This window comes from Gouania willdenowi, chromosome 4 (assembly GCF_900634775.1).
Source record: "Gouania willdenowi chromosome 4, fGouWil2.1, whole genome shotgun sequence".
In the NCBI taxonomy this organism is placed as follows: domain Eukaryota; kingdom Metazoa; phylum Chordata; class Actinopteri; order Blenniiformes; family Gobiesocidae; genus Gouania; species Gouania willdenowi.
Genome location: NC_041047.1, coordinates 43673355 through 43801156, shown reverse-complemented (window position 1 = coordinate 43801156; position 127802 = coordinate 43673355). Strand labels below are relative to the sequence as shown.

Below are 127802 nucleotides of genomic sequence, written 5' to 3'. Positions count from 1 at the left end.
TTTATGCTGGCAAGAACCAACACCGTGAAGACATCTCCGCTTTGACTGAAACTCGCTTCAAAACACTTGTGTGCTCAAGACAGCCAGGAACTCCAGGGATTTGATTTGAAATACTTTATTAAGCCCTGAAAGGAAATTACATTACACTGTTATTTTTATTGACATCCTTCTCACACACATAGGCCCGAATCACACACATGCACGGAGAGGACCTGTGGACATGCATTAATGGAGATGTGTCGATGTAGCTGTTCTTCAGCAGGAACTCTGTTAGTCGTCATGACAAGATGCTAAAGAAGACTCCTGCGTCAAATCAAACTTCTCGGTTGCATAAGTGACAATGATTGATGTCATGGTCTCAAGCCGCTAGTCCACCTCTCCCTTGACTGTGGTCTTCAAGAGATGTCTCATGTCTGCATCAAACTGTGCCCACACTGCCTGGCTGTTCGCTGAAGGCCACTTCATCTGCTTCTGTTGGACTGCTTTGCAGGGATTCGGAGGCTCTACTGCTTGGGCGAACTGGGCTCTGTGGGGTGGTTCCTGGCCGGGCTCTCAAATTTTGTGCATTGTAGTATGTTTTTCTGCTCCCTGCACTTCATCCTGGCCAGATGTATTTTTAGGCCACATGGATTCTTGCAAACTTTTTCGCAGATGCATCTTGCATTCGTAGTTGAATATCTGTTTGCATTGGTCATTTTATTGGGTTTCTCCCTCGCAGAAGATACAGTACAGGTTGGGATGCTAGCCCTCGCTGTCCTAGGTGCTGTTTGTGTCAGTATGGGATGTGCAAAAAGTTGCTAACACAGCCCATGCCCATGTCCATTTCGGATCCTTTTAGTTCTATAACACTGATACAGTAACAATAAAAATGCAGAAAAACTAGTCACATGCTTATGTGCTCCATGGTTGCTGTTTTTCTCAACGTTTTTTTTTCTGGGATTTCTGACCAATTAGAGGACAGCTGATCCACACATGGCGCTTGTTTAGAACATAATACTGCTACAGGATGTTAATGGAAAATGCAACAATTGTATTCATTCAGCCTGTGAATGGGAACAAACTAAACAAAGCACAGGTGTTAATACTACAGCTTTAGTGAAATGATGAAAGATAAAATGCTAATAACTATTCAATCTACTGTAGGTAAGGAGCACAACTTTAAAAGTCGTGAAGACTCTGAATCCAGTGCACTGGGAATCCCCTATGACTACGGCTCAGTCATGCACTACAGTAAGACGTCCTTCAACATCGGCTCCAAAGCCACGATCATCACCAGGATTCCTCAGTTCAGCGATGTGATTGGTCAGAGGATGGGCTTCAGTGCAAACGATCTGGCCAAACTCAGTCTCCTTTATAACTGCAGTAAGTCCAGCTAACTAAGTAGTTCTAGTTAGGAACTAGTAACTAACTGTGTATGTAGTATCCCTGTGATCAGGATACTGTGTAGACAAACGTACAAACTCACATTACTACAAGTAGTCTGTAAATTACAAAGAAATGCAGCTGTTCATGACTTTATTTTAACATTTTCCAAAAAATGATAGTTCAACTGACAAACTAAGCATACTTCACTGTACTCCTTTTACTGTAGTACTTCAACAGACCAAAAGCTCAGATACATACTCAGGTGGAATGTACGTGGACAATTAAGTGCAAGTGCAAAGCTCAGATTTTCTGTCTAGACTCCGCTCCGCATACCTGGTGTTACACAAAACAGTGCACGGCATGTACTTTTCACATTGGACCCACATCAAATGTAACTCCGACCTGCATTTCACCAACCTGGTGAAACAGACTAGGAGAGATGGAAACGAACTTTGAGGGAGGGACTGGCAGATGAGCTAAGAAAGTACCGACACTAGGGGTGTACTGCTTTGTTTTAACAACAATTCGATTTGAGTCATGTTTAGTTGTTGCCATTTCCATTCATGGGTGATATTGAATAATTTAGAACGTTTCAATCCAAAAAGACTTGAAACCCTGACTTGAAATTGATTCAGTAACACTTTAGCCTAAATAATAATTCAACCAGTGTGACTCTGAAATAAATACCTGAGTACTGTACAGTACAGGTGAGGTTTCATAGATTTCGTTTTCTTGTAAGGGAATCATCTATAAATTTATTATGGGCGTAAACAGACAAGTAAACAACATTTAATGGCAAATATATTCACATTTTATTTGAAGTCCAACACCAGTTTAAATTAACTGGATGTTAACCTTTTCTGCTCATGTTTTCAATACTCATTTTTTTTAAAAAAAAAATGAAAATACATTTACCTGACTCTTCTGCTTGTTTTTTTCAAAATAAAAATAATACAATATTAATATCAAAAATGAAGTGCAGCCAAGTTCTGTTAAGGTTAAATGAGCAGTGGTTGAACCTGATGAACTTTGTTTTAACATGATGGGTGAGGCTTCTGCAGAGCTTTTGCTAACAAGCTAAAGCTACCACCGCTGCTTGTGCTACTCCTGCAACGAACGCTGTCAGAAGGGGCTGGTGGTCGACAATCGACACAGTGAGCGACTCCTTTAAAATATTTCCGTCTGTGCAAATGCTTAAGTGTTTCCACCCACTAGACCCCAAACATGAATTAATCAGTTTCTTGCTTGGGTTAGGGTCTCCGCAATGCTGTTTTGTTGTCTGCTGGTGCGTGACGTCGGCCATAACATCTATATTATCAAAAGATCTTTATTTGCAATATTATTCTATGTAGTATTAATTCTATATTATATTTATTGTTGTTCTTACTCTCTGCTCTTATACTGTGTTGCAAATGTGAGTTTCCCCTCTGGGGATCAATAAAGGTGTATTCTATTCCATTAAAAGTTTGCTGCGCCGGTAATTAATTGATTACCTTTTAAAACTATTTTAGATCGATTAGTGCCATCCGGAAGAACAACTTGCCGAGCACAGATCGAGGTACCGTATTTTCCAGGCTATTGAACGTACCACTATATTTGCCGCATTCCAAAAATTTAGCAATTTTCCAAGAAAAATTCACGTAGGCCGCACTCTATTGGCTGACGAGCTGCCCGTCAAATGTCACGGCCAATAAAAATGGGCAGCTAGTCGGGCTGCTATGCTCCTGTTCATGGAGATTTCTGTGGATTTCCACGTATTCTGATCAGTTTGAACCAAAGAGTTTCCATCTCCACATAAAGTCTCCTCCTCACTGCCCCACGTCTGCATATCAGTCCATTTACAGCTTTTTATGGTCATTTTTTACTGGAAGCAAACTGACACATCGCTTCGTCTGTTCGGTCCCGTGCACCATTGCCTCAGGAGCGATCACGTAGAGTCCAGACTCAGAGTCAGAATCTGTACATGATTGCATTGACCTAACGTGGCTATTTGGTAACTTTACGCTGTTTATTGTTTCCTTCTATTTCAAACTGGCTCATTTTTACTGTGTCCGAAGTGTTGCAGCGCGTGCTCTTTCTTCGTGTGTGTGTCAGTTATGTAAGCTGTCAGCCTCAGACTCCTGTGCATGATTGCTCCTCATAAACCAAATGTGGTGATTTGACAATGAAAATAAATATCCAACAGATGTATGACTTCATTCACTCGGACATCGTCTTGCATACGGAGCACGTCTCATTCGTCCTTTTATTAAGGCTGTGAGAGCTTTCACTTCCCCACATTGTCCGAAGCTTGTTTTTTAATGTTCAGTTCACAGTGATGTTCAGCGGCTGTTCCTGTTCACTCATTCCGATGTAGAGGTGACTGTCAGTAATATTCTGTTTCTCGACACCCGCTTTCACTGGACACACGTGTGCCGACTGATTGAAAAGTTTACACATAAAGCGCACATGTAGGATTTTAATGGAAACTACTACGCGGCGGTATGTCCATGTATGTAAGCTCTGAGGAGTGGGGACAGTCGGCACTCGATTCACCCGAGTATGTTTGGGCCTTTGCTTTAATTTTGAATTGAAAAAAAGAGCATAACAATATCAGAGACTTGTTCCTAACTTTTCTAGCGAGGTACCAAAGTAAAACTGGCTCTGACCCTAAATTGTTTACAGACTTTCAGACTTTCATTTTGCAGGAGATACATATGAATAAAGTTGCTTGATAGATATACTGGAGAGTAGGTTAAAATGCTCTCTGCTTTGATTCAGTTTCTATGTTTTGTTTCTAGGCTCTAGTAAACAATGACAGGTTAACCTGGTTTTTACTGCATTATCAATCACTTATCAGCAGATCTTTGTCACTTATTTAGGGCAGCTGATAGGAGTCGATCAAAGGTGTTGTGATTTTCTCCTCTTATATAACAGTTATTAATTAATAATGCAACAGTCATTTGTCCAGTTTTACACTCAGGATCCTTAAGGAGGGAAGACATCATGAGACTTAGATTGAATGTGTAGAGTGCTATCAGCACTCTACACATTCAATCTACACAGGTCCTTATGAAGCTGCTATCTCTCCAAAGCCAAGTCTTCCACCTTCGTGGAGAGCTGTAACTTCGAACAGGAAAACATCTGTGGGATGATCGGCGGTCCGGGTGAGGCCAAATGGGAGCAGCGGAGTTCTGTGAGCGGAGGTCCTCCCAATGATTTCACCAACATGGGACAATGCAAAGGTCAGTGTCAGGTGCACTGAACAGGACAGCGCATGTTCTGACCTCAAGTCGCTGCCCGATTTAGCAACTCACAGCTGTAATGGTGGCCAAGTCCTCTAGCCTCATGATACAGTAAATTAGTTAATGTAAGTAAAGTCAACACGCAAACAATTAATGTCTTTTCTAAATGTTAAATGTATGAGAAATGTAAAGTTTGGACTCTTTATGCTGAGCAGGAAGAGCTGATGCTCTTCACTGCAGTTGTCTGTTGTTACTGCTTCTAGAAGACTGCTTTTTTAAAATATAATTTCAAAGAAAGAAAAGAAGAGAAGCTTTGAATCATAGAGCTTCTTTAATTTTGATTATTCTTGCTCTCTGTTGGGGGGAAATGTATTGCAAGTCAATCATTTCAGTTTGCAAGATCCCAACTCCAAAAAATGGACTTTCATTTAGTCATCTCTAACTATCACCATTTCCTGTTGCTAATAATGCAATAAATTAAAAAAAAAGTGCGTACCTTTCACATTTGAACCAGTACCTGTGAATCGGTCGGTACTCAACTGTACCAATTTTCCGTACTTTTGTGTGGTAATAAATGGTAAATAATACAATTTTTAAATGTTTCAATTGACCATATTTATGTAGCAACATTTGTTACATAAATTTCTTCATCATGAAAACCCTTAACAACAACTACGCTGTGTGTTTTATTTCACAGAAAATGCACAAATTAAAAAGCAGCTTTACGGGACAAGGCTCTATATTGCCAGTATTTCACTTGCATTTGTTCACATAGGTGAAAACCTATCTGCGAACATCAAAAATGAAGTTATTTATAGCTCGACCGAAGCAGAGCGGCTGTGCCAGGCCTGCTCCCTCAGTCTACCGGTTCTTAAAGCGGAGTCAGTGTCTCTTGATTACCCCTTTTCGGCCAAAAGATCCAAGTTATTGCTATTGCTGGTACCAGAGCTTAGTTGGTTTTAATTCTGTTTATCCTAAGAACCGTGTATGCCAAGGAGCTTGTTAAGTTTATTCGGGCCGTGCAGCCACAAGGTGAAGGGAGAGCCTGATTAAAGAGCAGAGTGAGGTGCTTGCTTATACTTTCTCTTTAATACCGGACATTTCTGTCCATTTCAGAAAGTTGTTGGACACAGGAGCGTGTTCGTGACATTGAACTGGGAAATATCTCTGCCTTCAGCTAATGGAGGCTTCAGACGTAGATCTGAAGCCCTTAGCAGCTTGATCTCCAACTCTCCTGTAGTCGGTATGCTGTTCTGGAGTAAAACTTACATTTTTACCTGTCATGTTTCTGCGTGGTACAGGGGTTCAGCAGGTGCTCAGTCTGCAGCACATTTTAAAAAGCGGAGCCATACGAATGCTTTCTATGAGCCATTGCTGAACCCGCAGGTTCTGACATCATCAAATATTCCTTTGTTTGCAGCGTTTTGCTTATTCCTGCACGTTTGCCCCTGTCGGTCATCGTATAAAGGTTCTCATAGGTGACGTCTGCCCTGTGCCCATTGCGTAGAACTTCACAGCATAGATCCTGATGCTGATATATATCAGCATCAGGGTCTCTGCTGTGAAGTTGTGCACAAGCTTAAAAAATAACACATTTAAAGAAATTAACAAAACCCTTCAGCAAATTTCACCTATACTTCAGCATATTACTGATAGACTTTACAAAGCATGAATGATTCACAGCAGCGTTCCCCCGGTCCGGAGCAGGAGCAGTGATGCACTCCTGTGTGTGAGTGTTATATGATATTCCATTGAAGGAAAACCAAAAAAGTCATATCAGTAATAAAGTGGCCTTTTTGGAAATTAAATTTATTTTGTTTAATTAGTTTAAATAATCCGTTTTGATCTGTTCTGAAAGTGTGTCTGCTTATGCCTTAATGACAGCTGAGCTTTGTTTAATACTTTATTTTCAGTCTCAGTCAGATTCTGCTGTGCCGCACCACAAATCAACACACAAGGTCAGACCTCATGTGAGCTCTAATCACAGCGTACGCTCACGTCAAAATTGATAAATACCAAAGTTTGAGTGAATATGGTTGAAGGCACGTCGTACCCTCAGAACTGAGCGTACGAACGTTGATAAATGAGTGCCTCTTTGAGCATTCTTCACACTGACTTGACAGGGAATCCTCTCCATTTGACCCCAACCAGGAACAGCCAAGCTTGCCATCCTTTCCCCCTGCAGTCATGCAGATGGTCCTGTTCACACTCCTCTTCTCATGGAGGTGGAAGTTCTATGAGGATGGTTACATGGTCGTCCATGTAACCTCTTATGGGGGGTTGTTGGCTGCCTGACCATATTTCTGGACCCTGGCCTTCCTTCAGCTGTTATTAGGAGATTCATTGCCATAGGGGGCCATAGGAATTGCCACCCCCGCATGGCACTTCTCACTTGTGGCAACTCCAGAGTCGAAGAGACTCCAACCATCTTGAGAAGACTGGTTCCAGAGCCTTTGCTCTATGTGTTGAGATGAGGTTTCAATGTGGCTGCAGCTGACATTCTACATGTATTTTCCCCATCATTCTGTGAAGGTCTTTATGCATGGTATCCTTTGTGTTAGTATGGTTCTCCTGTAATATGGTCATTCTATTTATATATGTTCAAGATTAAAGTTTGATGCTTCCTACTCAGGAAAAGGCTCCTTCATGCACTTCAGCAGCTCCTCTACTCATTCCGGGGACCGAGCACTCCTGGAGAGCCGCTGGCTTTACCCCAAGCCAGGAGTACAGTGTCTGCACTTTTTTCTCCATAACACTGCAGCAGCTGATGACGTTCTGAACATCTGGGTGAGAGAGCATGACAAGGATAATCCCAGCGGGAAAATGAAGCTTTTTAAGAGCATTTTGGGTAAATCCTCAGTCTTTTTATTCATTTCAAACCCTGAAGGATGAATGCATCACTGTTGCTGCTCTGCCCTCAGGAGGAGGCATGAGCTCCTGGGAGCTTCATGCAATCAACCTGGAGGTGACACAGAAGTCCCGTGTGGTCTTTGAGGGGATCAGTGGGAACATGACATCAAAGGGAGGTTTCTCTTTGGATGACGTTAACATGGCTTCTACAAAGTGTCCTCAGCACATCTGGCACATTCACAACATGACTAAACTGCTGACCAGCACCAAGCCAGGGACCAAGTCCTACAGCCCTCGATTCCTCTCTGCAGCCGGTTACTCCTTTCAGGTAAGGCTTTCCTTGTGTTGGATGAAATGGTAAAAAAAAATCCTTTCAATACTTAGAGCAATCTACTAATTACATTTCATGGTAATTTAATTAAAATCATTATTCTAAAATCCATTTAAACCAAATGTGATTCAATTTTTGCTCTGAGCTGGATAAGACGCTCCAAATGGCTGGATCAGACAGGTCTTGAGTTTGACATGGTACGGCTGGGTGTGATGAGTCCTCGCTCGTGGATGCTGGGGGGATGGGTGGATGCTGCCGTTTGTCTTAGAGTGTGTAGGGCATTTTGGGGGGGGTGAGTCGGCCCTATGGAAGGTGGCATGGATCCCGTTGAGTGCTGCCTGCTAGGCTGTTCTCGCGGGTTCAGGGCGGCTCCATTGTTTCACAATAGCGGATCAGTAGAGGATACTGTAAGATCGCCTGTTTTTAACTCCTTATGAGATTATCAGGGTCAGCTCTCCAATTTACGGGTAAGAGCCCAGATTTTTGGGTATTACACTGAAAAACCTAAAACAAACATTTTTAAGTTGTCATTATGGGGTATTATGTGTAGAATTTTGAGGAAAAAAGTGAATGTAATCCCTTTTGGAATAAGACTGTAACATGATGAAATGTGGGAAAAGCGAAGCGCTGTGAATATTTTCCGTATGTACTGTAATTATGCACATTTACAGATATTGTACATGATGAGTGATAACACGTGTTATAAATCCTATTTTGTACAATAGATGTGCATTCAGAATTTTACTTGCCTTGGGCAAAAAAAAGTTTGGGAACCACTGCATTAGTGCACTGACACATTCTGCTTTTGCTCTGCTAGTCTATCTGGTGGCCAAGTGGAGCACTGACTTTCATCATATAACAGAATAATGTACTAAAAAAATAATAACCTGATGGTCAAAACTAAAAGTGGCAGGCAGCCCTTAGGACTAGTCTCAAATACAGCAGAATGTAAATGGTTCATGTCTGTTAAATACAATAAATGACTTTTTTAAAGCCACTTAAATAATCTTTTTGATCTCTCACAATCATGTAATTTGAATGAAAATACCTCAAGTTGAGGGCATTTCTCAGTAATTTTCAGGTGGTATTAAAGTTTAGCTTAGGGAGGGCTGGTGAAGAACAAAACATGCAAAGCTGTAATAAGAGACACATAGTGTTAATCTTTGATATAGTAATGAAAAAAAAAAAAATACCTACAGACTTGCTTCCAGCATGCTTGTATAATCTATATCCAGAGTCTACAGCTGAGCCTTATTACAGCAGTGTGTGAAACCTCTGTCAACTGAAAACTTCAGGTTGGTGTATATCTAAATGGACGAAGTGATCGTCCAGGGTACGTAGGTGTCTACGTGCACCTGACATCAGGCCCCAACGACCACAGGCTGCAGTGGCCTTGTCCATGGCAGCAGGTTACCATGATCCTGATGGATCAGCAGTCTGACATCAGGCAGCAGATGAACAACCATCGAATGGTCACCACCGACCCTGAGAAACTCTCTTCTGAAGGTGAGATTTGTAGTGTTGCATTCAGATGTTCTGCTTGGTTCTTGTTTCACGAGCAGCTAAATTCATCTCTTTCCTCAGGAGAGCTGTACTGGGATAATCCCAGTAAGGTAGGCTCCAAAGTAACTGCATCTGATGGCACTACTTATTACAGAGGCCCAGGTTTTGGAACCAGCAGCTTCCTTTCTCATCGTAGGATAAAGAGCAGGAACTTCATCAAAGGAGATGACGCTTACTTCCTCTTCAGTATGGAAGGTTAATGTTACACTAAATATCTCTTACAGTGAAGAGCAAAATACAAGCAACTGAAAGTTCCAAATCTGAAAATTCCCTTCACCATCACACGGATCAGCAGAGACGTATATCATGCCTCCACCAGATTCTGACAACCATCACAGTGATGCACTCCTACATAGAGCTTTAAATATTTGGCCGAACCCGGGGTCAGGCTTATTTCTATCTTTTTAACATGGGCTCTGGTTGGGCTCAGCTTGGGCGGTCACAATTGATGAACGGTTAGGTGATGTGTTTTGATTAGCACAAGAAAGACGCACAAATGGATGGTGAGGACGTGAATAAAGGCTGTCCTCTTTCACATGAATGAATTATGTTAAAAAAGTATGAAGGACTTTTGGAGCTGTCTGCTGTCACATATGTAGAGAGAGCATCTCTCTGAGCTGTGTGTGTTAAAGCAGTGTTACCACATGCTTTCCATGTCGGAGAAAACTGCTACATAGCGTGTAGCAGGCACAGAAGATGCTTGTCATATTTATAGTAGGATGCAGAATGAGTGGCTAATAAATAAATAAAATAGATTTGAATAGAGTCGGGCTGCAGCAGGTTTGGGCTTGAAGAAAGATCTGTCACTACCAGGCAGAGACAGGCAGTTGGATCCAAAAGAAGAACCACCAGAAGACCTCATAATGATAGATTTATTTCTAAATAATGTTGAAGTACCTAAAGTGAATCAGAGGGATTTAGATTCACCTTTCACTAACTCATCTATGCTGCAGTCTAATATATTGCCAGGACAGGATGATTTCCCCCCTGAATTTTATAATGGGAGAAGGAAAGGTTTTGTTTTGTATTCTAAAGTAGAAAACTGGAAAAATTAATTATTAAAAAATAAATAAATAATGCACTTCTCCAACAGACATATCTGAACTGTTGGCGCCTCAACCTGTGCCCAAATCTGCTGTTGGCAATCTACAGGCCACAGACCAAACCAAGATCTCTGTGATGATTATAGCAGTGGCAGGCTCTGTGGCAGGAGTCATGTTAATTGTTACTCTGATCATTGGAAGAAACACCTGGAGGATCAAGAGGAAGAGTGGAAACGTTGACATGCAGGACACACCTACCTTTGAGGTAACCATGACTCAGCACTGAGTCAGCATTAATTTCATGAACAAACATCTGCTCTTCATGACAGGATCATCTTAACAAGGATCTACCGACACTCAGCGACCTGTGATGGCTGGTTAGGGATAAACCCAGCAGTGATCGATCCAAACACGCTTTTCTGTCAGCAAGAAATAAATGACCCTATTCAATAAAATTTGACCAGTTCATTGGTTTGTTGGTTCCTTCTGTACAGGCAGGGTGGGGCCAGCTGGAGCTGATCCTCAATGATTATAAAACATATAATATATAGAACACATAACCTTCCTGCTGTGAGGCAGAGGCACTAATAACCCCTACACCACCACGCTGCGCCAACAAGCCAATCACTTACAGTTAATGCTGACAATGATGCTTGAGAATCATCTAATTAGAGATGTTTCCTTTGTGTGTGTGTGTGTGTGTGTGTGTGTGTGTGTGTGTGTGTGTGTGTGTGTGTGTGTGTGTGTGTGTGTGTGTGTGTGTGTGTGTGTGTGTGTGTGTGTGTGTGTGTGATTACAGATGTTTCCATTGTGTGTGTGAACATGAACACTTTCTCAGAATCTAGAATCTCTTTTACTTCCTTCTGCCAGAGATAAGATCTGAACAAAAACAATGAGCTGCAAACAAAGAATGTGTAGCATAGCATACATTATATGTATACACTATATACAGTGGCGGCTGGTGACAAATACTCTTGGGGTGCTGATCATGTATGAAGGATGTGATTACCTAGTCCCTGGACTAGGGACAATTCTCTCCCCGGTTACGTGAAATAATTCAAATCAACAGTCAGACGACAACTATAATTTAACAGTAATGATTTAATCTTCTCAAAATCACCAGTTTCACAGATAAGTAAATTAACTCATTGGACTTGTGAAATGAACTTATAGGGTCACACCATGAGGTTGTGTACAACCCTGAAGTGAAATGAGACTGTAATAACAGGGCATTTTTAAAAAAAAAATAATAATTCAAAGTTTTATGTAATAAGTCTCATATTTGAAACTTTGACAGGCTTTTATTTTGAAACTACACATTAAATTGTTTTGAAACTTATAGGATCACACCATGAGGTTGTGTACTAAAACCCTGAAGTGGAATGAGACTGTAATAACAGGGCGTTTTTTAAAAAAATGAATTCAAAATCATATGTAATAAGGCTCATTTTTGAAACTTTGACAGGCTTTTATTCTGAAACTACACATCAGAATGTTTTGAAACTTAAAGGGGCACACCGTGAGGTTGTGTACTACATCCCTGAAGTGGAATGAGACTGTAATAACAGGGCGTTTAAAAAAGATCAACTCAAAATCATATGTAATGGGTCTCATATTTGAAACTTTGACAGGCTTTTATTTTGAAACTACACATCAGAATGACTTGAAACTTATAGGGTCACATTATGTGGTTGTGTACTAAAACCCTGAAGTGGAATGAGACTGTAATAACAGGGCGTTTTCTTTAAAAATGAATCCAAAGTTTTATGTAATAAGTCTTATATCTGAAACTTTGACAGGCTTTGATTTTGAAACTACAGATTAGAATGTATTGAAACTTATAGGGTCACACTATGAGGTCATGTACTACAAACTTGAAGTGGAAATAGACTACAATAACAGGGCGTTTTCTTTAAAAATGAATCCAAAGTCTATAATAAGTATATTGAAACTTTGAAACTTTGGTGAGCTTTTATTTTGTAACTACACATCAGAACTTGCTAGAATTATTTTAGCCATTGTGTTCATTTTTATGTTGGACTTTTTATTCACACAGATAAAATGTCATGGCCTCCATCTTCTAAGGCTTCAATGTGATCAGAATTAGGATGGTAAAATAATCAATAATCAATTATTTTACTCTTTAGATGTTAAATTTATTAGTAACTCAGCCATGTCCAAACATTTCCACAATGGGCCGATTCAACAAAGTAGCAGCACATCAGACTTGTAAAGTGTTCATAGGACGTTGCTTTTACTGTTGTTACGGTGAAAATTTTAGGGTTACCTTGTCTTTGGCTTGTAAACACCCTCTGCGTTGGTGAGCAAAGAAGATCAGACTGGAGAGTTGGTGAATTAATAAAAAATGATTTTATTCTAAACTAAATTAAAGAAGGAGTACAAAGATGGACAAAATATTAGTGACCATCCGGCCGGAGGTCCGAAAGACAGAGTGGGGCACAGTTCCAACACATCACATATTATTCCCCCACTGTCCTCCTCCCTCCTCCCCCTGCTACAGATAACAAGAGAAAGGAGGAGGTGACAGAAGAGGGTGAAGAGACAGTTTCTCCTAGAACAGCCAGTTATCTGGTATCTCCTGATTGTCATGAGTGCAGATGTGCTGAAAGTGTGTGCGTGTATGGTGAAGTGTGTATGAATGAATGTGTATTGGGTGTGTGTGTGTGACTATGTGAGTGTGTGTAGACATGTGAGTGTGTGAACAGAGGGTGTCTCTGTGTCTGGCCTTGATGATTAGATGTGTTTTGGGAAGCTGACCTGACCTAGGAGGGAGAAGTAGAGCAGGAGGCATGACAGGCACACAATGGAAAGTTACAGCTTAAGGCTTAAAAGAATAAGGTATATGAGTAAATATATGAGTAAATATATTAATAAACATAACAAACGAATTTTTCCCAAACAATCCACCCTTTTTGGACAAAGTCCAACACAAAAAAAGAAGCAAAATTTAGTTGGTAAAATGTTTTAACCTTAGCAAAGCACAGCCTAAAACACATAAAACTTTATCAAAAAAGTTAGTGTAATTTTAGCTCAACCTCTCGTGGTCTGTAGGACAAACGACATTGACACCGTCATAACACTATGGATATATGCATTGTTTTTCAGGGGGCACAGGCATCCCCAAAGTTGGAGCAAGAAGAAAGGAGGAAAAGGCAAAGAACCCCCTAAACACATAATGAATATTACGTGAGACAAGGTCATTTGCACAATAAAATCAAGTATCCTTACCAACTAAAATCATTGGCAATCACGGCAATGAATATGGAATATATATATATATATATATATATATATATATATCACTAGTAGCAAAAACACACACGGTAAAAATATCAGTCAGCATAGCATAGCAATAAAAAAAAAAAAAAACATTTGTAGGTGTCATCAGTTAGCAGAGTCATCATCAGTCATCATCAGAGTCATCAAAAACACGCATCATAAACACTTCAGGCTGGATTTCCGTCTCTGGCATGGTTATGCGGACGTGTCGGTCCGAGAAGGCGCTCTGCACTAATCCCTCTACCATACGGCACAAGATTGGAATGCCGCAACAGAGAAGAAAAAGAACCGCCACCAGTATAACAGCGATTTTAACCAAGAGAGGGCGCCAGATCAGTTACATGCACAGGCGCACACACACCATCCCAGTGCGGGGGAAGGTGTGTATACAGTTTGTAACCGCATAGCCAAAAACCATTTGCTAAATTAAACGTGCCATTAGCCCCTGGTGTGTGAACGTGGGCACATGTGTGTGAATCATGTGCGGTGGCGCATTCAGGACCTAGGGTATAATTGCAATTGTGGCGGCGAATCTGGCCTAGTTTACGAGTTCCGTTCCTGGCAAAACAGAAGGGAAAAGTGGTGGATCGCGTGTAATCTACGTACATAGTGGAAGACGTATCATCACGTAGGGTCGCCAGTTTCTGAACTGGCTGTTTAGAACAACAGTTGGGGTCCCCGATGCCGAAGTTAGAATAAGACAAATAACAAAAGGAGTCGGAAGCAACCATTGGTATCGCGGTTAAGCGGGGATGTGTTGATGACACAGGCATGTAAGAGCAAACATAACAGTTAGATAGGCCCCTACTTTTAGCTTGATAGTGCGCGTATCTGTACCAGGTGTTCGTGAAAAACAGATGAGTAACATTGGTCGCGGCTAAAGTGTCGTGCAGGGCGATGTCGTTTATCCAACGTTTATTTCTGCTAGCATTAGAACCCCTGTAAAAGGAAACATTTACATCAGGAACAACACTTGCATTCATCGGTTCAAGTTCAGTATATTGGATGGTCCCCTTGGAGGCCAGTAGCCAGAAGAGCACTGGAACTGTGGACAGAACCACTGCACTGATCGATGGCCAGAACACGAGTGACATGAAACGATAGAGTGGTGGCATGATGGATTGTGACCTCTGCGGGAAAGGCGTGCGATCGGTGTTTCTCCCACGACATCCTCAAGGTTTCTCCTGGGTCACAAACCGAAGGGCTTGTGACCTGTTCAATCACAGCGGGAAAGGCGTGTGATTGGTGTTTCTCCCACGATGTCCTCAAGGTTGGATTTCAAATGTTCCAACGTACCATACGCCTCGTAAGAAAGGTCAGCCAGTGACCCCCCGAGGTATTTTCCCTTTCGTTTACAACTTTCAAAGCAAACAAAAGCTCATCAAAGCACTGCTCCCAATCCGGAGGAAAGGAAACGCTCCCTGGCTCTGCTCCCAAGAAGAAGAAGCAGCTTCTGAAAACGCACCTCTTTACTGCGGTTCCTCGATCGGTGTTGATGTTGGTTGTTCCTCCGTTGGACCAGTCGCCTCAAGATCAGGGTCAGCTGTTGTTGGCACCTTCCTGCAGTGTGATGCGTGAATCCACGTGGCTCGCTCTGCGACCTTCACAGCCGTGTGTGTTGTCAGTTGAACCTGAAAAGGGCCGATCCACCTTCGGTCGGTCCACTTTTTCCGTCTTGCGTTGTGCACGATCACAAAGTCACCTGGAAGGATGTCATGGAGGCTCTCGGTACTAGTCAGTGGGAGGGCCGCTCGTACTCTGGACCTGTTGAGAGTAAGAATCGTGAAGAGTTGTGCACAGTATTTTATCAAGCTGTCGTCCTGGAGAGCTGTCTCAGACCAGGACAAAACAGAGGGGGATAGACCCACATTGGGTGGCCGCCCAAAAAGAATTTCAAAGGGTGAAAGTTTAGACTTCGGATGAACCTGTTGTCTCATCTGGAGAAGGATAAGCGGTAAGGCTTTGATCCAGTTCAGCCCTGTCTGATCCATGCACTTGTTAAACCTGTTCTTCAGAGTACCGTTAGCTCTTTCTACAGCCCCAGCGGACTCAGGGTGATAGCTGCAGTGTTTTCTAAGATCCATGTCTAATCTTAGCTCTAACTCTATATTTTCACCTGGCTGACAAAATGTGTGCCGTTATCAGATGAGATCTTGTATGGAATGCCCAACCTAGGAATGATGTCAGTAAACAGTGCTTTGGCTACTGCTGTGGCTGTCTGGTGTTTGGTTGGGAAGGCCTCAATCCATTTGGAGAACATGTCTATGATGACCAAACAGTGCTTCTTTCCCTCACATGGTGTTAGCTCAACAAAATCCATCTGCAGGTGGTGAAAAGGCATGGATGGCTGCGGGTGTGCTGTCTGGCTAGTCAATGGTTTCTTTCTGCTTGGATTGTTTTTAGCACAGATCATGCATTTCTGACAAAACTCGGCTGAGGGGCGGTGTTTAAGAGAAAGGGGCGGTGTTTAGCTCAGTGGGTAGAGCGCCCGCCCCATGTACAGAGGCTATAGTTCCTCACCTGCAGCGGGTCCAGGTTCGATTCCCGGCCTGGGACCCTTTCCTGCGTGTCATTCCCTGCTCTCTCTGACCCCCTTCCTGTCAAGCAACTGTCATATAAAGGCCACTAGAGCCAAAAAAATCCTTTAAAAAAAAAAAAAAAAAAAAAAAAAAAAAAAACTCGGCTGCAAAGGAAGAGAATCCCTTGGTGTACCACACTGTCTGAACTGCAGATACCATTCCACCCTTTGACACATGGGCCTGACCGTGTGTCAATTTAGCATAAGCAGGAAAAAGAGCAGTCGGTAGGCAAGGTTTTGAATCGGGGCCTTACCAAACCCCACTCACCTGGTGACAGTCTGAGGCCTGCCATTTGCGGCGTTCGGCGGAAGTGACGAAGGCGGAGAGTTCGGACAGAGAGGCGACCAGTTGAGGGGTGGAGAGGAAAGAGGAAGAGGGAGGGACGCATGTGCGGGCCGCAGATTTGGCTGCCGCATCAGCGCGTGCATTACCACGAGAGATGTCATCAGTAGCAGAGGAGTGAGCTGCGCATTTGCAAACAGCAACAGAGGAAGGTAGCTGAATAGCATCAAGAAGAGCAGACACAAGGGTGGAGTTAAGGATAGGAGAGCCATCAGATTTGAGAAACCCACACTGCTTCCAGAGCGCCCCAAACTCATGCACAACCCCGAAGGCGTAACGAGAGTCAGTGTAGATCGTAGCAGACCTACCAGAGGCCAGGCGGCACGCCTCAGTGAGGGCGCAGAGTTCGGCGGCCTGGGCGGAGTAGTGAGAAGGGAGCGAGGAGGAAGAAACAACAGCAAAGCCCACCTTGTTAGACCCGGTGTCGGGGTCGCGGGATGCAGAGCCATCCACGTAGAAAATGAAGTCAGGGTTAGTAAGAGGGACAGCGGAGAGATCAGGAAGAGGAACCAGAACAGCAATGCAAGAGTGAGGCTCCCCATCCTCAGGGAGAGGTAGGAGAGTAGCAGGATTCAGAGTAGAACAACGGCGGACATGCACATCAGGAAGACCCAAGAGGGTGGTGTTGTACTTGAGCCAGCGAGCTGCTGAGACATGCGAGGTCTGCATATCCCTCAGAATGGACGTGACGCAGTGAGGCACATTGAGATGCAGGGGAGCATAGCCAGTGATTTCACGAACTGAGCAGCCTCACATGCCGCGACTGAGCACAGACAAGGTGGAAAGGCTCTGGCCACTGGGTCAAGTTCCTTTGAGAAGTAGCCACAAGGTTTCAGTTTGTCCCCGTGCAGCTGGCACAGGACGGAGGTCATGCAACCACCCTTTTCATCCAAACAGTGTGAAAGGGTGCTGGAGATCAGGGATGCCCAGTGTGGGGGATGTCTGGAGAACCGTTTTTAAGTCCTCAAAAGCGCGGAGGGCTTCGGGGGTCCAGACCAGGGCCTTAGGGGGTGAGTTTTTCACCACTGCCCTCAAATGACATTCGTAGCCTGAAAAATCCGGGATGAAATTTCGGCAGAATGAGCACATGCCCAAAAAGGACAACATTTTCTTTTTGATCAAAGGTTTTGGGAGAGCGACGATGGAAGCCACTCGTTTTCTGGACAAGGTTTTCCTTTCACATGAAATGGAATGACCAATGAATTGGACGACTTCCTGGACAAACTGAAGTTTGGAAAGTGAAGCCTTGTGGCCCTGCTCATGGAGGTGATGCAGCAGAGATAGTGTGTCGTATTCACATTGTTCCTTGGAGGGAGCTGCAAGGAGTATGTCATTGACATACTGAAGTAGGGAGGATCCCTGTGAGAGGACAAGGGAACTTCCTCTCAACAGCTGGTAATTCAAGAAATTTAAGAAAAATATCTGAATCAGCCAGAGACTCTCAACCTACGCTCTTAAAAATAAAGAGCTGGGAGAACTTCTACATACACACAACTGATGCAGACTTGTCAGGACTCTGGGCACCAATAATATTATTCAACTGGACCGGAACCCGCAACCTCTAATCACGCACCACAGCAGAGGTGTCAAATGAAAGGAAAGAAAAGGAAAAAGAAGCGCAAAGGCTTTGTGTAATCAAAAACCAGCTTCTCACCTTTGTTTCAGCCGAATTGTCCGAGGTTCACCGTGGTCCGTTTTTTCCCGTCCCAGCCCGTGCGGCGGTCCGATGCGAGCCAGTCTCCGTGGGTGTCCTGCACATTAAATACTGACTTAGGACTATTGACGTGTCCGTCACCCTCGTGACAGGTCTCTAGGACCGCGAACCAGGCCGGAGAGGGATCCTGTTCGTGACGCCAATAGTTACGGTGAAAATTTTACGGTTACCTCGTCTTTGGCTTGTAAACACCCTCTGCGTTGGTGAGCGAAGAAGATCAGACTGAAGAGTTGGTGAATTAATAAAAAATTATTTTATTCTAAACTAAATTAAAGAAGGAGTACAAAGATGGACAAAAAATTAGTGACCGTCCGGCCGGACGTTCGAAAAACAGAGTGGGGCACAGTTCCAACACATCACATATTATAGAAGAAAGAAAGGAGGAGGTGAAAGAAGAGGGTGAAGAGACAGTTTCTCCTAGAACAGGACAGCCAGTTATCTGGTATCTCCTGATTGTCATGAGTGCAGATGTGCTGAAGGTGTGTGCGTGTATGGTGAAGTGTGTATGAATGGATGTGTATTGGGTGTGTGTGTGTGACTATGTGAGTGTGTGTAGGCATGTGAGGGTGTGAACAGAGGGTGTCTCTGTGTCTGGCCTTGATGATTAGATGTGTTTTGGGAAGCTGACCTGATCGAGGAGGGAGAAGTAGAGCAGGAGGCATGACAGGTACACAATGGAAAGTTACAACTTAAGGCTAAATATATGAGTAAATATATTAATAAACATAACTTACAAAATTTGCCCTAACACTTTGAAGTCCGTACTGTCGTCAATAAACAGGCACCGCAAATTGGCTGGCGGCTAGAATAACCGAGGATTTCCGAGTGGAGGCTGGCTTGATCGCAGCAACCCAGAGTTGTCAAAAGTTGTCAAACATGGAAAGCAAGTGCACATAAGCACCACTGAGAGCGAGCACGGGCACCAATGCAAGATGGCACCATGGATGGTTGCCTCGGTACTGTGCTCTCTCGTAGTTGTTGCGTTTTTCTTTATTTTTGTAGTTTCTTGCTCCCCTTCTCTGGTCTCTGTCACCAGAGAAGAACTATTACACATAGGACAGTCCTCTGCTGATCTTTTTTCACTGGTTCTCATTGAAGCAGAAAGTTATGCAGAGATTCTCACCGGAGGAGCAGCAGCTCTCTATGGAATTTGCAGGAGACGCCGCAGATGCAGACGGGGTAAACGAGCAGGCGCACTCGGTAAACTGAGGCAGGGGGGATTACGCACTGCGCTTCCATCCATTCACCTGCCAAATGTCCGCTCTCTGGTGTTACGGCCCAGCCTAGGAGAACTGGACCTTAAGATGAAGGTGTGCCACCTTTGCCTGGTCTCAAGCAGACACATCGACAAAACCTAAGTTTACAATTATTTATTTACAATTTACAACAACACAATAAGAGACTCAACTAAAGGAGGGAGCTGTGGGCCACTCAAAAGTCTCTCACAACTCGTCCCACACTCCTGACCACTGTGTGCTCCGATGGGTGAGACCAGTGAAGAGTGACACGATGCGCCTCTCTCTGCCCCGCCGCGCCCTCAGATAGCATTGTCTCATCCTTTTTGACTGGTCGCCTTGTGGAGGTTTGACCAATCAGGAAGGGACCCGTCACTCTATCCCTTCCTCTGCAGGTGGAATGAATCCCGGATGATAGGCTGACAAGACACACCCACCAAAGCACACACACACACAGCATAGACAGACACACTCACATATACAACCTCAGTCGTACCACCCCCTTTCCCAAGAATTAAAAGCATGGGACAGGGTTTTAATTCAAAGAGGATCGGGACAACGTATCTGCCAGCACATTTTCTGAGCCTCTCTTGTGTCGAATCGATATGTTAAAGTCCTGTAACAGAAGGGACCAACGCATAAGATGATTGTTGGAGTTCCTCATTTGTGAGAGAAATACCAGAGGGTTATGATCAGTAAAAACTTGGATGGGCTGGGAGCTAGAACCTAAATAAACTTCAAAATGTTGTAATGCTAATAACAAGGCTAATGCTTCCTTTTCTATTGTACAGTAATGTGTTTGATGTTTATTGAATTTTTTTGAAAAGTAGCAGACAGGATGATCAATCTCTTGAGTATCAGCCTGAAGTAAGACTGCACCGGCACCCCACAAACTTGCATCGACTTCTAATTTAAAGGGGCGCTCAAAGTTAGGTGCCGCGAGAACAGGCGATCTGCACAAGAGAGCTTTGGCTGACTCAAAGGCATTCTGACAAACGGAAGTCCATACGTTTTTTTAATACCAAGGTACCAAGACAAATAAAATGGATGAACTGCTGCTCCTAAACACCAGAAACACGGACTTTTGCAGATCCACCTCCCTGTTTTACTGAAACCTGGCTCAGTGACTCCTCCATGAACCGCCACCTTAACGTGGTGGAGGGGTTTGAGTACCCAAATTATCCTGGGAGCTATGTTGTCGGGGGCTTAATGCCCCTGGTAGGGTCTCCCAAGGCAAACAGGTCCCAGGTGACGGGTCCGACTAAGAGCGGTTCAATAGCCATATATGAAAGATAAAAATCAAAGGCAGTTCACGTCGCCCGGATTGGTGCTACCGGGGCCCCACCTTGGAGCCAGGCTCCAAGGTGGGGCCCCGGCCACCAGGGCTCGAGTGCGAGCGCCTGGTGGCCGGGGCTTTGCCCACGGGCCCCGGCCGGGCAGAGCCCGAAAGGACGACGTGGGCCCGTCCACCACCCGCAGGAGGGATCATATGAGGCTGGTGCAGTGTGGATCGGGCAGTCGTCCAGGGCGGGGGCATTGGCGATCTGATCCTCGGCTACAGAAGCTAGCGTTAGGGACGTGGAATGTCACCTCTCTGTCGGAGAAGGAGCCTGAGCTTGTGTGCGAGGTGGAGAAGTTCGGACTAGATATAGTCGGTCTCACCTCGACACATAACAAGGGCTCTGGAACCAGCCTTCTCGACAGGGGTTGGACTCTCTTCTACTCTGGAGTCGCCAATGGTGAGAGGCACCAGGCCGGGGTGGCTATACTTCTTGCCCCCCGACTTAGTGCCTGTACGTTGGAGTTTACCCCGGTAGACGAGAGGGTAGCCTCCCTCCGCCTTCGGGTGGGGGGACGGATCATGACTGTTGTTTGTGCCTATGGGCCAAACAGCAGCTCGGAGTATCCACCCTTCTTGGATTCTTTAGAGGGAGTACTGGAGAGTGCTCCTTCTGGGGATTCCCTCGTTCTGCTGGGGGACTTCAACGCTCACGTTGGCAGCGACAGTGAGACCTGGAGGGGCGTGATTGGGAGGATCGGAACCCATAACAAACACCATGTTCAAGCATAAGGGTGTCCATATGTGCACTTGGCACCAGGACACCCTAGGCCGCAGTTCGATGATCGACTTCGTAGTCGTGTCATCGGACTTGCGGCCGCATGTCTTGGACACTCGGGTAAAGAGAGGAGCGGAGCTGTCAACTGATCACCACCTGGTGGTGAGTTGGCTCCGATGGCGGGGGAGGATGCCGGTTAGACCTGGCAGACCCAAACGTATAGTGAGGGTCTGCTGGGAACGCCTGGCAGAGTCTCCCGTCAGAAGGAGCTTCAACTCCCACCTCTGGGAAAACTTCAACCATGTCTCGGAGGAGGCGGGGAACATTGAGTCCGAGTGGGCCATGTTCCGTGCCTCTGTTGCTGAGGCGGCTGATCGGTGCTGTGGCCACAAGGTAGTCGGTGCCTGTCATGGCGGCAATACCCGAACTCGTTGGTGGACACCGGGGGTGAGGGATGCCGTCAAGCTGAAGAAGGAGTCCTACCGGGCCTTTTTGGCCTGTGGGACTCCGGAGGCAGCAGACAGGTACCGACGGGCCAAGCGGAGTGCAGCCACGGCGGTCGCCGAGGCAAAAGCCCGGACATGGGAGGAGTTTGGTGAGGCCATGGATAACGACTTCCGGACGGCTTCGAAGAGATTCTGGACCACTATCCGGCGTCTCAAGAGGGGGAAGCAGTGCATCGTCAACACTATGTATGGTGCGGATGGTGCGCTGCTGACCTGGACTCGAGACGTTGTGGATCGGTGGGGGGAATACTTCGAAGACCTCCTCAATCCCACCGACACGCCTTCCAATCAGGAAGCAGGGCCCAGTGACCCGAGAGTGGGCTCTCCTATCTCTGGGGCTGAGGTTGCCGAGGTGGTTAAAAAGCTCCTCGGTGGCAGGGCTCCAGGGGTGGATGAGATCCGCCCGGAGTTCCTCAAGGCCCTGGATGTTGTGGGGCTGTCATGGCTGACACAACTCTGCAACATCGCGTGGACATCGGGGGCAGTGCCTCTGGATTGGCAGACTGGGGTGGTGGTCCCCCTTTTTAAGAAGGGGGACCGGAGGGTGTGTTCCAATTATAGAGGGATCACACTCCTCAGCCTCCCCGGTAAGGTCTATTCAGGGGTACTGGAGAGGAGGGTCCGCCGGATAGTTGAACCTCGGATTCAGGAAGAGCAATGTGGTTTTCGTCCTGGCCGTGGAACTGTGGACCAGCTCTACACCCTCAGCAGGGTCCTTGAGGGGTCATGGGAATTTGCCCAACCAGTCCACATGTGTTTTTTGGACCTGGAAAAGGCATTTGACCGTGTCCCTCGGTGATTCCTGTGGGGGGTCCTCCGGGAGTATGGGGTATCGAACCTCCTGATAGGAGCTGTTCATTCCCTGTATGACCGGAGTCAGAGTCTGGTCCGCATTGCCGGCAGTAAGTCGAAATCGTTTCCGGTGAGGGTTGGACTACGCCAGGGCTGCCCTTTGTCACCGATTCTGTTCATAACTTTTATGGACAGAATTTCTAGGCGCAGTCAGGGCGTTGAGGGGGTCCGGTTCGGGGGCCTCAGTATTGCATCACTGCTTTTTGCAGATGATGTGGTCCTGTTGGCTCCAACATACCGTGACCTTCAACTCTCACTGGATCAGTTCGCAGCCGAGTGTGAAGCGGCCGGAATGAGAATCAGCACCTCCAAATCCGAGTCCATGGTTCTCGACCGGAAAAAGGTGGAGTGCCTTCTCCGGGTTGGAGATGAGGTTCTGCCCCAGGTGGAGGAGTTCAAGTACCTCGGGGTCTTGTTCACGAGTAAGGGAAGGATGGAGCGAGAGATCGACAGGCGGATTGGTGCGGCGTCTGCAGTGATGCAGAGTCTGCACCAGTCCGTCATTGTGAAAAGGGAGCTGAGCCAAAAAGCAAAGCTCTCCATTTACAGGTCGTTCTACGTTCCAACCCTCACCTATGGTCATGAACTTTGGGTCATGACCAAAAGAACAAGATCACGGGTACAAGCGGCCGAAATGAGTTTCCTCCGTAGGGTGGCTGGGCTCTCCCTTAGAGATAGGGTGAGAAGCTCAGTCATTCGGGAGGGGCTCAAAGTAGAGTCGCTGCTCCTCCGCATCGAGAAGAGCCAGATGAGGTGGCTCGGGCACCTAATTAGGATGCCCCCTGAACGCCTCCCTAGTGAGGCATTCAGGGCACGTCCCTCCGGAAGGAGGCCCCGGGGAAGACCCAGGACACGCTGGAGAGACTATGTCTCTCGGCTGGCCTGGGAACGTCTCGGGGTCCCCCCGGAAAAGCTGGAGGAAGTGGCCGGGGAGAGGGAAGTCTGGGCCTCCCTACTGAGGATGCTGCCCCCGCGACCCGGAAACGGCTAAGCGGGAGAAGATGGATGGATGGATGGATGGCTCAGTGAACTCATCCCGGACAGCTCTCTACATCTACCGGACTTTCAGCTCCTCAGAGCGGACCGCGTAAAAGAGCTCTGTGGGAAGACGAGGGGAGGCGGAATATGCTTTTACATTAACCAAGGTTGGTGTACAGATGTCACAGTGTTGAAGCAGACGTGTAGCCCTAATCTGGAGAGTTTTTTTTATAAACTGTAAACCGTTTTATTCTCCACGGGAGTTCTCCTCGTTTGTCATGGTCAGTAATTACATCCCACCTCAGGCTTGCATAACAGAGGCGTTACAGTACCTGGCCGACCAGATAGCAGACGTGGAGAAAAAACATCCTGACTCTTTGCTTATCATTTTAACAAAGCAAATCTAACCCACAAACTCCCTAAATACAGACAGCATATAAAGTGCCCCTCCAGGGGTACTGCTACACTGCAATAAAGGATTCATATCACTCTGTTCCCCGTGCAGCTTTGGGGCTCTCTCATCACTGTCTGATTCACCTCATCCCGACCTATAGGCAGAAGTTTAAATCTGCTAAACCTGTAGTAAGGACTGTAAAGAGGTGAACAGAGGAGTCAAAGCAGGAGTTACAGGACTGCTTTGACTGTACTGATTGGAGTGTTTTTGAAGCTGCATCAGACAACTGACTGACACTGTGACATCTTACATCAGCTTCTGTGAGAACATGTGTGTGCAGACCAAGACTTTCTGCACATACAACAACAAACCCTGGTTCACACCTCAACTTAGGATGCTGCGTCAGGCTAAGGAGCAAGCCTACACGAGTGGGGACTGGGACCTGTTTAAGCAGGCCAAGTACACACTAACCAAGGAGATCAGAGTAGCCAAGAGGTGCTACACTGAGAAGCTAAAACAATGTTTCTCAAACAAAGATCCTTCAGAAGTGTGGAAAGGCCTGCGTGAGGTTACCAACTACAAGAAACCCTCCCCCCACCCTGCAGGTAACAAAAGACTGGCTAAAGACCTGAATAATTTCTACTGCAGGTTTTCACACCCACCCCCCAGCTCATTAGCATCAGCCCATCACCTGGACTCTGCCCTTCCTGCTCCCTCCACTTCCCCCCTACCTCACCCTCTGTCCCCCCACCTGCCCTGAAGATCAATGAAAGAGATGTGTGCCAGCTATTCATGAAACAAAAGATCAAAAAGGCTCCAGGACCAGACGGAGTAGCTCCCTCCTGCCTGAAAGCCTGTGCTGAGCAGCTGGCCCCCATCTTCACAAGGATCTTCAATACATCACTGGAGCTGTGTGAAGTACCCTCCTGCTTCAAAAGCTCCAGCATCATCCCAGTCCCTAAGAAACCTGCCATCACAGGACTCAATGACTATCGACCCATTGCTCTGACGTCCGTAGTCATGAAGTCCTTTGAGAGGCTGGTACTGAGCCACCTGAAGGACATCACAGGACCCCCTGCAGTGTGCCTATCGGGCAAACAGGTCTGTCAAGGATGCTGTCAACATGGGACTGAACTACATCCTGCATCACCTCGACTCCCCAGGGACCTACGCTAGGATTCTGTTTGTGGATTTCAGCTCTGCGTTCAACACCATCATCCCGGACATCCTTCACCAGAAACTCACCCAGCTCACAGTGCCGGCCTTCACCTGTCAGTGGATCACCAACTTCCTGTCTGACAGGAAGCAGCACATCTAGCACCCGGTCACTCAGCACTGGCGCCCCTCAGGGGTGTGTTCTCTCCCCACTGCTATTCTCCCTCTACACCAATGACTGCACCTCAGGGGACCCCTCTGTGAAACTCCTGAAGTTTGCAGACGACACCACCATCATCGGTCTCATCCGGGACGGGGACGAGTCTGCCTTCAGATGGGAGGTGGAACAGCTGGCTCGTTGGTGCAGTCAGAACCCGTTCAAGACTGTGGAGATGACAGTGGACTTCAGAAGAAATCCCCCCCCTTACCATTTTGAATAGAAAAGTGGCTTCAGTGTTCAGTGGACTCCTTCAGGTTCTTGGGATCCACAATCTCACAGGACCTGAAGTGGTCCTCCCACATAGACACAACCAGGAAAAAGGCACAGCAGAGGATGTACTTCCTGCGTCAGCTGAGGAAGTTCAACCTGCCCCAAGAACTGCTGATAATGTTCTACACCTCCATCATTCAGTCTGTTCTGTGCACCTCCATCAGAAGAAGTTGTTCCCCTAGTCTGCCCATCTTTGTTGGAGACAATAAATATATCCCTATCAATAGGCTACATGCCACAGTCCTTTAAAGTACAGTGGTATGAAAAAGTTTGGGCACCCTTGTAAATGTTCATGATTTTCCTTAATAAATAATTGGTTGTTTGGATAACAAATTCCAGTTAAATTTATCATATAGGAAACAAACACAGTGATATTTGAGAAGTGAAATAAAGTTTATATGATTTACAGAAAGTGTGCTAGAATTATTTAAACAAAATTAGGTATGTGCATAAATGTAGGCACCCTTGCATCTTATTGATTTTAATACTCTTAGCACTAATTATTGGAACTCAAAATTGTTTTGGTAACCTCAGTGATCCTTGATCTCCATACACAGGTGAATCCAATCATGAGTCAGGGTATTTAAGTAGGAAAATTCTAGGTGTTTCCTCTTTGCATCTTCTCTGATTAGTGGCAACATGGGAGCCTCAAAACACCTCTCAAATGACCTGAAAACAAAGATTATTCAACATCATGGTTTAGGGGAGGGATACAAAAAGCTATCCCAGCGATTTAAGCTTTCAGTTTCAACTGTGAGGAACATTGTGAGGAATTGGAAGACCACAGGCACAGTTCTAGTTAAGGCCCGAAGTGGAAGACCAAGAAAGATCTCCGAAAGGCAGCGGCGCAGGATGGTGAGAACAGTCACAGTCAACCCGCAGACCAGCTCCAAAGACCTACAACATCAGCTTGCTGCAGATGGTGTCACTGTGCATCGTTCCACTATTCAGCGCACTTTACACAAGGAGATGCTGTATGGAAGAGTAATGCGGAAAAAGCCTTATCTCTGCACACGCCACAAACGGGGTCGCTTGAGGTATGCTAAAGCACATTTGGACAAGCCAGCTTCATTTTGGAACAAGGTGCTGTGGACTGATGAAACTAAAATAGAGTTATTTGGGCATAACCAGGGGCGTTATGCATGGCGGAAAAAGAACACAGCATTCCAAGAAAAGCACTTGCTACCTACAGTAAAGTTTGGTGGTGGTTCCATCATGCTGTGGGGCTGTGTGTCCAGTGCAGGCACTGGGAATCTTGTTAAAGTTGAGGGGCGCATGGATTCCTCTCAATATCAGCAGATTCTGGAGAACAATGTCCAGGAATCAGTGACAAAGTTGAAGTTGCGCCGGGGCTGGATCTTTCAACAAGACAATGATCCTAAACACTGCTCAAAATCTACTAAGGCATTCATGCAGAGGAACAAGTACAACATCCTGGAATGGCCGTCTCAGTCCCCAGACCTGAATATTATTGAAAATGTATGGTGTGCTTTAAAACGGGCGGTCCATGCTCGGAAACCATCAAACCTGACTGAACTAGAGATGATCTGCAGAGAAGAATGGTCCAAAATACCTCCCACCAGAATCCAGACCCTAATTGGAAGCTATAGGAAGCGTTTGGAGGCTGTTATTTCAGAAAAAGGAGGATCTACAAAATATTAAGTATTTTTTTTCTTTTGTGGTGCCTAAACTTATGCACATGCCTAATTCTGTTTAAATAATTCTAGCACACTTTCTGTAAATCATATAAACTTTATTTCACTTCTCAAATATCACTGTGTTTGTCTCCTATATGATAAATGGAATTTGTTATCCAAACAACCAATGATTTATAAAGGAAAATCATGAACATTTACAAGGGTGCCCAAACTTTTTCATACCACTGTAACTACATATTTTATAACATATAACATTACAATTAAAAAAATAAGAAACTTCCCGTAGCATCTCAGCATAGTGTGAATAAAATATTAAAAATGCCTTTGGCACACATAACCTACTCAAAGGGTAAACAAATGTAAACAAAGAGGGGGCTGGCTCACATTGCATTATGGTAACCCACAAGGACGGAACGTGAAAAAGTCCCAAAAACTGTGGTGAAAAAAATCAAAAAAAATTTTTTTACTAAAATTTGCAAAATAAAAATTTGATAAATTGATTAAATCGATTTTTTTGCCCAGCCCTAATTAATGGTTCATGTGTTCCCTAATATAAAGTGTTACTGTAATATCACATTGTTTGATCCACTATTGACAAATTTTTAAGGCATTAGGAAATAGTGGGTTCTCTTGCTTGATTTCCATCCTGAAGTACGACGTTGAAGTTTGGTCGTGCGTTTTGTGAAGTCTCAGACTGCATTGGTCCTGCTATAGTTACAGTTAGACGTTTGGTTATGCTGGTATTTTATAATGAACAATAACAGTATTATATTATAATAATGAACTTGTTTGATGTTGATCCAAATGTACAATTATGCAATGTTTCAGCTTGTTTCAGCTTGCTTCACCTTGCATATTGCAATGCAGCACATTAATCAGAACGCCCCTTCTGCACCGACCACAGATGTCGGTGCAGAAGGGCATCTTTGAAAGGCAAGTCTATTGGACATAGTGTATTCCTCATGTGTCATTTGTAGGTTATTTTTTATTTCTTTCTTAATGATTTTAACTTTTCTTCTAAAGACCTTGCCATCCAGAAGATGATTTTATTGCTCGCTCAAGTACTTGTGGTGGTGAAGGATCTGTCCAGAGATGTGCAGTATCAATAAAGTGTAAAATCAAGTTGGTTGCTCTGTGTTCATAAAATAAATAAGAAACTGTATTGGATATACACTCTATCTTCCTCACTCTTATTTTTGTGTCCATCAGTTGCTGTTCGGCAGTTTGACCCAAAGCTGACTGACAAGGACTACAGCAAAACTAGGGATGTAAAGATTAATCATGAGGCAGTTAAAAATCGATTCAAAGGTGTCACGGTTCACATCGACACTCTGAAATTGAATCGCAGTACTTTAAGTAAAATTTTTTATTATTTTTATTTTGTTTATTTTACAGCAAAGGGCGCTATCTATTTAGAATTTGAAATTCAGGACACACCACCGTGTTTTAAATCAGAAGTGTGGAAGCCTTTTGCCTTCTCCAAAAAGAACATGTGAAATCCAAGGTAAGAGGGGCACAGAGAGGAAAGGAAGAAACAAGAAAGTGAGAATTAAAGCCATAGTTTGTTTATTTATATTGTTTCTTTGAAATGGGATTTGTTTTAAAGTCCAATTGTTAAGGCACAAAATACGTTTTCAGTTGAACTTTTAAAAAGAAAAGTACGGTTTCTTTATTTATTTAAATCAGGATTTATTTTTAATTAAACTGCATTGTTTTGCATAGTTTATCAAGGGATTCTTTTGACAATGAAAGATAAAAGAAAATAGTACAGAATAAGAAGAAGAAAAAAAAATATTTTTCAGTCAATGTTTGTCTACAGTCTCATTTCGTAAAATAAATGGTGAGAGAATTGTATTGTGAACCCAGTATCGTGAATCGAATCGTATCGGGAGTTGAGTGAATCATTACATTACATCCCTAAGCAAAACTATCAAGAAGTAGTTGAGTTATGGGCCAGAGCAGGAGGGTGTCATCCCAAGGAACCAAAGTGACCAAAACCCTAACTAAATTTAATATTAATGCTATGTTGTCATTTTTAAGTTTGTGTTCACACATTTTTGGAAATATGGTTTCAGAGTCATTCGCGCAGTGCTATGTATGTATTTTGTACAGTCTATGTATGTACTGGCGAACGCCCAGCCCCCACGCTCTGTCTCGCGTTTATAAAGCAGCATCAGCTCAGCTACGGAGTGGGTGGGAGAAGGGCGGGCCGTCCTCTGGCCCTACGTCACCGTGCGGGGAGGAAGAAATCAGTGTTGAGTCTATAGACACGCCCACTCATGAATATGCATAAGTAGGATGCAAATCAGACCGTTTGTGTAGAGTTGCTCAGAAAGTGACTTTTCAGAGGCTAAAACTCTGCAAAACAGTTCTTATCCATTCATCCATCCATTTTCAGACTCGCTTCTTCCTGTTTTCAGGGTCACAGGGGTCTGCCGGTGCCTATCTCCAGCTCACACTGGGGCGGGGGCCCTGGACAGGGCGCCAGTCCATTGCAAGGCAACACATACACAGATACCCACTCACATTCACATTTACTCCTCTGGGCAATTTAGAGACTCCAATCAACCTTACAGTCATGTTTTTGGATTGTGGGAGGACGCCGGAGTACCCAGAGGAAACCCACGCAGCACGGAGAGAACATGCAAACTCCAGACAGAAAGGACTCAAGTGTCCATCACAGGGCTTGAACCCAGGACCTTCTTGCTGTAAGATAGACGTGCAAACCACTACTTATGTTCTTAACTCCTAGTTAAATTACATTTATTTTTAGGCTTTTGTCCAATTTTAATTACAAATGAGTAAAATTAAAGTAAAAATGAATGCTTTCGCAATAATAGTAATGTCCACGTTCTTCATTTGGAGTTTTTTTTTCTTGTTGCACCTTCAAGTGTAGTGAAATGTGGAAGATATACGAGACAAGTTTTAAAAAACTGCACACAGACACAGTCAAACAGCCTTTGATATGATCTTCAAACAGGAATCCATCATCCCAAAGGATTTACAGAATTTTGGATTGAAAGTCAATGTATCCATTGTGAACAATTCAGCCTTGACATTTCCCTTTGAACGGCAGTGCACAAGCTTTTATTAAGGAAAGACAATGTAGGCTGAAACTAACCTTCAACATCATCTTTACATTACACTTTGAAAAAGTTAGGAAAACATAATCCTATTAGTGTAATGATCTGTATTATTTTATTTAATCAATTATTATTATGAATATTAAATCAATGCATGCTCACATGGCATATTCACAATGCATGCTCACATTTTTAAATGTGTGTCATCCAAATGTTGTTCTAAATCCTCTGAGAGGGATTTACTCACAGATGACCAAGGTAGAAATTACTGCACCAGTTTGTTTTCTACTCAATCAGAAACAGGATGTTGTCAAACGGTCAGGTGGCTTGAGCTCCATAAAAGTTTTGCTCATTGTATTGTGGGATTTAGAGTCCAGTAGAAGAATGCAAAGATGGCGCCGAAGCGAAAAAGTTTCTTTAAGAAGTGTTTTTACTTCATTATTTCTGTGATTTCTTGTGTTTCCTAAACAGACAAGGAGGACAGTGCTTCATTCACATCATTTTTATTCTGCTTTATGAACTTGATTTTTAAAGTGCTTTATAACCACAGGGATAGTCCCAAAGCACTTCACACAATCATCCCATTCACTCATTCACACGCACACATCAATGAGACAGAGCTGCCATGCAAGGCGCTAGCTGACCATTGAGAATTCAGTGTTTAATCCAAAGACATTTCAACACATAGACAGGTATAGATCTGGGTATGAACCCCAACTTCTGGATAAGAAGATGACCCCTCTCTTACCTGAGCTAATTTCGCCCATGTCCGGTGAGGACATCACTTTGATTTCAGCCGTATTCTATGTTTTCGTGGAAGCCACAATATCAACATTCACTTTTGTTTTGTCAGCACCTTCAATGTATGAAAACATCAGAAAAGTGACTTTGGAAGAGTTTTTGGTTCAGACTGGTTACAGGAGTGGATGAGAATAAACTTTTAAATGAATGAAAAACAGGTACAGTTTAAAAAATGTGAGTATGTGGCTAAGCAGCTTTAAAGGGTTCCTATTGTGGAAATGTAATGAATATAAATAAACACACACATTTGAAATCCTTTAATTGACGGATTTTCTACATTAAATCTAATCCATGTGGAGCAAACATGTTGGGCTGCTGACACATGAAGTTGTTGATTCTTACTGGGGGTTTCCACTGGATATGTCTCCGCTGCGCCACGGCACCCATCCGGTTTTGCCCCGCTGTCCGCCGTCCGGTAATCCCCACGGGTTGCGTTTTGAGTGGCCACGGTGCACTCCGGTTGGACAACTGTACCGTCACGAGACAGAGGAGTTCTCACGATATTTATATAATTGCTTGAGAACGCAGTGTTATAAACGCAACAATAAAAAGATAAACAGGTCAGTGTTCATAACGAAGGAGTATAAGAAGCTTGGACTTTCTGGTTTTGTCATTGCCACATTTTTTAGCAACAGCCAAAAGAGAAGAGATAAAACTGCTCCAGTAAAACATGAACTAAATCAAAATTGCTCTACTTTACAGTGCAGTTACAGTATGAGAGGAAACGATATAGTGAATGTGATTTTGTTTTTACACGTTATGACATTTTGGTGATGTAGTTACTTGAAATATAATCTGAAGTGTTTTATTCTGAAAAGTAACCAGATATTTTATTGCGTTTAATTTCCTGTTTAGCTTCATTTGCTCTGTGCTAATTGATGCGTCATGCTCCGGTGTCCACCAGAAATAGAAGCCCTGCATATATCAGGCAGAGGGTACCGGACTGCCACAGCTGGGAAGAGGCAGACACGCACCGTAGCGGACTCGGTCGAAATTGACACATAGACGAAAGTGGAAACCTATCAGCTCCGGTGGCGCAGCAGAGACATAACACAGCGGAGCCGTATCCAGTAGAAATTGGGGGTTTGTCACTGTTTACATTTGCTCCACCTGATTTGTCGATTAAACTCTTAATTTAGGTACTTGTATCTTTTATTTCTTTCCTGAGGACAACAGGATGTTTTGGAGCTCATTCTGATGTTGATGAAGCCGTTATTGGAGCATTTTACATACGAGACACATGAAAACGCTCTCCACCACAGAGAGGGGGACAGACCGTGGACTTACCGGGGTACAAGTCTGAAGACATTTAGAGGAGAGAGTCTGAAGTAAACCAAATATTGTTCACAGTATCTCACTGACAAGCAGGTTCTCCTCCTCTAAAATAACAGAGTAAAGCTCTTGTAATATAGATGATCTTTGATAGAACTTAACTTACCAAGCTAATGGTTTTCTCCCGTGCAAAGGTGCTACCAAAGAACATTAGTAATAATATAGGACTTCCGGTGTAATACAGCAGGCCTTTTTTCTCTTTCCCTTCCCTCTGTATATCATTTTATTTGGTAGTACTTTATAATACAGCCCGTGTCTCTACTCTCGGTGTCTTACCAGAGACCTCCCAGGAACTCCTGCTGTCTTACCAGAGACCTCCCAGGAACTCCTGCTGTCTTACCAGGGAACTTCAGGTGTTTTACCGGGGAACTCCCCATGTATTACACATTAAACTTATGTTATGAAGTTGTTTTTATTACTATTACTATTATAAAATGAGTTTTGATAAAGGATAATGTTGTTATTTTTTCCCAATAAGGTTGTCTATTTTGTTTCCCTCTTATCTATTTATTTATTTGAATGGGACAGTGCATGTTATTGAACAATGTATGCATGTAAACACGCCGGATTGTAGCCATAGGCTAATTTCTATCCGTAGTCCCAGGGACTAGGGTCACACAAGGGTCACAAAACATTGCAGAATAAAATGTACATCTACAGTAAGTACATCGTTATCTATAGATTATCTAAAGCCCTATATACAATAATGAAATTAGACTTACAAATTAATTCAGCTTCACAACCACTCATCCATGTTCACTTACAGTATCTTACATAATGTACAGTACATATTACAGAATAAAGAACTATATAATAAAATACACCATATCCATTAATGTGTGCAACTTTGGTTTGCCCATAGCCATTTTTTAAACTGGGCTTTAAACAAACTACATGCAGGGCATTCTCTCAGTGTCAGAGGAAGACAGGTTTCCAACTCGGACAGACAGGACCGTCTGACCGAAGGTGGTGCACCTGTGGGGTATTATCAAGTCTCCTCTGGTGGAGGCTCACGTGGTTCTTTAGATTTGATGAAATCATTTAGTGGTGGAGGAGCAAGGGAGTGTAGAACCTTGTACTGTATATCAGACAGGCAATTTTCAAATATATCATATTTTGAAAATCCAATAGTTTGTTTTTTTAGAACATGAAAGTAGTGGTAGGATAGCATTTTAAGTGTTTTTAATGCCTTTTAGAGACTTTCTATGGTTTTAAGTGCTGTGGGGCAAGCAAGAGACCAGGTACTCAAGCAATAGTCAAAATGAGAAATAATTATTGAATAAAAGTATGTTTTAGCAGCATTCGTGGTTGAATAATTTCAAATATGCGGTAAATAATGAAGATTATATTTGACTACCTGTGTCACTTTTTTGACATGACTTTTGAAGCAAAGTGTTGGATCAAGGACTACCCCATGGTATTTAAATTCTGAGACCAGGTCAAGGACCACTCCATTCATTTGATCCGGTTACTTCAACATGGCGTTTTGAGAAGTACAATAAATATTATCTGTGTTTTTCAGGTTTGTGTTTTGTTTTTTTCTAGAAGTTATTGAAAGAAATATCGTGAAATTAAGATAAATCAACTTGTAAAAAATCAGCAAATTTTTTTTTTTCAAAATGTCTTTCCTGTAGTATATAAAAGACCACCCAATGAAGATTATCTGTGTTTTTCAGGTTTCTCTTGTGTTTTTTTGTAGAAGTTATTGAGAGAAATATAGCAAAATTGAGGAAAATCGACTTGTAAAATATCATAAAAGTTTTTTTTTTTCGAAATATCTTTCCTGTAGTATAAAAAATAACACCCAATGAAGATTGTGTTTTTCAGGTTTCTCCTCTGTTGTAGAAGATTTTTGAAAAAAATTACAGTAACCTATATGTTTTTTATTGCATAATTACATTAATAGCTTTTGTAGTATTATCAGGATAACTTGTCAAACATTTCACATGTTTTGCAAAGGGGAAGAAAAACAAGTGGTGGGACAGTGAGGTAATATATTTTATTGTTCAAATTATTTTCGGCATTGCACTTTGTAGATCATCCCTCCTCAAACTGCTCTCGATCCGCTGTTCTTTGACAGCTTTGCCTCATTTTCAGATCAGCAGACAGACTCTATTAATGAAAACAGTTCTGTAGTGGTAGTGTAGTAGAGTAGATGGAGGTGTAAATTGTGCTTGTACCAGGATAGAGGAAAGGGTGGAGACAGAGTTGTTGAGACTCTGTAACTCCACACTGAGGATCCCACGGACCTGCAAGACAAAAGCCAGAAGGAGTACAGGAGCAAACACACAAGGGAAGAAGCAGACATAGAGGGAGTGTTAGAGAGAGGAATGGGACCCTCTCCGGTCCCTCTCTAACCTAAATGACCTCTCTCTTAACGCCCTCTCCAACCTCTCTCCAACCGAGCATGCCAGACCCCCCCACCGGCAGTCTATGCCTATTGTATCTTAACTATGAGCTATGAGCTGGTTCCTAACTAAAAGCTTTACCAAAGAGGAATGTTTTGAGCCTAACCTTAAAGGTAGAGAGGGTGTCTGCCCCCCGAACCGTGGTTGGTAGATGGTTCCAGAGAAGTGGGGCCTGATAACTGAAAGCTCTTCCTCCTATACTACTTCTAGAGACAAATGGAACAACGAGTAGGCCAGCATTTTGAGAGTGTAGTGTTCTGGGGGGATTGTATGGCACTACAAGCTCCTTGAGATAGACTGGTGCCTGTCCATTTAGGGCTTTATAAGTGAGAAGAAGAATCTTGAATTCTATTCTATATTTTATGGGAAGCCAATGCAGAGAGGCTAATACAGGAGTAATGTGATCTCTTCTCCTAGTTTTAGTCAGTACACGTGCTGCAGCATTTTGAACCAGCTGAAGTGTCTTAAGCGACTTAAATTCATGTTGGGTGTGGGATACATATGTATGTGTATATACGTATATATGCATGTGTGTGTATCCATAAAATGAAGAGTCCGTCCTTAAGACTGCTCTACTGTAAAGTGTCTTGAGATACCATTGGTTATGATTTGGCGCTATACAAATAAAAGATTGATTGATTGATACCACTGTTTTATCTTGAGTTATTGAACTGATGAATCCGAAAGTGCCAATGTTTTTCTAACTTTACTGAACTTACATACAGGTGCATATACAAAATGTGTTCTCTGCATTTGACCCATCCCTGAGGAGCAGTGGGCAGCCACGGTCTGATGCCCGGGGAGCAGTTGGGGGTTGAGGGACCTGCTCAGGATCCCACAGTGTTGGCCCTGGTGAGACTTGAACCGGCAGACCTCCGATTACAAGTGCAGCGAACCACTAGGTATGGGGCCATTATTGTAAAAAACTATTTGTGTGCGCGTAATACAATCTGTGTGTCTGTACATTGATCTGTGTGTGTATAATTAGGATTTGTAAACGAAGTTGTCTGTGCGTGTTAGTGCCAATAGAATGTCCCGGTTTGATGACCCACGCACACTGATGTTAATACAGACACACAGACAACTTTGTTTACAAATCCGAATTCTACACACACGGATTGAAACACGCGCAGACAGATCAAAGACAGATTGAAACACTGTAGGAGGAGGCGTTATTAATAATGGGTTATATAAATGAGAATATTAATTATGATTATTAATATTACTTAAACTTTTGCGGGAGTGCCACTCCTGTTAACAGGAGAATTATGTCTAAGTTTTTAGACTAAACCCATTAATTTGAAACCAGGGAAAAGTGAATTCGAACAGCGACATCTACACCATCATCAGAGCTTTAATGAATGAGAAGAATCAAAGATTACATTTAACCTTTTATTCAAAATTCAACAATTAACACAGTCAAAATATCAATTGAAATGGTTAATAAAAGTGAGGATTATATGTAATGAGGTGAAATCCCTATTCTAGGAGAATGCTAGTCTACTAAATATTGAATAAAAATGCAGGATACATATTCAAATAATAAGATCATAAAATGAAAGAATAAAATCATAAAGAGAGCTCATAAAACAAAGAGGGGAAGACAGACCAGGGAAACGAACAACAGATATGACATGTATCAGTGGGTGAAGCATATTATAAGTGTGTGTAGTTATGGGGGTTTGTGTTGTATGTGTCAGGTCTGCGGGCCTCAGCTTTCGTACCTCGTAGGTAGTTCTGGTGGGATCTGGAGGCGTGAAGGCTGCAAAGTTCCATGCCCTCAGATGCAGGAACTAAGTTAATTTGAGAGAGAACGTTGCAAGTTCTGCTCTCTTTGAAGAAGGTTGAGCTGAGCAAGTCGTGAACAACACCGGGTCCAAAGAGTAGCCTTTTTCAGCCGGCTGGACGTTTCCAGCTGCTGAATTGGAGAAGTGGCACTTTGGCGCACCGCGTCTGGCTCTAGATCGTGGGCAGGGCTATCGTACCGGCTGTCACGTGCACGCGACCGGCTGTGACTCCGGTTTGCAGGCTGGGTTCATCTGAACCGAACGAGCTGGTGGTTCCAAAAATTTAACTTGTAAGCTAAAAATGAAATTAAACGAAAGTAATGGATGATACATGAAACGGGGTGAGTCTGAAGATGACCAGCACCCCAGGAACTGAAGAATTCCTAAAAAAATGTTCTTTAAAAGTAACTTTGGAGCACACCTCCTAAAGAATGGGTTTTTGTTAGATATTCAAAAATCATGATTGTGACTGGTCAGTGATCTCCAGCATCTCCTCTTACAGCCGAGTAGGTGTGGTAAGAGGAGATAGTGAGACAGACAACAAAAGGGAAGATTCTAAACATTTAAAACCATACTAATCAATTCAGTATAATTCAAATCTTCTCTTCGATAACAAAAGGGAATATATCGTCATTTATGAATCATTTTAATACCACACTTGGTTTATAAAAACACAGTATCACTTCCAGAAATTAGCCGTGGGTATTACCAGTGAATTATTGTTCAAAAATCATGTTCTTCTTCCTATTAAATGAGATTAAACAGAGGGTTATCTTTTGAAACAACATTTGTGATGTTTTGGACCTTTTAAACCCTTTTACAGTAAACAGTTATAATATTCTCTGAGTATTGAGATTTTTACCTGAGAAAAGCTTTTCAGACAGTCATAACACATGTATATTCTAGGGCTTTCACAAATTTGTCATATGGATCTTTTGTGACTTTTAAACATATGATAATAGGTTTTCTTTTGTTCTTAGTTTGAAATAAAAAGTGAACTATGAGCTGTGTTTTTCCACAGTTCTGCAGGTGGTTAATGCCAGTTTGATAGTTCTCTCCTGGAAAGGTCAGAGGTCCCCAGCTTTGGGCCTGAGTTTGAAGGCGCAAAACAGTTCATCTTACCCTTCTTTATGGGACATCCTGCCTCCCCCTTTTTTGTAAGGGGTACGAGCTGGTACCGTGAAAGTTAATGAGTAGATAAGGAGAGGTTGGAATCCCAGATATGCGACACAGTCTGTCTTGTATCTCCTTTAGGAGGGAACGTTTCCTTTCGATAAATCTTCAAAGGAGGCTGTTTCTTAACTCATTCAGTGCCAGCCATGATTTTAAAGACCCACAGAATATCTGAAATCTGACACCAGATTCTGAAAGATTGAAGACTCCTTTCATCAAAAAAAAATAAATGTTTCTGGCTTGTTTCGTTCTTTTGTAATCAGCCATTGAGTAGAGCAAGTTTTACACAAATCTTCAATTTCAGAGCAAAAAGCTGAGAAAAAAAACCTTTTACTAAAAAAAACCTGTCAGTCACTTTAAAGCTATTTTTTTGCTTTAGTGACAACTCTAACATCTGAACATTGTTTCCTTATATAAAACAAAAACAAAAAAACTGCTGGGAACGTCAACTCTCGTATGTAGCTCCATTTTCTGTCTCGCCTTTCCTCCTCTCCCTCTGGGCTCTGCTGAGCTCGGATGATCTCTCATCCAAAGGTGCGCTGCTACCTCCTACATGTCACCTATTATTTTGCTATCTGGCTCACAGGCTGAGGGTATTTTGTACAAAATGACGAATTATCTCGACAATGGCAGTGAGTTAATATTAAGGTTGGTTTCCTACAACACGCACACACAGATCAAGGTACTGTAACACAAGCCTGGTGCTAATTTATAAAGCAGTATTACTGCAATACTATTGGCTAAAATCGATAACTAGGCTCGGCTTCTGGAGCTAGTGTAAGTAATTAAAAGACAGAGGCACAAATGGTGATGGAACCTTATATTATAGTGATTAACAAAATTATTTACAAAACCAAAAGAAGAAAACGTTCATAATGATAACCCAAACAATATTTACAAAGACTGAAGTATTCAGTTGATCAATTAATTGAGTCAATAAGGAACCCCAGCAGTTAGAGTTCAAAATAATGACATCCAGGAATCCACAGTGAAAGTTCATTAAAATGATCCGTAGTACATTTTAATGTACATGTCCATGGTTACAAGACCCCTGTGGAAAAAAGTGCAGGCAGCAGATTGGGGGACAGGCTATGGCAGCCTGCTACCAGACCCGCAGTGTGTTGGTTGAATTTTTCAGTACTTTCCAGTAGTTCGGCCACCATCAGTCTCGTTAACAGGAACCTGGCCAAATCCTCTATTGATGCTGGATCTGATGGTAGCAACAACTGCTCAGGGCTGTGGAAGCTTCCTCTCCACACAGGTGTGACTAGGAAGACCAACAAAGGATCAAAAAGCGAGGCTGAGAAAATCCATACAGATGTGTTCTAGTGGTCTTGAAGTTTGGATCTTGACTAGAGGAGCTGATCTCTCAGGAAGAGTTTTGCTACGAACACAATGTCCACAAGTTTTGATCTTATACTCCACATCAGCTGCCATCTTGGGCCAGTAAAATTGGCCACGGGCCAGGTCTAAGGTGTGTTCTATCCCCATGTGACCTATGTCATCATGTAGATTCTGCAACACAATAGGGCAAAGTTCTTCAGGCAGGACAAGCTGGTATAACATTTCCCCATTTTCATGTTGGTTCCTGTAAAGAATGCCCTGAATCAGTTCAAGTTTGTTAAGCTCCCTGAGCAGGAACTGTTAACTCCTTTCTTGCAGTGGGAGGGATCTTGTCACCTGTCTCTATCTGGTGGATGACTTCCCGGAGGTTTGGGTCAGCTCTCTGCTTTTCTCGGATGTCAGAAGGAAATAAAGCAGGAACAACAGGCAATCCATTATCTTCGTTATAGCCTTCACGAACAGCATCAGGATGGATAAATAGAGACTCAATCAGTGCACTTGTTGCTTCAGTGCAGGCCAAGCAACTCTGACAGAAGGCATCAACCACATCTGGCATTACAGTGACTTCACCAGGACACTGGTGAACTGCTGAACTGGTTAAGAAGGTCTTGATCAAGTTGAACATGGAAAGAATTACCATGTGGACGATGGGAAAGCGCATCTGCATCCATGTTGTGTCTGCCAGCTCTGTACTGCAGTTTAAATGAGAAGGTGGAAAGTGCGGCCAAAGACCGATGAGATGCTGCATTTAGCTTGGCCGATGTCAAAATGTAGGTAAGTGGGTTACTATCGTCACCACTGTGAAACTGGCACCATACAAGTAATCTTAAAACTTTTCTATTACACTCCATTTTAGCGCCAAAAATTCAAGCTTGTGAGCAGGATAACGGCTTTCGCTGGTTGATAGTTCTCGACTTGCATAGGCAATTACTCTGAGATCACCATCTTGCTTTTGATTGAGGGCAGCACCCAGCCCTGTGATGCTAGCATCGGTGTGAAGGATGTAAGGTTGTTTCAGGTCAGCAAACCCCAGGACTGGGGTACTGCTCAATTTCTCAATCAAAGATACAAGATATAAAAGCATTTTCACATTCAGAACTCCACCTAGAACCTAGCTTGGTATCAAACGTTTGAGGTTTGCTACTTTGAGTCTTGGTTTTCTTCTGAGTGGATTGATATCTTCGGGTTAAATCATTGAGAGGTTTTGGATGACTGAGTACCCCTTGATAAAGCCGCGATAATAGCCTGCAAATCCCCAAAAAAGAGCGCAAGGTCTTGATATTTGTTGGAATTGGCCAGAATTTTAGTGCAGCTACCTTTTCTGGGTCAGTCTCAACACCTTTGTCTGAAACAATGTGTCCCAGATATTTAACGGATGTCTGGAAAAATGTATACTTTTCGGGTGAAAGTTTTAACCCGTAGTTTTGTAGACAGCTTAATACCTTCAGTAGATGACTTTAGTGCTCCTCTATCATTTTAGAGAAAATGATCAGGTCATCCAAAAACACAAGAACTTCTTTCAAGTGAAGGTCACCCATACACTTCTCCATTAATCTTTGGAAAGCTGCTGGTGCATTAGTAACTCCCTGGGGCATTCTGTTAAATTCTCAAAACCCAAGAGGTGTAATGAAAGCTCTTTTTGGTTTATCTTCTTCATGCATTTGAATTTGGTAATAGCCTGATTTAAGGTCAAGGACTGAAAACCATTTGAATCCAGTGAGGGCTGTAAAGGATTCTTTCAAGTTAGGTAACTTGTAGGCATTTTTAACTGTTTGCAAATTGAGTTTGTCGTAATCAACGCAAAGTCGAATGTCCCCATTTTTCTTTTTAACAACAACTATTGGGGATGAGAAAGATGATTCTGACTCCTGTATTACACCAGTATGAAGAAGCTCTTTGAGATGCTTTCTAACAGCTTCTATATCTTGAGGGTGAAAGGGTCTGTCACGGTGCTTGAATGAAGTGTTGTCATGGAGATTGATGTGGTGCTTTACATGACTAGTGCAACCAAAATCCAGGTCATGATGAGAGAATACATTGGACATGGCATTTAATGTGGCGATTACTCTTTCTTTCAACTCTGGCGGTAGTGGTGACTCATCAAAATTGAATTTCAGCAGGTGAGCTTGGCTAACTCATGTTGATGGACTGGTCACAAAGTGTTCTGAGTGGATGCATTTCATATGGCGTCAGTTCTGCTATGACACTTAGTGAAAGTATGGAGGTATTTTGTTCAGACTCATTTCTCATGATGATTGGAACCAGATGAGGGGAACAAGTAGGCAGGGTGATCAGACAGCTGTCAACACACAAACCACCCGGCACTACTGAATCCGGGTGTTGGGCTACTAAAACTTTAGCGAAACCTTCGAGTACCACTGTGATGCCAGCAGGGATGAGAACAGGAGTTTTGGAATGCAGGGTTACAACACCGATGTGATTGTTAAAATTTTGTTGGTAAGTTACTTGGAGAGTTTGCAATGCTGCTCGGAGACTAGAGGAATGTGGCTGGAAAAAAAAACGTTTTCACTTTGCTGGAACTCATCATAGAGAGCTTCGAGTGTGTTCATACCAATCAGGATTGATGTTGGAAATCCTGGTCTTACATCGGGAACAATAAGTACCAATGTTGGAACAGTAAAGGCCTTTCCAACAAAGGATTCTGGAAATGTTATGGAGGTTTGAATGTATCCAAGATATGGAACATTTTAGCCAGTGGCACCTTCAACTTGGAGCAAATCTTGTAATGATTACACAGGCTGATTGAACAGATGTTTATTATAAAATGAAACAGGTGTTGTAGTTACTTGAGAACTAGTACCAAGAAGATAGGAACTCTTGTGACCATTGACTGTGATATCAGCTGTGCATCTCGACCCAATAAGTCTTTTTGGTAATCCAGTCTTGGATCTTGAACTTGATAGTTCCTCGGAACATTGAAGAAATTGTTGGCTCTTTGCGGGACAAGGTTGATCCTGCGCAGTTTCTGGGTGTTCCCTATTAGAAACTGGAGTTGAGCAGCGGAATGTTGTTTTTGCCGATTCTGCTGTCTGTCTTGAAATTTCTTGCATTTTGCACTGACCAATGCTGGGTTCAGATTTGCATTGCATTGAGGTCGAATGTGTCCATCTTCCCGACAGCGGTAACAAAACCCAGATTTTGAATTGGAAGAATCTGCTCCTGACTTTTTTTTCAGACTTCCTCTTCTCAAATCTTTGGGCTGGAAGTTAAAACAGTCAGCTGTTGTTGGATAGAAGTCATCTGTTTAGAGAGTTGTTTGTGTACTGCTTTAACAAATTTAACCAGAGTCATCTCTTCTCCCTCTTAAACTAGTTGAGCGTGAGTACCAACTTTTTGTCTTGCTCCAAGATGCTGTTTCATCCTTAAATTCTTTGCCGCTTCTCTGTCCTCTTCGGTTTGTAGAATGGGTTTAATTTCCTTTGCTTTAGTTGCAGTTCTAAAATTAATCCATTATCCCAACATCCTCTACAAAATTGAACCAACAAGCGGTTGTCAATTTCCCTCTCAGCTACACACCCTCTTCTCACAACATGCTGCAGTGCCACTTAGAGTCTCTGCAAATATTCTGAAGGCTTCTGACCTTGATTCTGATGTGTCGATGAACTTAGCATAAAGTTCTTCACCATCCTAAACAGTACCATAAGCGGATTCCAGCTGCTGCAAGTAGACGTCTGGCAGTGTCGCTGCGTAGATGTTTCACAAGATCACAGGCGGGAGGCAGCAAACTGTCACGAATTAGTCTGGTGTGCTGAAGATCAGAGATGGATGGATCACGCAGTACTAATCCAACACCAGACTGCCAGGTATCATAGTCCATTTCATGGTTTGACCTGGGCACTTTACCAGAAAATGGCCGCAGGCGGTGAGAAGCGTGTAGAAATGCATCACTGCTAGGGTTGCCACCCATCCCTTAAAATACAAAATTGTTCCTTATTTGGCCCTTAAATGGTGCGTCCCGTACTGAGCCAAAATGGAACGCTGTTTGTTCCGTATTTGCATAAATGACCAGAACACTAGACATGTCCGTCAGACCGTCACACACAAAAACGCAGGAAATGCCTAGGCCAGCAACATCGTGTTGGTGGGATCTACATAGGACCCTCGCTCTGTGTGGTGTCTTGGTGTGTCGTGTACCTGGCTGCGTGTGTGGTGCTTTTACCAACTGTTGGAGAGAGAGAGAGAGAGAGAGAAATGACACACACCAGTGCTAAACATGTCCAACTTTAGAGAGTTTTCAGTGTCACAGGGTGGACTGTCTGACCTCAAACAGCCTCAGGAGAACAACACTGTAGATATGAACAATCTGAGAAGTTCTTCGTAAACCCATCATCTCCTGAGGAAATACAGTAAGGCACTTCATGGTTGGATTGTAAGCTTGTAAACTTGGATTGATACTGGGATTTGATTTAATGTTTAGGATGTGGAGGTTTTAAAGTCGAATGAAAGATCATGTATTTATTATTGCAGTGGTATTAGGCAATATAAATAGGCATATTATGTATGGCCTTTTAACAAAAATCATACTGAGGTTAACATTAAATAAATAAATACAGGAATGTTTTATTTTATATTATATATATTCCCTAGGTTAAAAATGTTTGTAGAGATTTCTGTATATTTTAGTTTTCCCAAACTGGGGTACATATACCCCTAGGACAGGGGTCGGCAACCTGTGGCTCTGGACCCTCATGTGGCTCTTTGACTTTTTTCAATGGCTCTCTTTGCTATAAGAAAATATTAAAACAATGAATTGTTATTTCTTACAGAGGTTATTAATGATAAATGACTGACACTGTGGTGGGTTTCCCTTTATCTAAATGTTGATGTGATGTGAAGAATTTTCTGTGGACACCTTGATATAAACAAAGCATTTTATTAATACAAAGTGAAGATCAGTGTTTGAATTAGACCCTCCATGGTAAGGTCTGAGAGCAGCAAAGCCAAATGCTACTCTAAGGGAAAACAGGAAAGCAAACATATGTTAAGTCTTGAGCTTTGGCACAAAGAGAGGAAGCAACAAATGATTTCTGTGAACCTAAAGGTGGCAAAAATCCCATTTGTCAAAGAATTGGAGCCGAAATCAGACACTTATGACATACAGCTGCAGCTGCAGAAAGAGACTAATCTGGGACCAAGGAACTTTCCGGGTTCCAGGCTCAATATAACACTAGCAACTGTGCTTCTGTGCTGGGTGGGTTTAATTGTGAAAACATGTTAAAGCATGCAAAAGACAAACACTCAAATCTAGGTAAAAAAAAAAAAAAGGTACAGTATATTGCATCAAATGAATATCATATGAAGCAGTCAATACACCTCAACACCAAATAAAATCATGATAAAACAATTTGTAAACCTAAAAACAAATCGCATTGTTCAATAACTCATCAACCATAAACTTTCCTTACACCTGTGGTTAACCTTACTTTTTAAATCCCTGGTAAGGCTATTCTGGAAGAAAATAGAAATTTTGTTTGTGTGGGGAAATATTTAATTAACTGCCAACATGCCAGATTATTATGCATGCTTAATATGTAGCAAGAAATTAGCAATTAGTTTCTTGTTGACCGACATGATAATGCGTTATCAAATTCAAGTTATTTTTTGTAGCACTACAAATACATCAACTAAAAAAAAATTAATAATTAATATTTGATATAATTGTAACTACGTATAGAATTGTATACATTATATTGTCTTCATTGAGAAGGTATTTTTTCAACTCCGGAAGGATTTTAATCCAGGTGAGGTATTTTAACGCACTCCTCCTTGGGCATTTTACTGACGGGCTTAAAATCACTGGAGATCATCTAGAGAAGTGGGACATCAAAAGTTATCTATAGATTTTTGATAACTTGAATTTTGGCCAAAACCTTTTAAAAAAAAAAAAAAAACATTTTTTGAAAATGCTCCCATTTGCACATACAAACTTTGATTTGCGTCAAATGTAAATCAGTTGTTACACTCTCGGCCCTGAACCAGCTTAATATGGATTGGTTGGGAGTTTGATCCCAGTCTATACGTCAACTTAGGGTTGCTCAGAGGTCGACCAGCACCTTGCATGGCAACTCAGTCTCATTGGTGTGTGAGTGTGAATGGGTGAAAGAACTGATATTGTAAAGTGCTTTGAAATTACTCAGTGGAGGGATAAAGCACTAAATAAATCAAGTCCATTTACCAAGTCCATCACACTGGCTCTATTTACACACATGTCAGGAGTCTGGATAGGAGAATGTGTAACTGAACACAAACAGGAGAATAGGGCCGTCAGTGAGAGCACAAAAAGAACCTTCAGATCCCAAGAATGTAAATCACATGATTGTTCAGTGAAACATTTTATAATTCAGTGTTAATAAGAAACCAAACTCTGAACAGATGAAATATTGTTCACATTGTTTGTTCTCAAAGTATTGATCAGCCCTGAGGAGCATCATACAAAAGTGAAAGGTCTTTAATCTTTGACCCTGAAGCAGCAGATGGATGAAGAGCAGCACACAGACCACATGCACATGCTGCTTGTTGCAGTATGTGGCCTGTGTCTCTTTATCGGACTGTCCTGTGGGAGGACAACAGACCTTCACTGCACAGTCTGGTACAGGTAACCTCTTTTGTAGGCGCTCAATGGGTAAAAAGTGGCAACAACAAACTTCCCGTCAAAGGTGCGCCCAGTCAGCAGCCTCTGGGCATCTTTGGAGTCACTGGAATTGACGTACTCCACAAACACCTGGTGAATACAGGGAGGGAAAAAAAGCTGACTCAACCAAAGGAAAGGCTTCACTTACTTTATTCTCACTATATTTCTAGTACTTGGAGGTATTTCTTAAACTGAGTTAATTTACATCAAGAAAGATTCAACTCTATCAGCTTCCTAAAATCTGTTTTGAGGCAAACAATTACAAACATGTAGCAGGTTTCAATGGTCTGAAGCACATTAACAGTAAAACAAACAAAACTAGAACTGCAAGCAGTTATGAAAGGGGGCCAAGCCTTCCCGCGCAACTCTGCCCCCAGGTTTCGCGGAGCCCGTGGAAGTACGTCACGAAGGATGACGGGCTCGTGGCGAGCGTCAGGACACAGTGCCCCCTAGAGGCCGAAATTATTCAAATTTGGCTCATACCCCCCCAGTCACATGACAACCAACGATCTCAGAATTGGTGGTGTTAGCAATTATTTTGACCAATGTGTGCAACAGTTTGCATGTTATTAGCTTGCTAGAAAATTTTACTCGTTAATATTTTGCGCATATTTTGTCCGAACAAAATTTTTTTGCTGAACTTTAGATCAGGTCCAAATAAGGACTCTACGTGCCAAGTTTCACGCTGACTGGACAAAACCCCAAAGAGAAATTTGAAAAAGTAGGTTTTTGATATTACAAAGAGCAATGTACTGTAGGAGTGGGCGTGGCCTATGTCAGAGAGTGCGACTATGTCGGGAACATGTTGATATGAATTTTATGAAGATGTGAATTAAATTGTGAAAGTTAAAGTCCAAAAAGTTTTTGCAATTATAGCGCCACCGAGTGGTGCAATTTTTGGTATGGGTGGTCTGTGTGGTCTTCTATATCTACACGGTAAATTTCACTGCCCTCAACATAATAATTCAGCAGAAATAAATGTTTGTTTATTTACGTGTTATGATGTCATTAGTCACGCCCACTTTGACCAATTGTGAAAAACCCAAGATCATACCCTCCAAAATTGGTAAAAATTGGTTGTGCCATTTAAGAGATATAAGTATTCGTTATTTGTAGTGCCCCTAGTGGCTTATATTATTCAAATTTGACGCATACCCTCACAGTCACATGCCAACTAAGGATCTCAGATTTGGTGTTGTTAGCATTTATTTTGACCGAGATCTGCGCCAGTTCGCATTTTTATTGCTAGCTAGAAAACTTTACTCATTAATAATTTGCGCGTAATTTACCCGGACAAACTCATTTAGTTAACTGTATATCACGTCCAACTGAAGACTCTACGTGCCAAGTTTCACGCTGATTGGACAAAACCCCAAAGAGGAATTTGAAAAAGTAGGTTGTTGATATGTAGTGACTTACAAAGAGCAATGTGCTGTGGAATTGGGCGTGGCTTATGTCAGAAGATGCAAATCTATGTAGGAAACATGTGGATATGAATTTTATGAAGATGTGAATTAGATGCGCCACCTCGTGGCGCAATTTTTGGTATGGGTGGTCTGTGTGGTCTTCTATATCTACCCTGTAAATTTCACTGCCCTCAACATAATAATTCAGCAGAAATAAATATTTGTTTATTTATGTGTTATGCCAACTAAGGATCTCAGATTTGGTGTTGCTAGCATTTATTTTGACTGAGATATGCGCCAGTTCGCATTTTTATTGCGAAACCTGGGGGCCAAGCGACTCGGCCCCCAGGTTTCGCGGAGCCCGTGGAAGTACGTCACGAAGGATGACGGGCTTGTGGCGAGCGTCAGGACACAGGCCAACGTGCCATTTGCTGTGAACAGGTGGATATGAAGTTTTGGAAGATGTGATTTAGAATATAAAAGTTACAAGCCAAAATGAATTTGCACCCATTATAGTGCCACCTAGTGGTGCACTTTTTGGTATGGGTGATCTGTGTGTTTTTCAATAGTTAACCTGCCCTCAACATATTACTTAAGCTGAAATAAGGGTTTGTTTATTTTTATGTTATGACGTAATAAGCCACGCCCACTTTGACCAATCGCAAATAAATTTGAGATATGGCCTCAGGAGGCACCCAAGATCATACCCACCAAATTTGGTAAAAATCGGTATTGCCATTTAAGAGATACATATATTCCATTATTGCAGCGCCCCCTAGTGGCATAAGTTAATAAAATTCTGCTTATACCCTTACAGTCACATGCCAACCAAGGATCTCAGATTTGTTGTTGTTAGCATTTATTTTGACCGAGATATGCAACAGTTATGCATTTATATAGCTAGCTAGAAAAATTTACTCAGTAATTATTCGCACATATTTTAAGCCAACAAAATTATTTTAACATCTTTAAATCAGGTCCAAATGAACACTCTACGTGCCAAGTTTCAAGCTGATTGGACAAAACCCCAAGGAGTAATTTGAAAAAGTAGATTTTTGATATGTAGTGACTGACAAGGGGTTTCCACTGGATACGTCTCCGCTGCGCCACGGCACCGATCCGGTATTTCACCGCTGTCTGCCATCCGGTAATTCACACCTGTTGCGTTTGGAGTGCACCACGGTGCTCTCCGTTTTAACGACTGTGACGTCACGAGACAGATCAGTTCTCACGATATTTATATAATCGCACGAGAACGCAGTTAAATGTATGTGTTCAAACACAACAATAAACAGATAAACAAGTCAGTGTTCCTAACGAAGGAGTACAAGAAGGTTGGACTCTGGATTTGTCAGACATTTTTTATCAACAGCCAACAGAGAAGAGATACAATTGCACCAGTAAAACAAACTAAATCAACGTTGCTGCAGTTTACAGTGTAGTTACAGTATGAGAGGAATCAATATAGTGGATGTGAATTTGTTTTTACACATTGTGACATTTTGGTGATGTATTTACTTGAAATATAATCTGAAGTGTTTTATTTTGAAAAGTAACCCAATATTTTATTGCGGAGTACGTGCTTAATTTCCTGTTTAGCTTCATTTGCTCTGTGCTGATTGATGCGTCGTGCTCCGGTGTCCGCCAAAAATATAAGCCCTGCGTATATCTGGCGGAGGGCACCGGACTACCACATCTGGGAAGGAGCTGACGCACTGCAGCGGACCCGGCGGAAATTAACACAGACTAAAATGGAAACCTATCGGCTCCGGTGACGCGGCGGTGATGTTCCGCAGCGGAGCCGCATCCAGTGGAAATTGGGGGTAACAAAGAGCAGTGTGCTGTGGGAGTGGGCATGGCTCATGTCAGAAAATGCGAAACTATGTAGGGAACGTGGATATGAATTTTATGAAAATGTGAATTAAATTGTGAAAGTTAAAGGCCAAAATGTTTTTGCAATTATAGCGCCACCTAGTGGCGCAATTTTTGGTATGGGTGGTCTGTGTGGTCTTCAATATCTACCCTGTAAATTTCACTGTCCACAACATAATAATTCAGCAGTAATAAATGTTTGTTTATTTATGTGTTATGATGTCAATAGCCACGCCCACTTTGACCAATCGCGAATTACTTTGAGATCGCCTCAGGAGGGACCCAAGATCACGCCCTCCAAATTTGGTAAAAATTGGTCGTGCCATTTAAGAGATATAAATATTCGTTATTTGTAGCGCCCCCTAGTAGCCTACATTATTCAAATTTGGCGCATTTCCTCACAGTCACATGCCAACTAAGGATCTCAGATTTGGTGTTGTTAGCATTTATTTTGACCGAAATATGCGCCAGTTCGCATTTTTATTGCTAGCTAGAAAACTTTACTCATTAATAATTTGCGCATAATTTACCCGGACAAACTCATTTAGTTAACTGTATATCACGTCCAACTGAAGACTCTACGTGCCAAGTTTCACGCTGATTGGACAAAACCCCAAGGAGGAGTTCGAAAAAGTAGGTTTTCCAGTTTTTGCGATTTTGCTCCGAGAAAAGTTTAGGCGGAAATGGCCGTGGCCTAGCCCAGGTGATTCAATGCTATTCAGGGAATCTGTGGATATGAAGGTTTTAAATTTGCAACAAACGGTGTGGGAGTTATTGACCAAAACGCATTGACCTTTGTTATAGCGCTACCTGATGGCGGACATATATGAATTTTTGCGCCCAAGGTCCCCTGAAGGATTTGGACCCAACCACCAAAGGGCACCGCCGTACCTTGCACGGATTAGCCTGCAGCACCACTTTTACCCAAGGAAACATAAATATAATACAAATCCTTACAATTACAATAGGGTTCCTAGCACCGCTGGTCCTGGTTCCCTGGCCCCGCGGGCTTGGCCCCCTAATAATCGAAATGATTACAATAGGTCAAGGTACGCGAGGTGGTCTGGACCCAACCCCCAAAGGGCATCGCCCTACCTTGCACGGTTTAGGCTGCAGCACTGCTTTTACCGGGGAAAAAATAAAAGGTAACAATAATAATAATCGGGCTTGGCCCCCTAATAATAATCGTAACGATTACAATAGGGTTCCGAGCACCACTGGTCCTAGGATACGCGGTTCCCTGGCCCCGCGGGCTTGGCCCCCTAATAATAATAATCGGAACGATTACAATAGGGTTCCTAGCACCGCTGGTCCTAGGAACCTTGGCCCCCTAAAAAGCAGCAACATGAATTTAAAGCTCAGAAATAATCACCTCTTGTAAAATAATCACCTCATATAAAGAGTAAACTCATGTTTCTTAGATTTGCTGTAATTGTGCAACACTAAAACTGTGGCTAAAATTAAATAACGCTAGACTCCGCTCTGCTTTAATCCTAATAGAAAATACCAGGGACCTCATGTGCAAAAAGTACATACAACATACGTTGTTCACTACCTGTCAGAGCTCTCTGCACTGGGATCTACTACAGGTGATCAGATGACCTCTGAGTAACAGACACATTTACGTCTGAACACTAACTTTCAGTCCAGCCATCATTAGCAGCCCCACACACACACACACACACACACACACACACACACACACACACAACCTCCAACAGACTGATCACCACAACCGAAGGACCGGTGCGGTGCGTGTTTGTGTCGCAGGGTATCATACCGGAACCGGTGGGGTTGGCGATTGACGTATTAGGAAATAGAGGCTTTAACCCCTTCAGTGCCAGCCATTTACAGAATTTCTACCGGCCTGAATGCCAGCCATTTTTGAGCATTTTGACTGATATTTAAAGACCCACAGAATAGTTTGTACTATGACCATCTGAAATCTGACACCAGATTCTGAAAGATTGAAGCCTCTACTTACATCAGAAAAAATTTGGTTTCTGGCTTGTTTTGTTCTCCCATAGTAAGCTGTTGACTAGAGCAAGTTTTACACAAATCTAGAGTTTCAGAGCAAAAAGCTGAGAAAACAGTGACTTTAAAGCTATTTTTTGCTTTAGTGACAACTAACATCTGCTTGCTTCCATATATATATATATATATATATATAAAAAAAAAAAAAAACATAAATATAAAACACAGACAGGGCTTTTGATGGCAAAATTATTATTATTTTGCTATCCGGGTCAGAGTTGAATGATTTCTTACTGTATTTTGGCTTAAAATATAATTAAAAACATTGCGTTTCTCAAGTTGGGACGGATAAATAGTGATGATAGTTTTATGCCAAAACGTATTTCACACAGCGTGTAACATGTTAGCTTTTATCCCTTGTTAAATCTGACCATAAGTACATCTGTGGCCCTTTGTAGTTAAATGACAGTAAGCTGTGTAGTTTTTACTCCGTCTATTCCTTTAAAGGGGCAGTATGATGAAAAAATAAGTTCATAATGGGTTTGCTACAGTGATATACATCCCTTTTGCCTCATTCAGAGGGCCAAAGTTGAAAAAGTTCTGTTTCCTCTCTCCCCTGCCATTATGTAAATGCAGACTGCACTACTGGATGCCCAAACTGCACTACTATTTCTGCTGCTTGTGTCTGCAAGCAGAGAGACACTGTTCTGTGCTAATGCTACACCAGCCTATGCAGTGAGACCCGATATCCCTCGTGAACTGAGGATGTGTCGCGCAGGGATGTTTATGAATTTGTGGCTGACAGCGCTAACAACGGACTTGGTTGTGGAATTGGACGGCTTCCAACTTTTACATGGTGACAGGACAACCCTAGACTGAGGGTCTCCGGTGTTAAAGTTTAAGTGGCGACCATTTTAACTGGTGACCGACTTCCCTTAGTGTAACTAGTCACTGCAGCAATGGCAGATGTGTTAGAGGAACAGGGTGCTAAGCTGCCCTTGTCGATGTCGGGTAGCTTTTATTTACGTTGTACAACTGTTTAAAGGGTTAATATGTGATTGTATTTGCAGCTCTGTGTGTGGACGCGTCACATGCTTAACACCGGACTTGTCCCTCGGTTCAAAGTGGACTCACCGCGACTGCTGTAAACAGGAAGTGTTTTGCACTTCTGCCACCCTATGTGTTTTTATAATGTTTTTACAACATGATGTATAACATGATGAAACAATAAAACAATTAATACGTATATAATTTGTGTAATAGAAATAAACACTTGAGTCGCTTCCAGTCGGTCGGCATTTAACATGGTCACCACTTAAACTATACCACCGGCTCTGCAGACATGTACTCCTCGGACGACTGAGACCGGTAAGCGAAATGGAGGGAGGGGGTCTCGCTTTGTTTGTGAATGATATATGGTGTGATCAACGGTACATCTCTATCAAGGTATAGTTTTTTGGTAAGAATACTGATGTGCGCGTCCCTGTGTTTTACTATAGTGTGCAATGTTTTGGCAAAAAAAGCCCGGTGACCCACCAGGCCTATAAAGCACTGGGGGAAACCCTGCACCACCATTATACATAAGCTCCACTTGCCACCAGATAGGCTGAACTGATTACGCAACACAATAAGCACAATATGTACAGTTATAACATCACATCTCACTCACTATAAAGCAGTAAACTCATCCCCACCCTTTCCATTTCCTACAGACTCCCTCTTCACTTCCCCCTCAAATAGGTGTGACACTGCCCTCTCTTTTTTATCCTCCCTATAATGAAGTGTTTCTTACCCTTCCTTAGGGAGGGCTGGTGATGGTCACAATTGCTGTCTAAAAGATTGCACTTCTTGTAGTGTTGACCATTGACAACAAGTGCAGACAAAGTGAAAAAAAGAAAATAAAACTATATACTTTGCTCAAACAAGCAAAACTGGCTGAAGATACCGTAGTGAATTGCTCAGTGCTTTCAGTAACTCAGAGCTGCCCTGAAAGGAGCCGCACTGCAGAATGTATTCACACATTATGTCCCCAAAAAGGGAAAAAAGACTAAAATGGCACAGAATGTTGAATTTGTGCTGCTGGTGATCAATTAAAGGGTCTTTGTGGCATTTTCCTCCAGTGACTTTGACCTATTATTATTCTTCTTGCTGCTCTTATGATGTATATGCACCCATGTTTTATTATTCTATTATGATGTTGCACTTGTATTTTCACCACAGCTCTGTACAGCACTTTGTGATTTTATCTGCAAAAAGCACTTTATAAATAATTTACTTATACTCATATTAAAAAAAATATAAATGAGTTTATATGGTCTATGGCTATTTGAAGGAAAAACACATTTGAGTCCACGTTGCTCTGTAGAGGCAGAGCTCCGACTGAGGGAGGGGTGAGGTCACTGTACTTTAGCACATTGAATACAGATGATTTTATTTCTGCTCTCTTCTCCAATGATATAAATACAGTTGGTGTAATCTAACATTATGTTGTATCAGAGTGAGTTTAAAGCCAGTGTTGTAGGTTGTGTTTGAGGTGAGCTCACCTGTCCTTTCCCAGGGTTCTCTTTGGGGATGAGTAGTGACACCACAGAGCCATATTTCTGACACTCCTCCTTCATGTCTTCAAGAATATCTGCCAGCATGTAACCAGTTTTCAGTCAAGGCAGTGTATGAAACACACTGAACAGTCGGACAGATCATCTGCCATCATAGGGGTGCAAGTGAACCGTTTTCTGAACGATATTAGAGCCCATTTGCATAGGCCAAACTAAGCCGATAAGATCAGTGGATATTTCTTTAACATAAAGTTAACCAAACTATTCAGTGAGTGGTGGTAATGTAGTAGCTCATTGTAGGAAAAAAAACACTGGTCTACCTTCATACTCCTCTTCATTGTGCAGGTGGCTGTCATCAATGAGGTTAAGTAGGCGCAGAACAGGAGAGGGCAGCAATACAAGGTCCTCAACATGTGGCGCTGACACAAACACAAAGATACAGCTAAACACAGCAGTGTGTGAATAATCCTGCAGGAGCAACGTAGCCTGAGCACCTACCAAAGGGGACGCTGAAGAATGGGCTGAGCAGGGCGCCTTCAGCTGAACATCTTTGCTTTGGGAGCTTGAAAAGCATGCTGTGGACACACATCAATCTGATAAATGACAGGGTTTCCAACACATTCATTTTATTTGTGGTGAGCCGCCACAAATAGATTTTGGCGCTGTTCATCTTCGCTCTATGTGTATGTAGCATGTCATAACTTTTGTGCATTTGGTGGCAGTATGCATCGCCTTCGCCAATAAAACCAAAGAAGAAGACAAGCTTCTTAAGGCCCTTGGTCCACAAGAGAAGAAAAAGACGTTGCAGAAGTGTGGGACAGGGATAAAAAAATTTAAAAAACAAAGCAGCAGAAACAGGATGTGATGATGCGACCAAACAGCGCGTGTGTGCCTGGAAACTGGCCTACGTGTCCGTGTAGGCTGTACGTCAAGGGCTATTTATGTTTCTGTCGACGTCTGAGGCACGGCTCCAAAAAATCCCGACAGTGCATCAGCAGCATGAATTCGGCTTTAGTCTGTTATCGCACTTTTCTGGACTTCATTTATTTACTACTGATTTAATCAGATGTTTTTAGCAGCCCAATCAGAGATAGGTCTGTACATTATTTCATTTATGCACGAATGAGTCAAGCTAAATGTATTTAGTATTTTATTTTATATTGTGCATTGTTGGTATATCACGGCTAAATAAATGTTTTCCTTTTCCTTAAAACAATTTTTTTAAGCATTAATATGAATGCATGCAATTATGTTTTAATTTCAGTGAGGTTACAGGGCTCTACACTAACTTTTCCAGTGGTGGCACTGGTTTTTTGAGCGGGGGTGGGGATAGTGTACACACCATAGTCATGCATACTAATGAATAGTTGACTTAACTGGCCATGAATGGAAGGTTGCTGATTGGTCTATAGTTAGCCAGTATAGAGGCATCCAGTGTTCTCTTTTTTAACAGAGGTTTCACAGCAGCTACTTTCAGGGATTTTGGTACGGTGCCTGATTGGAATGAGCAGTTAATTATCTGACACAAATCAGTGACAATTGACTTTACAACAGTTTTAAAGAAGTTTGAGGGTATTGTGTCAAGGCAACACGTTGATGGATTCAGCTGCTGAACAGTCTCCTCTATTGTTTTTGGGTTCACTGTAATAAACTCTAACATTGTAGTTGACTCATCCCTCAGTGGTTGAAGCTGTTCAAGCTTTTTGTGATTTTGCTGGTTTGTTCTGATGTTTGACCTTATTGATTGTATTTTTTCATTGAAATATACAGCAAATTCATTGCATTTTCCAGCTGACAGTAATTCAGGGGCTATCTGATCTGGGGGGGTTGTGAGCTTTTCAATTACAGAAAACAACGTGCAAGAGTGGTTGACATTTTTGGCAATAATTTCAGAAAAGTATTGCTGCCTTGCTTTGAACAAGCCATCATTGAATTTTCACAGACTTATTTTGTACAGTTCTAGATGAATTTGGAGTTTTGTTGATCTCCATTTACGCTCAGCTCTTCTACAGTCAGATTTCAAATTCTGCATTATCTCAGTCATCCTCCAAGGTGTTTTCTGTGTGTTTGGTTTTCTCTTAGTTTTGATTGGAGCCACCACATCTATGACATTACAGACTTTTCTATTATACTCATCCAGAAGATCATCAACTGTCTCAGCACTCAATGTTGGTGTCATTGCTATGGCTTCCATAAACTGTGCACTTGTGTTCTCATTTATGTACCTTTTCTTTAAACACACATAACTAGGGGGAACAGATGTTACAGTCTCTAGGTCAAAAAAGACACAGAAATGATCAGATAGAGCTAAGTCTCTTACATCAACAGCAGAGATATCAACACCTTTAGAGATAACCAGATCCAAAGTGTGACCTTGAGTGTGTGTCGGACCAGTCACATGTTGTGTAAGACCAAAAGTATCCATTAAAGCATACAGTTCTTTGGCAGTATTGTCCATGTTATTGTCTACATGAATATTTAAGTCACCTGTTATTATTAAAAAGTTGTATTCAGTGCATACAACTGACAGCAGTTCAGCAAACTCATCCATGAATTCTCCAGAATATTTTGGGGGTCTATAAATGACTAAAAACAGAACTCTTGAATCACCCTTCAGTAAGAATGACATATATTCAAAGGAGATAAAATCCCCAAATATTATTTCTTTGCACTGAAATATTGATTTAAAAATGGCAGCAACTCCACCTCCTTTCCTGCAAGTACGACACTTATTTAAATAAATAAAGTCTTGTGGTGCACTTTCATTGAGAATAGTATTACTGATACCATCATTCAACCACGTTTCATTAAGAAATAAATAGTCCAAGTGATGTGTCAAAATAATATCATTAATTATTAGTGACTTGTTAACAAGAGATCGAACATTAAGAAGAGCTAATTTTAAAGACTTTACTGGAGACACTGGTGAACTTTTTGGATGACATGTTATAGGAGTCAAATTTTTATCTCTATAAAGCTTTTTGCTTTTCTTTAATTTCACAATTTTACCTGTGTTACCTGTCACCACAGGAATTAAAGAAGCTGCATTAACTCCATAGGGCCCTGACTTTTTCTGGTTGTTCCTAAAAATAGAGCTACTGCAGTCTGGACCCAGCACACATCAGACCTGTGTCGCTCTAAGATGAACACAGCTGGCCTGAGGAGAAGAGTGATCCTGGGCCCGGTATCGTCGAGGAGGGATGGGTGGTGCAGATTAGTTCTTTAGAGGAGATAAGATGGGACCATGGTGGGGTAAAGGGTGGGTTGTCAGTCTTGTGTCAGCCAGAACCAGCTCGTTCATCTGGGCAGTTAAATCCAAGAAGAATTCAGAGGGTCTAGCTCTTATAGTGGGGTCTCCGAACCCTCTTCCCCTGGTCAGGGGTCTGCAACCTTTACTCTACAAGGATCCATTTAACCTCATCTTACCTGGATTAAAGTCCTCCTGGAGCCAAAAAAATACCTTCTCAATGAAGACAGTACAGTGTATTAAATTCTATACAGTTAAAATGAAATGGAATAATATTTGATTTAATTTGATGTGATTTATATTGATCATGTAAATGGAAACTTAAAAATAGTTTAAAATAAAATAAATTGACATCAAGAATTTAAACAGTATCGTGCATCTTCAAATTTTTATGCATTTAATTTTACATTAATGTATTTGAAAGGCTACAAAAAGTAACTTGAATTTGATAACGCATGATCATGTGGTCAACACATGCTAATTACTAATTTCTTGCCACGCATAAAGCATGCATATTTAACCAGCACATTGGTAGTTAAAATAATCTGTTCCCACACAATTGAAATCTCCATTTTCTTCCACAATAGTGTTTTTGTTAGTTTAATTATCTTACCAGGGATTTAAAACTCAGTCATTGCACAACGTGATTTATTTTATGTTAACAAATTGTTATGTCTTGATTTTAATTGTCATTAATCATTAATAGCCTCTGTAAAAAAAATAACTATTTCAATAGTTTTTTTAAGCTATAGGGAGCCATTGCAAAAGAGTCAAAGGGCCACATTAGGCCCCAGAGCTGCAGGTTGCAGACCCCTGCTCTGGGAGAACCACAGCTGAACATCTGTTCTGGTATCATAGTCCATCAGTTCTGGACCCTCCATGCTGATTCTGATGCTTGTGTATGCTTCATCGCTGAGCTCGGCACATTCTTCCTTTTTACTGCTGCTCTCAATGTGAGTGTGCACTCAATGAAGGGCTCGTTATGCCTGGCTCCGTTCATAGCGGACCGCGCTCACTCCAAAGGAGTGCATTGGTGTTTATACTCTGTGCATTCACCGTTGCATTACCTGCAGCCAAGATGCGTGAGCGTGCACCGTCTCATCACCCGCAGCATTGCGGTTAAGCCAGCCTCCACTCCGAAAACCTAGTCAACCTAGCCGCCAGCCAATTTGCAGTGCCTGTTTATAGACGGTTTTACGGTAATCCCGAAGTGCGCAGAGAGAGAAAGAAGTGGACTCTGTGGGACGTGACGAAGCGCTCAGCCACTCCTATAAAATAAGGTCACCCTATACGTACTCACAAGGATGCGACCAGATAAAATTTTCACTCGCACACACTGAAAAAATACTCGCATACGCGACCATTTTGGTCGCAGTCTCGAGCCCTGGGTTAGTTACATTCAGAGCCATAAATGCAACTGCACTAATAAATGGCAGAATCATTTCTTTCACTGTTTTGGTTTTCAGTCTTGGTTTTCTAATTTTTGGTTTTGTCTAAGAATTTTCATTTTGTGCATCCCTAAGTATCATAAAGACCTTGGCTCCCAGTACAAATATGTGGGCAAACAAGTCCAGATGTGTTAACAACCCAAACTTTGCCAGTTGGGCAGTAAATCTTTGTCTATAAATGTAGTGTTAGACAACAGGCTAACCACTTTATATTGGTTTTGCTGCAGTGACATACATTCCTTTAGCCTCATTCAGAAAGCCAAAGTTGAAAAAAGTGAGCTGACATGTTTGTGACCCAATGCGACGCAGCGATAGGACTAAACAATGAACTATCACCTTAAATGGACTATTCCTGTGGTCAGAAGGGGTGAGGAGGATAAGAAAGACTGTTAATAATTTACTCCGTTGCTGCAGTGATAAACACACACGCTGAAGCAGAATTTGTCAAACTCACAATCACAGTAAAATGCCATGTGTTTTACTGTAATGTGCAGTTTTTTTGTGTGGATAGTAAAAGAAAATTACTATGTAAATCAGCTATGGTGTGGAGTCAGCATCTACAAACACGCCTACACATGCATATGCATGAAGGCCCCAAAACAGCCTGTTTTTAGGAGCAGTCTGAAACTGACTTTTCAGAGGGCTGAAACTGCGTAAAACAGGCGAGTTTGGGAAAATAATCCTCAAATACTATGATGGGGTTCTTAAAACAAGTAGAGATGGGTGAAAAATAGCTTTAACGTACCTTTAATTGTGTCAAGTTGCTGCTGCCAGTTGGGCAGTTAAGCTAGCTAATTTATTTATTCAACCTTATTATTTTTAATCTAAATATATTTCATTGTAGTTATTTTATTTATAGTTTATTTCTATATTTCGAACTCCTTGTTTTTCTCTTTTTTGCACGCCCCCAGGAAACCCACCAGCACAAATAAACTCTGGTCCTGTGGGAAACATAAAAATTAGGTTGTCACACTAAAGTCCACTGCAGATGTGAGAAGCGCCTTTTGATGAGGTCTCTGAGGTGATAGACTGGGATTGCGGGACACAGCAGGCTGTTGCTGGCAAAGATGCGGTCTATGACGGCTGCATTATTCTCCTAGAGGACAAACAAACAACTGACATCACTGACATCATTAAAGGAGGGAATGTTTCTGATCAATCCTACCTTCCACTCCTGCGAGTGAATGGTTTCTTTGAGTTTGAGTCCTGAGAACATCTCCATCAGGATGATGCCCAAGCTCCATAGATCCACAGCAGCTGTGCAGCCTGACTCTCCCTCCATCTCCACTCCAGCCTGGGCCAGCCTGTTCTGCAGCTCTGCTTCAGGAGCCCGGTAGCCATCTGTCTGGATGTACTTGACATCCTGAGAAGGGAAGCTGGTTACTCAAAGGAGTGTCTGCTGAATGTCTCACAAACAGCCTGACCTGATTTCCCTGTTTGAAGCTGAGGCCAAAGTCAATGAGCTTGAAGCACTCGTCATCAGCGCTCCATAGAATGTTGCGTGGCTTGAGGTCGGCATGGACATAGCTCTCTCTGTGGAGGAAGGCCAGTGCCTCCAAGACGTCTCTGGCACAGTGCTGGATAAGCCACATGGAGTGACCCTGCTGGGCTCTAAGAAGAAGTCTGAACCAATCAATAAGATCCCAACAGGCATTAGTCGAGTCATGTTGTTTAGCACCGGCTAACAGTTTATACGAGTGTACTCACATTGGCAAATGTGGCCATTCCTAACCAGCTCTGTGCATGTGTGAAACCACGGGGGACCATTGTCTGGCCTGCGTAGGCATTAACTGCACTGCAGGTGGGCCAAACAGAGTGCCAGACGAGCATGATAGGCCGCGCGTGGGCACAAAACTCGACTTGCTCGCAAAACGTGATGACATTGGTACCGCGCGATGCTTTACAGCACATAAACATCCATATTCCTCAATTATGGCGATGTCAGAGGTGCTCGTTGGCTGATGAAAAGGTCAGAGTTGGCATTACCTGAGGATATACGTGAATGGCACCACAGAAAACTCATGGAGGCAGAGGACAACATGAGCGTCTTGACTTATCTTTGCTCTGCCAACAGCAGGACAGACAACAGCAACACCGTGTAGTAGCTCATCATCGGGTCCGGGTATTTCTGAGTGATTTCCGAGGGTATAAATATGCATATAAACACATATTACTGGTATATTAACCCATATAAACCAAAAAATATAGAAATAGAACATTGTACTGCTGCTAATGTATAAATAATGTGTATATAGGTATATCTACATGGTGTTTCAGTTTTCTGGGACGCATACAAACTCTGTAGGAATAAAAACAGTGTCCTGGAGAGCAAAGTGTAGTGTATTGATTTATAATCCGTGTACCTTTCGTTTTTTGGTTTTTCTGTTTTAAAACCAAATCAAAAAAACAAATAAACAGTGAGGTTACTTTGTTTTACCGATTTAAAACTAAAAGAGAAATACAGAAAAAAAACAAAAAACAGACAAGCAGTGTTTTGTTTTTTTAACTTGTTCTGTTTGTGTGATATGTCGATATTTACAGGGAAATTAGAGCGAGAGCTGAAGTTCGCTGCAGCTCGTTTCCCTCCACAGGTCCTGGACCAGGGGCCACATTTATGAACGCAGCGTACATACAAAAGAAAGCGTACGCCACATATAAACCTGACAAGATAACGTGTGCACCTCCACGGCAGCTCTAACCCTGCCGTACGCACAAAATCATGAGAAACGGGAAACTCAGACGCCAACAGAAGGATGAAATTATAGACAGCTCTGTGAAATTAATAGAGTTTGTGCGAAATAATCAAATAATGGAAGGAAGTGCTCTCTGGTCTTTGGAGAGAGCAGACGTGTTTTCATTTGCTCCGATAACACGACCTTGGCTACAGCTGGCTACAGCTGAACAGCCTGAAAAATTGGGCCCAAGACTGAAGGAAAATGGTGAAAAAACCGCAGGGAGGCCCTTCAGAACCCAATTCGGGTTTGGAAGAGGTCAAGGAGATGATACGCGAGGGTCTACAAAACCTATCTGCCGAGATAAAGTCATTGGAAAAGACGCTGGAAAACTCACTGGAAAAACTACAAAGCGAAGCAAAGGTACTGAAAGAAAAGAATGAAAGAAATGCTGAAGAGATAAAATTGTTGAACGCTAGGGTTGAACAGCTGGAACAAAAGGAAAGAGAGAAAGATGTCATCATCACAGGCCTAAAGATAAAACCCAGGAGCTACACGAGTGACAAAGAAACAAAATCGATTGAACAACAGGTCATTGACTACCTGAAGTCGAAGGACATTGTCCTGAACCCTGACAACATCAACTCCTGCCATCTCCTGCCAAAGAAAAATGATAACAGAGCTGTAAAAATAACCTTCACGAATATGAAATTCAAAGGACAACTACTGGGGCAAGGAAATAAACTCAAGGGAACGAAGGTGTACATCAATGAAAACCTGACGAAACAAAATGCAAGCATTGCATGGAAGGCACACCAAATAAAAAAAAGGAGGAAAGATTGTGAAGACGTGGTCAAAAAACTGCAGGATTTATATCCTGGAAGAAGAGGACGGAAAACCAGTTCTCATCAAAACGATGGACGACTTGGGAAAATACGAAGGATCCACCTAAACAACAACACTACTGATGGTGATCATGGATATGGACCCAGATCTATATAAACACTGGAAACAAAACTCAGACTGTGATTATTTTACGGAGACTGAATTAAATGTGGAAACCAAGAGTAAAAAAGGTCTGTCATTTATTAATTTCAATTGCTAGGTGGTGGGGTGATTAAGGATTACATTAAATTTAAATTCAAAGTGTTTATTGTCATATGTGCAGTTAGAAACACGTTTTCTTGTACAATGAAATTACTACATTGCTTATGAACTAAGATATAATAATGTGTTTATACAAGTTAAATCTAACAGTGGAAAATACAACACTGCCAATAGAACTAACAACAGCAGTTAGAAACACGCTTATGAACTAAGATATATTACATTAAAATACTACCTTGCTTGTGAACTAGGATATAATAATGTGTTTATACAAGTTGGATCTGACAGAGGAGAATACAACACTGCCAATAGAGCTGACAACAGCTGGATTACCCTTGATGTAGAGACAAAACAAGCTGCAAACTTGTATGTCCAAAAGAGACATTCCCGAGTGGTGACATTATGGATGAAAAGGGAAAAACCTTCCAAACACCTTCGAAAGAGGAACTGTTCTTGAACTGGAGGAATGCTAACAACGTCTGGCAGGGAACAAGGCCAACACGAACAAAGATAGAGAGGAGGAGGACAACACTGACTACAGATGAGAATACAAAAAAAAGGACGGTTCAGAAGAACTCAAGAATGTTTGACCAGAGAGACATGTAAACCCATGTAAATTTGCAATGGTAAAACAGGGGACGGGACCCGGATAAGCAAACTGCTTCTCTCGTCTCCTTTTTCGGCATGTACAAAAAAGAAAAAAAAAAAAAAAAATGTGGAAAAAAAAAAAGTGAATGCAACCATGTCGGAAATAAACTGAATAAATAAATAAAATAAAATGTGCTGTAAAATGTTCAATGTGTTCGAAGGATGCATTTGAAAAAAACAGAGGAGGAAAAGAATGATACTGACGCCCCAGGGAGTGAGTGACGTGCGGGCACCTACAAATAGTTTTATATTATTATTATTATTATTGTTAATAATAATCAAAATCACATGATCAATGCGCAAAACTACTGATAAATTGGCTGCAACACCTGTAGCTGTTATAAAAAGGAACACACCAATGTGTAAAGACACACTGTGGCTTATCTGTCACTGCTGGAGGACGTGGCGCACGAGAGACTCTGGACCAAAGACCAGCGAGATTTGTAGGCAGGACCCCCCGTGAGGACAAGGTGCTGGGGGAGGGAGGAAGAGGTTGCAGTGGGAGGAAGACGAGCTGCTGCGGAGTTTAATCCTATGTTTTTGGAGCATGTATATAGTGCATCTGTGTGTGTACCCCACCTCCGTTGCACAGAGGGGATCCCCATTCCCCACTGATCCTCCAGCTTTTCATGAGGCTGAGCTCCGATGCTCTTTCCTCCACCTGTTGAACAGACATTCTTCCTATGGAGAGTGATCCACATTTTCTCCTCCACTTTTATGTGTGATTGTTTATTTTTTCACCTGTCACAGTCTGACGAGGCAACGCAACCCGATCTGCCTTTCTATCATTAGTAATGTTCACTGTGACACCACATTACGCTCTCCTGCGTGTGTCCACCTCAACAATTAATACCTCCACTTCACAATTTGTTTTATTTGCTCGTTCAATATCGTTATTGCGGGCCACAATATTGTGATATATCGCATCATGAGGTACCTGGCGATACCCAGCCCTAGTTATTATTGTATTTGGCAATTGAAAATTGCCAAATACATTGTTCTCGTAGGAGTTGCTATTTTATTTGGCAAATGAAAACTTACTTTTGATCGCTAATTTGACCCCCTGAGCATACCCAAAAATCTCACCAAAATTGGCACGCACCTCAGGCCTGGTAAAAATTATGATACTTTGGCGCAATGAAAAAAATAGGCAAAACAATGCACGCTCAACGCGCATTATAGATGCAGAAAATGCAATGAAACCGCGGGACCAGCAGGTTTGACTGATTTAATACAAAATTCACCACACGTATTCTTGACCCCAAGATGAGCAAAAAGGTACATTATGACCACGTCCGAAAACCAAATAGGAAGTCAGCCATCTTGGGTCAAAGGGCAAAAATGGCGTTTTGCCCTGAAAACGCATTTGCGAACTAGTCTGAGGGGCTCCATCCGATTCGCTTCGAACCCGGTCAGAACACTTAGGACCCACTGAAGATTAAAAATCAATTTTATTTTGCTTTGCAACATACAAGACAATAGACAGGAATAAAAAACAGCAATGTGATAACCCGAATGCATACACCCAGCAGTATTTACAATTTCTTACAGTACAGGTATGTGTGGGGAAACAGGAGGGAAAGGATTAAGAAAGGAAAAAAAATATATTAATAACAAAATAAGATATAACAATAACAACTAGAACTGCAAGCAGTTATGAAAGGGGGCCAAGCCTTCCCGCGCGACTCGGCTTCCAGATTTCGCAGAGCCCGTGGAAATATGTCAAGACGGATGACGGGCTTGGGGCGAGAGTCAGGGCACAAGCCAACGTGCCATTTGCTGTGAACAGGTGGATATAAAGTTTTAGAAGATGTGATTTAAAATGTCAAATTTACAGGCAAAAATGTGTTTGCACCCATTACAGCGCCACCTAGTGGCGCACATTTTGGGATGGGTGATCTGTGTGCTCTTCTATATGTACCCTGTAAATTTCACAGCCCTCAACATAATTCAGCTGAAATAAAGGTTTGTTTATTTATATGTTGTGTAGTAATAAGCCACACCCATTTTGGCCAATCGCAATTAACTTTGAGATACGGTCCCAGGAGACTCAAGGTCAAACCCACCAAATTTGTTAAAAATCTGTCATGCCATTTAAGAGATATACATTTCTCGTTATTGCAGTGCCCCCTAGAGGCCTATTTTATTCAAATGTGGCTCATACCTCCACAGTCACATGCCAACCAAGGATCTAAAATTTGGTGTTAGCAATTATTTTGACCGAGATATGCAACAGTTTGCGTTTTTATAGCTAGCTAGAAAACTTTACTCGTTAATAATTTGGGCATAATTTGCCTGAACAAAATTCTTTGCTGAACTTTCGATCAGGTCCAACTGAAGACCACGTGCCAAGTTTCACACTGATTGGACAAAACCCCAACGAGGAATTTGAAAAAGTAGGTTTTTGATGTGTAGTGACTTACAAAGCCGTGGGAGTGGCCTACGTCAGAAGATGTGAATCTATGTTGGGAACAAGTGGATATGAAGTTTATGAAGATGTGAAAGTTAGAGGCCAAAATATGTTTGCAAATATAGTGCATCCACCTGCCCCCCTCCACTCAATTTCTTATGAGACTTTTTTTCCCTCTTTCTTCCCCTTTCTCTCCCTGTCCGAGTGTCCTTCCAGGCAGTGAGCCACCGCCAGACCTAATCAGGAGAAGGCCAACCCAGAGCGGCTAAATATTTGAGTTAATTTATATTGTAAATTGGTTTGGATACATGTTCTACAAACAGAGCTGTTATTTCATGTTTGTAGAAAGTTGAGGACGGGGGACCAAACAGAGAAGGGCTCTACTCCTGTGGTAGGTGAGTGTTCCAGTGAGATGGGATCTATGAGTAGGTATTTCCAGTGTGTGATGTTTGTATTCTTCAGTTAACAAGTATGGTTTTTTTGGCGATAGTCAGGGCTGTGAGGAGTAGTTTGTTGTTGTGTTTGTTCAAGTTTGTTGATGTGTCGCGAAGTAAAGAGAATGAGGGGAACATGGGGATGTGGCAGCCCATTAGAGAGGAGTGATTTGGTGACCTCATTCCAGAACTGTTGAACCAGTGGGCAGTGCCAGAAGATGTGAATATAGATGTCTGGTGTGTTTAGGATGCAATTATTACATATTTCTGAGGTGGATCTCATTTTAAAAATCTTCTGCCTAGTAAAGTGTGTTCGGTGAAGAATCTTGTACTGTATATGTTTGCATTTTTTGACATGGAGTAGATGTTTTGGATAATGTGGTTCAAGAAGTCAGCATCAGGAGCAATCAACAAATTTGTTTCCCATTTTGTTGTTGGTGATGTTATGGTACCGTCTAATTTAGATATTATTTTGTATTTTTTTGATAGTTTTTTGTAGAGATTATATTGAATTCTGAAGTTGACGTGAGAGGCGTAGGTCTAAGTCTGCAGTGTTATATTTGGCATTAACTCATCCAGAGCCAGCCATTTTCAGATTTTCTACCCCCCCTCAGTGCCAGCCGTTTTTGAGCATTTTGACAGATTTTGAAGTCTGACACCAGATTTTGAAAGATTGAAGCCTCTACTTTCATTAAAAAAATTATTTGTTTCTGGCTTGTTTCATTCTTTTGTAATCAGCCGTTGAATAGAGCATGTTTTACACAAATATTCAGTTTCAGAGCAAAAAGCTGAGAAAAAAAGCCTTTTTCTAAAAAAAAAAACCTTGTCAGTGACTTTAAAGCAATTTTTTTTTTGCTTGAGTGACAACTCTAGCATCTGAACATTGTTTCCTTATAAAAAACAAAACAAAAAAACACAGACCAGGCTTTTGATGGCAAAATTATTATTATTTATCTTTCTGGGTCAGAGTTGAAAGGATTTCTTACTGTATTTTTGCATTCCTCCTACTTTCTCTCCCATCAGTCTGCACACACGCAACTTCCTCTTCCTCCGAACATGCAGAATGTCACTGCATTCCCCGTTTTTTTATGGTTATCTCACCATCGCCACACTCTCCATGAGTTCCACACATGCTCTGGTTGAGTGTGTGCTGCTGTGCGCTCTCAACTCTCGTACGTAGCGCCATTTTCTGTCTCATTAACGCCTTTCCTTTTCTCCCTCTGAGCTCTACTGAGCATGAATGATCTCTCATCCAAAGGTGCGCTGCTACCTCCTACGTGTCACCTATTATTTTGCTATCTGGCACACAGGCTGGGGGTATTTTGTACCCCCACTCACCCCCCTCCTCCCGACACGCAGCAATGACCCGTTTAGCCCTGTTAGCTGATGGTTTTATCTCACCATCGCAACATTATCAGGTCCACACATGTTCTGTGTTAGTATGTGGAGCTGTGAGCTGCTGGATATGTCACAATATCACTCTGTAGCGCCATAATCTCGTTCCTGCTTCTTTCCTCCTTTGCTGGGTAGCATCAGTGGCTAATCTCTCATCTAAAGGTGTACTGCTGCCATCTTCAGGGCACAATTGGTCACTACAACACCCCACAGCTTAGATATTGATGAGGGACCTCCGCCAGGGTGTTTTCTAGTAATCCCCGTGAAAAAACGCAAATGACGTCAATGGCACTGAGCGTTTGGATGTGAAATGACGAGTTATCTCTTCATTGGCACTGAGTGAGTTCATGATGATATGATTTGGAGGTATTCCAGGTAATGCTAATTGTTCAATGTCTAACCATATTATTTCTGACTGTTGAGGGTGGATCCATTTAAATGTGTACTGTAATTGATTTGCAATGAAGTTTAGTGCTGAAATTCCTCCGTGTTTTATTTTTCCAGTAATATTTATTGATATCAAAGACATAGTTTATTTTGGTAAGATTGTCATTTATATTGTTGCTATCCTGCCGATTAAAGAGAGGTAAATTCAACCAACAAAGAAGAGCATCTCTTATTGTTTTGAGTAATGGGGGTGTAGGTGAGGGGGAACAACTCTGACAGTCTGAAGGAAACATGAATACCTAAATATGTGATATAACAAGTGCATAAAGGAAGAGGTGGAGTGTGGATTGCCACATTCCAGCTGTCTTTGTAGAGTGGGAGGATAGAAGATTTGTGCCAGTATATGGAGTAGTTTGAAATTGTGTTTTGTTGGATGGCAGCAGCTAAAGGTTCTATGAAGATGGTAAATAGCGAGGGAGAGAGTGGGCATCCTTGCCTAGTCCGCCTGTGCAGTGTGAATGGATTCCCATTCTAAACAATTCTCGATTCCGATTCTTTGAGTTGTGCAGATAAACAGGTCACAGATTTCACAGGAGAATTTTTTAATTTGAAAAAGCCTTTACACAGTCTATTTTTATTCATTCACTAGTCGATACAGTGTAATTTGGTTGCTGTACTGTAACTAGGGTATTCACTTACAAAGGTCCCCAACTGTAACTGTAAAAGAGAAACTTCCTGAAATAACACTACAAACAAGTTGGCAGCAGTCTAAAAAAACAAAGAGCTGCAGTCCAGGTAGATGTGAAACAAAATAAAACAAACTCAAACAAACCCTGGAGCAGTCATATGACAAATCAATCAACAGTTCTTGTTTCGAAAGATTATTTCATATTCTGGATACAGTGGAAACAGAAACTATAAAAATAATTATATTGTGAACCCGTTGATATTGTAGCGAAGATATTATATACATAAATGTAATTGGAGTCTAAAGCCACAAAAAAAAACACCACTTTAAAAAGAAAATAGACAAATATAAGACTTCTTGAGTTTATTACTGAATATAATAATTATTACTGTAAAAGTATTGTGATTTTCATGGGTCTGATTGTGAGACTGCAGTCTGACCCACAGTCTCTACCAGCAGCTCTTCAGGGCGGTCTCATTATAATTATTGTAAGTGTTAGTACAACATTCCACTCCAGAGAATAAGTTGACAACAAACGGGCAGTTTTGGCCTGTGGAACATGTTTTTTGGGGGGCATTCTTAGCTAAATTGAGGGACAAATGGTCCTTGGCCCTTGCTAATTTCCGACATGGGAATTTATCGTTTATATCGTGGGATGACAAATTCTTACCAGTGAGAATGTTTTTGATGATAAATCATAAACGATAAAATATCGCACATTCCTAGGAAAGAGGACATCATCTTGTTTCACTCCAAACAGAGTTGGGAAGCCAGCCCGTTCTCAGATCATTCACATGCACACAAGCGTAATGGTGCCTTGTACAGGGCTTTTATGGATTTATAGAAATTGCCACCATCCCGGTTCAACACGTCACTACAGGGCAGAGATGGACCCACATGTTAATCATCCAGCAACACTTTAGCTTTACAAATGTCAGCCAAAAACTACTTATCAAATTGACACTTTTTAAATAAACTGAATAGGTCTTTTTTAAAAGTTTAGTCTTTACATTTTAGACACTTTTACTCTGCCAGGTGACAGTTCAGCCACATAGCCTGTAATGCATTATTATGATTTCTTTACTTTAAACACTATTTATTTGCTTTTTCTATTTATTATTTGGTCTATATTTATCACATTTCATTTCATTCGCTCTTATGATGTACAGTATAGAATACAATCACATAAAGAACAGGAATAGAAAAGTCTTATTTAACCCCTACCCCATTCTCGTGACAATAAACAAACATAGATGGCTTAATGTCAGTAGACATGGGTTCCAAATACAATAGTATATAAATAGATATACACACACACACATTTTCCCTCTTAACGTTACAAAAGATTTGTATAATTTTTTGTTTACATTTGTTCTTAAATTGAAAGATGTTTAAACTTAAGATCATTGTCCAAAGAGTTCCAGTGCTTTACACCATACACATTCTTTGCTTAAAATTCAACAAAGACACTCATAACAATGATTCACATTGTCCTGACTTTTTTCCCCTGATTTGTAATTCATCCACAATAACAATATAATACAAAGCAAAAATCAGACTCCAGAAAATTATCATGCTGCTTCCTTATTGGTCTGTTGTCTAAATAATAATGCATTTTCAGTGTAAAGCCTGCATCCTGTGCAGGCTTCACAGCAAGAAGGTCGCGGTTTTGAATCATGGTCCAGCCCGGGCCTTCCTGTGAGGAGTTTGAACGTTTCTCCACTGTCTGGGTGGGTTTCCCCTGGGGCTGGGTATCGATTCGATTCACGATTGTCGATTCTCGATTCAATTTACGATTCACTTTTGATTCAGTTAAGGATATCACGCAGTACTAATTTTACTTGGACATTGAAGACATTCTCATTAGGACTAATGATGAAAATAGTAGAAACTACAGCTTTATCTTGGTGTATTAGTAAAAATATGAATATTTACATTAACCATTGAATCTCACACTACATTAATCATGTACATTTTATTTAACATGACCTGAGCATAGGGGTGGGCGATATGGGAAAAAATATATCACAATTTTTTCTTTGTAAAATCAAGATCTCGAGTTTATCACGATTTTTTTAATTCAAATCATTTAGACTATTTTAAAGTTATTTACTAACAAAACAAACCAATTCACCTTAAAATCATCACCCCAAATGGAAAAGGAATAAAAGATAATTTAAAACAAGGTAATTTCACATAATTTTTAAAAATGTATGTAAGCAATTCATCAAACTGGTTCCAAATACAATTAACATCAAACACAAAGGCTGGCAAGTTATTTTAGTCACACACAGTCTTTTTACTTTGTTTAACTAAAGTAGTGTAGCATTAGCAAAACTTGCTACATAACAAGGCAGCAGATCAGTCTAGTGATTTGTTTTTGAGGTAACACACGTTAATAAAATCCTACTTTAATGGGGCCGTATCATGTTAAATCCACTTTTTTAGCCCTTAAATGCATTTTGATGTATATTTAAGTAAGTAAGTAAGTAGTTTATTTATAAAGCGCTTTTTGCAGATAAAATCAAAGTGCTGTACAGAGTTGTGGTAAAAGTACAAGTGCAAAACAATAGAATAATAAAACAAGAGTGCATAAACATAAGAACAGCAACATTAATTGATAAGTAAAAATTAAAATCCAGTTAACTAAAAGCTTTTCTGTGAAGTGTAGTCTTCAGCAGTTTTTTTAAAAGTGTCCACACAGTTGAGCTCCCTGAGAGACTGGTGCAGGTTATTCCAGAGTCTGGGAGCTACAGCCTGGAACACCAGGTCTCCTCTGGTTTTAAATTTAGTTTTTGGGTCTTTAGGAGACCCTGACCTGAAGACCGAAGGCATCGCCCTGATGAGTAGGGGCACAACAAGTCTGAGATATATTTAGGGGCCTGACCATGTAATACTCGGAACGTGAGAACTAATATTTTATATTCTATGCAAAACTTAACTGGAAGCCAGTGCAGAGTAGCAAGAATGGGGGTAATGTGGGATGTTCTAGAAGCACCAGTTAAAAGTCTGGCAGCAGCGTTCTGAACAATCTGGAGTGTGTTTAGGGTCGACTTATTAAAACAAGTAAAAACTGAATTACAATAGTCAATACGAGATGATATAAATGTGTGTATGACCAGTTCCAGATCTGATTTTGATAATAGATGCCTCACTTTAGAGATATTTCTCAGGTGGTAAAAACAGTTTTTAGTCAATTGACGACAATGTCCCTCCAAAGACATGGACTGATCAAAAACAACCCCAAGAATTCTGAGGCTGGTTTTAACAGATGAGCCCAGATCACCAAGGGAGTTTTTAATTAGAGGGATCTTTTTATCAGGAGCAATGATCAGAGTTTCTGTTTGGGCTACTCCACATGAAAGGTTGGACATATTAAACATAACATCGTTAATAGCAACATTAAAGGTTCTTCCATTAATGTAAGAGGTAAACTACTGGAGAACAGTACCAGAAAACCCCATCTCAGATTTGAGTCGATCAACCAGTATACTGTGATCTACAGTATCAAAGGCAGCTGTCAGATCAAGTAAAACTAAAACTGTAACGACCAGAGTCAGCGGCCATCATCACGTCACTAGAAACTTTCAGAAGAGCAGTTTCAGTGGAGTGGATTGATCTAAAACCAGATTGATATTTGTCAAATATCATGCTGTTCCATGTATGAGGTTAGCTGCTTAGCAACCACTTTCCTCCATGATTTTAGACACGAAGGGGAGCTTAGATATGGGCCGGTAGTTTATAGGCTCCCCCGGATCAAGATTGGGTTTTCTAAGAATGAAGTGTATTATCACATATTTAAAAAAGCTGGGGACAGAGCCAGATAAAAATGAGAGGTTTATCAATTTTACCACCCAAGGCCCAACAACATCAAAAACATTCATAAGCAGAGCAGTAGGAACAATGTCTACAGTGCTCGATGAGGGATTCATCTTTCTTACTAAAACATGAACATCCTGTAGGCTGACAGGAGTGAAGGAGGACCATGAGCTCACAGGGGCTGATGCAGTGCACAAGCTAACCAAGGGAGGAGTGATGCTAGCCCTGATGTCTTGTACTTTATTTACAAAGAAATTTCAAAAATTGTTACAGTCCTCCTGTGTGTGTACAGGCACATGGGACGGTGAGGGTGCAACAAGATTTTCAATAGTATTGAACAAAACCTTGGGGTTTCTCTTATTTTGCAAAACAAGATTAGTGAAATAAGCAGAGGGGTCACGCTTTATTAATTCATTTAGCTCCATTATCTTATCTTTTAAATGGAGTCTGTGCACCTGTAGTTTAGTGGTTTTCCACAACCGTTCCACTTTTCGGCAGCTTCTCCTAAAGCTAAAAATAGCTTCATTCATCCACGGACAAGGTTTCTTATTCGAGCCTGGTGTATTTTTAGCTGGTGCTACTGTGTCCAAAACAGACTGACAATGGCTATTGAAGTTTGTCATAAAAGTGTCAACATCACAACTAGCAAATGTAGTTGGATCAAAAGAGGCAGAAAATCCACTGATTGCTGCTTCATTAAGAATGCGTCTCCGCTTTTTCACATTAGAAGTAGTCTGTATCAGTGTGATTGACAGATTAAATACGATACAGCAATGGTCGCTTATTTGTAAGTCTTCAATACCTAGATGGTCAATCATTAAACCAAAAGAAAAGACCAAATCTAAAGTATGACCTTTAGTGTGTGTTGGACCTGACACATGTTGCACAAAGTGAAAAGAGTCCATTAGAGACATCAGCTCAGCTGCCATAGGACAGGAGGAATTATCAACATGCAGATTAAAATCACCAAGGATTAATACACTCTCCAGCTTAACAAAAGATGACATAAACTCAGAGAATTCATCTAGGAATAAACGAGCAGGACCAGGAGGTTGGTAGATTAAAACACAGTAAAAAGTGTTCATTTCCAACCTTACACATCTAGAGCTCGAAGGAGATGAACGTGTTCAGGTCCAACAGTCTGCAGCTGAAAGCGTCTCGGTATACGAGCGCTAATCCTCCTCCACGTCGAGTAAGCCGTGGAGTTCCAAATGCGGAGCAGTCCGTAGGGCACAACTCATTAAGATGAACGTAGTCATCTTCTCATTGCCATGTTTCCATAATGTACATCAGATCCAACCCGCGGGACATAAAAAGGTCCTTCAGGAGGTGAGATTTGTTGACTAGCGGTCTAGCATTCTGCAAGCCGAGGCGTAGAGTCACTTCTTTGTCGGCCTGTGTAGAGCTGCAGCGCAGCGGACGAAGCCACCCGTGATCCACACCCCGATGCCGGTGATGGCACCTGCGGAGCGGCGCTTCGAGCGGCAGGTGACGCAAGCCGGAGACCAGACGCACTGGAGCCACGGGCTGAATCCATGGTAATCCATATGTTAACTGGCATCCAGGATCAGTCCCAGGGTTTGACCTCCAGAACGCCTTTATCCTCAACAGGACTCCACCACGTTTACCCCGTTTTTTGGCACACTTCCTCCGGAGGACAGGTGAGCGCAGCAGGAAGTCAGGTACTGACGCCAAGTGAGGAGTAAGTCTGGATGTTTGATCTTTAGAGTTGAAGCCCAGACATACTGTACATCATGTGAATGATTAAGAAGAATAAGGCCCAACACTTCGAGCAATCCACCATTTTTATTTCTAGCTGCGATTTTGTAGTCCAAGCTCAAGGATGCCGAAGTTACGAGAGGAGAAATCAAAATTTTCGGTTGTTGGATGTAGTAACCCACACGCTTCATTACACCGTCTCCCAGCATCAGAACCTTTTCGAAGTGCCTGGCTGAGTTTTATTTTTTATGGAAATGTACCCACATCTGTGAGTAAGGTCATTTTTGTGTGCGCGAAGCACTTCAAGGATGACTGCTTCTGCAACCTAAAGAAGGATTTGCCAAAAGAATTTGTCTGATTGAGGGGTCAATTCCTTCTACAGTATCTTTGGAGACGACGAACGAAGCACTTCGGTAAGCTGTAAACGCTAAAAAGTGTGATAAGACGTTCCTGTAATTGTTTTGTTAGCATTAGCAGTTGCACCGTCTTCAGACTTCATATGTTAGCGCTGTGTGCTCGTTTTAGATCCTTGATGATATGGCCTACGTGATTTAATTTAAGTCTAAAGTTTTCATTAGTCATTTCATTTTGCCATTTTTGTCTACGAAAAGACTATTAAAATGCATTTTGTGATGCTAGCGTTAGCTCGGTGCTTGTGTTAGCTCACTTGTTAGGGTTCTGCAGGTTCATCATTTTCATCTCGCTCCGCCGGGTCCGACTCTGGCTCAAACATGTAAGGCTGGATTGACAAGTCTTCCGTTGTTGACATTTTGTAAATAACCTGTGAATAAAAAGTTTATGCGCCGCTACATAACCGTATCTTTTCTATCAAACTACAAAAATGGCTGAGCAGGGTGGAGTTGAACCGAGTGTCACCTCTGCAACCTGGAGAGGGGGCGGGGTATGGAGTGTCTCATTTGCATTTAAAGAGACCGCACCAAAACGAGTTGCTCTCAGAAGCACATCAGAAAAGGGGTAGAAAAGGAGCCTGTGGAGCTATAATAATGAGGAATTCAGACCCAAGCATTGCAGTTCCACTTTATATAGACCACAACTGTATGATTTATATCTAAAAAGGAAGGATTTAAAACCGTGATATGTCCCCTTTAAACAGTGTGTGAACCCCTCATTTCACAAACATCACTTACAAGATAAAACATTACTGCTTTGGTTACATTTGGCCTGGGTGATATGGACCAATATTCATATCTCTATATTTTTCCTTAAAATGGCTATAGGCGATATAAACTCCATTAATTGTTTTTTTTTTTTTTTTAATAGTTTTATAAGAAAAACAAAAATGGGTCAAAGACAGTGGAGAAAAATGCCACAAAGACCCTTTTATTAATCACTAGCAGCACAATATCAGCATTTTGTTTGAAGCGGCCAGTTTGAGAGTGAGGAGGACATTTCCGCATTCCCTTTTGGTGTCCATTTCAGCGTTCAACAGTAGATTGCATTTTCATTGTTCGATTCCGTGATTCCATCAACGAGGATTTTAGCCCTAGTGTAGTTGTTACCGCACTCAGACTCTCTGCAGCAAAAAAAAAAAAAAAAAAAAAAAAAAAAAGAGAGAGAGACTCACTGTAACGCATACAAGCGTGTGTTCTGTAACCATCTCTGATTGGCCAGTGTCACGGCAAATTTGCAGTTGACCTCATTTGGAGACATGATTTATTGCTCTGGTTGAATGATGGAGTCCAGTCGAAGGGTGATGACAGATAAGAAAGAACAGGCCTTGGAGATGGCGCCATCGATATCTGACGCGATAGCCAGGTGCGCAGATGAGCGTAGGAATGTGTGTGTGTGTGTGTGTGCGTGCGTGTGCGCACCTGGCCTTCAGATACAGCTATGTTTTGGGATTGTGAACAACTGACCTCCAAGAGCATAAGACAGCAGAAATGAAAAGTTACAACTTAAAGCATTAAGTTGAATAAGGTCTATGAGCAAATATGAGTAAACATAATTAACCAATTTTGCCATCACACCAGCAGCCCAGGAAGGCGGTTCTTGGCAATTCTGATTGGTGAACATATACTGTATATCACTTAAATAATGGAGATGGAAGAATAAACCTCTAACATCTGAGATTACGTTATCGCAGTAGTAAAAACCTTAATATCGATGCGATTAAGGTCAATCGTTCAGCCTTAAAAGGCAGCTCTGAATTGCTGAAAGTAGTTATTAAAGTAAATCACATTCAAGACACTGTCCCTTTAAGAATGTGGAAACAGCCCTGTGAGCCGCAGCAGCAGCTCTCTGCTGCAGAGCGACACAGAGGAAAGTTACAGAAGAGAAATACATGCAGTGTTTACTCAAGTGTGTCTCAGTGCTTCAACACTCAGAATTGATGGAGTTTAAAAGACAGACATCTGCACTGAGCCTCTGACAGACAGCCGCTAACACAGTCAACTCTTTGTGTGTCCGCGCAGTGTAGTTCTGCCCTGTTTGAGCGTTTAATATTTCTTTGGTGTCTGTAATGCTGACATGCTGACTAGCAAATGGTGTGATTTGGCAGATATGGCACAGACATATGACGCACACACGGCACCACAAAGGTTAAAATGTGAACTACAGACAGTTCTACGATCTCCGTGATTTGGGAGATCGTCATGTTGTAATCCTTAATGATCTAATATCGTCAGATCGCACAACCTGACCTGAGCAGAACAAAACTGCAATGACTTAAATCAATTCAGAGCACAGGGCAGGCTGTGTAAATAAAGTGGCAACAGACACATTGTAAACTCAAGACATTCTCATTCCTTTGAGTCTCACAAAGGTTTTGTGCTAATGTTCCATATACAAATCTAACTGTATAATTAGAGACAACCATAAAAATAAATAATTGAAAATAAAAGCAAATATCCAGAAATTAAAACTATTCTGAATTGTCTTAAAATGCAAAAAGTCAGGCCTTTGGTAAATGTAAGAAAATACTTTTAAATTCCTGTGAACAGTAAAATTCAAGAAAACTTCATTTTTCATTTTTTTCATTTTGCTCATTCTCATTTGCTGCTGGAGCACAGGGAACAACTATGATTTCTCATGGCCGTGAAGGCATCATGTTTACGTGCAGCTTTCTCTGCCCATGTGCGTCTTCTTTACATGTATTCTGAGTGTTGATTGGCTGGAAGGCTGGGGAATGGGCAGGCATAAGGGGTGAAAGAGTCAGTGTGTTAACACATTCCGTTCCCACAGGGAAGTGTGAGTTAATGACAGTGTTAGACGGTTCTGTGTGCGTTTGATTGTTTATCTTTAGCATCGACTATTGTCTACAGCTTACTATGACCTCCATTAAAGCTGTGATAACAGCTCGAATCATGTCCTTACAATACCTTTTGGGCAGAGCTGCAGTGCGTGCCTTCCACACCTCTTCCCCCCAAGCAGGCGCGAGGGGGGAGGGCAGCAAGACAGGCTGCAAGATGTATTAAAAGGTTCGATTCAAGGGTTTTATGAATCGATATTAGGCTATACAAAGGAGAATCGATTTTACTCGATTGATTGATTTTTTTAAACCCAGCCTTAGTTTCCCCCACCATACAATAACATGCATCTTAGGTAAAATCCTGCAGCTCTGGTTGTCCTGACCAAGCCTAGCATCAACATCCGGAGATGGGTCCTGACACTGTGGCATTGAAGGATGGGTCAATTGCAGAAGACAAATTTCCCTACGGGGACAATAAAGTACACTTTACACCTGTGGTGTTTCATACAAATCCTAGGAGTTGAAATGCGTTGGCGTAATAAAAAGGCTTAACTTTCAAACAGAGTGCCTCGGACCTTTTATCTCATTTTCAACTCGATGTTATGCCCTAAAAGGACCTTGAAGAGCACCTGTTCTAAAACATACCATCTGTGATCACTTGTGTTTTAAAACACATATGGAGTACAGAGTAACCAGGGAGACTGCTGTTATCTATCAGGTCAATCACCTGTTGCCTATTTTGTTCTACTAAAGCCAAAGGAGTGAGGACTTTAAATTCCACACATGTATTTAAGTCTACATGTGGTGTCAGGATGTAGTCAACCACAGCCTTCTCTCTGACAGATACAGAAGTAATATGTCATTTCCTGGGTTTACTCTTTCATTCACAACGCAACATTTGTAGTAGTAGTAATAGTGGTAGTAGTAGTAATAGTAGGAGTAGTAATAATAGTGTTAGTAGAAGTAGTAATAATAGCTCCAGGAGGAGTGTGTTAAAGTTTGAGCTGCTGATTTTCAAGATTTAGCCAATTTCCCATTAACACAAAACGGAGAGTATCTCTATACAAAATAACACGATAAAAAATAAAGCATGCGTCTCATTGACTTTTTTGATCGAGAGGCCAAAACAGAAGTTTGTGAAAAGTTCCAAACACCCCCCCCCCCCCCCCATGTTAATATGTCTTTACTCTGTAGAGGGTGCTAATGTGCCAATTTTCTGTATTTCCACATTAAGCTGGTTTAGCGTTTAACAACTGATTCACATTTGACGCAGTTTGTATGTGCAAATGTGAGCATTTTCAAAGGTTTTGGCAAAAATGCAAGTTATCAGAAAATCAATAAATAACTTTTTCTAGATGATTTCTAGCAATTTTAACCCGTCAGTGAAACGCCCTAGGAGAAGTGCGTTACAATAGCAATTTTCTATTTAATATTCTGGACTTCCTGTGTGGTTTTTTGCATGGTCATAATTATATTTTTTTACTTGTCTTGATGAATTAATGTTTTTTAGCAATTCCTACCTCGTAAAGCATTTTTGCCGTACTTGGGGGCGCTGGCGTGTCAAATGTTTGGCATCTTTAAAATCAGAAAAAGCCAGAAATTAGATAAGTGCATAATTGAATTTTGTTTGAAAATTTGTGACCCTTCATAATGATTCAGTGGGTGAAAAGTAGGTAAATTGGTTCTGACACCAGGAAAGGAAGAAAGAAAGAAAGAATAACATTCCAGTACGATAACAATGCTTCCCCCTTTTTAAGTAACATGAACTATTCAATTTTGGAAAGCGCAGCGGCATGCCTACGACATGACAAGAGTCCCTGGTCACTGACGGGCATGTGGCGTTTGCATAGACTCAGCTCCTTCCCTCGTAGTGTGGCCACTATGAGAGCAAAAGGCCCTTTGCCAGCTCGTGGTGCTAGGGCCTAATTACTGGTGACTCAAGTCAATCACCTTTATTATGATTTATAACAGTCTGTCCTTGAAACATATAATATAAACCTTCCTAAGGCCATTTATTTTATTTTAGTTGGTTTACAAACCGACCCCCTCCTTCTCCTCACCTCAGGGTGGAACTTTTTTCTGTTATCTGTATAAAAGCTTAAGCTGTGAAACTGTTAGTTAGTGTGGGTCTTGCCTTTTTGCTCTGCCACGAGCCTTTTGCCTTTCATTCAGGATGGAAGTTTCTTTTTTACTCCTTTTTTATTTAATTTTTTTTTTATGAAATCATCAATGCTTCGACTGGACTCCATCATTCAACCAATAAATCATGTCTCCAAATGAGGTCAACCGCAAATTTGCCATGCAGGGATTAAAGTGAAAAAAAATGATTTGACTGAAAAGAAATTGGCAAGCCCAACCCACATGGTATGCATTATATAGTGATTTAACAGTAGCCCACTACATCCAAAGTGCTTTTCCGACTCAAGCGGCTGCCACATAGGCACCTGCACACACCTATAAAACAGAATGACAATCATCAACAATCATCATAGTTGTATCGTACTAATTGAAATTGGTCTCAAAAAGGCCCTTAAGAATATGGTCAAACCATTTAGGTTTCAATAATTTCAAGAAAGGTTTTACCTAGCTTATTTAAGAAATAATTGTCCACATAGGATTCCAGTGCACATTTTATTTAAACCTCACAAAAACAGACTACAGTAAACATTTTATTTTGGACCCCAAACAGCTGCAAACATGGCAAAACTTCAGAAGTCACGTTTTCTTTTTAGCCACAAAGCCAAATGTCTCAAGCATGGCTACACCTGACCCTCGTTTTTTTTGGCTTGACTTTCTATTGGAAGTAGAGGCAGTGGAAGGCCCAGGGGCCCTGGAGGAGGCAGCAGGGGCATCAGGGGCCCTGGAGGAGGCAGCAGGGGCCCTGGAGGAGGCAGCAGGGGCCTTGGAGGCAGTAGGGGCATCAGGGGCCTTGGAGGCAGCAGGGGCAGTTTTACTAGGGGCTGGGCTAGAGTAAACGAAAGATCGTGTTCAGCTATGAAAGCACATGTGCGCACTTTTTGGTTGCACACACGATCAGCCATGGAAATGGGGGCCTCGGCTGTTACTGTAACGGCACCAGGCAGAGAGGAGGTATGTTTCAGCGCTCGAACAGCAGCCTTGTGTTTAGCATCTGCAGCATGCCGTGCCAACACTTTCTTGTCATTGCCGCCATACGGGATTTTTTTATGACAAATAATGCACATACACACACCTGACAATGTCATCTTTTTGCACCATGTGCGAAACAGCTTTCCATCATCCCCCGCTTCGTCTAACCAAGCCCATCTCCATTTGTTTTTTAGCTTCCCGTCAATTTGACCAGTGTCAGTACCCTCTTCAGCAAACAACGACTCCATGCTGTCATTAGGCTCAGTCAAGTTACCTGGGAAGGTTTTACGAACTAAGCACGCTGAATCCAAACAACAAAGAGAAACGCGCCCCGCAATAATCTACCGTAAACCATAAGGTAGAATAGCGAAATGTCTACTGCTACACTGAAGATTATACATTCAACTGGTTATACTGGCGCTAGCTTACTGCAGAACGACAAAATGCCAACATGAAAAGAAGAACATTTTTTAACTTACCTTATAAACTGATCTTTATCCATGGCCCAACCATATCCATACATACTTGCCAACCCTCCCGATTTTCCCGGGAGACTCCCGAATTTCAGTGTACCTCCCGGGGCCACCATTCTCCCGATTTGACCGTCCTTCACTGAGCGTCGTTTCCGGCCGGACAATAATAACGATTACACCGCATAAGAAGAGGAAGAAGAGTCTTCTTCCTCTTCTTATGCGGTGTAATCGTAATAATAATATTGTTGTAATAATAATAATGTAACGGACTGGGTCCTATGTTTATGTTGTTCTACTTGTTGTGTATTCAATGATTCACTAATGTTGAGATGTCCCATGGCTTTGAATGCACCATCGTTACGTACAGCTTTCCCTACCAATGAGTATCTTTGTTTACGGGAGTTCTAAGTGGTGATTGGCTGGGAGGCTGGGGAGAGTCGGGGGTGAGTTTGGAGGGAGTAAGACGGTACCTGCGCTCTGTTTGTTGGCGTCGACTACGGCCCACAGTAGTCGGGTTTCAACGTACGTCATTAAAGACTACAAAACTTGGATTACGGCTGGAGGCTCGTCATTACAATAATAATTTTCCGTCTCATAATTTTAATTTGACGGAATTCCGTCACCCTGACGGAAAACTTTAATCCCTGGCCATGACAAATTGGCGAGCACGAACAGGATCCATCTTCTACTCTGGGGGGCTTCTGCCGTGGACCGGTACCGGAGAGTGGACGCACTTAAAAACCCAAAGCCAGTTTTTTATGGCATGGGACTCCGAGTCTGCCCCGCGGTGGTCTGCCCCTCGGACAGAGACTGGACCACGAACCATCGGTTGATCCTCAAACACCAATTCGGACTATAAAGGTAAAGCTGCCTTTTTATATATATATAAATTTACAAATATATATTCACTCTGTGTTGATGGACAACCAGTCGAGCACTGTATTGATTTTAATCATTCTGGAGGTTCTCTCCTCCTTCAGCTGTTCTGTGTTTTGACGCAGTGAAAAGACTGCCATGAGAAAGGCTCAAATGGTTGAAGTTCTTTGCTTTATAATACTATAAGTTCCCTATATTTTTCTTCGGGATCGGGATATTTTTGTTCAGGCATCTAGGACGGCCGGTCATTATTTACTTTGGTTTTGTTCAGGCACCTCCACGGACAGCCTGTGAGGTCCTGACCATTGGGTAGACAGGCAACCAAAGTTTCCAAAACACCTCGGTGCCATGTACTGAGTTCACCTCTGTACCGATATCAAAATAAATTAAAACCCCAACCCTAACCTAAACTGAAGTGAAGACTACAGGGAGTAAAACACTAATAATGGGAATCAAACAGATGAAGAATCCAATAAACAAATAATATATACATACGCATATACAGTCTTGGTATGATGTGAACTCAGATCATGAAACTGGCAAGCTTTCGGTGAGTTTTACTTTTTTTTTTTTAATCTTTGTTTTTATTTTGTTTAAACGTGTGAATCAGATTTCTTTCTCGAACGAAGTGATCAGCTGACGGCTCGGTTTAGCACTAGTCATGACGGAGAGATTGGAGCGGCTGAAGAGGAAGCGGGCGACTATCCGTGCTGCTACGACGAGGCTGTTAACCCGCCTAGAGGACGAGGTGGGCAGTGAGAGACCAGATACTGACAAAATACGCGAGTTTCTGGCAGTTTTATCATCGAAGGAGGAAAGTTTAGTGGACTTGGACAAGGGCATAGAAGATGTGACGCCCACTGACGATCTGGACACGGAGATTTCAAACACAATGGATTACATGGACCGCGTTCTCACTTGGAAGGTGCGTGCCACCACCACCATCAGGTCTCAGGAAACCACCAGAGACACCACAAGAGTGCGAGTGAGCGATGTGAGTGGCGGTTCATTTACATCACAGTCCAGACAAACTGTTAAACTTCCTAAGCTAATGATAACAAAATACGATGGTGAAATAAGCCAGTGGCAGGAATTCTGGTCACAATATGAAACAGCTATTCACAGAAATGAATTACTATGCAAGACAGACAAGTTTACTTACCTTAGATCCTACCTGACTGGAGCAGCTGCTAGAACTATTGTGGGGCTTACAATGACAGATGCCAACTACGACGCTGCAATAGAGTTACTCCAGAGTCGCTTTGGGAGAAAGGACATTGTGATTAGTGCCCATATGTCCAAATTACTGAACTTGACCCCGGTTAAAAGATCTTCTGATGTTACAGCTTTGAGGCACTTACAGTTGTGTGCGAAAGTCAGGGCACCCCTTTAAAAACAGCATATTTTATATATTTAAAAAGTTATATTCATATTTACTGTCTCTCTGGTATATGTGAAAAAAAGACAATATTGTCAGGAAACATTAATGCATAGTTACATTTTATTTTATAAATTGAACAAAATTACAAAAATGAAAAACATAATTTTGGCATGTGCAAAAGTCGGGGCACCGTGAGAGTTTCAAAGTGTCAGATTCTTTTTACAAGCTCAGACCTCTACCAGCTCATTGGTCCTGAAGCATGTGTCAACAATTGTCATTAGGGAGTGCCAGTTGGTGCCAATTTGAGGGTTTCTTAAATACGGCGACTCCACAAACCTTGTACAAACACTCAACAACCATGGGTTCCTCTAAGAAGCTGTGTAAGACAGAAAAAATGAAAGTAATTGATGCCCAAAATGCCAGGGAGGGCTACAAGAAGATAGCAAAGCGTTTTCAGCTTGCAGTTTCCACAGTGCGAGGCATAATTAAGAGATGGCAGGTGAGGGGAACTGTGGAGGTCAAGAAGAGATCTGGAAGACCAAGGAAACTCTCGGAGAGAACAGCTCGTAGTCTGGTCAGAAAGGTAAACCAAAACCCACATTTGACTTCAAAAGACCTCCAGGAAGATTTAGCAGACTCAGGAGTGGTGGTGCACCCTTCCACTGTGCGCCGATACTTGCACAAACAAGACCTTCATGGAAGAGTCTGTAGAAAAAAACCTTATCTACGACCTCATCATAAAATACAACGTCAAAAATATGCAACAGAACATCTACAGAAGCCTGATGACTTTTGGAAACAAGTGCTGTGGACTGATGAAGTTAAAATAGAACTCTTTGGCCACAATAAGCAAAGTTATGTTTGGAGAAAAAAAGGAGCAGCATTTCATGAAAAGAACACCTTGCCAACTGTTAAATATGGGGGTGGATCCATCATGCTTTGGGGTTGTGTTGCAGCCAGTGGGACAGGAAACATTGCTCGGGTGGAGGGAAGAATGGATTCAATTAAATACCAGCAAATTCTGGAGGCAAATATCACAGCATCTGTAAAAAAGCTAAAGCTGAAAAGAGGATGGCTTCTACAACAGGATAATGATCCTAAACATACCTCCAAATCCACCATGGACTACTTCAAGAAACGCAAGCTGAAGGTTTTGGAATGGCCTTCACAGTCTCCCGACTTAAACATTATCAAAAATCTGTGGGTAGATCTTAAAAGAGCTGTGCATGCAAGACGTCCTAGGAATATTGCAGAACTGGAAGCCTTTTGCAAGGAAGAATGGGGAAAAATCCCAAATAATAGAATCCAGAGACTTGTTGGCTATAAGAAGCGTTTACAAGCTGTGATATCTGCCAGAGGGGGTGTTACTAAGTACTGAAGGTACTGATGCTGTAGGTGCCCCGACTTTTGCACATGCCAAAATTATGTTTTTCATTTTTGTAATTTTGTTCAATTTATAAAATAAAACGTAACTATGCATTAATGTTTCTTGACAATATTGTCTTTTTTTTCCCATATACCAGAGAGACAGTAAATATGAATATAACTTTTTAAATATATAAAATATGCTGTTTTTAAAGGGGTGCCCTGACTTTCGCACACAACTGTATATGATGAATGTGAGATCCAGATACGCAGTTTGGAGTCACTTGGAGTCAAGAGTGACACGTACGGCTGCCTGCTTTGTCCAGTGCTACTTCAGCTCATTCCGGAGGACATTGCACTCGCCTACACCCGCCAACCAAACGCGACCAACGAATGGAGGGTGCCGGAGTTGATTCAGTTTCTACAAAATGAGGTGCAAAGCAGAGAACGAGCGCTTCAGCTTACCAGACCAGGCCATACATCGAAGGACCCGAGCCCGCAGCACAAGAATGTGGGTAAGCCATCCTACGCATGCGATAAACCCAGAAAGTGGAGCGTCCCGTCAGCGACCGCCTTGCACACTGCCAGTGCCGTGCCCCGGACCTGTGTGTATTGTGACAGTAGTGACCACAAACCAGAGAACTGTTCCAGCCATACAGTAAGTGCACGCAAAGATAAACTGAGAAAACTTGGACGGTGTTATGTCTGCTTAGGCCCAAAACACATTGCAAAATACTGCAGAGTGAAGGTTTTGTGCAGCTTGTGCAACCGGAAACACCACTTGTCAGTTTGTGAGCAGTCTGAAGCCAAGCCAGATATTGACACTACCAATAATTGTGAAAATACAGAAGCTGTGTTGTCGTCCTTGACAAGCCCTGTAAAGGTGAAGACAAATACTCAGAACACAGTATTGCTTCAGGCAGTTAAGACATGGGCTATAGGACCAAAAAAGAGGAAGATAACACGCTGTCTGTTAGATGGAGGCAGCCAGCGAAGTTTCATTAACAGAAGCGTTGTCAGGGCCTTAGGACTCCCAGTTCTAAGGCAAGAGACACTAAATCTCCATGTTTTTGGTTCCACCTCTCCTGTAACAGAAAAACGCAATGTTGTGAGAGTTGAGCTCGAGAATATGTGGAACACTGAACAGAGACTTGAGATTGAAGCTATAGAGACTCCTCAGGTGTGCAGTGCTGTGATTAAAGTCCTAAGTGAGCCCATTCAAGCAGAGATAAAAAAAAAAAAAAAAGAGGGCTGCAACTTGCAGACTTTCCAATAGAGGGCGCCAACGATCAAGAGTTGCAGGTGTTAATAGGAGCAGACTACTACTGGCAAGCAGTCACTGGAAAGGTCCAAAGGGTCACAAATTCATTAGTGGCAGTTGAGAGTATTTTTGGATGGACTTTGCAGGGGCCAGTGACTACCTCCAGAGTTACAGACACCACTTGCATGCACATAAGCTTGACTGATGAGACCCAGATTTCCAAACAGTTGCATGCATTCTGGGAGGTTGAGTCCCTGGGCATTGTAAACAAACAGGCGGAGAGCCCAGAGGACTCAGACATTTTACAAAGTTTTGAACAGACTACTACATTCGAAAAGGGACGCTACCAAGTTGAGTTACCATGGCGATCTAACAAAGACCAGCTTTCAGACAACTATAAGGTAACAAAGAAACGTTTTGAGAGCCTTATGAGAAAACTAAAAACTGATGCAGCCTTGTATGCCAGGTACAACAACGTAATACAGGACTACCTGCAGCAAGGAATATGTGAGGAGGTTTTAGAGGACAAAACAGTGGTAGGGAACCAAAAGACTGTAAAATATTACATGCCACATCACGCTGTTTTAAGAGAGGACAAGGCCACAACTAAGCTGAGAGTGGTATTTGATGCATCCTCACATGATGCAGGCAGCCCATCCCTCAATGAATGTTTGCACACTGGGCCTAATCTAAACCCAAACCTGCTGGAAGTACTCATCACGTTCAGGTTGCATGAGATTGCCTTCACTGCTGATATGACAAAGGCTTTTCTTCAGATTTCCATCGCAGAAAAGGATAAAGATGCTGTTAGGTTCCTGTGGATGCATGGACCTCCGACCAAAGACTGCAAAAATGAGGTATGTGTCCTGAGAATGAACAGAGTGGTTTTCGGAGTGTCTCCCAGCCCATTCCTGCTTGCTGCCACCATCAGAAAACACCTTAAACTGTTTGACACAGAACAACCAAAGGCAGTAAGGATGCTCAATGACTCTCTGTATGTAGATGACTTTATTTCCAGCTCACCTAGTGTGCAGGAGGCTCTACATGTGACAACAGCAGCAAGGGACATTCTCTCTCAGGCCGGCATGGACCTCTGCAAATGGGTTACCAACTCACCTGATCTGAGAGCCATGTGGAAAGAGACTGGAGTAGTCGACTGAAGATACAGAGTCCTGTGGAAATGTGCTCAAAGTGCTAGGGCTCGTTTGGAGACCAGTGAGAGATGATTTTGTCTTTGATAAAAAGGGACTCATTGACATTTTACGGGACAAGGAAAACACAAAGAGAAGCGTTCTACAAACATCGGCTCGCATATTTGACCCCATTGGGTTTCTCACTCCTTTTACTGTCAGAGTGAAGTGCCTCTTCCAAGAAATGTGGGAGAGAGGTCTCAGTTGGGATGAACTGTTACCTGTTGATTTGACTGAAAAATGGGAACAGTGGTGTATGGAGCTACCACTGCTCCACCAGGTGGCTATTCCCAGGTGGTACCACATTGAGATCCAGCAAGAGTCACACACTGTAAAGTTGCATGTCTATTGTGACGCAAGTGAAAAGGCTTACAGTGCTGTGGCATATCTACAAGGAGAGACTGTTACCAGCTTTGTGGCCTCTAAGTCGCGAGTCGCGCCCCTAAAGAAAATGACATTACCTCGCTTGGAGCTTATGGGTGCACTTATTGGAGCTAGATTAGCACACAGTCTTCTCAAACCACTGAACATGAATAAGAGCCAGCTTCAAATGTGGACGGACTCGATGATCACTCTTCACTGGATCCGCAGCTCAGCACAGCGGTGGAAGCCTTTTGTGGCCAACAGAGTGACTGAAATACAAGGGCTCACAAACCCGGAGACGTGGTCCCACTGTGCTGGTAAGATGAATCCTGTGACTTACCTACACGAGGTCAGCATGCACAGAGTCTTATTGAGAGCCAGTTATGGTGGAGAGGACCAGCTTCACTGTCCACAGCTGAAAGGGAGCTGGACATTGATGATGACAATGTGGTAAATGATGTAAACATTGAGCTGAAATCTAAGTATCAGACTGTTGTACAATTCACTAGCACTGAACAAGCTGTACCTCTGTTGAACTTAGAAAAGTACAGCAGGCTTAAGACTGTGTTAAGAATCACTGCATGGGTGAAACGCTTTGTAACTAACACAAGGTCTTGTCAAAGGGTTCAGGGAGAGTTAACCTCAGAAGAGCTGACTGCAGCTGAAATGTACTGGGTAAAGGCTACACAGGAGTGTTGTTTTAGCTCTGAAATATCCCAGCTAAAGTCAAAACTAAATGTGAAAAGAGAGTCTAAAATCAAAGATTTGAAACCATTCTTAGATGAAATTGGTCTACTAAGTGTTGGGGGGAGACTACAGCACTCTGATTTCAGTTTCAGAGAACAGCACCCCTGGGTGCTACCAACAAATCACAAGTACTCTGAGCTATTGGTTCATTCATGTCACGAAAAGGTGATGCATTCTGGTGTACGAGACACATTGATTCAAGTCAGAGAACATTACTGGATTTTGAGAGGGAGGCAGCTTGTGAAACGCATTGTTTCAGGTTGTTACATTTGCAAAAAACTTAAGGTTAAAGCAGCAAAGCAGATTACCGCTCCTTTACCTCGAGATAGAGTAACTGAGTCACCTCCTTTTGAAGTTACTGGTGTAGATTTTGCGGGACCCTTGTATGTTAGATCTAAGGGGCAGCCAGTAAAGGCATACATCGCACTGTTTACATGTGCAGTAACGAGAGCAGTACATTTGGAGCTGGTTTCAGATCAGACTACAGAGAACTTCCTATTAGCCTTAAAGCGATTCATTGCAAGACGAGGGCTATGTAGGATCATTTACTCTGATAATGCTGAAACATTCAAAAGGGCAGACAAAGATTTAAAGGAGTTATGGCAAAACATTAAAGGGTCAAAGCTCACAGAGTTTTTTACTGAGAAAGGGATCACATGGAAGTTCATTGCTGAGCGGGCTGCATGGTGGGGGGGCTTCTGGGAAAGGCTTGTGAGATCTGTTAAAACATGCTTAAAGAAGGTACTGGGAAAAGCATCTTTGAGCTTTGAGGAACTCACAACTGTACTTACTGAAGTTGAGGCAGTGTTGAATTCTAGGCCTCTGTCGTATGTACATAGTGATGTATTAGAGCCTCAGCCACTTACCCCTTCACACTTCCTGGTTGGTAAACGCCTGACTTCATTGCCACCAAAGACTTTTCTTTCGCCAGCTCAGGTGCTCACAGCAAACCGTGAGGAGCTTGGTAAAAGGTGGAAATACCGGCAGAGACTTCTGATCAGCTTTTGGAACAGCTGGCGCAGAGACTATCTATTGGACTTGAAATCCGCTCACAAAGTGAACACTCCTACTCCAACAGCACTTAAAGTAGGAGATGTTGTTCTCATTGGGGAGGACAACACACCCAGACAGACATGGAAGATGGGCAGAATCGTAGAGGTCTTTCCAGGCAGAGATGGCCTCATACGTTCATGTAATGTTTGCACTTCTACAGGTAGCGTGTTAAGAAGGCCTGTTCAGTTATTATACCCATTAGAGATAGTTTAAAGGTCAATTTAATACGCAAGAACAGTGGTTCATCGGGCGGGAGGATGTTGTGACTTATTTACAGGTCTATATGTTTAACATTGATTGTTAATAACCACATAATTATAAAGGTGTTTTCACGTTATAAGGTACGGTAAAAATGTATTAAGTGACATTTGTTTTATTTTGAAGAGACGGAAGTCTTTTATTTTGAAGGGTGGAAACAGGATATGTTGTGTTACTAACGCCATCTTAACTGGGAGAAAAAAGTGTACCGTCATAGTTTGACACCAGCTGCTGTGTTTTGTTCAATAAAACCTGAACAACAAAGTTCAACGCACTATCCGAGCCTCTGTCATGATTATGGAAGCTGTATCTTCGTAATAGTTATTTCTGAACGATTCTTTTACTCTTTTGTTTTTACTCAATTTCAGGAAAATTGAGATGGAGATTGAGGACTGCAGCCTCAACCAAGTTTACATTTTGACATTTTTTGACCAATACCCTCGTAAATAATCTGTACCTTACCCTTTTGAAGCTGCTTGCGACAGGCAGCCTCGTTCAACATTTATTGCGTCGGACTGTCTTGCCGGCCCGAAGCCATTGGACAGCAGGGGGGTACCAAATTTTTCCTGAGAAAACTGTCCCATTAGTTGCTATGAGTACATAGGCAATTACTTTTCAAACAAGAAGTCCTGGTTTTAATGTGACAGGCGGAACAATTCCTGGGGAATGCTTCCCTCTCCCGGACACCATCCTTGACTCGCTGAACATGCGTCATACTGTCATGCCAGGGGATAGCGGTCCACCTGATTTGATACATGCTTGGTAACCGAATATCATTCTGAACAAATTTCTCAAATTGTTGCTTCTCACCAGGCATCAGCGTACCACTGGTAATAGACGTACCACAGTTTGAGAATCACTGCAACTCCAGCTATGCTTCTCCTTGCTCCAGGAAAGGAGAATCGAATTAATACTTCCTGCTTTTCTTTCAGCCTCATATTTTCCCACTCACGTCTGAATGGGCTACAGAAAACATTGAGCTAGGCATGGCTAAAAGCTCGCTAACCCACACCAAACCATTGTGTGATTGTGCAGCAGCACCTTTTAGGATCTGAAAAGCTCTCAGATCCTGACCTCTGACCTGTCTCTGCCTTTCTGGAAGCTATAACTGAGCGCCAAAGCCGTACTAACTATTTATTTAATTAGTTAACCCTAACACCCCTTCTCTTTAAACTTTTATTTTTTTTAATATTTTTTTTTTCTTTATTTTGTTTCTTCCTTTGCTTTGTTTATAAGCCACACCCATGGAAGGCTTATAGGTAGGTGGAGGGTGGACAACCTCACACCTAGCTGCAAGAATACAGTCACAAGCCCTTCTGCTGCGATTGAGGAAAACACTCAAGGTTCTTCACTCATGATGCCGCCAATCAAGTGCGGTGATTCTAACCATGGTTCCACTATTCTTCTAGCTACTGGTGACCCCAGTCACCACTGAACTCAGTCAATGAAGACGAGTGATGTCCTTGATGTAAATGATGATTTTTGCTTATCTAGATGGTAATAGAGGATGATTTTTGATGATTCATGCCATTGATAATAATAATGAAGTTTTTTATGGTTTATTTCCACATTTTTCCTGGTATGTCTGTGCCTCACAAAAGAAGAATATATCCAATGTATGACAATAACGATGCTAATGGTTAACCCTGACAGACAGCAAAGGTGGATCCAAGGTTATTCTACCAGAATATAATAATTTTGTTTCTTGATTTGGTAGTTGATGGCGACCAAAAGTGGGGAATGTTATGGCAATTATTATATTCATCATCATATTGTCAAAAGTGTGTTCATGTGTACAATTTGTCATGTTTTAATACATGATGACTGCATTACTCTTTGCACTTTTGAACAGCCGAGTCATGTTAGATTAAACAGTACAGACCGTATTGTACCCACAGTGCAACCCAGAGTCTCTGCTGAAGGCCAAACTCAAACGCACATGCAGATATACACGCGCACACACTATCAAGGATAGACAAGAGTGGCGCCCAACCTTCCTCATAATATACACGTCTACATCATCCTCAAACGTTTCCACTGTTGGGCATCTGACTCCCTCCTTCTCCTCACCTCAGGGTGGAACTTTTTCTGTTATCTGTATAAAAGCTTAAGCTGTGAAACTGTTAGTGTGGGTCTTGCCTTTTTGCTCTATCAGGAGACTTTTGCCTTTAATTCAGGATGGAAACTTCTTTTTTACTTTTTATTTAATTTTATAATAAATCTTTTTTTATAAAATCATCAATGCTTCGACTGGACTCCATCATTCAACCAGAGCAATAAATCATGTCTCCAAATGAGGTCAACTGCAAATTTGCCGTGACAAGATCATATGATATTATTTTCAACATATTTAATGTTTTACACATAATATAAAACAAAATTCTAGGACATGAGTGTCACGAGTATTGATTTTCCAAAAGCGGAAGTTGTTGTCTCGCTTTCCTATCTGTATCGCACGCGCAAGCCAACTAAGTAAAGGTTGGGAAAAATGGTGGAGTATCTCTGCTTCGTGATTGAGGGAAGTAGTTTGAAAAAACGTATTTTCCATAAGTTCAGTTTAACAGATACATTGGGAGATGTGATTTCAGTTCTTTTAGAAAACGAAAAAAAAGATATCGCCATTTCGACCATATCGGTGTCACCATCTAAAAATGGGGATATGATAACTTGCGATTCTTCGACACCGATCCACGTGGTCGCTGTCGCTGTATTCTCGTCTTCCTCAGGAAAGGTAAAATTTTTAATTTTATAATTTCTCAAACAAAATTGATTCATTTGATTGTCTGAAATAACAATTAATTTTATCAATTTATTAATTATAGCCTTATATTTATAGGCTGATGCTTTTAATGTTTTAAATGAGTAATATTTTGAATTAATTAATTTAATGTAATGTATTAAACTAGTTTCTTTTATGTTATTTAAATAACACTTAGTTTTTCAATATAATGTGTCTTGCCTTCAAATAGCTTGGACATTTCCCAAATCTCCATTATGTTTTGAAATTTTTTCTTCAACTTTGTGAAGCTTAGATCTAGGTCTGTATATAATGACTGAAAAGAAGCTAACATTTTCAAGCTAAAATGTTCTAAATTACAGATTCTTATCAGAAATCTTAGTATAAATCTCAATCTGTTTATGTACCATCTTGGTCAGCCATATCTCTTCTCCTTGTTTATCCATCTCATCCTCTGTTGGAGACCTCGCATCGCTTGTCATATCGTGTAGATGTGCCTTTTGGGGGTTTGAGCATCTTTTAAATTTCTTTATTAGTTCTGTTTCCATGGCAACAATTTCGACTTTGTCTTTTTTAAGGGTAGGGATTGTTTCCTGGGCAATGGTGTTTTATAGTGCGGTGCCAGAGCCAATCACAGTGGCGAGCTAGAGTCACGTGAGCGGCCAGAGCCAATTTCTCGCTGAAAACCTGGAGTAGCACCAGACCTGCGCGCAGGCAAACGAGTGAGAGGAAGATAGTTTAATGCTCTTTCACAAGTTTTACGCTCCTGTGGACTTCTCTTTTGAGTTAACATACTTTTTGACTGTTCATTATTTGGTGATTACGTTTCAAAACGTTTATTTTCATGTTTGTTTGACCGTTCGCTTTTAAGACCGGACGGACGGGACCCGGAAGTTATTGGCGGGCAATGGCCGAGGCTGTGTTGAAAGCGAAGAGCAAATTTCTCCACGGATACGGCATTATAAATGCTTATATTTTCACCATGTGCTATATCACCAAATGCACAGCTTGGCTGTACATGCTGGACACACAGAAAGCCTTTTAGAGAGAGAGTTGCGACAATGGAAGAGTTCCCGGAAGTTTCAAATAGTCCGTTTTTTTTTTTCTACACACGCATTTCAACAACCTGTGACGGAGTATGTGCATGTGCGTGGCTGATGCGCCTGCGTGTGTAAGAGATAATTATTTTATAATAAAAATATAATAATAGTAAAATATACTAAATGAGTAAAATAAAACAATATACTAAGCAATATTTATACAAAAAGTACACAAAACAAAAATGCACAACAATATACAAATGGCTCCAAAAACACAAAAAATGACTCAAAAAAAACATATTACAGAGAAATACACCAAACAACAACAAAACTATGAAAATGACTTAAAATACACAAAATTAAATATTTATACAAAACATACACAAAATGACAACAGAAATGCACAAAATTAAACTACACGAAAAAAATATACAAAATGACTCCAGAATCACACTACAATGGCAACAAAAAACAATAATTATACAAAAAAATGCACAAAAAGACAGAAAGATACAAAAATACAAAACTCCAAAAAACACACATTACAGGCTGTGAGCTTTTAACGGCCCAAGCTGGCAGTATGAGTACACCCTTAAAGCCGTTTTTGTTAAAGGGAGGACACGCAGACTGTTAGTGAAAGAAGTGCATTTTAACTTCATTCATCAAACATTACACAACAGCAACAGCAAGAACAAGCTCAAATGTATTTATAAAAGGAGAGGAGCTACAGATTGTGGACAAATTTAAATATATTGGTGTTTATCTTTGACTCAACTGTGTCCTTTAAAAATCATGATAAAATTCTCTCACAATTTATTTTACAAAATGGGACTGTAGACAGATGATGACTGAAAAACATTCCTTTATTTTTCATGGGAAAAAAAACTAGATAATACTGTACTATTTTCCTTTTATTTTTCATTGTCAAAATAATCCCTTGATAAACTATTCAAAACAATGCCATTTAACTAAAAATAAATCTTGAATGAAATAAATAAAGGAATAATACAAATGAAGAAGAAGCCTATTAATTTAAATTCTGGTTCTATAGTAAACAATGCAGTTTTTCATTGTTTACTATCAATAGTTATTTTACTTTTTAAAAGTGTAACTGAAAATGTATTTTGTGCCTTAACAATTGGACTTAAAAAAAAAAAAAAAAAAAAACAGTCATTGCACTGTATTTACATCAGGGGGACCAGCAGAGGGCGCTGATAACCCAGTGGTCGGTTGGCATGCAGATATTCGTGCAGTGAAGAAGAGATGCTATGCGCTCGCTAGAAAAACGTGACTTTTACAGATATTCAGATAATATTACAGATATTCTTTCGGTGTTAAAAGGGGTAAGGAATCATTTATTAACATGTTTAAGAATAGAAGGCGGCCAGAAAGAAAGTAGTAGCAGATTCCGCCCGCCGCCTACAAGAGAAGGCTAAATATATAGCGCCCTCTGCTGTTTAAAAAAAGTACTGCGATTCAATTTTCAAAGTATCGATGTGAACCGAGATACCTTACATCCCTAATCTTTTCACATATTGAAGATTGCACTACTAACTGGTCACTGTCTGACTACTTTAAAACCAATTGAGTCTCTATATAAAAAAGTTTTAAAAATATTTGATAAAAAAACATTTTCATTTCATCATTGCTTAATACTTGAAAAATATAATATTAGGGCTGGGCGATATGGCCTTTTATAAATACCGCGATATTTTTAGGCCATGTCACGATACACGATATATATCTCGATATTTTGCATTACCCTTGAATTAACACTTTGATGCACAAAATCACACCAGTATGATGATTCTATATGTCTACATTAAAACATTCTTGATCATACTGCATTAATATATGCCAATTTTAAACTTTCATGCAAAAAAGGGGATATCACAACTAAGTCAAAGTTGACATAACTGTATTTATTAAACAGTGAGTGGCTCAAACATAAAATTGTCAACAGAAAGTGCACGTTCTGTGCAAAATTGTCACAGAGACATTTCAAAACAAGACATTAGTGCAGGATGCAACTCACATGGCATTTCAAAACACAAAATTAAAGTGCACTTTTTGTACATAATGCCACTACAATATTTTAAAACAAATAGTGCCCTTTTGTGCATGTTGTCATTAAGATGACATTTCAAAACAACACTAAATTTAAGTGCACCTTTTGTGCATAATGCCACTAAGATATTTAAAAAAAAAAAAAAAAAAAAAAAAAAAAAAGTCCGCGAGTTTAACGGTATGGTCATTTTCAACACCGCACAGACTACAAGCTGCGATATATCGAGTATATTCGATATATTGCCCAGCTCTATATAATATTCTAAATTTTAAAAATTTTAGAAAATTTAAACTGGCTTGTTCGGTTTATAAGATTCTGCATGAACTCTCTCCACCATCCTTGAATGAATTGATTAAGTTCAAATCTAGTACAAGTGGTAGAGTGACTAGAGCCTCCATCAAGCGACTGTGTATAAACACAGCATTTAGTCAATAGGTGCTTTCTGTGAAAGGGACCAAGGTTTGGAACAGCATCCAAGTGGACATCAGAGACTGTACCACACTGATAGTATTGAAAACAAAACTTAAAGGTTGGCTGAAGAGGAACCAGACGTGACCATTGACCACTATCCTTACGTTTTTTGTCTCAAGTTTAATTGTGTGGATGATCTGTGTGATGATTTTTTGTCTTGAATGTTGTACTGTACCTAGGTCTTTTCTTGATATGCCAGCGACTACAGATGGAAAGTAGCCATTGGCTAATTCTGGCATATTTATACGTTTACTAATTTGCATTGTCCCTTTAAATAAATAAATTAAATTTAAAAAAAAACAATTAAGCCATGTAGTTGTTTAATAAAGATGGAATTATAAAGGCACAGTTGATCTGATGTGCATCAATCCAAATGAAGAACACAACATCATAGACACAACGCTCTTTACATTGCATTATTCTTTCACTCCACACAGTGGTGGTAAGCTACTACCGAAGCCACAGCTGCTCTGGGACCAACTGACAGAAGCAAAGCTGCCATACTGCTCCCTCCCACCACCACAAACCCTTAAACCACATTGAAAGTAGTGATGGTCAATCATGTGATTGCACTCACCTCCCACCCTGTGCTTCACTGTTGCCTCTCACCAACAGCTCGGACACACTGACATCCAACAGCTCCAGCAGCAGACAGTGGGTGATCCCACCACCACAGTGATTGGTGAACACTCCATACAGACTCACTGTAAGGAGGACATTGATCCTGTGTTAGTGGCTAAGCTAATGCACAGCAGTGTTGAGGTACATAGGATCCACAAGAAAACGTATTTATTTCTACTTTTTCAACTTTTGACTTTGTGATTAGCTCCAACTCTCCTGCCAGTTATGTGATTCGAACCTAATCAATAAGTTAGTCAGCATCCCCAACTTTTTGGACCAACACTACCACACATCTCTAACATTAGTTGCTTTTGATAAAATGATATGACCACAAAGACAGGTCAGGATCAATTATTATTGTAATTGCATACTTGATAAATACAATTATGGTGTAAATAAAATGAAATCTGTTGCTGTTGTAATCATAATTAAATTGTAAATGAGTTTAGATAATTTACTTTGTAATTGCCTTGAAAATTAGATTTTAAAAAATGTCAATTTGAATTTAACACAAAACTGGGGACCCATGTACAATTCTACACATATGTAATTAAGCTAACAAATAATAAAATATTGTTCATAAAGCCATATGCAGTGCTAGTAAGTTATAACAATGCTGTCATTTCCCCGTATACACTGTATATATCCTAAACACCGTATAAACTCAAGTCCATTTAAACTCCCTCACTGATCCTTTGCCCACACCAAAAATATTTTCCATGATTAGGAAGCATAACAAGATAAATTAGATGGTAGATATTTGTTTTAAGTGTATTTTACAGCTGATTTAGGACCTGTTAACATAAGAGATGCTAACAGGTAGCTAACAAGAGGAAAATAAGCTTTTATTGGGATATTTATTTCAGGTTATTTTATTGTAATTTAACTGCAATAATTGAGAACGTAATTGTAATAGACTTTCTAAGGATACAAAATAATTGTGATTTAATTGTAATTGGAAAAATGCTGGTCACTGTAATCAGAATTGATTTGTAATTGAACATGAATAATTGAAAATGTAATTGTAACTGAAAAAATTAATTGACTACAACCCTGACAGAGGCTCACTAATTTCCTCTTGCATTTGCATTATTTTAATGAGAACAACAGTTGGAATTACCGATATTTTTGTGTCCATGGATGTCTTCCAGTACAGACCTTTCCTTGTGATAGCCGTAATCTCCCCCCCTAGTGTCGGCCTTAAACTCTTTGACAGCAGCAGAGGTGGCTCGGCCCGAGATGACCCGGTACACGGAGGCCGAGGAACCCTGCCCGAGCCGCGATTGGACGGTCCACATATCCCCGAATATTTCGAAGAGCACTGGCTGTACGGCCTGGTCAGCCCTACCTTCGAGGCGTTGAGGCGGACCGCAGTTAGCCATCGGCAACGACGAACGGACTGCAGGAGTCAAACGCAGCTGTCCCTCAGGCTGTGCGCGCCTGCAGCTTCGTGCATGTTGGCTGCTCAGTTGATCTAACAAACTGTTGGTACAGTTAGCTTCTCAGCCTAAGTTCAGCCACAAAGTTTAAGCTCCGTAACAAACGACGAACTGCCCTCATATTGCACCGAAGACCGGTGTCACGGTCTGAGCTCACAGCAGTCTGAAATCAGTTATGAGCATGCGCACTACCGGAAAATGAATTTATGCTACTTCCGCTTAGCTTTTTTCTACTTCCGTCGTGCTGAGATAAAAAAAAAAAAAAAATAGTTTCAAAGCTAATGTTATTTGACGAGTGCTGAATGGCTCCGTTTCTTGTACAACAATGTACAACTGCTCAATATACGAGGCAGGAGAGGTTCCAATGTCACAAAGAAATGATAGACAAGTTAATCTTCTTCATGGTGAAGGGCACGCCATCACCAGACACTGACAAGAAGGAACTCAGGAATCGCAGGTACCAAGCCAAGCACCATGTCTGGGATACGAACAGGAAGTCTCCAAAAAACATAATTATAATATACATTGCAGTAAAAAACAGTTAACCTAATGTATTATTCTTTTTAAATCAGTATACCAGTACGGGTACATCTCAGTACGTAAGAGTCACGTACTGAGATTTTAAGAGGAACTCAGTACGACGTGAACTCAGACCGTCACACCGGTTCACAATCCTGACCAGAGGGGGGCAGTAATACGCCTATAGAGTTCTACCAACCCAAGAAAAAGAAACAGAAGCAAAAGCATCCAGCAGAAAATGCTGAAATTGTGGAGGAGAGCACAGGTGACACGTACTGAGTTTACCTCTGTACTGAGATTATAACCCTAATTATTTTAGATATTTTTATTTTTATTTTGTAATTTCTAGTTAGATTGGTCTTTTTAGATTTGGTTTACTCATGAGCCGATGGGTGGCGGTAATGCACCAAATGGATACAAACCGCCATAACAAATCCACAAAGAAGAAGCAGAAGCATCCCGCATAATGCTACGTTCACACCAAACGCGTTTTCTGCGGGACCGTTCGCGTCTGTCGCGCGAAACCTTCCGCAGGATTCGCGGGATCAAAAAATGTTTCCCTATTCGCTTCATTCGCGTCTGAAGCGAAGCTCCGCCCACCAGACTCCCAAACGGCGACAACCAGGCTCTGTTTGTTTCCACCATCAACTATGGAGGACCTCCGTTAATTCACTGCTCCTAACCTCGGAAGGAACGTCGGCTTTCCTGGCTTCACCAGGTTAACCAGCGCCACATCCAACTCGGTGAGCTTCACTGACCGCTTCAGAAGCTACAGCTGGATGATGACTGCTTCCAGCGGTACCCGTGGATGACCAGCGCCCGATTCGACGACCTGCTGGGTCGGATTGGCCCACGGATGTCCCGGCAGGATACCAACTACCGGAGCTCCATCTCTGCAGCCGAACGACTGTGTGTCTGTCTCCGGTAAGTTTCATAAGCAACCGAAGATGCCATGATTCATCAGACACATCTCTCAAATACACAATAAAGATAGATACTATATTAATCCCTGCTTTATTGTTTTTTATCATAAATATATTACAACTAAAATAAAAGTTAATCATTATAATAAATTATTTACTATTGTTATTTTTTGTCCTCTGGAGATCTATTCTGGAAGATGAGGCTTGTTTCATTAATAATATTTATTGTTTTTAACTCTTATTAATAAATCATTATTTATTTACTACTGTTAATTATTGTCATCTGGCAGATAAGGCCTGTTCTTTCTAATCTCTCCACCTTTTATGCACACGTACACACCCACATTATATATATCTGATTATCAATGATCTGAGCTTTTCTATGTTGTTCACTGTGCAGGTATCTGACCACAGGTGACTCCTTCAGGACCACAGCTAACAGCTATGGACGAGAGGTCTTCACATCGTACTTCTCTGCAGGAGCCGTTCCATGGCTAGACATATTCCACCAGAACACCCAAAACGACTATTTTAAGAGCCAACCACATACTTCTATAGAGCAAACTTCCTACTGTATTAACATGTGTATAATAAATATGGAAGAATGGGGAGAGAAACGTCTGTCAGCTTCATTTTTAACCAGAAAGAAATAATCCAAGAAACCTCACCTCTGAAATTAATTTAAGGCATTAAAAGTCTCACACAGAATCAATATGAGGAAACTATATATTCTTGTATGAACAAAATATATAACCTTGATGTGGTGTACACAAAGCTGTTAAGATGCATTGATAGAAATTAAAAAGAAAGCAAAAGTACACTTTAAAATGTGTTTTTAATCAACAATTCTGAAAGAACACCATGTACATTAACATAATACCTCAATTTTAAACAAACTGTTTACTTCAATATTATAAAACTTACATAATAAACAAACTAGTATAAAAAAACTATTCACAATGTGGTTCCTGCCATGCAAAGAGTGCCGCCCACCCCAGCCCATCCAGCCCAATCCAAAACCTAATTAAAATATTCCAAATTTAGTGTTACCGGATGATAATCAAGAAGTTTAAAACTTTGAAATTTAACGTTCCATAAATTCTGGTGGCACTTTTTGCAGGATAGGAAGCAGGTCTCTGAAAAACATCTCATCCTCAGTCAGAGCTGGTGGTGAGGAGGTGGTCTCCTGAAGGTCTGTAGGATAAGCTGCTCCACCTCTCTTGGAGAGCCTTGGCTGGACCTCTTCTGTGCTCTTTTTCCTTAAAAATAAACAAACATTATATATATATACATATAAAATAGCTTATCAAGTCACTGTTACTTAAATAAGATCATAGATATATTTTAATTAAACATTAAATGAGGTAATGATCAACATTGTCATCACTGATATACCAAGCATTTATAGATACATTTTATTTATAACAGAATGCAAAACAACTTCTGTCATGTTCATATCAGATGGTTTGGCTGCACTTGTTTCTGCAGGAGATGCTGCTGCAGCATCATTATCATCATCATCATCTTCTCCTGCTCCCTGAGCACTATCTGTTCCCCCTCCCTGTCCTTCTCCATCACTCATCTGATTGTTTACCTCTGAGTGACAGCAAACAATATATGAAACACATTACTATACATTTTAAATCATTAAACTAGATTTAGATCCCCCACTAGAAGAAGCCCTGTGATACATAAAGGCCTGAATATTAACCTGGTATATATTTCTATATGTCTGCACTGATAAACAAACCTCCAGTCTCTGATGGGTTACCATACTCTGCGGTCCTGTCTTCCACAACCATCTACCCCATGTTGCTGCTTGTCTCTCGCGGTGAAACAAAGGGGTCGATGAAGGACATGACCACAGGGTATTTCCACCGTTTGGATGTTCCTGCAGCTGACCCACCACGGTTCTACTGACTTTTTTTTCCTCTCATAACCCATAAGTGAAAATAGCTGGTGTTAGCGGCTAATGCTATCATTAGCTAATGCTATCCTCACTCACTGCCGATTTTCAAAGATGAAAACTACAGAGAGAACATTTACCTGCTGCTCCACCTCCTCGCTGATTCTCCTCCACGCCAAATCCTTCCTGGTCCCGGTTAAAATAACAGGCTCCCGGTGGTCACACACCGCTACGATTAGCTTCTCCTCAATGGTTGAACGGGTGAAAATACTGGTTTCCGTGTTGCCTGCCTGACGTCATTGCCAACAAGGACTCTGATTGGCTTTCGCGCCTGCGCGTCACGCGAAACTGCCGCTGGAGTTCAATATTTTCAACTCAAGCGAACGGCGAACAACGCGAAAATCGGGAGCGCGCTTGCCGCAGCATTCGCGTTCAACGCGCGAAACAGTTCGCGCCGCCCCACCGGCGAATAATTCGCCTCCCAGCGCGTCTAAACCATTGACTTTGCATGTAATGTGTTCGCTTGTGCCGCAGAAGCCGCGTTTGGTGTGAACGTAGCATAAGGGAGTATCCTGTTGGACTCCTGGACATTCACTACATGACTGTGGTGAATTTCTGGTGGTCTAATGGGAGGGGTGATGGGTTATTTACTTTACTTATTTTATTTTATGTCCTCTTAATTCAGGTCCACCTAGAATCCAGTAGGTGGCGGTAATGCACATTTTAGTTTCCCAACTGCCATAAAACCCAAAAAGAAGATGAAGAAGCAGAAGGCATCAGTGGAGCTCCGGATCCTCCTGTAACCCCCGAAGAAGAAGAAGAAGAAGAAGCAGCAGCAGCAGTCAGGAACCAACGCGACAACGTTTCGTACTACTTGCTGCTTACGGTCTTTCACAACATGGCAAGTTCTGAACAGGTCTTGGCTATAGGACGGGTTCTTGTGGACCCAGGACTGAACTTGACACAGCGGTTCCGAGCATTGTTTACCCTGAAGAATCTGGGAGGTAATACACACAGATGAGTTTATAACTGTGCCCAAACATCTTTTATTTATCAGCGCTTATTAGAACAGAGGGGTATTCCATAAAGCGGGTTATGTTCAAACTCTGAGTATGTTCAGGCTCAAATGAGGGAAACTCTGAGTATCCCATTCCTAAACGCGAGGTATGTTCTTCTCTGAGTATGTTACCATGGCAACATTGTCCGTGAACTAAACCTGGTCGCTGGCAGGTTTTATCAAAGAAACCCTGGGTTTCTCCCTGGCTCCGCCCACCTGAACACCGTTTCTAAACACTTTAATGAACCTTGACACTTTCCCTGAAACACATTAGTAACATCACACACCACAGACGTGCTCACGTCATTACTAATGTGTTGCTTTACTTTTTTTTTTTTTTTTTTTTGTGCAAATGGTAGTTTTCTTTATAACATTGTGGATGTAGATCATTTAGTGAAAGACACTAAGACGGGGTGTCCAATTCCGGTCCTCGAGGGCCACTATCCAGCATGTTTTAGATGTTTCCCTCTTCCAACACACCTGATTCAAATGATCAACTCCTCATCCAGCTCTGCAGAAGCCTGATAACGATCCTAATCATTTGAATCAGGTGTGTTGGAAGAGGGAAACATCTAAAACATGCTGGATAGTGGCCCTCGAGGACCGGAATTGGACACCCCTGCACTAAGAGGTTGATCTGCATTAAAACATCTACTGACGTCTGTAGTAAAGTTCTCTGGATAAAAACCTGTGGATAATATAAAGGAGGAGATGATAATTTAAATGAATCCACTTTTAAGGCTCGATTGTTGTTTTATATTGTTATACAGTTAAATCTGTCGGCTTATTTCACCCATTACGGTGAATAAATCACTATTTTCCGGGTGGTTGCCATGGCAGCTCAAGTCATCTTCGATCCATTGACGATGGCTTTTTATCGTGCGCGTGCACGTCAGTAACCCAAGGTTTACATACTTATGGTTGATTGACCCACTTCATACCAGCTGTAATGGAATCCGATTTCCAGAGTTTCCCATCGTGGGGTATGTTGACCCAGAGTTTATTGGATAGACTCAGAGTTTGTTAACCCTCCTTTATGGAATACCCCTCAGGGCGCTTCAAGTAGCCAACAGGACATTGTTTTGGCAATATTTATGAAGGTAGATAAGTTGCAAAATGTGAGAGCTTGTAGAATGTGATGTGAGTAGGGTTTCCACCTTCCAGAAAAGAAAATGAGGAATACCAATGAGACAGTGAACACAATCCTCAAAAATAGAAACATTTTGACATAAAACAGTGTTTACCAAACGATATTGTGTCTGTAGGCTCGTCTAAACTCTTTCCTGTGTCTCGTCCCTCGTCCGACATTAACCTTGAATTTAGGCCTTTTTTTTTTCATTTTGGAGAGTTGTGCAACAAATTATGATTGATCGATTAAAAAAAAAAAAAAAAAAAAAAAAAAGCGTGTGCATGTAAAAAAAAAAACAAGAAAAAAAACTATAATGTTGAAAAAAAAAACTTCAATGTTTGTGTACCTCCTGAAAGGTGTTTAAGTATACCTAGGGAAACGGTCTACAACCATTATTCTCAAAGGAGCCATTTTACTTCCTCTCACCTGGATTAAAATCCTTCTGGAGCTGAAAAAATGCCATCTCAATGAAGACAATATAGTGTATACAATTCTATTTACAATTATATCGAATAGTATTATTAATAATAATTTAAAAAAAATTGTGGTGCTACAAAAAGTCACTTAAATTAGATAACACATGATCATGTCGGTCAACATATATATGTATATGAAATACTAATTGCTAGATTCTTGCAACATATCAAGCATGCTTATTAATATGGCATGTTGGCAGTTAATTAAATATTTTCCCACACAAATAAAATCTATTTTCTTCCAGAAGAGTCTTTGTGTTGCTTTAGTTATCTTACCAGGGATTTAAAACATAAGGCGTAAGGAAAGTTTATGGTTGATGGTAGTTATTGCACAATGTGATTTATTTTTTGGTTGACTAATTGTTTTATCATGATTTTATTTGGTGTCAATGTCATTAATCATTAACATCTTCTGTAAGAAATAATTCATTATTTTAACATTTTCTTATAGCTATTGGGAGCCATTGCAAAGGAGTCAAAGAGCCACACGAGGCTCCAAAGCCACAGGTTGCAGACCCCTGTCCTAGGGGTACACATACCCCAGTTTGGGAGCCACAAGAATATACAGAAATCTCTACAAACATTTTTAACCTAATATATATAATATAAAATAATAATGTATTTATTTTTTTAATATTAGCCTATTTTTTGTTAAAAGGCCATACATAACATGCTTATTCATATTTCCTAATACTACTGTAATAATAAATAAATGATCTTTCATTCAACTTTAAAACCTCCACATCCTAAACATTAAATCAAATCACAGTAGTCTCTCAAATTAATCAATCTTACAAGCTTACACTTCAACCATGTGTCTTACTGTATCAGCCTCAGGAGATGATGGTTGTATGAAAAACTTCCCAGATAGTTCATATCTACAGTGTTGTTCTCCTGAGGCTGTTTGATGTCAGACAGTCCACCGTGTGACACTGCAAACTGTCTAAAGTTGGACATGTTTAGGGTCCTCTTTCTCTCTGTCCAACAGTCCGTGAAAGCACCACACACAGCCAGGTACACAGGACCCACCACAGAGAGCAGGGGTCCTACGTAGATCCCACCACCATGATGTTGCTGGCCTTGGCATTTCCTGCATTATTGTGTGGCAATCCAACGGACAAGTCTAGTGTTTCTGATCATTTATGCAAATACAGAACAAACAGTGTTCCGTTTTTGCACAGTACAGGACACATCATTTAATGGCCAAATAAGGAATTATTCCATAATTTAAGGGACAGGTGGCAACCCTAGATGTGAGAGCTTGCAGAATGTATTTATTTATGTTATTATTTGCATGTTTTTTGATTACTTGCGTCAAATATCGTTTACAACCACAACTCCAGTTACAACTTCTCGAATCTGCCGCTACAGAAACACAAACTACTTTTCTCGCGTCAATCTGCGCTGCTTGAGTTTTGCAACATATTTTGCGAGATGTCTGTAGCAAAACAGAATTGTGCTTGTAGAGATGGGAGGGGGGCATTTCTAGTTGTAATCAGAGAGTTGGGGTTGTAAACGTTATTTGAAGCAAATCCCATCATTTGACATTAAATTTATTTCATGTGTGGTTTTTTTTATACACAAGCTCACATCACAATCTACAAGCTTCCACATATTGCAACATATCTACCTTCATAAATATTGGACATATTTTCAAGATGTCAAGTTTGAGTGGTGTGCAGCACATTTAGTATTTTAGGAGATGAGTTAACATACAGTAGTTGCTTGGGAAGCTTTTTCTGCTACACTGAACAATTCTCTTATCCCAACTCCACATTATTGATTTTTAAATGTTACCAAGTTTTAAACATGTGTCCAATATTCATATTGAAATCGAAACGTAGATCAACAATTTTTTTCTCAAATTTAACAGTGGCAAAACTGAGATTTTTGTCATTTTTGTATTTACTGAAGCGCAGCCTTAGAGCTATGTACATTAACAGAAAAAAGTTCGATAGGTGTGATCAACTGGTAGATACAAATCGTGCGTGTGACCAACTTGAACTCTGATGAGTGGTTGTCCAGCAGGCTCAGTTTGTGGAGCTCTTCATTGATGTGTTCAGGGACATTCCTTTCTTTGAGTCTCTCTCTGAACTTCTCTTCAATGGCTTCTTTGTCTTCCTTCTATAGACCCAGCTCCTGACACACACACACACACACACACACACATAGAGTATCAGGAGCTCTCCTGTGATAACTGTTGAGTTATTATTTAGTTAAAAATCTAAATTTTGAGCCTGACCAATAAATCGAGCTGATTGTCTGGCTGTCTGTCTGGCTGTCTGTCAGGGGCTGAAGCTATAGAATGGATCAGCAAAGGCTTCAGCGATGAATCGGCTCTGCTGAAGCACGAGCTGGCTTACTGCCTGGGACAGATGCAGGACACGAGGGCCATTCCCGCTCTAACGTTGGTTCTCAAAGATACACAGCAGGAGCCAATGGTCAGGCACGAAGCAGGTAAGAACAATCATCAATGCTCAGGGTCACATCAGGTGACATGTAGAAGTGATGAGTCTCATTTAACAATGACATTCTATTCAACCCTATCAAGTCCCTAGCCTGGTAATAAGCCACACCCACTTCCTTACTTCTTGTAATAAAGTGGGTATGGTAATTCTGCTGTTTTTGCGTGTGTATGTTGCGTTTCACTTAGGGACAGAGCGGGAGAGAGGCGGGGCAGTGTTAAGATTAGGGTTGGGTACCAAAACACGGTACCAATATGGCACCGTTTTTGACGTTAACGGTAGTAACCAGACCGAATAAGAATGAACATTTCAGTGCCCCGCCACCCACCCAGTTGTTGTCCGTGCCGCTACTCAGCAGATTTAGCACACCCATTGCTTGTAACTGATAGCTAGAGGATAAAAGACCACACAAAGTTTACTTAAAAGCCGAACAATGCCAAAGACAAAATGTTGAACCCAAGCTTTAACACCAGATTGGCTAGCTCAGGAGCACATGGGGCTCTTTGACTCTTTTGCAATGGCTCTCTATAGCTTTAAAAAAAAATTAAATAAAGAGTCTTTTTCTTTTGAATGATTATTTTCAAATAAATTCATGATAACAATATTAATCTCCAGTATTATGTAGTTTAATATAATATTGCTTTATTAGATATTATTTAAATGTTTTTGTTTATTATTTCCATATGTTACTTGTATATATATATTATTTAAGGTAATGTTGTATTCAATTTGGCCCTGAAACTAAAAGGGTATTGTATTTTGACAAAGTGTATGCAGTTTCATTTTTTTTAAAAGTACCGGTTTAAGCACCGGAACCGTTGAAAAATACAAAGTAGGCACCGGTATCGAATAAAACCTAACCGATACCCAACCCTAGTTAAGATAGACAGTGATAAGAGAAAAAAGGCGTACTGGCGGCTCTACAGAAGAAACTTTTATTGTTACGTGAATTATATCAATATTACGTTATAGTCCTTATGCTACATTTCTTAAATAAATACATCAATATTTATTAAAAACTTGATATATCGCCCAGCCTTATGGTCAACCACGGTTTAGGACAAAATAGCACATGTACACCATATTTTTCATTGTGAAACAGGTGCCCTAATGTAGCAAACCTTAAGCCGTCAAATCTCACACAAAGTCTCATGTGATCTCAGCTCGTGTTTGTTTCATTGCATTTTTGCTGTGTATGAATATGAACTTAATGACATTAGTTAACTCCATTAAGCAGGTGTAGCAGGATCTGCAGAAGTTTAATAGCGTGTAATGAGTCTTGATCAGGGAAAGATGATGAGACAAAAACAAAACAGGAAATGTGTAAACTGATACTGAAATGGGTGAACTGTGAAACAGAATTGGGGAAATTTTGAAAGGTAAAATGGGAGGTTCTAAAATCTGGACCAGGAAGTCTGGTGACTAATGCCTCTTTACTGTTTGATGTTCTGCTTTCTGTTGTTTATCGGTCATAGCTCCAAAACTCTGACAGATGTGTTCATGTGCTCGAGCTAGCAGGATTGTGACTGTAACATTCATCTTGTTCTAATAAAGAAATGTTTAGTGATATAGCTATTGGATTTTTTGTCTGTCTGATATGCTGATATTTTACAACTCATTAGACTGTTAACTGACAACATTTTTTCCCCCACCTAATTGCAGAGATCATCTATTTTGTGTAGTGGAATTAACAAACAGAATTATTCTGCACACTCTTACTCATGTTGGCCTGCTGGCAAACAGACATACGATAGCCTAAAGCTGAAAATGATGTAGCATCAGTAATCATTTCATGTAAAGAAAAATACTTCAACTTACATGATGTAAAACATATGTTTATTTGTGACAATTGTTATTAAAACAAACAATGAAGATACTTGCAGCCTATCCTACTTAAACACTTACTACGTACCATGTTCGGCTTTAGAACACACTGTTGAAATGATAGCTTCATACTTGGTCACGCTTTATAGCTCACAGGTACCATATTGATGACAGATGATGATGACTGCTTTATCGCTTTATCATTTTCATGGATTTCAATAACATTTACACACGTTGGGAAAACTCCATGTTCCGTGATTTCTAGACAGCCCAAAAAAGGACATCAGTTCTCCTTCTTTGCTTCAAACCGCCTTCATTGACAGACTACGTGCTTTTGTTCAATTTGCTAGTGTTTTGGTAGTCGAGACCAAATTTTAAAGGTCTCGGTCTCGTCTCGGACTCTGAAGCATTTTGACTCGGTCTTGTCTCGGACTCGGGCTGCCCGGACTCAGGATTTTCTCTCAAGACCGTTCGAGACCAGCACTAATTCCTGCTATTTTTAAACTTTTTTATAGTGTGATAATAACACGGAGAATAACGGGATAAAATAATATTTTATTCATTCTTTAATCCACCCCGTATAATGACCGCAACCTTCCCTAATGTATGTATGTGTGTGTGTGTGTGTGTGTGTGTGTGTGTGTGTGTGTGTGTGTGTGTGTGTGTGTGTGTGTGTGTGTGTGTGTGTGTGTGTGTGTGTGTGTGTGTGTGTGTGTGTGTGTGTGTGTGTGTGTGTGTGTGTGTGTGTGTGTGTGTGTGTGTGTGTGTGTGTGTGTGTGTGTGTGTGTGTGTGAGTGAGAGACTACGGTGTCAGGGAGATATGAGCTAATCACCGGTAAACAATCACCATGAATAAATATTATCTCCCTGGTAAAGACAGTAGCTCTAATAACTGGTAAAATGATAAACTGATGATATTACAGCCTGCGAATGCAGTACGGGGGACGCACTTACTCCACCTCTGGGTCCTAGTGCCAGCTGCCTGGTGAAGCCTGTTCCGTTTACGTGCTTAATAAGTTCGTGTGTGTCAGCATGTTTATGCCTCTGTCCATCCACTCTTTTCAGTATATCCATATCTTTTAAGGCTTTTATTGCATAGTGTCGGCTGTAGTCCGGGCCGCCGCCATCTTGGATTATGTCATCACCAGCGCGTCATCATCGCAAATCGCACAAGCCCAGAATGACTCAAATAACTGTAAAGAGGTCTTATATTACCGTATTTTTTGGACTACAAGGCGCACCGGATTATAAGGCGCACTATCAATGAATGGGTCTGACTGGGTCTATTTTCATACAAATGGCGCACCGGACTATAAGGCGCACCGGTTTGTTGTTGTTATTATTATTATTAAGACCCATTAAGCTAAATAAAATAGTCAGATAAGTCAAACTTTATTCAATTCATTAACAATAATGCTCAACATTGTTCAGGTTTAACACATAAAATTCAGAACAATACACTCACTTTTTCAGTCCAGTATGTTGAAGCACAGTAGTTAATTTCATACATAAGGCGCACCTGATTATAAGGCGCACTGTCAATTTTTGATAAAAATAAAGGATTTTGAGTGCGCCTTATAGTCCGAAAAATACGGTAGTCTATTTTCTTTTTAAAGCGGTGTTTTTTTGTGGCTTTAGACTCCAATTACATTTATGTATATAATATGTTCCCCACAATATAAACAGGTTCACAATATAATTATTTTTTATAGTTTCTGTTTCCACTGTATCCAGAATAATAATAATTATCAACAAGAACTGTTGATTGATTTGTCACATGACTGTTCCAGAGTTTGAGTTTGTTTTATTTAGTTTCACATCTACCTGTAGCTCTTTATTTTTTAAACTGATGACACCTTGTTTGTAGTTTTATTTCAGAAAGTTTCACTTTTACAGTTACAGCTGGAAACCTTTGTTAATTGAATATCTCAGTTACATTACAGCAACCAAATTAAACTATATCAACTAAGTGAATTAATAAAAATGGCCTGTGTAAAGGCTTTTTCAAACTAAAAAAAGTATCTTGTGAAATCTGTGACCTGTTGACCTGCAAAACTCAAAGAATCAGAATCGAGAATCATTATTTCTTTGCAGAAATAAATGCTGTACATTCAGCTGACATAAAAATCTTGTTTTCAAATATGTAGAATAATTGTGAATTTATCAGTAGCAGTAGTAGTTTTAATATTTTAGTTATTTTTTTGCAGGCACCTTTTTTGTCCGTCAAATGTATTTCAAATAAACTAAAATTAAAGAGAGAATGTTATTTAACTGTCAAACCTTGTCATAATTTTATTTATTTATATATTTTTTTAAATTTTATGGTCTTGGTCTTGACTCGGTCTCGGCTCCCAAAAGTCTTGGTCTTGTCTGGGTCTCGGTGCATTCTGGTCTTGGATAGTGTGGTCTTGAACACAACACTACAATTTGCGCATGGTGGGCGTGTCAGGAGCCTGCACCGGAGAATACACGCAGGAGATGGGCGTGTAACTGCAGGCACGTAACAAAGCACTTAAGTCCAGACCGGAGAATTTGGCCCTATATGCATTTTAATCCAATTTTTAAAAAAACTTTTTTCTTTATTTATTAATGTTTCTGGTTTTTGCAGAGAAAGAAAAGCCCAAAAACTGTATTGTGTGCATGCGTGTGTGTGTGCGTACAGGAGAAGCTCTGGGAGCCATTGGAGACATTCAGGTTCTGGATCTTCTGAAAGAATACAGCAAAGATCCTGTCATAGAGGTAAGGACAGAGCACAACAACCTGGAGCAATAATAAAATGTTAATACATTATGAATGGTAGCTTTCTAAACTTACAAACACAAAATGTAATTGTTTCAACATTATAAAGAAGTGAAGAGTTTGTAGGACATTTTATCTCCAAAACAACTTAGTCGTGTTTGACTGAAAATTAAGACTTAGTTATAGGGGACAACCGTGACTCAGGTGGTAGAGGGGTCGTCTTCTGATTGAGAGGTTGGAGATTTGATCCCAGTCTATACCCGTCTATGTAAACCTATGTTGCTCCCAGTGGTTGACCAGTGCCTTGCATGGCAGCTCAGTCCCATTGGTGTGTGAATGGGGGAATGAGTTGATATTGTAAAGGGCTTTGCGACTGCTTCACTGTAGGCGATATAAATGAAGTCCATTTACCATAGGTTTTTAAAAGTTTTAGAAGAAATCATTTCTCCTGTTGGACACATTCTACAGTGGCTCCGTTTTAGACACAGTAAAGCACAATTGGAAGGGAAAGTGAAACTGTTTGATTTTATTCCTGTTCTTAATCCTTTTGTGTTCCAGTCTAGAGTGATAACATCTCCACATTTTTGTCTCTAAAAGCCAATTAAGGCTCTGTAGTGATGCATCGCATCCTTTCGCCACTGAGCTATCATAGTGCTCAGCACTGCTCTGCTCAAGGCAGATTGATTGGTCAGCATGGCAGTTGTGTAGCCAATCTCGTGAGGATAAATAATCATATTATGTGAACACAAAGAGGGGGAAGTGAGATAGCGGTGAGGAGGGTGTGTGTTGCGTTGTATAACTATGAATGACACCTGAAAGCAACATACTGTAGCATCTGGCTACACCAGTCAACCCAAGATCCGGCCCGTGGAAGCCCTTTGCCTGGCCCGCACCGATCCAGTGACACTTCTTCACCAACTGTCATCATTACATGGAAAAAGTGAAGCGCTGCTAAACGGAGTCAATCACAAAGTGTGTGTTTTCCGTTATTATTGCTACTACTGCCTAATTTCTGTATCTACAGTGTTTGTGTGCATTTAATTAACAGTAAACAATGATGCGAACATGCTGCGGAAGCTGCCAATGGACCACACACATGGCGTTTAAAGGGGTGGTATTATTAAAAAAATAACTTAACAATGGTTTTGCTACAGTGATATACATTCCTTTAGCCTCATTCAGAGGGCCAAAGTTGAAAAAGTTGTTTTCTCCCTCCCTTGTTATTCCACATTTTATCAAAAGTCAACTCCAAACGGGCGAGTTGGATTTTTCTCGTGTTGTAATGTCATATTGCGGAAACTCTTCCTCCTGACAATCCTCCCTCCTCCTACCCTATAAGAATGTGATCTTCTCCCTCTCAAACACAGGTAGAACAGACACTGTAGTTTAAGATAGAACATAAATTATACTGTAAAGCTACATACACAATTTGTTCTCCGCATTTAACCCATCCCTGATGAACAGTGTGCAGCCACGGTGTAGATGCCCAGGGAGAATGGGGTTGGGGACTGATCAACATCCCACAGTGATGGACCAGGTGAAAATCAAACCAGTGACCCAGCCTTCTCCCTTAACCACTAGTTCCTTTATCCACAAATAATATATTTACTTTCAGGATATAGATTATCCAGTATACAAACATTCCAAAGTGCATTATGAGCGCTCACAATTAGTTAAATTTTTAGTTGTCGTTATACCACCTTGTATTGCCTTTGACATTATCTGACATGTTAGGGACCCAATGTGATGCAGCGTTTGGACAAAACAGTGGGCTATTATCATAAATGGACTATTCCTGTGGTCAGAATAGGTGAGGATGACAAGCGACGTAGCAGCTAATGTGAGTGTTTGAAACAGCTGACTGACTCTGCTGCTGATGTGATAAACACACACCGTAGAGCAGCGTGTTTCGGACTCACAATCACAATAGCCGCTTAAATAGCCATGTGTTTTACTGTAATGTGCAGTTTTTTGACTGAAAACAATGACGAGTGTGTGGATAGCAAAAGACAATCGCTATGGTGATCACCCTCTCTAAGAGCGAGGAATGAAGTCTGCGTCGACAGGCACACCCACTCATGCATGCCCCTCTTTCCCGCCATTGTCCCGTATTAGTATTTTCTCGTAAATATCCCGTATTATAATGTAGTAATAATTAAAAGATAAATAAATAAAAACATTCCTCTGCCTCTCTAAACTGACCTCGCGAGAACTGCCACCTGCAGTGGCCTCGGTGGCAGTTCTTGCAAGATTAGTGCCAACAGCAGGAACAAACTCTGAAGAGATGAATGAATGTAAGAACATGCTCTGGTGAAAAATACAAAGAACTTGTGAAAATACCTTGGAAAATGGGACAGAGAGTTTACCTTCCAAAAGAGAAGGATGGGTCACAGTTATGCATTTTGTAATATTTGTAGCAAAAATGTTGGTGTTTCCCACGGGAGAACGAACGACGTAAGTCAGCATGGAATATCAGCCAATCACAAGTGCCACAAATATACACTCCTTCCAAAAAGTGTTAAAATCTAACGTCTGCAACAAATCTGTGTAAGCAGTCATTAGTGAATGCCAGAGAATTACATGAGTGAGCATGAGTAAAAGAAAATATGTAATTAAAACAAAATGAAAAGACAAACAACGTGAAATTAACAGTAAATATGCAGTTTGTTGACTTGTATATGAATTGTATTATTAGGCTGTATTAGACACCTTTTGGCGTGACGTCAGCACCTGACTACGCAACGCGCGCCGCCATTTTAAGAGTGGTAATCATTTGCCTGACAACCACTATTTACCGCTGATTTTTATTATATAATCCTGCGTAGTATTTGGCTGTCATAACCACGCCTGGCTGAAGGAAAAGATATTCTTTTACAGAATACCGACAGAAAAAGGCCAGAAACGGAAATTATGGATCCGAGCACTGAGGTGAACAAACGTAGATGGAACTACATGGAGCCCAAAATCAAAGTGGTCGTATGTTTGCATTAGACATTTCGTTAATGAAGGTTGTGTATTTTGGGGATCTGATTTCTTCCTGACTGATTTTATGACATTGATTATGAATTAGCCTACATTTAAATTGTAATTTATTCAGTAATGACTGAAATGTTTACGGCTAGTATGTCTAACCTGAAGACAAGCAACGTGAAATTAACAGTAAATATGCAATGTGTTGACTTGTATATGAACTGTAAGTATATTAAATTAACAGATGTGCTTCATATACCCTTTTATGTTTTAATTTAGGCTGTATTATTATATTATTAGCGGTGCTAGCCTAGCATAGCCACGTAACGAACCAATTATCATGATGACACAGGCCTATATAGACAAAAACACATACATAAGCCTACCTTAAAGAAAATATATGCATCCAAGCTTTTGTAAGTCCTCGTCTTATCCATTGTGTAGACGGCAGCGCTGTTAATGAGCTACTCGCAAATAGCAGACCATTAAAGATGTGGCCATGTCGTCGGGTCGTTTTTCCATGAACCTTGAGGTGCTTGGTATGGACATGATTCCAAACCAACCAGATGTAACTTTCATACTGGGATTTTAACAAATACTACTGTGTAAATTGGACTTCTACCTGGTTTTACTGGTTAATGCCAGGTTATTGCCACGTTAATGCTATTGCTCGGTTAATGTGATTGCTAAGCTAATGTTAATGCTAACAATAGGCAAATACTAATGCTAGGTTAATGTTAATGCTAACAATAGGCTAATACTAACGCTAGGTTAATGCTAATGTTTACACTAAGTTAATATTATGCTAAAGCTAGGTTAATGCTAACACTAGGCTATTGCTAACGTTTGGCTGTTAAAATTAGGCTAATGCTAACCCTACGCTAATGCGATTGCTTTGGTAATGCGTCAGCGTCCGGAAACCGCCTGGAGCCCCGTCACGATTTTTGCAGAAATTGTCTAGGTTTGGTTTTTAAATCACATTAGACAATAATTAAGGTGCTGTGAGGTGTTACTCAAAAGATAAATTAAATAATTCAGTAGCTGACTGACTGTAATAGAAAGACCAATAATCAAAAATTAAATGAAGTCATCACTAATTGAAAATTGGTATGCAATCGAATTAAGAATTCTAGAAACTTTCGCTTTTCTTCTTCTGTAGTTTTGGCAGTGTGCTACATAACGCCACGATGCTCCATTCCTGCCCTGCAGGTGGCAGAGACGTGTCAGCTGGCTGTTGGGCGTCTGGAGTGGCTGCAGCGTGGAGAACAGTTAGAGGATGGAAGCACAGATGGGAATCCCTACAGCTCGGTAGACCCTGCTCCACCCGCAGTAAGAAGCAAGACTTCAGAGCTTCGCTCCATCCTATTGGACGAGAGCCTTCCGCTATTTGAGCGCTACCGTGCCATGTTTGCCCTGCGTAACCTGGGCACTGAGGAGGCCGTGCTGGCCCTGGGAGATGGTAGGTTTCAACAAAACATGGCTCAGAGAAGTGATGTGAGGAGCACTAAGCCCTGCCCTGTGCTGTTCAGGCCTGCAGTGTTCCAGTGCTCTGTTCAGACATGAGATCGGATACGTGCTGGGTCAGATGCAGCACCCAGCAGCCGTCCCAGCCCTGCGTGCGGCCCTGGAGCGCTCCGGGGAGAATCCCATGGTGCGTCACGAAGCAGCTGAGGCTCTCGGCTCTATTGGCAAAGACGAGTGTCTGGCTGTGCTGCAGCGTTACCGTGGAGACCAGGAGCGAGTCGTAAAGGAGAGCTGTGAGGTTGCCCTGGACATGCTGGACTATGAAAACAGTGACCAGTTCCAGTATGCAGATGGTCTCGTCAAAGTAAAGGAGTGCTCTCAGCTGTTGTGTTAATGATCATGGACTGATCATTCACCTGTTGGAAAATAAACCCATTAAAGCCTCAGACTGCGTCACATTGAGAATGGTTGCTCACACTCACCTTCCACTCAGAAATATGAATTATGTTTAATAAAACATAATCCCATGATCCCTTTTTTTAACCACAGTGTCTGTTTTATGTTAGTTATAATCTGATAATATATCTTACATATAATAAGATATGGGTTTTAGATTATTTAAAGTTGTTCAAGGTATATTATTGCATTGGTAACTTACATGATCTCCATCCCTGGTTGGTCATCGTAAGTTTAAGCGCTCAGGTGTGCATGTCCTTTTAAATGTTGTTGCTTCAAGGTATTGTGGGTCAACATTATCTTGTCTCTTTTGGTAAAGGATGCATCAGCGTTTCCTAGGCTAAAGGAGGTCAAAAAGGAAGCATTGAGCCTCTTCCTTAGCTCAAAGAGAATTCAGATGCTCTTTATCATGGCCACCACTTACAGTGGGTACAGAAAGTATTCAGAATTCGGAAAGTTTTCACTCGTTTCATTGCAGCCAATTCCTAAAATAAAAAAAGTTCATTTTATTTCTCATTAATGTACACTCAGCACCCCATCTTGACAGTAAACACCAGAATTGTAGATTTTTTTGCAAATTTAAAATATCTCATGGTCACAAGTATTCTATGGAAGAGTATTCCGACCCTTTGCTTTGACAGTTATATTTAACTCACATGCTGTCCATTTCTTCTGATCCTCCTTGAGATGGTTCTGCTCCTTCATTGTCCAGCTGTGTTTAATTAAACTAATTGGACTTGATTAGTTTATTTCAGAAAGTGAAACTCCTATAGATTTGTGACAGAATTAAATATTTCAAGTCATTTATTTTTGTCATTTTGGATGTATGGCTTACAAATATAAAAACCTACATCTCAGTGTCTCAGAAAATTAGGATATTACATAAGCTCAATTTAAAAAAAAAAAAAGATATCTAAAGACATTTCAGGCTTGGGAAAAATCTGCCTCGTTTTGCTTGGATTACTGCATCATTGAGGCGTGGCACGGAGGTCATCTTCCTCTTGACAGTAGCCCATATATTCTCTATGGGATTTAGGCCAGTCAAGCACAGTGATCCCATTGTCAATAAAGCAGCTTTTGGTTCCTTTGGTAGTGTCGTTTGCCAAGTCTTGCTGGAAAATGAAATAATCATGTTCATAAAGCTTGTCAGCAGAAGGAAAAAGGAAGCGCTCTAAAATGCTCTGGTCGATGCTGTGTTGGCTGTGGCTTTTGAGAGCATAGCAACCCTTGTGTTTTTGGTTACCAGGGTAACCGGCGTAGTGGCGCTGCTCTGTGTTATGGGAAACTGAATCTGTCCGGTAAACTATGGAGGATCCGGCGGCCAAAGTCAAAGCCCTCCTGCTTAAAAGCAGCTCAGAAAGCCAGCTCAGCCTGTGAGTAACTTCTGTTTACAGTTAGGGGTTTTTAGTTTGTATCGATGTGTTTGTGAGCTAACTGTTAGATCACAAACACTATAGCTACACCTCCATTTGATTAGACTAGCAAAATCATGACCAAAAAACTGAATTATGAACTTTTACACTTTGTTTTTATTGTAAATAAGTGTCCATTAAAAAAAAAAAAAAATCACATTTAACTAGTATCGTTCTTTAACAAGTAGTATTTAACGTGATTTAATTCATATCCCAGTGGATTTAAGAAAGACACAAAACATGATTCAGTTTATGATTGAAACAACTTAAGATTTAGAAATGATTTGACATTTCTATGTCTGTGTGGAAATCCTGAACTGAGTTATCAATTAACAAAGATTATAGTATCATATTGTGTCATAAAGTATCAAATATAGAGCTTTTCAACTTGTATACTAAACATTCACTCAAAGTTTGTTAGATATCATATGTAGACGCTTGTTAATGCCTTCACATACATTACAGACCTGTACGGCCATAGACATACCAAAAAAGAAAGTTACAAAACAATTAAATTACTAAATAATTGGTAAACAGAGTAATGACAGTGGTGATGAAACATCTTCATTTCTTTTAAGGCCATTTAATCCATTACGGTCTGCAAAATCCAGAAATTGTGGACCAAAAGTGGTTTTCATCCTTTAATGATTCTAGTGTGACCCCAAAAACTCAGCAGTGTTATTTCTACTGTTTTCAAGGATTGAAAGTTGTCCAAAAACCATCTCCTTGACTTTCTAGCTATGACCACCTGGTCCAGGTGCTGATGAAGGTGATTGATGAGGAGACACACAATGCAGTGGACGTCTTTGAAGATCTAAGCCATCATGTGAAGCAATGCTCCTTAGAAGAAAGGCAGAGCGTCCTCAAAGATTTTCCACAGCCTACACCTGCTGAGTTGCTGGCTGAGCAACAGCGCCTTCTCTTTGTTTGCACTGATGATGCAGACCAGGAGGAGGACTTGGTATTGGCTTCACATGTGATCAGCTGTTTGTTCACCAGTCATCATTCTCTCTGTAAAAGTTTCCCCAACATAAGCAGAATGTTTCAGAAAATGTAAGGAGAGCAGACAAAAACATCTGAAACATTAATCTTTGGTTTTTCTAATGTTTACCTTCACACCAGTATAATTTCTTAGTTCTAACATCTGTAAAGTCCCCACAGACAAACGTGCTCTGCTCATCCCCTTTAGAAGAACATTGAGCTTCAGAGAATGGTACACAGCTGGGCTCCCCATGGAGGACTCTACCCTCTGTGCTCCCTTTAGCTCTTGTCCTTCATAGAAACAGTCTTGGTAGTGTGCCCCTGGGCAGAAAGGGTGAGCAGCAGTGGGTGGTTGTAGCTGTCGCATGGTGTAACGTGTGTTTTGGTTTTCATCAGGTGGAGATGGCTCTGCCTAATGTCAGTGAACTAAGATTCTTCCTGGAGCAGGCTGGAGTGGGCCTGGGCAGGGAGGAGATGCAAAGGATATGTCTTGCACTAAAGCAGCTCGTGGACTCAGAGGCTTTGCTGTGCTGCCGACTGTGGGGCAAAATACTGGGAACAAGGAGCAGCTACATTGTTGCGGAAGCTGAGTGCAGAGAAGGGCTGGAGGAGGAGGAGCAGAGTGCTGAGAGTACTTTGGAGCAGGAGGAACGACATGACGACACTAAGGAGAAGCATGTGAATGAAGTAAGCAACCGGGACGGCTTTTTCAACAGAATGCAGTCTTCACTAACAAGTTCAGAAGAGTAATACTGAGCAGAAACTAAAAGCTTCCTTTAATAAGTCTTTTCACACTGAAACCTTGCTCTCGTGCAGTTCTTGTGCATGAGGTCAAAGGTCAAGAGGTGTAAACTCGCCATGGCTGACAGTGCAGGCAGCGAGTCTGACAGAAATCTAGATTATTTTTCTTGTTGGAGCATTGATTCATTTAAAAAAAGTTTTGAGGAAACGTAGTATCGGTCTCCAAGGCAGAAAGACCGAATCTAAAATTGAAATTAAGGTTGTTCCTGACTTATCAAACAGTGACCCAAGTTAGTTAAATTTAGTAATCATGAATCAGCTGATCAGTGCTGTTTCACTTATTGGCCTGTTCATTTTGCCTTCTTCACTTCTTTCAAGTTTGTAAATTGAAATAGAATAATAGCTTAATAAAAAATATTCATGGTTTGTGAATGGTGTACCTCGTAAATGTACCTTTTCAAAGTGAGAATTCATATTGTAAACAGCCTTTTCACACTCTCAGGAATCTTGCTTGTCCCATCAATAATAATAATAATAATAATAAATTTGATTTATAAGCGTTTTTCAAAAACTCAGACACTTCACACTTCTTTACACACAAGTCAAAAAAGAAACCAACAACAAAAAGTAAATACAGAAAATGCATAACAATCACAAGTTAAATGCTTTGGAGAAGCTTTGGATGAAGCAAGCGAGGTCTCGCTTTGATATGGCTCCTCTCATCGATTTTCAAAAGTGCTCGGATCAGCGGAAAGCTAAAAGGATTATATCTGTATTTCTTAATGTGTGTCTGATAGGCAGCCCTAAATCTCTTTTGCTTTGGTTTGAACACACACACACCTGTGAACTGTTTTCATGACCCCAAGGTCATGAAGGGAGCTGAGCAGAGTTGGTCTGCTTGTGATCATGTTTGTGACAGACATCTCTTGGTACCAAAAAGGTTTCAGCCATGAAGATACACAAATAGACGTAGACAGAGATGCACAAAGAACAGAGAAACACAGACATGGAGGAACATAGACGTCTTCCTCTGGCCACCTGTGTGTGGGCTTATTCTACTAAACTTTGCTTGTGAATAATTATTGAAATTATACTACTTTAGTCATTTGTCCTCGGAACTGTTTAATTAAAATATACGGAGGAAGGTAGAGAAAACCTTTCAAATCCATTGTCCCCCTGAGTCCGAATATGTGCGTCGTTCCCAGGTAAAATCCAAATTGGGCCCGCTAGAGACTCAGGAAGTCGGTGTTTTTGCCAACCAAGGGTAACCTGTGTGAAAGCAAGGGGACTGCCCTTGTTTTGATACTGCCGCGCCCATCCAAGTGCTTGAATCGGGCCGAAAGTGGTATCAGGGGAAAACCCTGGTCCCAAGTCCGACTATGTGTAATATGAATAATAAAAACACCATTAAAACAAGATCTCTGCACTAATATGACAAATGCTGTTATTTTGGCAATATTAACAGCCCGACCGAGCTTGTTGAAGTTTTTACACCTCTCTACCCATGACCCTGCAGATCAAGCATGTGTAGTTCCAGAGTGTAAAAAGGCTTGTACACAGCCTTCTGAGGTGTTTACTGTTTTTTGTGACCAATGACAATCAAACCACATTTCCAAAGTGTGGTAGTGTGATCTATGAATTTATTGATTAAAACTTATCGTGGTTCTGTTTTTCTTGTGGTGTAAATTTTCAGAAAGATCCTCTTCCTCAGACAAACTTCAAACCTCCGCCTGTGGTGCCAAAGGAGGCCATAGGAACAGGTGCAAACAAGTTTGTTTACTATGTGTGCAATGAGCCTGGCCTTCCATGGGCCAAGCTCCCATTGGTCAGCCCAGCTCAGATCACTGCTGCTCGCCACATCCGCAAATTCTTCACTGGACGGCTGGACACGCCCATTGTGAGCTATCCTCCTTTCCCTGGGAATGAAACCAATTATCTAAGAGCACAAATAGCTCGGATATCTGCAGGCACACAGGCTAGTCCTCAGGGCTTCTATCAGATGGTGGAGGAGGAAGGTGATGAGGAGGACGAGGTCCTCCGGGACAGCTACGAAGTAAACCCTGACTTTGAGGGCATCCCGACTGCTGAAATGTCTGAGTCTTTATCCACCTGGGTTCACCATGTTCAACACATCTTGCAGCAGGTACCAAGCTCACACAAAGTACAGACAGACCATTGTCAGTTACTCATTACAGTACTTTCTGCATCCACTGAGCGATGACATCATCAAAAACCTCAGTCTTAGTAAACATGAGAAATAATTATTTTTGCAAAATCAAAATATAATAAAAATAATACATATTCATTCTGAACTTTGTATATTTATTTGAGGAAAGTAAACAATTATTTTTGCCCATGTGGTCGCTCCTCTGCCTTGCTGCATCCCCTCACCGTGCAAATCCCTAATTGACCTCATTCTTTACCTCTTTTGCTCATATTAATGTTGCATTGGAAGTGTTAAATTGCATAAAACAGGTGAACACAGTGCTCTCATTATTTGAGATTTTAATAATTTAGGGCCTTAATGTAGAAAGCTTCAGAAAAAACAAAAACATTACACTGATAATAAAAAATGTCTTGCAGCATCACTTAATTTGTAGTTGAATGAAAGTTTGCAATATTTGGGCCAAAACAGGAGAGAATATTATAATTATAAATGTTATTATTATTAGCCAATAGACTGCTTATGTTACAACAAAGAGGGTGAAAGAGGCTGACATGTAACCAAAGCATATCGAATGAATCTGGTTTTAATTCACAACCGGCACCGCCAGTTTTTCACGTCTCCAAGATGTTTGCGTCCAAGTACCGAAGTGGACGTACAGCTGCGCACATTCTCCCTTCACGTTTATTATTATGAATTAGGACTTAAGTGTGGAGTGCAAGTTAGCGCAGTGGTTAGCACGTCCGCCTCACAGTAAGACCACCGCAACCCTGAAAAAAGGAGCAAGCAAGTCAGAAAATGGATGGATAGATCATGGGACTTCAGTGTGAATGCAAATATGTGCATCTTTCAGGCCTTGTTTAGTGTGTAAGCATTAATATGAATAATGATAAATATAGCCGCAAGCTGCAATAAACGGCCCTCGCCTATGTTGCGCTGCCTTTGTTGTGCCGCCTTCGCCACGCCGCCTTTGGCGCACTGCCTTTGTCGTGCCGCCTTCAATGCGCTGCCTCAAGTTAATACAAAGACGTAATATTACAGGGAATGTTATACTATGAATACATTATTAATGATTTGTTGAGACAGAAATGAACTATTGAGATATAAACTTAGACACATCCAACAACAATGCTGGAGTTGGAGTTGGAGTAGTAGTAGTAGTAGTAATAGTAGCTCTAGGAGGAGTGTGTTAAAGTTTGAGCTGACGATTTTCAAGATTTGGCCAATTTCCTATTAACACAAAATGGAGAGAATCTCAATACAAAATAACACGATAAAAAATAAAGCATGCGTCTCATTGACAATTATGATCGAGAGGACAAAACAGAAGATCGTGAAAAATTCCAAACATTTTTGATTTTTCTTTTTCCCCATATTTAATTGTCTTCATTCTGTAGGGGGCTCTAAAGTGGCAATTTTCGTATTTCCATATTGAGCTGGTTTTGGGCCGAGAGTTTAACAACTGATTCACATTTGATGCATATCAAATTTGTATGTGCAAATGGGAGCATTTTCAAAAAATTCAAATTTTCAAAAGGTCTTGGCCAAAATGCAAGTTATCAAAAATCTATAGATAACTTTTGATGTCCCACTTCTCCAGATGATCTCCAGCGATTTTGAGCCCATCAGTGAAAGGCCCTTGGAGGAGTGCGTTAAAATTTTTGCCCCAAAATTTTTGATTTTTCTTTTGTCTCATATTAAATCCTCTTCACTCTGTAGGAGGCGCTAACGTGTGTTACGGCAAAATTTGCGGTTGACCTCATTTGGAGACATGATTTATTGCTCTGGTTGAAGGATGGAGTCCAGGCGAAGCATTGATGATTTTATAAAAAAGATTTATTATATAACTAAGTAAAAAAAAAGGCAAAGATGGAACAAAGTGAAACAAAAATTAGTGACCGTCCTGGCGGATGTCCGATGATCGAGCGAGAGACAATTCTGACACATCACGTATATCCCTGCTCAGTCCCCCCTCCCTCCTTCCCCCCGGGAGATAAGCATAGAGAGAGAAGGAGGAGGGAAGGGCAGCGGGTGAAAAGAGAGACAGTTTCTCCTTTGGGTCTAAACAACCAGTTCCGTTATCTGCTGGTTGTCATGGAGACGGAGGTGTGTGCGTGTGTGGTGTTTGTGTGTGTGAATTGATGTGTATGTGTGCTATGTGAGTGTGTGTACAGAGAATGCCTACGCATCTGGCCTTGAGATTGTTTTGGGGAACTATGTGAGTGTGTGTAAGCATATCATGTGCTTTGGACAAGGCGGTCTGACCCAAAGTTGAAGACACAATGGAAAGTTACACCCCAGGCTTAAGGATTAAAAATATGAGTAAATATATTATTAAACATAACTAATAATTTCGCCTTAGCACGTGCCAATGTTCGTTTTTGCACATTGAGCTGGTTTAGGGCCAGGAGTTTAACAACTGAGTCACATTTGATGCAAATCCGACTTCGTACAGTATGTGCAAATGGGAGCATTTAAAAGACAAAAAGAAAAAAAATTAGGCCAAGATTCATGGCTCTGCCCTGCAAACACCACAAAAGTTATCAAAAATTCATGGCAAAATTTTGGTGTCCCACTTCTCTAGATAATCTCCAGCAACTTTGAGCCCTGTCAGTGAAACGCCCTAGAAGAGGTGTGTTAAAATGGGACATTAATCTCATATTAAATTATCTTCACTCTGTAGGGGGTGCTGTAGTGTGGCCACTACAAGAACAAGAGGCCTTTCGCCAGCTTGTGGCGCTCGGGCCAATAGTGGCTTAAATTTATATAGCGCTTTTTTCTAAGGAGACTCAAAGCGTGTACAAAAACCTTTATTCATTCACACCAGTCACTCACACAGTCATACCAGTGGTGGTAAGCTACAGTGTAGCCACAGCTGCCCTGGGGCAGAAGCGTGGCTGTTGTTTCACGACCACCACCAACATTCATGCACAATTCATACCCATTCATACGAGGCAATGTGACACGACGATGACTTGGATAGAGCGGGATTCGAACCCCCAACCTTTCAGGTACTGGACGACCCACTCTAGCCACGGTCACCCAATGTTTATGATGGAAGCCCCAGTTTTATTTCTCACCCAAAGCGTAAAACATTTGCACTTCCTCCTTATGCTGCAATCACCGTTTGATCCCACACTGAGAGCCATTGACGCCATACCAGCCTGTCATTGCCCGATCTCATTAAATCTCGGAATCTAAGCAGGTCTGGGATGGGTTAGTAGTTGGATGGGGGACCACTGGAAATTCCAGGTGCCACAGTGGGGGACAGTCGCTCCAGTGGTATCTGTCATTGTGTCTTTGGGCAAGACACTTCACCCACATTGCCTAGTATGAATGTAGTGTCTGACTGAATGTTGGTGGTGGTCAGAGGGACCGATGGCACACTATGGCAGCCTCGCTTCCGTCGCTCTGCCCCAGTGCAGCTGTGGCTTCAATAGTAGCTTACCACCACTGAGTGTGGAGTGAAAGAATAATGCCTTATTTCTGTAAAGCGCTTTGAGTGTCTGTGATAAAGCGCTATATAAAATCCAATGCATTATTATTTTTATTATCTTCATTTTTAAGGACAGAGAAACATTTGTTCAAAAATGACCAATGCCAAGCTTATGTGTCAAAATGATTGCAGGGTCGCTGCACCTGGGTTAACCTGGCTACAAAGGCAGGAGATGACTCCAATGAGGAAGAAGGTGATGAGAGAGAAGAGGCGGAGAATGAGCCTGAGCCGGAGGTCGGGCCCTCCCTGCTTACTCCAGTTTCCCAGGATGCAGGTTAGTCCCATCAACTTCAAAATACTCCTCATTACACTCAAAGCTCTTCATAACCTGGCCCCTCCGTACATATCTGACCTCCTCCACATCGCCACTCCGTCCCGCACACTCCGTCCCGCACACTCCGCTCCTCCTCCAAACTCATCACCATGGGGCACAAAGCATTCAGCCACTCCCCCTGACATCCGTACCATAAACTTTCTGCCACTCTTCAAATCCAAACTCAAAGCTCACCTGTTCAGACAGTCCTACACCACCTAGTCACACACTCACCATCTCAATGCCGTACTCTGTTTTATTCTGTTGCTCTTGTTTTTACGACTCCATTGTCCTTGGGTATTTCGAAAGGCGCTTTTAAATAAAATGTATTCATATTATCTTCACGGAAACCAAAGAGCTTTGCAATGAGATCTTATAGACTCCACACCATGTAGTTTTTTTTTTTTTTTTAAACTTATTTTGCTATTGTTTCTATTTACAAGTTTTGCTTTCTCTGCAGTCCTTCATTTACAGAAGTGTTCAGCAAAGGCTTTCTCGCTTTTTTTAGTTTCTAGTTTGAGGTTGACTTTGGAACTTACCAAATATCCTGACTCATTTCAGTAAAAACTACACTGAAAAAGACCAGTCACAAACCAAAACAATGACAATCTTCCAATTTTTGGAAAAAAGTGCATTGTAAACCTCAAAAATTCAAAGTTTAAGATAATTTTGTTCGAAACATCTCTATTATACTTTATGAAGAAAAGAAAAACTCAAAAAACAGCAACTGTAGAACTACTTTAAACAAGTAACTTGTGTGGCGTATTAAAGTGAGAATGATAAATAAATATTAACGGAATGTTAATCATACAATAGGAATAAAACTAGTAATAATGATTAAAAACACATGTGAATAACATTGTCACATGTGCGGCAGCCTTTTAAATACTAGTTCAGCTCAAAATAAAAACGTTTTTCCACCTCTTTACCTTCCAGAAAGTTATAGAAACCACGCAGATTTTCCAGCATTTCTAAACTTGTCCTTTCTAAATTAACTTTTCCTTTTGAGGAGAAAGTAAAGGGCATTCCTGTTGAGGAGTGATACATAGAGCAATAACGGACACGCTGCCATCATCTTAGCAGCAGGACCTCAGATCTATCCTGAGAGCTGCAACAAAACACAAACTCCACACTTTGGTGCAAGAGCAAAAAGGAAGGACACTGTTCCCTCCCATAGTCTGTGCAGTGTTAGAAAGAATTGAATTTGTACAACAAGCCTCACATATCCATGCTTTACTGTCTGTTAAATCTCATCTGTAATTTCTATCACATAGTTTAAACATTCAGCAGCCTTGTGGTGTTGATGATTCTGAAAGGTGAAAACTCTCAGGTGCACTGAAAGCTGTTTGATTTTGGACAGAAATTAGATCTGTTGACAGAGCTGTGACATGTTTGCTGCCAGGTTCACTGAAACACTGCAAATCAGAGCAATACTGAAGTCATCTTCTGATAAAGATATATGTGTTCTCTGTAGAAATGTTCAACAGCCCTCCATGGAGCACCAAGCTGTCCTCTCGTCTCACTCCTCAGCACGCTGTGGCTGTGCTTCACTCCAACCTCTGGCCAGGAGCCGTCACGTATGCCTGTGGAAAGTAAGGGAGTGTCACACATTTGTGCTGCGTTCTGTTGCACATATAGGGAACTTAGAATAATTATATAAACGTACAATGAAAATGTATTTTGAAAAAGCTAAAAGCAGCTTCTTGAAATGAGTTGTAGTTTTTTAAAACCCACATTAAACGAGTAGACCTTTCAGTGGTGTGGACAGAGCGCTGCAGACCTTTCCTTTCTACTGCGCATGCTGATATATTGTGAGCTTATAAACTGATTTATCTTGTAAGATTGTTTTGGAAACATTGCTTTCTACTGTGTAGCGTACAAAAAAGGGGTTCTGGGCTCCATTTTTACAACTTTTCAGCTGAAAAAGAGCAATGATGGAGAGCGAGATCAGTATCAGTTGTACGGAATAAATCTCCATGGTAACTGATGATTTTACTCTTTGGACCTGGTCCAGTTCAACTCATCCAGGATATCAGGATTAGCCTGGATAAATCCCTTATCTAGGTTTTATGGAATACCTCTGATTCAAATCCATATCATGATAAGCTACAATAAATGGGATCAAAACATTTAAAGTCAGTGTAACATGTTGACATTCATCCAACCTTTGGGAGAACATGCAAGAGACCCAAAATGCCCTGCACCAGGTGTGGTTAACACATGCAGTAAATATGAACAATCTGACAAAATTTAAACTTGAAATTAAACATGCAAAAAAAAAAAAAAACTTCAGTCATTCATCGTCCTTTCAGGAAGTGTTCGAGTCTATCTCCAGCTTTCAGAAGAAATATTAGGAATGTGAATATGAAACAGCACAGAGCTTTTGTCTAAGTGTCCATGGGAAAGACACATATGTATGTGTGTCTCTATTTGTGCATGTCACTATTAGTGTGTGCGTGAATGGTAGAAGCGTTGAAACTACTTGTCTGTTCTCCGTGCAGGAAGTTTGACAACATATATATGGGATGGGGTCTGAAGTATGTAGGGGAAGGCCACAGCCCAGCTCTTCCTCCTCTGCCACAGAAGGAGTTTCCTAGTGGTCCAGAGATCTCAGAGGCTGTGGACCCTTCAGTGGAGGAGGAGCAGGCACTGGAAGAGGCTTTGGAGGAGCAGGAAGCAGCCCAGGAGGCGACGGAAGAGTCAGATGAAGACCAAGAAGAAGATGACTAATTGTTTTTTGTCAAAAGTGATTCAGTGTGTTGAAAGTAAATGAATAAATTGTCCATTTATCTCCTTTATCACTGTGTTTTACATATATTGTCCACTGAGTGGCATAGTAGAGCTAATGAAGCGAGAAGCTTCACACACACACACACACACACACACACACACACACACACACACACACACAATCAAGACAGATATCATTGCTCCAACGTCTCCACTGTTAGAGCATCTGACCCCCTCCTTTCCTCTCATCAGGGTGGGACTTTTCTCTATCTGTAAAAAGTTTAAGCTGTGGAACTATCCAGTTAGTTGCTGGGCGCTTGCCCTTCCTACAGGATGGAAGACCTTTTTTTGGACTCCTTCTCGTTTAGTTGATGATAAATC

At 41.4% G+C, this 127802-nt stretch overlaps 4 protein-coding genes across 6 annotated transcripts; 3 read left to right on the top strand and 1 right to left on the bottom strand.

Annotated features, from left to right (window-relative positions):
* Positions 1-1100: 1100 nt before the first annotated feature.
* On the top strand, positions 1101-10844 carry LOC114462341 (meprin A subunit beta-like). Its single transcript, XM_028445106.1, has 8 exons — positions 1101-1362; positions 4440-4589; positions 7222-7437; positions 7511-7767; positions 9066-9276; positions 9355-9528; positions 10427-10641; positions 10706-10844. Exons 1-8 carry the CDS (start codon positions 1101-1103, stop codon positions 10745-10747), a joined length of 1527 nt encoding a protein of 508 aa, XP_028300907.1. The 3' UTR covers positions 10748-10844.
* Positions 10845-44438: 33594 nt separating this feature from the next.
* Positions 44439-98315, bottom strand: uhmk1 (U2AF homology motif (UHM) kinase 1). Of its 2 annotated transcripts, none has more exons than XM_028445548.1 (9): positions 97338-98315; positions 96174-96300; positions 60143-60341; positions 59884-60081; positions 59720-59814; positions 54522-54598; positions 54344-54442; positions 54012-54100; positions 44439-46306 (listed from the first exon to the last, which is right to left on the bottom strand). In XM_028445548.1, the coding sequence occupies exons 1-9, from the start codon at positions 97597-97599 to the stop codon at positions 46160-46162; spliced, it is 1293 nt and encodes a 430-aa protein (XP_028301349.1). In that variant the 5' UTR covers positions 97600-98315; the 3' UTR covers positions 44439-46159. The 2 variants fall into 2 exon arrangements, with proteins under 2 accessions (XP_028301349.1, XP_028301350.1); XM_028445549.1 differs by having other exon boundaries at positions 60143-60329.
* Positions 97911-115658, top strand: dohh (deoxyhypusine hydroxylase/monooxygenase). Of its 2 annotated transcripts, XM_028445551.1 has the most exons (6): positions 97911-98113; positions 101690-102008; positions 105956-106123; positions 110618-110694; positions 114874-115123; positions 115194-115658. In XM_028445551.1, the coding sequence occupies exons 2-6, from the start codon at positions 101903-101905 to the stop codon at positions 115520-115522; spliced, it is 930 nt and encodes a 309-aa protein (XP_028301352.1). In that variant the 5' UTR covers positions 97911-98113; positions 101690-101902; the 3' UTR covers positions 115523-115658. The 2 variants fall into 2 exon arrangements, with proteins under 2 accessions (XP_028301352.1, XP_028301351.1); XM_028445550.1 differs by lacking the exon at positions 101690-102008 and having other exon boundaries at positions 97911-98148.
* Positions 115659-116834: 1176 nt separating this feature from the next.
* On the top strand, positions 116835-127421 carry rsph4a (radial spoke head component 4A). The gene is made up of 7 exons (XM_028444861.1): positions 116835-116957; positions 117735-117957; positions 118374-118664; positions 120412-120861; positions 124511-124652; positions 126166-126283; positions 127193-127421. The coding sequence occupies exons 1-7, from the start codon at positions 116890-116892 to the stop codon at positions 127419-127421; spliced, it is 1521 nt and encodes a 506-aa protein (XP_028300662.1). The 5' UTR covers positions 116835-116889.
* Positions 127422-127802: the final 381 nt, after the last annotated feature.

Bases quoted from the DNA above. Each gene is read 5' to 3' on its own strand.
- LOC114462341 (XM_028445106.1), top strand. From the start codon at position 1,101: ATGATGAAAGATAAAATGCTAATAACTATTCAATCTACTGTAGGTAAG. The intron at 1,363-4,439 runs GTAAGTCCAGCT...ATCTCTCCAAAG, and splicing joins CAGTCTCCTTTATAACTGCA to CCAAGTCTTCCACCTTCGTG. The intron at 7,768-9,065 runs GTAAGGCTTTCC...TGAAAACTTCAG, and splicing joins CAGCCGGTTACTCCTTTCAG to GTTGGTGTATATCTAAATGG.
- uhmk1 (XM_028445548.1), bottom strand. From the start codon at position 97,599: ATGGCTAACTGCGGTCCGCCTCAACGCCTCGAAGGTAGGGCTGACCAG. The intron at 96,301-97,337 runs GTAATTCCAACT...TCCTCCTTACAG, and splicing joins CCATGGACACAAAAATATCG to TGAGTCTGTATGGAGTGTTC. The intron at 46,307-54,011 runs GTGAGCTCACCT...TGTATTCACCAG, and splicing joins AGAACCCTGGGAAAGGACAG to GTGTTTGTGGAGTACGTCAA.
- dohh (XM_028445550.1), top strand. From the start codon at position 97,959: ATGGCTCCGTTTCTTGTACAACAATGTACAACTGCTCAATATACGAGG. The intron at 106,124-110,617 runs GTAAGAACAATC...GTGTGCGTACAG, and splicing joins AATGGTCAGGCACGAAGCAG to GAGAAGCTCTGGGAGCCATT. The intron at 115,124-115,193 runs GTAGGTTTCAAC...TGTGCTGTTCAG, and splicing joins CGTGCTGGCCCTGGGAGATG to GCCTGCAGTGTTCCAGTGCT.
- rsph4a (XM_028444861.1), top strand. From the start codon at position 116,890: ATGGAGGATCCGGCGGCCAAAGTCAAAGCCCTCCTGCTTAAAAGCAGC. The intron at 118,665-120,411 runs GTAAGCAACCGG...GTAAATTTTCAG, and splicing joins AGGAGAAGCATGTGAATGAA to AAAGATCCTCTTCCTCAGAC. The intron at 120,862-124,510 runs GTACCAAGCTCA...AAATGATTGCAG, and splicing joins TTCAACACATCTTGCAGCAG to GGTCGCTGCACCTGGGTTAA.